Consider the following 144,179-nt stretch of genomic DNA (forward strand, 5'->3'; position numbering starts at 1 on the left):
ATATATAGATGGAGAGTCCCTCAATCAGAACTCAGACAAAACATAGGAAAGTTAGTTACCTTTCTTTCTCATACCTAGCTGAGGTATGAGGTATAACTATTCTTAAGGTCTTTCTTTTACTTCAGGTGTTGTGTTGGTGTTGGGTGAAAGAACTAGAAACTGAATGAGGTGGGTGTGGAAGAAGCTGGGAAGACAAATTTCACCAATCTCAGAAGTAGATTATGGGTTTGAGAACCCTGAGACTACTCGGATACCTCATGACTGTCCTGTTTGTTTTAATGCTGAGATCCCTTTATATGAGAAAAAGTGAATGAGAGGTGATTTTAAGAGCTTATTTTAAGGCATATAATTCCACTTGAAAAATGCAGAAAGAAAATTATTCTAAAGAAGCTGCATGTGCAAAAGAATCTTACCTATTGTGAAAAAGGAAAAGAAAATGGAGGCACTATGATCCAAGGAAAATAAAACAGTTTGCTTTATTTTAAAACAGTAACTTCCTTATATGGGGGCACTGTCCAAAATTCAATACTGATACAAAAATATGTTTCTTAGGAGGTCAAAATATGTTTCAGGTGAATTTTCTGAATTTTGCTAAAGAGAATTTTAAACCACATAAAACAAACAGGTGAATGAGAGGTGAACATGAACATGTGTAACATAAGCCACAGTACAAATTTAAACAATAACCAAGCCATATCATTACCCCAAATCATTTTTGTTAATATTTAGGAGAATGCATATATTTTCAAGAACTTTTAAAAGTGAATCTCTACTCCCATCTCCTAATATTCCCAGGAAGTATAACTTTCTTCTTTTACTAGATTTAAATATTCCAAATATTTACTCCTGGTAGGATACTCTGGCATTAACTATAGCTGAGTGTATCAGAAATAGAAAAATCATGAAGATTTATAAAGCATTTAAAAAATAATCATTTATAACAAGTCCTTAAAAGCCCCAGATGAAAAAGGCAGTTCTCTACTTCTAATAACACCTATGGTTTATGTTGTGTAATATAATTAAAACAGCATTCTGACCAATGATAATTTACAGGAAATTCATTTGCCAAGTCAATGTTTCATTAAAGTTAATATTTTGGCTTATATTAAAAAAATTTAACTCTATTAACTTAGCAAAGTCATCTTTATGATGCCATTTAATAAACTGAAAGGAAATAAGATGGTACATTCTGAGTTTTTACTTAATAAGAAATTTAATTCAATAATTTGATTCATCACTACTGGAAAACTACATCTTTCTTCCCTGTCAGTACTGGATGGCAATGACGTGAAAGCAGCTTTCCTGGTTCTCAACTTCCCTTCAATGGGAAGCATTATGGAATTTCAGCAGTGAACATCATCTGGTTCCTATTCAAACCCCAGCTCCAAGAAAATGTGAGAGAGAATCTAAGATACAAGTTCTGTTCAAGGCAAGAAGTTTCCAATCTCAAATATTTCATGCCAACAACTTATGTTATACCAGCTGTTCCATCACTGAATGCTAAATGATCACTGAAAACAAACGAAGATAACAATGCCCTCATTGCCATCATTCATTACTAATTTTACATAAACTGTTTATGTCTAAAAATATGCATATAAAACACTTACACAGATAAATTAGTGTTAAGAATTTAAAATGTGCAGTAACATCCACAAATGTCCGTTTTGTGTTGTGAAATCTATAGAATTGTTTTCAAAACTGGAAATCTGAACGCCCTGGCCACATATTAGAAACATGTCAGAACACACGTTGTGGAGAACACCAAAGCTGACCATCTCACAAAAGCAAAACCAAACTTAGTGCTTTCATTATTGCTTAATCCTCTAATTAGCCTGAAAAGGAGACCACTGAATACTAAAGTCAGGTATTTACTAAACAGTGTTGATTTCTACTAGCAAACTTGGCCCTCACAAATCAACAGGGGAACCAGGAGTCTTTCGCAGCTCATTGTCTATTAGGAGTCTGATACATTTTCAATTAAAGCCTTCATTTTTCCTGTTGGCTTCAACATGTGTGGCCCAAACTAGAAACAAACAAAAAGTATAAATAAAGATACTGGTTCAAGTAACAGTAATGATACGCCCCTACCTCCCAATCATGGATTAGAGGGCTGGGTATGTTCTGCATGAAAAACCAAGCAACTACTGGGAATATTAAAACCTTTACAAATTGACAGGTTGTTATGAACACAGAACATTATCAACAGAATGAAAGGTAAAGAAGTAGCCAAACTGCTTCCTATAAATGAAAACTACAACCGTCTTGGCAGTACCCTGCTTTTGTTAAATTTTACTTCTCTTAGTAAAGAGAGAAAGTACAAAGTTTCCTTTCCAATGTCTTAAGAAGTTTCAAAGGTGCTGGAATTTCTGAGATGCCTGCCTCTCTGGAATAGATAAGCACACACGCCCCAGGACAGTAATGTTAATAAAGGGAATGTATCAATTATTATGTGAGAGCTTCCATGAAATGTACTCAGTCTCCACCTTTGACATGGTACACATCCTCCAAGGCCCACATCAAATCTCACCCTCTTCAGAAGACTTTCACAGGGTGCCCTGAGAGAAAATGATCTCACTTTACTCTGAATTTCTATATCACAAAATATACATTGTTACTATACTGAATCTCACTTCACTATGCTTAAATAAAAATATAACCCTGCACAGAAAATGTAACACTGGAGATTACTTAGTAGTGAGTTCAGGGGTTAACTTTGGCTTTCTTCTTTCTGCTCTTCTACAAGTTTCAAATTTCCAAATGAACAACTATTATTTTCATAGTTAGAAAAGTAAAAGTGTAAATGCTAAGCAAAGATGTCATCCTTTTCCCAACCAGCCGTGATCTACTTGTAAGGCAGGGACCAAATCCTGTATCACCTCCCTTTGGAACTTACAGATGACACAGGTGAATCACTTGCAAAATGCAAGTGCTTGGCAATGGGATGGGTTTCTACGTAACAGGAAAGAAATCTGGGCAAATAACTCACCAACACTCTCTCTGAGGTGGCCTCTGATTCAGACTTTGGAACTCCTTTTTCAACTTCATCTTGGCTATCACTTCGATACCGATAAGCAAATTTCTTTTTCAGAGCCTCTGCTATGAGGGCAGCAGGGTCAGTAGCATCCACTGGCTTGGGCTTCACATCTTGCTCTGACCTTAGAGAAGTGAACACAAACCAAGGGGACAGGTCAATACACTGGCCATCCTCAGGGAAGTACTTTGTCAACCTTTTGCCTGACAGCACCTCTCCAGCATCATAGCTACCCATAGAGACCTAATAAATACTGCTAGCATTGAGATGGAAGCCTAGAGCTAATGCTCAACAAAAGCACACAGGAGTCCAATAAAGGGCCATGTAATGTGTCTGCAGAACATGGACTCTACTCTCCTTCAGGGCAAATAAGAGTTCCCTCTTCCATGCGTGTCTAGTGACTATGCTAGTGGTACACAGCCTGCCTTTATTGAATTAGTGAATGCCCACTGAGCAACCGCAGTGAAGACTTTACATGAAAAGGCCGATATTTCAATAAAATGGGAAAACTAAAAACATCACCTGGGAAATGTTAGCTTATTTTGCTAATCTCTTAGCTACTGTGTTTAGAAGCCACTGGGGCTCATCTTTTTTTTTAAACTAAAAACTTAAATATTCATGGCAGTCATGTTATAAACAAAATTCCTCAAGAAGCCTGGTACTTTGGTTTCACAAGACAAACAAATGGGGAAGAAAGAACGTGAATGTATCCTCACCTCTTCACTGACCGAAGTTTTACACTGTTCATATCTTTAAGGATCTCTAGCATATTTGGCATGTCAGGTTTCTTTAGACTGTTCTTAACCAAAGTCTTTCCAGCATTGGCTCTTTTCTCTCTTCGTTCTTTAATCAGATCAACAGCAGATATACTTTTGTGGAGCCCCAGTGGAGGGGCAGGTGGGGGTGGTAGGGGAGGCGGAGGGGGTGGTGGTATGGTACCAAATGTGGTAGAATCTAAGTCATCTACAAACAAAGGAAAACAAACTTAATCCTGCTGGTATTAAGCAAAGAAAATATCAGTTTTTAAAAGCAAAATGATGTTAAAGATTTCTGTACCCCTAAAAACAATATCCTTAAAGTCTCAGTTATGTAAGAAGAAAGACAGTTTCAGTTACTTCTTGAGAAATGCCTGAATCTCAGCCACTGTATCATTCAATCCAAAACTATCCAGATGGAAAATTTCCATTTAATTCAACAGAGGTGTTTTTGTGATATCAAACGTTCAAGTTTGACTGTAGCACAGTTTGGAATCACTTTTAACAGAAATATAAAACAAAGTACTGCAAAAACAAGTCTATCTTCATTACATACAGTTTGACAATTTAGTACTATTTTAATGATTTGAGAAAACTCTGACAAATTTGTGACTCATTTTAAGCACATTTTCATATCAGACTTACTAAGCATTAAAAGCCTGCACTGGGCTGGGCTCAATGGCTCACACCTGTAATCCCAGCACTTTAGGAGGCCAAGGCAGGCAGATCATTTGAGCTCAGGAGTTCAAGACCAGCCTGAGCAACACAGTGAAACCCTGTCTCTAAAACAAGAAGTAACTAAGAGTTACGGAAATGAAGTAAGGACCTAAAAATCCTCTTTCTGCATAACTGGAGGTTAGAAAGTTGTTTATTGGGTGAACTAGTTTGATTGAGGAGGTGTTGATGTAAAAGATTTTTACTCAAAAGTTTCAGCTTATAAATAGAACTTCAAAATTATCTATTTATGGTAGCACTTTCCCAGTCGGCCAGAAGAGGGAGGTAAAGCAAAAGGAAAAATCAATTTGACAAGAAAAAGGTAGGACTGGAGGATTTTAGCAAGTTACATGCATAAGCACAGTCCAGCATCAGCGCCCAGAGTGCCTCCACCCCCACCCACCTCTGCCGTGCCCAGGTCAAATGAGGTTTCCATGCTGGATTACGTTAAACTCCAGAAGCATAAGCCAAGTGGCTCAGAGGCAGGGTAATTAATTGTCCTTACCCAACAGAGCTGGTTAATACTGAGTCTTGCCAGGCCTTAGAAATAACAATAGGAAAATAACCACTACTTGCCAATAGGTTAGTGGGCTAGGATTTCAAGGCTACAGTTTCCTCCCCAATGTGAGAATGTCACACTAATAAACCCAATGGTGTTAGACCAGAAGACTTGAATTCAGGTTCTACTCTGTGCAAAAGGAAGAAGAATAACTATTAAATAGCTGCTGTGTGTTAAAGGCATTTTATATACTTTCCACACTTATTCTCACAATAACTCAGTAACATAGGTACTGTTATCCCCATTTTAGAGCAGTAAAGGTAGGTGAGATGTCAAGTGCTTGCATCAAGACATGCAGGTGGTAAACACCACTCAGTCCAACACGTACCACACAGAAACCCAGGCTCCTTTCACTAAGTAGATAGCAACCCACGGCATTACCTCATGTCTGATATGGTTGGTGCCATTATCCTAGACAACTAAGTTTCCCATTAGAAAGGAAAGCATCCACTATGTAGCAATTCAGCTGTATGAATTTCAGTGTTTTCCAAAGGATACTTCCTAGTCATCTTCTCTGACAGCACCAAGATTGTTCAAAATGAACACCATCTAAACCTGACCTGGTTGTTTTGGACTATGCAAAAAGGACTGACACCTGGTTTTTTTGTTTGTTGTTTTGTTTTGAGACGAAGTCTTGCTCTGTCGCCAGGCTGGAGTGCAGTGGCATGATCTTGGCTCACTTGGTTTTCCACCTCCCGGGTTCAAGAGATTCTCCTGCCTCAGGCTCCCAAGTAGCTGGGACTATAGGCACGTGCCACCATGCCCAGCTAATTTTTATATTTTTAGTAGAGACGGGGTTTCACCATGTTGGCCAGGATGGTCTCGATCTCCTGACCTCGTGATCTGCCTCCCTCAGCCTCCCAAAGTGCTGGGATTACAGGCATGAGCCACCGCACCCGGCTGACACCTGGTTTTCTAAGAACCCCAATAGCTGTTACTTACTAATTAATTTAAAAGTAAGTAGCATTCTCCTAACTTCTAGTTTGCAAGTTAAAACTAACAAATGTAGGACTTACAGACCTGCAATGAGATTTTGCTGCTCCTGCTGGGTCACAATCTTGGCAATCTGAGCTCTGAGAGCAGCAAGTTCATTTTCAAGAGCACAAATCTTCTGCAGTGCTTCGTCATTTGCCAGTGCTGGGGTCTTCAGCTGAGGCTCTTCTTGAGACAAGTCTGGTAAGGAAATCTGTCTGCTTGGGGCCTTCTCAAAGAAAAGAAGGTCATCCTGAAGAGGTGGCCTTGATCTGACCTCTGTCCTGCAAGGAAGACAGAAGATGGGCTGTCACAGGCTTTGTAAGAGAATGTGAAACACCATCCTCACCTGACAGTGTATCCGCATTAACACCCAAGAACCTCTTTTCAGACTGATCTTACATAAGTCCCTTCATGTAAAGACAAAAACAGCAAAGCATTTGTCAACCTTATGTAGCTACATACCACAGCTGGGGTTCTTGCTGCCATCATTTTTCTTAGTCAATCTCTACATACTATGCACAAACCAACTCCATCAAGAGGCATCACAGATTTTAGCAAAGTTTTTGCTAATTGACGTTTTCTTTTGATTTGAACTAAGAAGCTTTTTATGCCCTTCAAAGTGGTAAGCTAATTACTAGTTATGTCTGACAACAAAATCAAATCAGTAATCCATCAGCCTTTCCCCAGGGTCCTGGCATCTACATATTAATGTCAGTGTTTTCCATGTATGATAGAATACATCAAATTGCAAGACACATGATAACACTGTGGACAAAATACAGCATCAAAAGCTAAAAGGAGAAAAAGGAATCATTATCACTGAACCTATGCAGCAGCTATATTAGATGGTCTTATTTGGGTTAAAAAAAATTTTATGTGTAGCACCCGAGGTAGCTCCAAATGAAGTTGAGGTTGAGAAAAAATTTGTATTTCTTTTCAATTGTCAATTTATATACTTATCCATTTCCTCTTATTTTCTACAATGAAGTTTTCCCAGCCTGCATCCCCCTGTAAGCCCTTTTCTATCTTAAATTCTTTCCTTCCAGAAAAAAATCGTAGTCTCACTTTTCCCTTATACCTGCACCCTTCAAAAATCTGTGTCCTCAAAAAACTCCTGCATACTGTCTCGACGTTATAGTCATTTAGAACCCTATAATACCAAAAGAACTCTCCACACAAGGACAGGAAGTAATTACATTTATAGTTCCCAAATCTAGATGAAACTATCTTGAGAGCAGTAAATGCAAGGCCCTAGTGCTGCATCATTTGGGAAAAGGCTCTTTTGTTTGAAAGCTGCTGAAAGAGATGGGGAACTGACATTAAATGTAACCTCTGTTGTCAGACATGAGGCTGGAGTCTTTCCTTTCTGTCATCACATCTAATCTGAACGCCATGGGGCAGACGCTATTATTTTATTGCTGAGGATACAGACTCAGTATCACGTAGCTAGTGTGCGGAAGACTCAGTACTGAAACTGAGATTTACGAAGTTTTTTCATGCTATTAGTTACAAATTTTCTATGAAAAATATATTAGTGTGACTTAACACTAATTCAAAAACTTAATATTTTTTGAAATATCCATAACCTGGATATGGATACACTGTAAGGAAGAAATCTGCCCATTTCCAGTCAAAGACTTTAACCACATTAGTTTAACACTACTTGACAACACTGGGAATGGTTGAATGATTTCACCAGGATTGCCCTCTTCGGCATACTCAAGACTGCATGGGAAAAGAATGAAGATATGCCTTGACTTCGGGGTTTTAAAGATAAGAAAAGAGCCCACAACTGACTTCCTTCTCCTCACTTTCAATCAACATTAACACATCGTGCTCAAATGGTTTCACACAGATTCCTTTGAAAATCTCATTTTCCCAGGTAATTGATCAGACACACTTCTCATAAAATTCGGCTCATACAGTTTCAGAAGTCACGGCCCTAAGGTGAAGAATCTCTGACTGGCCCTGCTACAAGCCTATACTAAAAGGCAAGCGAACGCCAAAATCTAAGTAACCCTCACCCAGGGCATGGACCACGTGCTAATTAAGCCTTGCTCCGGTGCACAGCATGCACTGGGACACAGATTGCCAGCTGCTTCCTCCAACAAGCATGTTTCCTTTCTCTTTTGTAAAAATTACCACCAAAAAAAGGAGTAGAAAGAAAGAAATCCTTATTTTAGGGAAGCAATGTGCCAGCTTAAGGATGACATTTCCCAGTTTCCCTTGCAGTTTTGTGTGGCCATGGGACTTCGTGTGGCTAACAAGATTGTAGGCAGAATGTTGATGAGGCATCTAGGAGGCCACTTGAAGGGAGGTGACTCAATGGCAAAGTCACTTCCACTTTAGCCCCAGTTCCCCTTCCTCATGCTGAGAGTCTTGAGTGCAAGGTGATGTTTTAGAGTCACACAGGGCCAGAAGCTAACAAGGATATGGAAGCCAATGCTACAGATGGCAGAGCCTAGCTGGTCCCTGATGATGCTGTAGGGCCACTATCAGCTCTAGCCCACCTAACCTTAGATGTTGCTGATTTGAGAGAAATAAACTATCTTGAGAGAAAAATATAAACTCCCATTGTGTTTAAGGCACCATTCTTTTGGGCTTCTCTTTCAGCTTCAAACACAATCATAACTGTTAGGACATTTCAACATTAAATTCCACTTTAGTTTTCCTTTAAATGGATATTGGTGTTTTATTTTTGCTTGACAGCTGTGAAAATTCTTCTTCATTCTACCTTGTGTTTTGAAAAGGGGAATCCTGGCATGCTTAGGTTTTGGTATTATGCACTGAATTCGGGTATTTTTCTTCATACCTAATTTTTTATGCCATATTAATTAAATTACCATACATAAAGGAAGCTTGCAAACTGCTTTTTGCCTGACACACTTTTATTAAACAAAAAGATCTGGAGTATAAATATCCTTGCTCTAGGCTTGGCACGGTGGCTCACACCTGTAATCCTACCACTTTGGGAGGCTGAGGCAGGAGGATCACTTGAGCCCAGGAGTTTGAGACCAGCCTGGGTGACATGGCAAAACCCCTTCTCTACAAAGAAATACAAAAATTAGCTGGGCATGGAGCCTGTAGTCCCAGCTACTAGGGAGACTGGGATGGTAGGGATTGATTGAGCCCGGGAGGTTAAGGCTGCAATGAACCGTGATTGCACCACTGCACTCCAGCTTGGGCAAGACAGCAAGACCCTGCCTCAGAACAGTACAATACTAAATGTCCTCGCTCTTACCTAGCAACTATAATATCAACTTTTTAAATTTGGAATATTTGTGGGATAGGGAAATGTTTGGCTCACAAGGCTTCAATTACTGTTTCCTTTTGTAGCCCCAACAATGAGAAAAAACAATTTTTTTTTTTTTTTTTTTTTTTTAGTACAGGAAGATTAGGCTGGGCACAGTGGCTTACAACTCTAATTCCAGCACTTTGGGAGGCCGAGGTGGAAGGATTGCTTGAGTCCAGGAGTTCAAGATCAGCCTGGGTAACAAGGCAAGACCCCATCTCTGCAAAAAAATTTAAAAACTAGCCAGGTGTGGTGGTCTCAGCTACTCAGGAGGCTGCGGCAAGAGAACTGATTGAGGAGGTTGAGGCTGCAGTGAGCTGTATTTAGGTTACTGCACTCCAGCCTGGGCGACAGGGTGAGACCTCATATCGGGGGGAAAAAAAAAGCAGTACAGGAAGATTAAGCAAAGGAAAAAACTCCCATGAAGAACAGTACCAATGCTCTGATAAAATATATCAATCAATATACTGAAAGATATGTTATAGAAGTTATAGATTAGATGTATGTGCCTAATCAACCTACAATAAGGAAAATACTTTTAATAAGTCATTAAAACTTTGGCTCTTTGTTGATACAACTGGCTAAATTCTGATTTCTACCTCTCCTTCAAAGAGTAGCGCAAATAATTTTGCTAAATAGTTCTATACAACAAATACATTAAGTTACAAGTAAATAAAAATTAGTCAGTTTATTGAATGAACCATTAAGGGGGTAGGGAGCATTTATATTTACATTAAATTACATTTAACATCATAATATATTCTTAATATGCTTCTTCATATATATTCTTGGTAATGTTTTGGGTTTAATAAAACTGAACAATAATGTTTTTTTTAAAACTACTTCTTGAAAGAACTAAAGGAAATGCAGGTAGGTAGGATAGCAGGAGTGATAAAATTCTAGTCTTAAAACCAGATCTATGCAAAATGTAGCATTCTCAAATAAATGTAGAAATAAAGTAGCATACTTATTCAAAACTGTAGTGCAGAAAGAAGGAACAGGAGTAGTAACTGTGAGTTTAGAGGAAGAGACCAATCAGATGCAGTGTTCTTAGGACAGAGGACATGCTCCACAGCCATGCGTGTCAGGGATGAGGGGTACCTGGAAGTGACAACGAATGGAAGTGGAACTGAGAAGAGAGAAGAACAGAACCTGTGGAGAAGTATGTATCTCTAGACCCCTGCCGTCTTCGCATTTCCGCAAAGCAAAAGTTTGCTTTGTTTGTCAAACCTACCTGAAAGAATGAATATATTCATATCTATGAATGGAAATAAGGATGATTGTTTTCATATTATGTAGAGGATTCATGGAGCCTATATACAGAAAATAAATGTTGGATACCAGAACCTTTGTTGCTGATAAATGAAAAATGACATTATAGTACTGTTTATTTAAAAACTAGTGGTCACATCAGTAAAGATTATATCCTCCCTCCCCTAAAATTCTCCTAGACATTACAGGATCTAAAAGTATTAAATGCTTACAAGTTTGCTTTAAAATGTTATCATTCAAGTAAGCCAGTCTTCAAATTCTATGAACATTTACCCTTCAATAATCTTGTTCCAGAATTGGAACAAGATAATATGACACACTAGATTAAGATAGCAATTGCAAGGCATATTTGAACAGCTTACTTTCTTTAAAATATCTTCAAGGCAAAATAAACTGTAAGAGAAAATTAATAAGTATTAAGCAGAAACTACAGTGTTTTTTTAAAAAAAAGGATTAACTTTATATATCTCCCCATAGCTTGCATGATGAATTTTTATCTTTTTGCTTTTTTTACTGAAAATAAAGGACAAATTACTCTTTAATCTTGAACACTATTGTGCCAGGGTAAGAGCAAAAAAGTTTAGGACCTTTGACAAAACAATTTAATTAACAGTGAAGAACTGTACTTTATACTACTTTTCTATCTTTAATTATATAATTCAGCATTTCCTTATGTGAAATACTTTAATATTTATGGGCTCAAACATAGTAATTATAGGACCTATGAAGGTTTAAGAGCCCAGATAGGGTCTCCCTATGTTGCCCAGGCTGGTATAACTCCGCGGCTCAAAGGATCCTCCAGCTCTGGCCTCCCAAAGTACTTGAATTACGAGCATGAGCCACCGAGCCCTGAGTTATTTTTTAAGACAGTCAACAAACCGTTCATTCTTAAAACCAATGTGTTTTGCCACCCTTAAGAACAGAGGGCTATTAAGAACTAGATTACAAAGACAGAATAAATCCAAAATAAGAGATAGACTCTTGCAAGAATTTTTGTAATTCAGAGAAATTTTAAGAAATAAAAGCAAATACAAAAACAAAAATAACAAAGAGGCCAGGTGGGGTGACTCACGCCTGTAATCCCAGCACTTTGGGAGCCCGAGGTGGGTGGATCACCTGAGGTCAGGAGTTAAAGACCAGCCTGGGCCAACAGGGTGCAACCCTGTCTCTACTAAAAATACAAGAATTAGCCGAGTATGGTGGCAGGCACCTGTAATCCCAGCTACTTGTGAGGCCGAGGTACAAGAATCACTTGAACCTGGGAGGCGGCCGTTGCAGTGAGCCGAGATCACACCACTGCACTCCAGCTTGGATGACAATGCAAGACTCCATCTCAAAAAAAAAATAAACAAATAAATAACAGAGACATCAAGCATGGATGTACCAAAAACAGAAGATAAACAGCCAAAGGGTGATGTTTCTCTTTTTTTGACACAGGATCTTGCTCTGTTACCCACACTGCCAACTTCTGGGGTCAAGTGATCCTCCTGCCTCCGCTTCCTGAGTAGCTAGGACTACAGGTGCGTGCCACCCATGCCTGGCTAATTTTTTTCTTTTTTTTAAGAGACAGGGTCTCACAATGTTGCCAAGGCTGGTCATGAACTCCTGGCCTCAAGCCTCCCAAAGTGTTGGGATTATATTATGCAGGCCTGATATTTCTTCCTTTCCTTTCCTTTTTTTTTTTTTTTCATTACCTTAAACTTTTAACAGTTAACTGATGTTTCTTAAAACCATTTTCCGGATTCCAATTTCTGCTAGTGAGATTTCTACTGGTTTCGTTCATTTGTTTTGGTTATATTTTGTTTATATTGGGTCCAAAATTCCCTAAGGCACACAGGTTCTTACTCAGAATAACACTACACTGAATTATCTAGCTCTCTTTTTTCCTTGTTACTGTCAAGGGAAGCCACTTTTGTAGCACAATTTACATAAATGCAAAGGCCTTTTTAGCTCCATCACCCATATTGAAGAACCCTAAGTTAAATATAATACACCTCTGGGGTCCTGTCCCCTCATCTCATAGTGAAGGGAAACTCAAAATCTGACACAGTTTTAAATTAGATGTGCCCTATTCCCAAAATGATTTCTACTGACCCTCCCTCATCTTTTTAGTTTACAGAACAACCTAGAAATGTAAAAAAACACACTCTATTGTCCTAGAATCCAGGGAGAAAAAACTGGCAATTTAGTTTCCTTAAATATAAAGTTGGGTAGAAAATTAATAATCTGAGGCAGGTGGATCACTTGAGGTCAGGAGTTCAAGACCAGCCTGGCCAACATGGTGAAACCCCATCTCTACTAAAAGTACAAAGATTAGCTGGGTGTGTTGGCGGGCGCCTGTAATACCAGCTACTTGGGAGGCTGAGGCAAGAGAATCGCTTGAACCTGGGAGCGGAGGTTGCAGTGAGCCAAGATCATGCCACTGCATTCCAGCCTAGGCAACACAGCAAGACTGTCTCAAAAAAAAAAAAAAAAGAAAAAAGAAACAAAGAAAAGAAAACTAACCATCTTTTCAAAGTGGGCAAGTGGCTGGATAAAGACAACCAGAATGGGAAATCATTTTGACAGAGGAAGCAATCCATGAGAAATCTACAGTGGGAACGGGCAGGAGTGTTGTAGGCTACAGACCCAGAAAACTAGTGGGATTCCCTCATTAGCTGTTTTAGGCTCTGTTCAACACAACCCTTCTGCTGTTTTATATTTCAGAAGTTGGATCTTCCTAAAAGTGGTATTTAACAAAAATAATCTTTCTTCCTTGAATATACTATTTTAATAACATATGTTTATCAGTTCATGTCTAGTGTCAAGTAATGAAGAATAAAATAGAAACCAGTAACATCTGCAGATTGATGTGCTGTGAGTAGGAAACCTTGCTTGCTCTGATCCACCGAGTCTCCTGGCCTACTCTTGCACCTCTGGCACTGTGGAGCCAGCCTGCTTGCTTGTTAAGTATTTCCTATAGACTCTTGCCACTCTGTCACCCTCTAAGAGGATGGGGATCTTCCCTGAGACTCCTTAAAAAACAGCACATTCCATCTTATACTTAATGCTGACACTTGAAAAATTAAGCTGGATATCATCACCTCAGTCTCACTTTATTCACTATCCTTATATTACAGACTTTTAGAAATATGTTTATCTTCCTCATTAGATTGCAAGCATCCTAGGATAAGGAAAACAGCTATCCAAAACATTTTTAAGCCCTATGAACCTATAAATTTTTATTTAGTAAATGGGCTTGATATTGTATGTGACACTCTACAGAAGAACTGGATACAATTAGAAATTAATATATTAATATAGAATGAACAAATTAAACTTGAAATATTTCAAAACTCCTTAGCTGCTCTTCTACTTCGGAAGCAATCAAACGCTTGATGACAATGTCTACGATGTCAGCTAAAGGCCTCAGAGATTATAGTCTTTAATTTCATCATACAGTACAAATGTTATACTGTATGTTTATCCAAAGACTTATAAACCAAAAAGTATCTGAGACAGGTCTCAAACAATTTAGAAGTTTATTTTACCAAGGTTAAAGACGTGCACCTGGGAGACAGATCAGTGCCTTTCTCCAAAGATGATTTTGAGGGCTTCAATATTTAAAGGAGAAAGGGCAGATATTAGAGAAAGAGGAAGAAATTTTTAAAAGGTGGGGGTAGATAAGAGACAAAAGTTTACATTCTTTTAAGTCTCTGATCAGCTGTTCACATGTGAGGGGCAGTAGAGGAATAGTCACTTATGCATTCCTCTAGCTCAGTGAATCTGCATTTTTACATAAAATAAACATAGGGCAGACGAAGCAATCAGATATGCATTTGTCTCAGGTGAGCAGAGGGATAACTTTTGAGTTCTGTCCTTTTCCAATACCTGGGAAGAAAAGCTATCAATTCACATTGTCAGAGTCAAATTTAGCAGAACTGTTTTAGGGTAAGGATCTCGGGGCCCACAAGGAATTTCCTAGTAGGCAAATTGTAAGAGAGGTATGTAGCTTTTTTATAATGTAGCTATCTTACATAGCTACAGAGGCAGCTTTGCTCTGATGCAAAGCTTTGGGAGGCAGGTTTGCCTGATGCAGTTCCCAGCTTGACTTTTCCCTTTGGCTTAGTGATTTGGGAGTCCCAAGGTTTATTTTCCTTTCACAGACTGTACATTCTCCTTAGAATACTACTATGAAAGAGAACACATTATCTAAGATGAGATTATCAGTTACATTGATAACTGATCATCAGTTATCAGGATGTCAATGCTTCTGTTAATTAAAAAGGAAATGAAAATGTGTACAGAAAAGAGAAAAAACGAGGCCTTACTTTCTGCATGCCACTGTACTAATAGTTTTCTCGTTATTTAAAATTCTCTTCTCAAAGTAGAATACTTCTATTTCACAGAAATATGCTGCCCTTTTTTTTGTTTTCTTTTTTTTTTTTTGAAGACAGGTCTCGATCCATCGCTGAGGCTGGAGTGCAATGGTGCATTCATGGTTCACTGCAGCCTTGACCTCCCAGGCTCAAGCAATCCTACCACCTCAGACCCTCAGGTAGCAAGGACAACAGGTGTGCACCACCACACCCAGCTAATTTTGGTATTTTTTGTAGAGATGGGGTTTTGCCATGTTGCCCAGGCTCGTCTTGAACTCCTGGGGTCAAGCAACCCACCCACCTCGACCTCCCAAAGTGCTGGGATTATAAGCATGAGCCACTGCACTCGGCCTGTACTTCTAGTTTATAAATAAAAATCTCAAGTTCAGTGCATTTGAAAAAAATCATTTCTATAATAACCAATTATGAAAGACTCATATGTATCCTGTTTTCCTGGAGACATAATAATATGACATTATAAATAATTGTTACAGAAATGTCATCAACATAAATTTCAAGGAAGAAATAATATATTGAAGAGCTTCAGCTTTCATACAAATATAAATATGAGAGGCAGAAAAACAAACTGCAACATATGAACAGTCTTAAATAGAATTTGTTTCTATAGGGACTTAAACTGTAAGTTATAAACACAGAAGGGTAGGTCCCATTCGGGGAAGATGGCAGAGAGCAGGCAGGACTAACTTGCGGCTCCCACTTGGACAAACAGAGCAGTGTGTAGAGATCCACATGGTGAACTTTTGCTCCAAAAACTACTGCAGGAACATACCAGGAAAGCCAGAGAATCCACAGACACTTTGAAGGAGGTGGATTGCAGCTACAGGCTCCGTGGGAAAGCTGAGGAACTCCAAAGACAAAGGAATTAATTGCTTGGGAGCTTTATGGCCCTGCCCAATGCCTGAGATGCTGGTGTGGTTGCAGAGAAGGGGAATAGTTATACACTGCTGGTGGGAATGTAAATTAGCTCAGCCACTGTGGAAAGGAACATGAAGATTTCTCAGAGAACTTAAAAGAGAACTATTGTTTGACCCAGCAATCCCTCTATTGGGTATATACCCAAAGGAAAATAAATCATTCTACCAAAAGGACACAAGCACACGTGTTCATCGCAGCACTATTCACAACAGCACAGACATGGAGCCAACCTAAATGTCCATCAGTGGTAGACTGGATAAAGAAAATGTGGTAGATAGACCCCATGGAATACTACACAGTCACAAAAAACAAGGAGATCATTCTTTTGCAGCAACATGGATGGAGCTGGAAGCCATTGTCCTAAGCAAACTCACACAGGAACAGAAAATCAAATACCACATGTTCTCGCTTATAAGTGAGAGCTAAACACTGAGTGCACATGGACAAAAAGAAGAGAACAGCTGGGTGCGGTGGCTCACGCCTGTAATCCCAGCACTTTGGGAGGCCAAGGCGGGTGACCACCTGATGTCAGGAGTTCGAGACCAGCCTGACCAACATGGTGAAACCCCGTCTCTACTAAAAATTCAAAAATTAGGTGGGTGTGGTGTGCACACCTGTAATCCCAGCTGCTTGGGAGGCTGAGGCATGAAAATCGCTTGAACCCAGGAGGTGCAGGTTGCAGTGAGCCAAGATCATGCCATTGCACTCCAGCCTGGGCAACAAGAGTGAAACTCCGTCTCAAAAAGAAAAAGAAGGGAACAACACACTCCAGGGCCTACTTGAGAGTGAAGGGTAAGGATCAAAAAACTACCTGTTGAGTCCTATGCTTATTACCTGAGTGATGAAATAATCTGTACAACAAACACCCATAACATGCAATTTACCCATGTAACTAACCAGCACATGTATCCCTGAACCTAAAAGTTTTTTGTTAATTCCATTTTTAAAAAATTTGGAGTTTGGAACACTTCTGGATTTTGGATTTTCAAATTAGGGCTGCTCAACCTGTATGAAAAAATTAACTTGAAAAGAATCACGAATTTAAGGCTCGGCACAGTGGCTCACACCTGTAATCCCAGCACTTTGAGAGGCTAAGGTGGGCGGATCGCTTGAGCTCAGGAGTTTGAGAACAGCCTGGGCAACATAGCGAAAACCCATCTTTACGAAAAACAGCCAGGCATGGTGGCATACATCTGTAACCCCAGCTACTTAGGAGGTTAAGGTGAGAGGATCGCTTGAGCCCAGGAGGCAGAGGTTACAGTGAGCTATGATCGTGCCGCTGCACTCCAGCCTGGGTGACAGAGCCAGATCCTTCTGAAGAAAAAAAAAAAAAAAAAACATGGACTCAAATGTAAAATATAAAACTATAAACCTCTTAGGGAAAAAGAAGTCTCAGGATCTAGGGCTAGGCTCTTAGATTTGACGCCAAAAGCATGATCAATAAAAAATAAATAAATTAGACTTCATCAAAATGGAAAACTTTTGCTCTATGAAAGACCCCATTAAATGTATGAAAAGACAAGCCACAGAGTAGGAGAAAATATTTATAAACCATATATGTGACAAGGATTCATATCTAGAATATATAAAGAAATCTCAAAAATATCCAGTTAGAAAATAAGCAAAAGACACGATACATTTTACCTGAAAGAACATACAGATGGCATAAGAAGGTGTTTAACATCATTAGCTATTAAGGAAATAATGCATAGAAACTGAATTAGCCATATACTGCCAGAGGGATATAAAATAGGCTCTAGAAAACAGTTTGTCAGTTTCTTGAAAAACTAAGTAACTACTATTTGACCCAGCAACTGCACTCACGGACATTTATCCCAGAAAAACGAAAACTTATAGTCAGTCACTCAAAAACCTATACACAAATGTTTATATACTAACTTTCTTTAACAGCCAAAAACTGGAATCAACCTAGATGTCCATCAATTACCGCATGATTAAACAAACTGTAATACATCCATACCAATGACTACTACTGAGCAATTACAAAGGATCAAGCTCTTGATGCACACAACAATTTAGATGAATAGCCAGAGAATAATGCTGAGTTTAAAAAGCCAGTCCCGCCCCCTTCAATAGCTCAGCTGGTAGTGGAGGACTGTAGGTGCACGCCCACGGCCATCGTTAGGTGCTGGTTCGATTCTGACTTGGAGAGACACCTTTGTTTGGCCAGGCGCGGTGGCTCACGCCTGTAATCCCAGCACTTAGGGAGGCTGAGGCGGGCAGATAACCTGAGGTCAGGAGTTCGAGACTAGCCTGGCCAACATGGTGAAACCCCGTCTCTACTAAAAATACAAAAATTAGCCAGGCATGGAGGCAGGCGCCTGTAATCCCAGCTACGTGGGAGGCTGAGGCAGAAGAATCACTTAAACCTAGAAGGCGGAGGTTGCAGTGAGCCGACATCACACTACTGCACTCCAGCCTGGGTGACAGAGTGAGTGTCTCTGTCTCAAAAAAAAAAAAAAAAAAAAAAAGCCAGTCTCAAAGGTTACATATTGGCCAGGCACAGTGGCTAACACCTTTAATCCTAGCACTTTGGGAAGCCGAGGCAGATGAGTTACTTGAGGTCAGGAGTTCAAGACCAGCCTGGACAGCATGGTGAAATCCCGTATCCACTAAAAATACAAAAATTAGCCAGGTATGGTGGCACATACCTGCAACCCCAGCTACTTGGGAGGCTGAGGCAAGATAATTGCTTAAACCCAGGCGGCGGAGGTTGCAGTAAGCCAAGACTGCATCCCCGCACTCCAGCCTGGGTGACAGAGTGAGACTCTGTCTCAAAAAAAAAAAAAAGTTACATATTACATGATTTAATGTATGTAACATTCTTTAAATGATAAAATAGTTAAAATGAACAGATTAGTAGTTGCTAGTCATTAAGAAGGAGTTGAGGTTGGGGATGGAAGAGAAGTATGCGTGGCCATAACAGGGCAACTGGAGGATCTCTGTAGTATGGAAATGTCCTGCATCTTGACTTATCAACATCAATACCCCGCTGTGATATTGTACTACAGTTTTGCAGGATGTTACCATTGAAGGAGACTGAGTGAAAAGCATGGGGAATTTCTCTGTATTGTTTCTTATAAATATGCAAGTGAAGAATCTACAATTATCTCAAAATAAAAAGTTTAAATAAAATAAACATCTTAAAAAAGAAAGGCTCTTTACCTGCGAATCCTGCAATCCCTGTGTTTATCTACTGCTATGTCGTTATTTCTACTCATCATTCAAATCAAATTCCTTCTTTGCTCTTGGATTATTTTATTCTTGTTTTATCCAGCTAATACTACTCAAATGAAATTACTCTTGCTAAATAAAGTCAATGATAATCTTCCAACTGAAAAACAAAATTGAAACTTGCTAGTTTTTCTATTTCCCTAGCCTCTAACTATTTGACACTGATCACTACTCCTCTTCCATAAAAACTGGGAGGTGGGGGTCACAGGGAGCCCAGATCGCACCACTGCACTCCAGCCTCACTTGAGCAACCGAGTAAGGCTCCGTCTCAAAAAAAAAAAAAAAAAAAAAAATTGTTTTACCATCCTTATAATTATCCTAGATGGAAACCTGAGAATTTAGGATAACTAGACTCTGACTGCATAGGCTCCTCCTTCCTTAATCTCCATATCTAGTAAGTTTCTATGTCATTTTAATTCTTATGAATCTCACTTGGCTTTGAACCTCTTCTGCCAGTTTCTTAATTCAGTTAAATTCTGATCATCTCCTAGTTGGTCTATTTCTTGGTCTGGCTCTTTTCTATTCTTCATACTGTTTACACGTTGATTTTACTAGTGCTCAAATTTCTTCCATGGTTCCACACTGCTTTCAGGTTCTATATTGCTTTCCACAAACGTGAACTTTTCTATGTTTCTTAGTGTCACGTGTAAGACCTTTAAACCTCTACCTACTTCTCATCCTCATCTCCTACAGCTTATCCTTCTTTTCTGCTCTCTAGTCTCATTGAGCCATCTGGCAGTTCCCAAACATGCCACAATGTCTCCTGGTTTTATTTAAACAAGTTCTTTACTCTTCTAGGAATACCAGCCTTCCATTTACTTGGCTCCCACTCAGCCCTCATGATGGAGCTCTAGCGTTTCCTCCTGAGAAGTCTTGCTGAACATCTCTCACCCTGCAGTGACCATCTGTAATTACTTTGTAGACTTTACAGTATCGATTTCCTTCTTAATCTCCTTTTGACTCAAAATTTTCAGGAAACATTCTCCAATTACACAAATTCTCTACTATGATCCAGACTGATCCCTTTGCCCCAATGAGACTATTATACCTACTGTACTTATCTAAAAATTAATGATCATTGTTTCTGGTCTCTGAATGTAAACTGCTGAAGGACAAAGAATTCTGTCAACGAGGACTTAGGACATAATTATATGTCTCTAAAAACTTTATAAATACTAGCCAAGTCTTGAAAATGAACAGACTAGCCTAGGCAACATGGTGAAAACTCATCTCTACAAAAAAAATAAAAAATAGGCTAGGCAGGCGTGGTGGCTCATGTCTGTAATCCCAGCACTTCAGGAGGCCAAGGCAGGTGGATCATCTGAGGTCAGGAGATCAAGACCAGCCTGGCTAACATGGCAAAACCCCGTCTCTACTAAAAATACAAAAATTAGCTGGGCGTGGTGGTGCATGCCTGTAGCCCCAGCTACTCAGGAAGCTGAGGCAGGAGAATAGCTTGAACCTGTGAGGTGGAGGTTGCAATGAGCCGAGATCACGCCACTGCACTGGAGTGTGGGTGACAGAACAACTCTATCTAAAAAAAAAAAAAAAAAAAAAAAAGAATTAGCCAGGGTTGGTGGTGCATGCCTGTAATCCCAGCTACTAGGGAGGCTGAGGTGGGAGAATCACATGAGCCTGGGAGGTCAAGGCTGAAGTGAAGCAAGATCACACCACTGCACTCCAGCCTGAAAAACAGAACAAGACCCAATCTCAGAAAAAAAGGAAAATAAACAGAAAAGAAGACTGTTCAAGAAAAAGAAGAGGGTGCATTACTAGAGATAAAATTAGGCTATTAAAAATAAGTACTGCAAATAATATCATTTTTTAAAAAAATAGATACTGCATCTCAGTTCTGACAGCCTTCCAAACTAACCTTAGTCTTGCTGAACACTCTCCTTCTTCTTTGGCTACCCATCCAACATCAGCAAAAGACGCCACTGCATCCTCTCCTGGGTGGCTGGGACTCCATTCTGTTGCATGGCTGTTAATCTATAAGTTATAAATAGGGAAAGTTCTTCACCAAAGATGGCACCAAAATGTTAGAGTAAATTTTTTTTACTCACCTAAAGGAAAATCGTCAGCTCTGGTGTTAAAAACACGAGTGGTTTCTAACTCTTCCACTGAAGGTCTCCATCATTAATAGTCATAATCATGTTGTTGCCTAATAGTATATGACAATCTCAGAAGTATAATTTAACTTTATTCAGTTTTCACAAGTTGATTTTTTTTTTTTTTTTTTTTTTTTTTTTTTTTTTAGATGAAGTCTAGCTCTGTCGCCCAGGCTGGAGTCCAGTGGCTCTATCTTTGGCTTACTGCAACCTCCGCCTCCTGGGTTCAAGCGATTCTTCTGCCTCAGCCTCCTGAGTAGCTGGGACTACAGGCACGTGCCACCATGCCCAGCTAATTTTTGTATTTTTAGTAGAGACGAGGTTTCACCATGTTGACCAGGCAGGTCTCAAACTCCTGACCTCAGGTTATCTGCCCGCCTCAGCCTCCCAAAGTGCTGGGATTACAGATGTGAGCCACTGTGCCTGGCCTATAAGTTGATTTTTTAAAAAACTATTCTAGGAAATTAAGAAAAATTTTACAATCTAAGCATGAGAAACCACTTTTTTCTAAAGAGATTTTAAAAGGAATGTGTAAGCAGAGGGGGTATAAGAACAAGCAAACCAAGAGGTGGAGGTTGCGGTGAGCCGAGATCGTGCCGCTATACTCCAGCCTGGGTGACAGAGCAAGACTCCGTCTCGGGGGTAAAAAAAAAAAAACAAAAAAAAGAACAAGCAAAAGACCAATTTGAGCTAAATCCAGGAATATTTTTAAATGGCTACTATATAGCTGTTTTGTTCAATGTTTTTATATATGTATATATTATAATGTTGAAAATGTTTTTTAAAACTCCTTAAATCCCCTAAATTTTAAGTAAAACTATTAAAGAACAAAAGAACAAACAGCAGAACAGAATTCTCTACCTAAGCGTAACATAGATGCAAACAGAATGTTTTGAAATAAATACAAAAAAAAGCCAGGTGCGGTGGTTCCTGCCTGCAGTCCCAGTACTTTGGGAGGCCAAGGCAGGCAGATCACTTGAGGTCAGGAGTTCGAAACCAGCTTGGCCAACATGGTGAAACCCCATCTCTACTGAAAATACAAAAAAATTAGCCAGGCGTGGTGGCACAAACCTGTAATCCTAGCTACTCAGGAGGCTGAGGTGGGAGGATTACTTGAACCCGGGAGGTGGCAGTTGTAGTGAGCCGAGATTGCACCACTGACTCCAGCCTAGGTGACGGTGAGACGGTTTCAAAAAGAAAAAGAAAAAAAAAGAAAAGACAAGCAGGATATCTTGAAATTTATCTTGAAAAGCAAGAAAGATAACTGAGTTAAATTTAGATTTTGTTATACATATAATAATGCCTGAGTCAAAAAGTCAACGAATAATAATTTTTAAATAAAGTTATCAGATTAATACTTCCTAAAAGTGTGAGTGAGGTTTAAATAAAAAAAAAAAACAATCAATCCACACTTTTTAATTAAGGAAAAAATGAAAAGGCCAAAGAGATTTAGTCATTAATATGTTTATCAAAAAGGTTACCCTTGGGACTCATGCATTGTTCAAACCTCCTCAATGCCATCATTGCCAAGTCAAACTTTTGGAAGATATACTTAAATAATGCCTCTTCCTTAAACACAAAATGTATCATGCGACACATAATACTAACATTGTTGAAAGTTTAAAATATCTTTAAAGTAATATTATGAATAAAACTTTAAACATATCAGCTGTTGGTATGTGTACTCTTCTGGTATAATTATCTAATCAACTTAATAAAGTAGCTTTAAAAATAACATTTTAAGGGCCGGGCGTGGTGGCAGGCGCCTGTAACCTGAGCCACTAGGGAGGCTGAGGCACGAGAATCACTTCAACCTGGGAGGTGGAGGTTGCTGCAGTGAGCTGAGATCGTGCCACTGCAATCAAGCCTGGGCAATAGAGCAAGACTCGGTCACAAAAAAAAAAAAAACAAAATCCAAAAACATATTAACAATAAAGTACTAAGAACATCGAGTATCTAAAGAATCTTAAATTTAGCCAGGTGCGGTGGCTCATGCCTGTAATCCCGACACTTTGGGAGGACAAGATGGCAGATGGCTTGAGGCCCCAGGAGCTTGAGATCAGCCTGGGCAACATGGCGAAACACCTGTCTCTACTAAAAATACAAAATAATTAGCTAGGCATGGTGGCATGCGCCTGTAGTCACAGCTACTCGGGAGGCTGAGGTGGGAGAATCATTTGAACCCAGGAGGCAGAGGCTGCAGTGAACTGTGATCGTACCACCACACTCCAGCCTGGGCAACAGAGTGAGACTCTGCCTCAAAAAATAGAAATTTTAAAATCTTGCCTTCCAGAAAAACAAAAACAAATAAACCTAATAATGAAATTATGATAAAAAGGCTTTCAAAATACTAATTTGCATGTAGTGGAAGTAATTTGTAGTCAGATGAGGAAAAAAGCATAAACTTCAGTAAGTAAATTCTCAAGGTATAAGATCAAAGGGAAGATTTTTGTACTTCTCCCTGTGTAGTTCAGAAACTTATCCAAACAGATATTCAGCAAATGGGTATCTCATACAACTTAAATAACACAACTGGGTATCATATTTGATCTCAAGAGTTGAGAAATCAGGTAATGTTCTGTTCCTACCCATTATTGAAAACAGAATGGTATCCTGATATTCCCATAACACTGTAATAAGGAGATTCTAAGTGGGTTATATGGCTATCCTTCAGCAGGAAGGTTCCCCAAGCCCTGTGAGGCTCCTAGCAGAGATGGTATTTAATGGGCTGTTTTGTACAAGTGTTAGACAAATCCTAAGACTAAAATCTGAATGGTGCCTTCCTAAGGTGCTATTTCATGAGATGATCAATGTGATCATGACCCTTTGTTTAGAAATAAAAATTCTGTTCCAATATAATGACTAGTTGCTAGAAAGTTCGGTATATTTAAGACAAAGACTTCTTACTTTCCTACAGAAGTTACAAAAATAGCTGTTTTCTTCTAAAACATCTATAAAAGGAAACAAAGTGTGGGGAGGAGGGAAGAAAAAAAGAAAAACAACAAAAAAACAAAGTACTACTTTTCTTTTTTGTTGTTGTTGAGACCAGGTCTTACTCTTGTCACTCAGGTTGGAGTGCAGTGGTACCATCTCGGCTCACTGCAACCTCCTGCCTCCCAAGTTCAAGAGATTCACCGTCAGCCTCCAGAATTACTGGCACACACCACCACACCTGGCTCATTTTTTGTATTTTTGGTAGAGATGGGGGGTATCGCCATGTTGCCCAGGCTGTTCTCAAATTCCTGGGCTCGGGGGATCCACCCGCCTCAGCCTCCCAAAGTGCTGGGATTATAGGCATGCACCACCACGCCCAGCCAGTACTACTTTTCTAAGAATACATATTCAAAGAAATATAAGTTAACTCATTTTCAGGATATCATAAATAGTAATTAAGGATTAAACACATCTCTCAATTTTACATCTATAAAATTCAATAATGCCTCCATAAAATTAGTATGTTAAACATAAAATGCCAGCTTTTGCACAAACTTTAAAAGAACAAAACAACAAGATATAACAAACTATTCCACGTACTTAATTTGGATCTTACTTAAGCCTTAATTATGCAAATGATACCATGTCCATAATACGTGCTCAATAAGATGAAAATGTTAATGATGCTCTCAAGAACCAATTCCAAAACTGGTAAGATGTATGTCATTTCTACTTGACATCCTGTCCCACCAAACAAAATAGTTTTGGCATTTAAGTCAAACTCATTCAAAAGACAAAATAAAACCAGAAAAAAATCTTCTTTATAAAAGGCCGTTTCAGGTGTTGGTGAGGGAAGCATTCATTGAGTGACAAAGGCATGGGACGCAAAGGACAATTTCCAGGACAATGCACTTAGTAAAGACAAGTCAAGGTGAAGTCAGCCCTGGCAAGGACTGACAGTAAGAAATTCTTGGAAATACGATTTAGACATCACGACATGCATAGGTGACTGATGGGAAGTCTGAGAAAGAAAAGGACAACTTACTGAAGGTTCCCAGCAAGGTCCTGTCCTACTACAGCTATTGTTAGTGGAAAAAGAAAAAAAAAGTGAAGAGATAGAAATTTTTTTTCAAAATCACATTTCATTCAGAGCAAAAATTCAATAATAACACTAAATTACCCAAAATTCAGTTTTATTTTAGAAATCTTACTGAAGCAACTTTAATTTAAAATATTCTGATAATGTAATATACCAAAAAAACCAGTTCATTTAATAAAGTGCATATTAGTAAAATACAAATGTTGTACAACAGTAGAAAAGCTTAGAATAAAAACGTTAGAAGTACTAACTTTGTCCTCTTTTGACTTCATAAAATAAACACAACAGTACTGGGAACTAGGATTCTCTGCAAAGGGCATAATAGTAAATACACTCATTCTAGTTTACTACCATTTGTTTATAGTCAAATGCATAACATACACAGATTGTCTGTTTGTTTGTTTGTTTGTTTGTTTTTGAGACCAAGTCTTGTTCTGTTGCCCAGGCCGGAGTGCAGTGGTGCAATCTCAGTTCACTGTAACCTCCACCTCCCAGGTTCAAGCAATTCTCCTGCCTCAGCCTCCTGAGTAGCTGGGATTACAGGCACCCACCACCATGCCTGGCTAATTTTTGTGTTTTTAGTAGAGACGGGGTTTCACCATGTTGACCAGGGTGGTCTTGAACTCCTGACCTCAAGTGATCCACCCGCCTCAGCCTCCCAAAGTGCTGGGATTACAGGTGTGAGCCACCACACCCAGCCCACATATACATATTCTTAATAGCAACATAGTAAAATGATAATCTCTAGCTTTTTACCTATGTAGATTCAATTATTTCTCTTTTTTCTACCAGTTGCTTCCATGCTAAGAAAAACTAAAAGCAGGCCGGGTGCGGTGGCTCACGCCTGTAATCCCAGCACTTTGGGAGCCCGAGGCAGGCGGATCACGAGGTCAGGAGATCGAGACCATCCTGGCTAACACAGTGAAACCCTGTCTCTACTAAAAATACAAAAAATTAGCTGGGCGTGGTGGCAGGCGCCTGTAGTCCCAGCTACTCGGGAGGCTGAGGCAGGAGAACAGCATGAACCCGGGAGGCAGAGCTTGCAGTAAGCCAAGATCGCACCACTGCACTCCAGCCTGGGCGACAGAGCAAGACTCCGTCTCAAAAAAAAGAAAAGAAAAACTAAAACCAGAATTTCTGGGGGTTTTTTTGTTTGCTTGTTTCAGATGAAATCTCACTGTCACCCAGGCTGGAGTGCAGTGGTGTGATCTCGGCTCACTGCAACCTCACCCTCCTGGGTTCAAGCAATTCTCCTGCATCAGCCTCCCAAGTAGCTGGGATTATAGGTACCTGCCACCACACCCAGCTAATTTTTGTATTTTTAATAGAGTTGAGGTTTCACCATGTTGGGCAGCTGGTCTCAAACTCCTGACCTCAAGTAATCCACCTGCCTCAGCCTTCCAAAGTGCTGGATTATAGGTGTGAGCCACCATGCCCGGCCTTTTTTTTTTTTTTTTGAGACGGAGTCTTGCCCTGTCGCCCAGGCTGGAGTGCAATGGCACAATATCAGCTCACTGCAACCTCTGTCTCCCAGGTTCAAGCGATTCTCCTGACTCAGCCTCCCAAGTAGCTGGGATTACAGGCACATGCCATCACGCCCAGGTAATTTTTGTATTTTTAATAGAGACAGAGCTTCACCATGTTGGCCATGTTGGTCTTGAACTCCCAACCTCAGGTGATTCACCTGCCTTGGCCTCCCAAAGTGCTGGGATTATAGGTGTGGGCCACCTCGCCTAGCCGAACTTCTGTATTTTAATACAGTATAGTGACATACAGTGACACCATCAACTTGCCAGGTGATATACCTGTGTAAAGAACAATAGTCTGAAAGACAGAACACTAAATTCAATATTCTAGCCCAGACTCAGTCACTACTATTTCTGAATGTGATTACTTTTTAAAAATGTATTCTGGCTGGGCGTGGTGGCTCACGCCTGTAATCCCAGCACTTTGGGAGGCTGAGGCGGGCGGATCACAAGGTCAGGAGATCGAGACCATCCTGGCTAACATGGTGAAATCCCATCTCTACTAAAAGTACAAAAAATTAGCTGGGCATGGTGGCGGGTGCCTGTAGTCCCAGCTACTTGGGAGGCTGAGGCAGGAGAATGGCGTGAGCCTGGGAGGCAGAGCTTGCAGTGAGCCAAGATTGCGCCACTGCACTCCAGCCTGGGTGACAAGTGACACTCCATCTCAAAAAAAAAAAAAAAAGTATTCTTTAAAATTACAAAGTTGTATATATTTATTATGTTTGAAATATGTGCAGTGGTTCAACTGAATTGGATTACCTCCAATTCAATTTTTTCTGGTGAAAACACTTAAAATCTACTCTCTCAGTGATTTTCAATATACAATACATTGCTGTTAACTATAGTCACCATGTTGTAAATGTCTCTCTTGCATGGTCACTATTTTAAGTGAACATTTATTAAAAGTTTCCATCCATACCACACTTAGAACAGTAGAAGGCAAGAAAACAAAGCCACCAGGGGGAGGAAAATGTGTGTATTTCTGAAAATAATCTTTAAGGGTAAGCAGCAGTATCCTTGTGGAAACACAAGTTTTTAAGAGATCAACTGCCTGAGATGAATAAAATGGCCACAGACATTTGTTGGTTACTTTTCTTTTTTTTTTTTTTTTTTTTTTTTTGAGATGGAGTCTTGCTCTGTCACCCAGGCTGGAGTGCAGTGGTGTGATCTTGGCTCACTACAACCTCCAGTTCCCAGGTTCAAGCAATTCTCCCTGCCTCAGCCTCCTAAGTAGCTGGGATGACAGGAACTTGCCACCACGCTCGGCTAATTTTTGTACTTTTAGTAGAGACGAGGTTTCACCACGGTGGCCAAGCTGGTCTCAAATTCCTGACCTCAGGTGATCCACCCGCCTTGGCCTCCCAAAGTGCTGAGATTATAGGTATGAGCCACTGTGCCCAGCCATACTCAGTTAGTCTCAAAACTACCATTTCACAATGCCTTCTTTTTTTTTTTTTGAGACGGAGTCTCGCTCTTTCGCCCAGGCTAGAGTGCGGTAGCATGATCTCGGCTCACTGCAACCTCCGCCTCCCAGGTTCAAGTGATTCTCCTGCCTCAGCTTCCTGAGTAGCTGGGATTACAGGCACTTGCTATCATGCCCGGCTAATTTTTGTATTTTTAGTAGAGACGGGGTTTCACCACATTGGACAGGCTGGTCTTGAACTCCTGACCTCAGGTGATCTGCCCGCCTCGGCCTCCCAAAGTGCTGGGATTACAGGTGTGAGCCACCGTGCTGGGCTCCACAATGCCAAAATTTATAAAACGTACTATTTGTTGCTGGATTCAGTAATCTTTAAGGGCCAACTGACTATAAAATTATAGCTAAAAATAAAAAACGAACATCATATACAGTATGACATCACATGCTAGCATATTCCAAATTATCTAGTAGTTATTGAAACACAGGGTTAAATTTAACAGTTATTTTATATATTAATCCAGGTATGCATCTTCAGACAGCTCAGATGTTCAAAGATCAGTATACCATACGACTAAGTCTCCCACTTTAATAGTTCCTAACTGACTGGAACCTTCTCTTGGTTCCTCAAACAACTTCTATCTGGCCTTAGGATGTCTACACATGCTATTCTGTCTGCACACCATGACTCCCTCAACCTCTACTTGTGTCCTCAACCCTGCAGAGCAGGCTCTTTGTAATCCTTAATTATCATTCCTTTAGAGAGGCCTTCCCTGAGAACTCCTGATCTTCTCCCCCATGCTATACTACTTCATACTATAAGGCATTTATTACAAATGATAATTATACCTTTATTAGCATATTTTTTTAAATATCTCTCCCACTGAATCATATAACCAATAAGGGCAGACATACATGCTGTTTCTTCACCACTCAATACCAACACCTAGCATAAAGTATGAATTTCAAGTTTACTTGCTATATAAAGATGTGCCATAACAAATGGCCATTTTACTTCCAGATTTAATCACCATGTGTGAGCTTTAGTAGGAATCTCATTCATTACTTTTTTGGTTAATGAACAGTCCTTTTCCACCACCAATTCCAAAAAACCACTCTTTGCAATCCAAGAAAATAGCTTGGGTTAGGTTTACCAGAGAGAAAAATGTGAAATTACCCAAGAGAGCTGGTATTCAAACTACTATAACCACAGAGCCAAGTCCCCAACCCAGGTTATTCTGAAGTGCCTCACTTGGTAGTACTGAGGATCACATTTTTGGGGGTATTTTGCCTTAAGGTTTTTTTTTTTTTTAATGTAGTAATACCCCAATATACTACACTTACATTCTATGCTTCTCTTTAACTCATACAACTTAAAATACATTAAAATGTACCCCAAAAGTGCTTTAGTGAATACTTACAATTGCCAAAAGATAATATGTCACTGTTTAAATGTGTTGGTAAAGACAAACTTTCTGTAGCAAAATACTAGAACAAAACTATGTCTAAGGTCCTCAACTTTAGCTGCATAGGATCCTGAAAAGGTTTTAAAAAACAAATGCATGAAATTCAGATTTAGTAAGCTATTAAACAGGACCTGTATTTCTTTAAAAGCTCCCTAAGAATTTTAGTACAGAGGTAGGGAAGCATATAGAGCCACACTGGAGGATGAGGCCTGATCATGGTTTTTTTTTTTTTTTTTTTTTTTTTTTTTTTAAACGCTCCTGATGATTTATACGCATCCAGTGTTAAGAACCACTACAGGCAGGGCACGGTGGCTCATGCCTGTAATACCAGCCAGACCAGCCTGGAGAACATGTTGAAACCCCATCTCTACTAAACATACAAAATTAGCCAGGTGTGGTGGCGCATGCCTGTAATCCCAGCTACTTGGGAGGCTAAGGCAGGAGAATCGCTTGAACCCGGGAGGTGGAGGTTGCCGTGAGCTGAGACCACGCCATTGCACTCCAACCTGGGCAACAAGATCGAAACTCCAGCTCAAAAAAATAAATAAAAAATAAATAAATTAGCTAGGTGTGGTGGTGCGTGCCTGCAATCCCAGCTACTCAGGAGGCTGAGACAGAGAATCAATTGAACCCGGGAGACAGAGGTTGCAGTGAGCTAAGATTGAGCCACTGCACTCCAGCCTGGGTGTCAGAGCAAGACTCTGTCTCAAAAGAAAAAAACAACACTGCAGATTAAAACCTCTGCATCCCACTCCTCCTTATCCCCCAGAGTTTACTGCTTTTACAAGCCCCTCCATGAACTGAATTTTCTTTTGATGTCATGAATCTAGAAACTAGGGGACAACAAAGGGCCTGTTCTCCTAGTGTGTCTTAATCTAGTTTGTATCTCCACAAGGAAAACGATATCCAAATACACAAAATGCTTATGGCCACAAGTGTGCAGGTGTGCTGAAATGCACATATGTGAAAGGTAGAAAAGGGCCAGGGGAAGTTAGCTTTCTTCAACCAAAGTAAATGTGAAGGGTCTAGAGATCCTGTTTTGAGTATAAAGTAGCCAATTCATTCCTAGAGGCTAACTGAAGTACAGGAGAAGTAATAAAACCTATGAGGTTATAGGAAGGTCTTCAATAACACAGCAAAGAAACATGTATTGGGTGTCTTTTATAGGGCTTTCTACATGTATCACCTCATTTTATTGCCAGCACAATAGTCATTGTGCCCATTAATTGGATGAAGGTGTAACTAAATGTGTTGGTATGTGTTCTGATTTGCGACTCTATAAAATATACAGAAATCCAATCTGTAAAAAAAGGAGTTAAATTATTTATTACTATTATTTTACTTTTCCATAAGTTATTGGGGTACAGGTGGCATTTGGTTATGTAAGTTCTTTAGTGGTGATTTGTGAGATCCGGGTGCACCCATCACGCAAGCAGTATACCCTACACCATATATGTCGCCTTTTATCCCTCGCCCCCCTCCCAAAGGAATTAAATTAGAAAACCAAATAAGATAATTAGTTCTGTAACTATGAAGTGGCAATAATGATAATAGCAAAACCACTACTAGCAGCAGTACTTTTTGCTGTGCATTCACTATGTATGAGTAATTATGCTCAGGACTTCACATGGATAATCTCATCTAATGTTCAAAACACAAAGGAATATGCCTGTACGGCCTATCATTTATATAAGAGTCTTACTTGACCAAAGATACATGGGTTAGCTAGTACAGGGAGGAGATGCTGTGATCTAGAAGGAATATATTGAGGTCTAAGATTTCAAAGGTGAAACGGTTTCAAGGCTGACAGGGTTGAGCTGTTGCCAGTGATGCAAGTACTAGGAAAGGAATGAATGTGAAAGTCAACAAAAGTAGAGGAAGCAAAGAAAAATGACGCTGCATTTCACATGGGTTCTCCAAAAGACAGCGAAACCACCGAGGACAATGGGAAGACTGGTTTTGACTACCTAACTTTACTTTCTGAATTTACTGTATGACTGTTCTGTTCTCAGTTTAATCCACTTCAACTTGGATATGGTCTCAGTATAATGATGTCCACTTGCCCTGTGCCCCATATAGACTCCCAGTCTCAGACTTTCAATAATAATATTTACCCACACTAGACTCCCAGATAGCCTGGATATATTCCACATCAATTAGCCCCTAAATGAGCTATAAAAATAGGGGGAAAAAAATGCATTTTCAATTTTCTTACTCAAAACTGCATCCTCTATACATTTTGAAGACTACATCTTTTATATTTCTGATAAACAAAGAAGCAATGGAGATACAGAAGGATGATAGCATATGTAAACATTTAAGCAGCAGACAAAATACTTTTTATTTTTATTTTTTTGAGACAGAGTTTCACTCTTATTGCCCAGGTTGGAGTGCATTGGCGCGATCTTGGCTCACAGCAACCTCCAACTTCTAGGTTCAAGCCATCCTCCTGCCTCAGCCTCCTGAGTAGCTGGGATTACAGGCGCCTGCCACCATGCCCAGCTAATTTTGTATTTTTAGTAGATATGGGGTTTCTCCATGTTGGCCAGGCTGGTCTCGAACTCCCGACCTCAGGTGATCCACTCACCTCAGCCTCCCAAAGTGCTGGGATTGTAGGCGTGGGCCACCAGACGACATACTTTAACACCGATGTTGAATTTAAAAAGACTCAGTATGGGCCAGGTGCGGTGGCTCACGCCTGTAATCCCAGCACTTTGGGAGGCTGAGGCAGACGGATCACCTGTGGTCGGGGGTTCGAGACCAACCTGGCCAACGCAGAGAAACCCCATCTCTACTAAAAATACAAAATTAGCCAGGCTTGGTGGCACATGCCTGTAATCCCAGCTACTCAGGAGGCTGAGGCAGGAGAACTGCTTGAAGCCAGGAGGCAGAGGTTGCAGTGAGCCGAGATTGTGCCACTGCACTCCAGCCTAGGCAACAAGAGTGAAACTCTGTCTCAAACAAACAAACAAAAAAAAAGACTCAGTATACCTGGAAATAAAAATCTATAACTATAAACAAATGGCTTCTGTCTGTCACTACAGTCTCAAGTAGGTCATCAATGTTTCTCATACCTTACTTTTCTCCTTATGTTAATCCATTTCTTTTCAAATGCAGTTCAAATTAGTTAAATCTAATACTCTTTTTCTGCTCATACCCTTTTAAAAGACTGATAACATCAAGAATTCTCCCAAGTAAATGTACTTGACTGTAGTACTTCAGCCCATTGACTGTCAAGGCAGACTTGGGGGTTGCAATCAGAAAACATTAGATACCTCCACATCTCTAGCTATATGAATGCAAATGCTGAAGCACATTTTCCTGGAACTAGGAGGGAGGTAAGATAGTTAACTAGAAAGAAATTGATGGAATTGAACAATCAGAAAAAAGTTTATAAACCTTAGTTAACATAATAGCTATTTGAAGGAAACTGGCAAATAAGCAGCAGTTCATGTCTAAATGAACTGAATTCTTGGAAAGTACTTGAGAGACTTACTACTGCAGATTTCTTCATTTTGATTATCAAAAAGAAAAAAAGGCAGCCGGGTGCGGTGGCTCACGCCTGTAATCTCAGCACTTAGGGAGGCAGAGATGTGCAGATCACCTGAGGTCAGGAGTTTGAGACCAGCCTGGCCAACATGGTGAAACCCATCTCTCCTAAAAGTACAAAAATTAGCCAGGCGTGGTGGCAGGCGCCTGTAATCCCAGCTACTCAGGAGGCTGAGGCAGGAGAATGGCTTGAACCCAGAAGGCAGAGATTGCAGTGAGCCAAGATCACACCACTGCACTCCAGCCTGGATGACAAGAGCGAGACTCCATCTCAAAAAAAATAAATAAATAAATAAGGCTTTGCATGTTTGACTTCATGAGTTTAAAAAAAAAAAAAAAAAAAAGCCTATACTGTAATAAAAAATTACTTCTTGGAAAGCTCCAATCTGTCAATTTCTTTTTTTTTTTTTTTTTGAGACAGAGTCTCGCTCTGTCACCCAGGCTGGAGTGCAGTGGCGTGATCTCAGCTCACTGCAACCTCCGCCTCCCAGGTTCAAGTGATTCTCCTGCCTCAGCCTCCTGGGTAGCTGGGATTTCAAGTGTGTGTCACAACACCTGGCTAATTTTTGTATTTTTAGTAGAGACGGGGTTTTACCATGTTGATCAGTCTGGTCTTGAACTCCTGACTGCCTCAGCCTCCTAAAGTGCTGGGATTACAGGACTGAGCCACCACGCCCAGCTCCAGTCTGTCCATTTCTAGACTGACGCACAAAGGTTTAGCCAGTCAATCTGTGAGCAGGATTATAAACACAGCAATGAACAACCTTGTCAGTCAACCTGAATAAATGCTAATTTCTACCACACACGCCAACCTGAATAAATGCTAATTTCTACCACTTATTTAGAAACCAATTTTCCAGGAGACTGAGGCAGGAGAATCACTTGAACCTGGGAGGTGGAGGTTGCAGTGAACCGAGATTGCGCCACTGCACTCCAGCCTGGGCAACGGGGCAAGACTCTGTCTCCAAAACAAAAAAAGAAAAAGAAACAGATTTCACCTCCATTTACCAGGAGGAGTGATTTAAGAACATGACATGTTATCAAACGGGTACATGTGGGCACTTCTGAATTTCTGAATGATGAGTTAAATACATCTGCCACATCACCACGTTAATCTATTATTTAAAAGTGGCAGAGATATCTGTTGAATTTTATATTATTCAATGTTGAACTGAAATGTTGTTACATTACGGTTGTAAAGAATTACTAAAAAAAAGAACAAAGTTGTCTGATAAATGTCTAATACTATAATAACAATAAGAAACAAGGCCAGGCACAGTGGCTCACACCTGTAATCCCAGCACTTTGGAAGGCTGAGACGGGCAATCACAAGGTCAAGAGATCAAGACCATCCTGGCCAACATGGTGAAACCCCATCTCTACTAAAAACACAAAAATTAGCTGCGCATGGTGGTGTGCGCCTGTAGTCCCAGCTACTCAGAAGGCTGAGGCAGGAGAAGTGCTTGAACCTAGGAGGCAGAGATTGCAGTGAGCTGAGATCCTGCCACTGCACTCCAGCCTGGCAACAGGCGAGATTCCATCTCAAAAAAAAAAAAAAAAAAAACAAAAAGAAACAAACAAACAAAAGCACAAATCAAGGAAAATAGCAATATCTCCAAGCAAAGAGTAGAGTTGCTCCAGATTTGGTGCTAAAAGAGAATACTGTACTAAGACCTTCAAAAGTTCTAAGACTAAGACTTTCAAATGTTCTCCTGATTCACGGGTTGACTATCACCTCACTGAGAAAACCACAATTACCTTTTTGTCTTGACGCTGTCATTGCCAAGGCAATGGATCCTATAATTAATGCTGAGCGTGAAACCAATGACAGGGAAAGCAACTTACATGGCATCCACAGAGATCTAAAAATAAAGCAGGGGAACAGAGTGGCTATCCAAAGAGGGAGGTATAATTACAGAAGAAAAATAATGGTGGTACATGAAGCACCTGAAATAATATAAAGCCTATGTTTGAGGTCACCTAGGAATTAACAACTGCTTAGCTTATTATATGCTCCTAAATCTTCACATATGCATCCTTAAGAAGGATAAATATCTTAAAAATCTCAATCAATTCACAGAGAAACTAAAATTAGAAAGGCTTTACTGTGGTTTTTAATCCTCTTTTATTGTATTGACAGTGGCATCAATTGGTGAAAAGTCTCAAAAATAAAATACTTTTAAAACCATCTTGCCTATTTTTATTTCTAATGTACATATTAATAAAATACTTAAAATATATAAAATATAGTACCTGAAACTGAACTCTCGGACACTGAATCAGAGACAAATTAGTACCAATTTTCCTTACGATACTTCGAGATGAACCATATGGCTTCCTAGACCAAAGTACCTGAGGAAGTTGGAAAAACCGAAAGCTTAATTACAAGATGTACAGAACTGTTAAGACAAAGCATTAGACAATTATTTGTATGACATGCCAACACATTAATTATAGGATCAGAATGCTCTAAATGTTATGGCAAATAAGCTAATGTTTTTCAATCCAAAAATAATGTATAGATATATAGATAGATAAGATAGATATTATTAATTCAAAAAAGTTTAATGTAAGGTATTATATAAAAATATAAACTAGCCAGTAATTTTTAAATACTATACTTACAGTAAAAATTTTATTTTCATCAGGTTTTCATACTATTCTGCAACAGAAACACTATTTTATCTCTTCTGCTATATTTTTAGTTTTAGAATTTTGATATACATAATTTTTCTTAAATATATGTTACTTTTGTTGTAATACACTTTTCAAAACAATCCCAAATTAGTACAAAGTTCAGAATCTGAATGTGTACCATGCAGGGTGCTCCATGTTGTTTGCTGCACAAGAATGCTTGGCCAAGGATAAGCAAAGGCTGAAATCCAGGCATATTGCTCTTGGGAGGCCTACTCCCCAAAGGAAAGGTAAGAAATTTCATCTCAGCAGAATTTCTCAGATGAAATCGTAATAAAACAGGACATTATATGCTATGCTTAAAGACAAAAACGAACCCTCAAAGCAAAAAAAAAAAAAAAAAAAGCACACGTGTTGAATGTTAGGTAAATCATTACAAATTGTACCTTGAAACTTCTCCCCAAGTATATGATCTCTCTTTAAAGGAAAAACTATCCATCTGTTTTGAGTGCTACACTTGAAAGCCTGGACAGAATAAGTAAAGAAAGGTAGCAGGCTACTAAAAGCAATTTTAAAAGAAAAGAGTAAGAATTATATGACTATTATACTTAATTCATCAAACTTTAACATTTAATTATATAAGCCTGGGTGCAGTGGCTCCCACCGGTAATCCCAGCACTTTGGGACACCGAAATGGGCAGATCACCTGAGGCCAGGAGTTCAAGACCAGCCTGGCCAACATGGCGAAACCCCATCTCTACTAAAAATACAAAAATTAACCAGGCATGGTGGTACACACCTGTAATCCCAGCTACTTGGGAGGCTAAGGCATGAGAACTGCTTGAACCCAGGAGGCGGAGGTTGCAGTGAGCCAAGATCACACCACTGCACTCCAGCCTGGGTGACAAAGCGAGACCTCGTCTCAAAAATAAAACAAAACAAAAAACTCAAAAAACAATTATATCCTAAAGACTAAACAGAACCAAATCAGCTGAGTATGAATTCTGGAGAAATGGATACTACCCCTTTTTTAAGATCAATCTGTGATCATTCTACTTTAAAGAATGAAATTACCCCAATATAAACAGCATAACCAAACAACTGTTCACTGTAAACAGTGGAGGCTCCAAAACCTAACTCAAACTAGACCCTTAGATAAAAGCATATACCACTTATAAAACGAGCACAGAAACTATCTGATTTCTTAAATTTTAGCAATCAAGTCTAATTCAAGGATAACAGTATGAGTCAGTGTGGGGTTCAGGGCTGGGCACAGTAGCTCACATCTGTAATCTCAGTGCTTTGGGGAGGCTGAGGTAGGAGGATCATTTGAGGCCAGAAGTTTGAGACCAGCCTGGGGTCTTTTTGTGAGACCCCCGTCTCTACAAAAAATTGGAAAATTAGCCAAGCGTGGTGATGCATGCTGTCGTCCTAGCTACAGGAGAGTCTAAAGCAGGAAGGTCCCTTGAGCCCAGGAGTTCCAGGCTGCAGTGAGTTAGGATTGCACCACTGCACTCCAGCCTAAGCAACAGAGTGAGACCATGTCCCCCCCGCCCCCCACCCCCTGAGAAAAAAACCAACAAAGTGGAAATCATAGAAGGATATATAATACCCCTGGCATCTGCCATAGCTTTCATATAATTTTTATCACATATTTTCCAAGGTTTCACTGAATCTTACCTAGAAGAGTTCCAAAAAGTACTTATAACCTATACTGACTCCAATAACCAACAAAAATGATAGCTTTTGCTTCAGAAATGTAAATAAAAAGGATGGCAAAGATTAGAAAACTGGTAAGTAGAAAGGAAGATAACAATATTAAAATATGAATAGTATACAAAGAATTTTAAGAAGCAAAGTTACTCTGAAGCTTAGAAGAAAACATCATTCACATCAGTAATCATACAGGATTATGACACAAGTAGTCTTAATAACATGTGAGGACTAAGGGAAAGGAAAACATCTGACTAGAGAAAAATGGGAAGCCTCGCAGTTCTACAGTGTCAACATCAGACTACCCACCAAAAAAAGAACAAACACGGGCAAATAATTCTAAGACAGTATTTAAGCAAACTCTTTACCTTACTATTATTATTATTTATTTTTGAGATGGAGTTTCACTCTTTTGCCCAGGCTGGAGTGAAGTGGAGCAATCTTGGCTCCCTGCAACCTCCGCCCCCCCACCCCCCCCGCAGGTTCAAGCGATTCTCCTGCCTCAGCCTCTTGAGTAGCTGAGATTACAGTAGCTGGGATTACAAGTGAATGCCACCACGCCCGGCTAATTTTTTTGTATTTTTAGTAGAGATGGGGTTTCACCATGCTGGCCACGCTGGTCCCGAACTCTTGACCTCAGGTGATCCACCTGCCTCAGCCTCCCAAAGTGCTAGGATTACAGGCATGCACCACCGCACATGGCCCTATCTTACACATTTTAATAGATCCTGTTCTTCTACAAATAAATCCATAGGGCAAAAGTAATTATACCAGCCATTCTATTTAGTCACAAGTCAAAATTCTCCTATGACGTAGTATAAGTGGAATGCTATTTGTGCATCACAATGTGACAATTAGACAGTCTAAAGTGAATCTTTCTCCCCTCCATCAAGCAAAGGTCTTGCCTGGAGATGAAGAGGACAAAAAGCTCACAAAGAAAAATTTAGAAAGGATTTGCCAAGGTCAGGAACTAATGTTTCTGCCAGCTTTTAGCATTCTTCACTATGCATGTTGCAGGGCGAAATGTCAACTATTTTGTTTCCATCTGTTTAATATCAGAAAAATACTAGGTGCCTTCAGCAAGAGAAGTGGCCAATAATTCAGCTTTTTTTTTTTTTTTTTTAGACAGAGTCTCGCTCTGTCACCCAGGCTGGAGTGCAGTGGTGCGATCTCGGCTCACTGAAACTTCCACCTCCTGGGTTAGAGCAATTCTGTCTAGCTAGAATTATAGGCAGTTGCCACCATGCCCAGCTAATTTTTGTATTTTTAGTAGAGACGGGGTTTCACGATGTTGGCCAGGCTGGTTTCGAACTCCTGACCTCAGGTGATCTAATCATCTCAGCCTCCCAAAGTGCTGGGATTACAGGCATGAGCCACAACGCCCAGCCGATTCAGCTTTTAATTATAAGGAATAAGTCGATTATTTAGGTATCTTCTACAAAGTTAAAGGAAGGAAAAGAACAGATTGCTTTATGTGATTATTTTTTCAAGCATACACAGTAGACTAACATAATGTGTTCTTTTGCTATTTGTCAATTACATAGTACTTAGCACCAATAAATATCAAATAAGGGTCTGTGTAAACTAATGACTGAAATATTTAGAATGAAGAGCCATAACTTATTGGATGGTAGGAAAAAGTGAGGGGAAAGAATAGCTAATTTCCAGGAACTCTAAAACTAGGTCTGACTACTTTTCTATTTTTTTCTATTCAGCCCTCATAGAGGAGGAGAAATTGTAAATGGCTGTGCAGAAACAGTGAACAGATGGTACTAAAAAGTCACCATCTGTGCATTGGGAGGCTGTATGACCCAAGTGCATCTCCTACCGTAACTTGTGGCTGAACTATGTCTTGTCAATATGCTAGTTTAGAGAAGGAAAGACTTCCTCTAAAGACAAACTGTCATTAATATTTCTTTAGATGTAAGAGAGAAGGCAGGGAGAAGAAGATGGTCATAAAATAATCCAATTTCTTTTTTTTTTTTGAGACAGAGTCTCCCTCTGTTGCCAGGCTGGAGTGCAGTGGCATGATCTCAGCTCACTGCAACCTCTGCCTCCTGGGTTCAAGCAATTCTCCTGCCTCAGCCTCCCCAGTAGTTGGGACTACAGGCACGTGCCACCACACCCAGCTAATTTTTCTATTTTTAGTAGAGATAGGGTTTCACCATGTTGGCCAGGATGGTCTCGATCTCCTGACCTCATGATCCACCCACCTCAGCCTCCCAAAGCGCTGAGATTACAGGCGTGAGCCACCATGCCTGGCAAGATAATCCAATTTCATTTAGAAAATAAGACAATCCAATGCCATTAAGAAATAGCTGGCCGGGCGTGGTGGCTCACACCTGTAATCCCAGCATTTTGGGAGGCCGAGGCAGGCGGGTCACCAGCTCAGGAGTTCAAGACCAGCCTGGGTAACATGGTGAAACTCCGTCTCTACTAAAAATACAAAATTAGCCAGGTGTGGTGGCACGTGCCTGTAATCCCAGCTACTCAGGAGGCTAAGGCAGGAGAATAGCTTAAACCTGGGAGGCAGAGGTTGCGGTGAGCCGAGATGGTGCCACTGCACTCCAGCCTGGGACAGAGCAAGACTCTGTCTCAAAAAAAAAAAAAAAAAAAAAAGAAACAGCTAAACAGGGCCAGGCGCGGTGGCTCATGCCTGTAATCCCAGCACTTTGGGAGGCCAAGGCGGGTGGATCATCTGAGGTCAGGAGTTAGAGACCAGCCTGGCCAACGTGGCGAAACCCCGTCTCTACTAAAATATAAAAACTTAGCCAGGCGTGGTGGCACGCGCCTGTAGTCCCAGCTACTCAGGAGGCTTGAGGCAGAATTGCTTGAACTGGGAGGCAGAGGTTGCAGTGAGCAAGATCGCGCCACTGCACTCCAGCCTGGGTGGCAGAGCGAGACTCTGTCTCAAAAAAAAAAAAGAGAGAAATAGCTAAACAGAAAAACCATGCTTTATCTATGAAAACTGCTTTTAAATAATCTAACAGTGAATCTGTGTGTGTGTGTGTGTGTGTGCGCGCGCACATGCATGTCTGTGTCTAGTAATGACAGTCCATAACATTTAGCAACAGTGTTTGAAAGTGATGACAGCAAGGAGGAGGATGACAACAGGAAAGTAGTTTGTTCTTTTTTAACATTGTGAAATGCTATTGTAGAAAGTGTTGACATGTGAGGCTGGAATCTGAAGCTGTCATCTGTCTCATCCATGATGACTGCACTCAAGCTGTATGTGGTAATTCATTTATTATAGACTAGTTTAATGTACATTATTATTTGAGGGCAACTTGTAGCAGGAAAAACTATAAATTTAACTCTAAGAAAAATATGTTTTTCTGGCTGGGTGCGGTGGCTCACGCCTGTAATCCCAGCACTTTGGGAGGCCGAAGAAGGTGGATCACTTGAGGTCAGGACTTTGAGACTAGCCTGGCCAACATGGTGAAACCCTGTCTTTACTAAAAATACAAAAATTAGCCAGGGGTGATGGCAGGCACCTGTAATCTCAGCTACTCAGGAGTCTGAGGCAGGAGAATCACTTGAACCTGGGAAGCAGAGGCCACAGTGAGCCAAGAACGCGCCACTGCACTCCAGCCTGGGACACAACAAGATTTCGTCTCAAAGAACAAACAAAAAAAATAAAATATGTTTTTCAAGACAAACTATGTGATATTAATGCATTAATGCAGAGGTTCATGTATCCCTAAAATTACACACAAAATTGTGTATGTGTTACTTTTCTGGGAAGAGCATCCATACTGTTAATCAGATCTTTAAAAAGTTGGGACCCAACAAAATGTAAATTCTTAATTCTCAGGGAGCTAAGGGAAAATTGAAAGTGTGTGTTGGGAACCGGGAAGGAGTGAAAATGGGAAGATGAAATTCTGTAACAATTTTTAAATCCTTAACCAAAGATTAACACTTCCCTCAGTTCTCTTCTTCCTTACATTCCTCCTCCAAAGCACCAAAAGAAAACCAGAGTACAATAATACAAATTATTATAGATACTTGCTATAGTAACTTTTCTTCCAATATAAAATACTGAAATTAATCAGAATCACATTATCTTCACACTATTCTTACTTCCTGCAATTTAAAAACATTTTTGCTTAGGGACGTAAAAAGTTTGGAGATATGTGAGCATGTGGTTTTAAATTCAAACAAATGTTGAGGGAAAATAAAAGACAGTAAAGAGAAAACAGGCCATTGTAGCATATAGGCCTGGCTTTAAAATTAGCCTCTACCAATTTACTGCCTGTATAAAGCTAGCCAAATTATTCACCTCTCTATGCTTCTGTTTTCTCACCTATAAAATGGAGATATTATCTACTTCACAAGCCTATGAGCATTAAATGAGTTAAGGTATTTATAATGGTTTTTGTTTTGTTTTGCTTTTGAGACGGAGTCTTGCTCTGTCACCCAGGCTGGAGCGCAGTGGCGTGATCCCGTCTCACTGCAACCTCTGCCTCCCGAGTTCAAGCCGGATTCTCCTGCCTCAGCCTCCCGAGTAGCTGGGACTATGGGCATGTGCTACCATGCCCAATTAATTTTTATATTTTTAGTAGAGACAGGGTTTCACTATGTTGGTCAGGCTGGTCTTGAACTCCTAACCTTAGGTGATCCGCCCGCCTAAGCCTCCCAAAGTGCTGGAATTACAGGTGTGAGCCACTGCACCAGGCCATATATAATGTTTTTAATAAACATTAACAGTCATCTTTCCCTTCTAAGGGTAGCAAAGTACACTGAAAAGAGAAAGGATTTTGGAATCAGAATTGGGTTCACATTATAGTTCTACTACTTAGGTAACTTTGGTCAAGGCAGTTAAACACTCTGAACCTCAGGTTTCTCATCTGTAAAGTGCATTGTTCTATTGAACATAGGCAATTTATGTAAAAGCACTGGCCACAGTAAGCACTGGCATAGTAAGCCAAGCAGGGATGGTTATTACAGTAATATTAGCGTGCAGAGTCAAAGACAATGAGCCAATCACCACTGGCTGTTCTAATGGGAAAAATGAAACAAAACAAAATCTGACCTAAAAGCTTGCAATTTCTTCTTTTTATTTTTTATTTTTTGAAGCAAGGTCTCACTCTTATAGTATACGCTGGAGTGCAGTGGCATGATCTCAGTTGACTGCAATCTCCGCCTCCCAGGGTCAAGTGATTCTCCCACCGCAGCCTACCAAGTAGCTGGGACTACAGGCATACACCACCATGCCCGGCTAATTTTTGTAATTTTTGTAGAGATCCCGTCTCACTGTATTGCCCAGGCTGGCTTCAAACTCCTGAACTCCAGCGATCCTCCCACCTTAGCCTCCCAAAGTGCTGGGATTACAGGCATGAACCACCGTGCCAGCCTTTTTTTCTTTAAAAAAAAAAAAAAAAAAGATAAAATAAAGGATGAAGGTAGTTTTCACTCTTGGAATGCTTTCAAGTACAGTATCAAATTCATTTAAAAGGACGGATGCAGTGACTCACGCCTGTAATCTCAGAACTTTGGGAGGCCAACGTGGGTGGATCACCTGAGGTCAGGCGTTCGAGACCAGCCTGGCCAACATGGTGAAACCCCATCCCTACTAAAGATACAAAAGTAGCCAGGCATGCATTTCACTTTCCTGCAATTTGGAGATATTGTTCTTTTTACAAATTTAAGGTTTGTGGCAATCTTGTGTCAAGCCAAGTGTACTGGCACCATTTCTCCAACAGCATGTGCTCACTTCATGTCTGTGTCATGTTTTGATGATTCACACAATATTTCAAACTTACGCATTACTATTTTTTTTTTTTGAGATGGAGTCTTGCTCTGTTGCCCAGGCTGGAGTGCAGTGGCACAATCTCGGCTCACTGCAAACTCCGCCTCCTGGGTTCAATCGATTCTCCTGCCTCAGCCTCCCGAGTAGCTGGGACTACAGGCACCCGCCACCACGCCCGGCTAATTTTTGTATTTTTAGTAGAGATGGGGTTTCACCATATTGGCCAGTCTGGTCTTGAACTCCTGACCTTGTGATCCGCCTGCCTCGGCCTCCCAAAGTGCTGGGATTACAGGCGTGAGCCACGGCACCTGGCCTATTTTTTTTTTTTTTTTAATTATACTTTAAGTTCTGGGATACATGTGCAGAACGTACAGGTTAAATAGGTATACATGTGCCATGGTGGTTTGCTGCACCCATCAACCCGTCATCCAGGTTTTAAGCCCCACATGCATCAGGACAACACATGCATTGTCCTAATGCTCCCCCTCCCCTTGCCCCCCACCGCCCTACAGGCTAGGCCCTGCCTTATGCATTCTTATTATATCTATTATGGTGATCTATGATCAGTGATCTTTGATGTTATTTGTTACTACTTTAATTGTTTTGGGGTGCCATGAACTGAGCACATGTAAGATGGCAAACTTAATCGATATATGTTATGTGTGTGTGTGTGTGTGTTTTTTTTTTTTTTTTTTTTAATTTTTTGAGACGGAGTCTCGCTCTGTGGCCCAGGCTGGAGTGCAGTGGCGCAATCTCGGCTCACTGCAAGCTCCGCCTCCCGGGTTCACGCCATTGTCCTGCCTCAGCCTCTCCGAGTAGCTGGGACTACAGGCGCCCGCCACCACGCCCAGCTAATTTTTTGTATTTTTAATAGAGACGGGGTTTCACCGTGGTCTCGATCTCCTGACCTCGTGATCCGCCCGCCTCGGCCTCCCAAAGTGCTGGGATTACAAGCGTGAGCCACCGCGCCCGGCCGTTATGTGTGTTTTGACTGTTCTACCCACCAGCTATTCCGCAATCTCAGACCTCCCTATTCTGAGTCAAAACAACACTGGAATTAGGCCAGTTTAACCCTACAATGATCTCCAAGTGTTCAAGCGAAAAGAAGCATTGCATGTCTCTCACTTTAAATCAAAAGTTAGAAAGTATTAAGCTTAGTGAAGAAGGCATGTTCAAAGTCCAGACAGGCTGAAAACTAGGTCTCTGGCCCAAATAGTTAGCCGAGTTGTGAATGCAAAGGAAAAGTTCTTGAAGGAAATTTGAAGTGCTACTACAGTGAACACATGAATGATAAGAAAGCAAGAAGGCCTTATTTCTGATATAGAGAAAATAAATATCAAACCAGCCACAACATTCCCTTAAGTCAAAGCCTAATCCAGAGCAAGGTTATAATTCTCCTCAATTCTGTGAAGGCTGAGAGAAGCAAGGAACCTACAAAAGAAAAGTTGAAGCTAGCAGAAGTTGGTTAATGAGGCATAAGGAAAAAACCATCTCCATAACATAAAAGTGCAAGATGAAGAAGCATCAAGTGCCAACATGGTGAAACCCCGACTCTACTAAAAACATAAAAAAATTAGCCTGGTGTGATGGCGCACACCTGTAATCTAGCTACTTGGGAGGCTGAGGCAGGAGAATCACCTGAACCCAGAAGGCAGAGGTTACAATGAGCCAAGACTGCATCACTGTACTCCAGCCTGGGTGACAGAGTGAGACTGTCTCAAAGAAAAAAAAAAAATTGATTCACTGTATTTCAGTATGACTTTATTGTGGTGATCTGAAATGAAACTCATATCTCCAAGGTATGCCTGTATATATCAGATCAATGGGAAAATACATGTTAATCACTGAAAGGTAGAGCTAAGAAAGCTTCTTTTATTTTCTGGTGCCCAAATATAAAATCTTGAAAGATTCCTTTGTATTTTTATTCTTAGGCAACAAGCTAAAAAATACTGGAAATTAGTTAACCCCAAAAGATCACATTGCTGTATGTTAGAAGAAAATTTGTTTTTATATGAATTTTCAGCTGATTAAAGTTGATGATTATATGCTAGCTTCAATAAGTTAAAAACAGATCTTGCTAATCCGCCATTAGTAGGAAGGACTCTCAGTTGTAATTACAATATTTTGAGCAAGTTAATCCTCCTTTAGCTGGTCCATTCTTTGATGAAAGGCACCCATTTTCCAGCTTAAAGTGAACAAGCTAAATAAAGCGTGCTATCTGTGCCTGAAACAGAATTCTGCACTTTGGCCTCAATTAGCACTACTCATATTGACCTATCTTGGGGTGGGAGGCTAGTAACAGCAAAAATGTAAGAAACTATTACTGAATGTACCTACACTGTACAAGCCACTGTGCTAGATGCTTTACATACACTGTCATTTAATCCACAGGTAACAATTCTTATAGCAGTAGCAATTCTTATAGCTACTTTGCAGACGAAGGCAATAACTGACAGAGACAAATTTCAAATTCAAGTGTGTTTAAATCCAGAACCCACAATCTTACCATTAAACTATACTTCTTACTAAAATTACAATAAATAGAAATTATAAAGCTTTGGTTTTTGGAAATCATAAATAACAAAAACTTCCCTTCCTTGTGCAAGCAAGAGAAAAAGAAACTTTTGCTGTCATTACTAAAATGTCAATCCACACTATGATAAAACTGAGCTAAGTGAAGTTTTTTTGTTTGTTTTTTTTAAAGATAGGGTCTTGCTCTATTGCTCAGGCTGGAGTACAGTGGCACAATCTCAGCTTACTGCAACCTCTGCCTCTCAGGCTCAAGCAATCCTCCTACCTCAGCCTCCCGAATTGCTGGGACTAGAGGTATGTGCCACCATGCCTAGCTAAATTTTTTAAATTTTTTGTAGAGACAGGGTATCACTATATTGCCCAGGATGGTCTTGAATTCCTAGGCTCCAGCCATCCTCCTGCCTCCGTCTCCCAAAGTGCTGGGATTACAGGCCTGAGCACTGCGCCTGGCCACTAAGTGAAGTTTAAAACATAGGAACATATATCTGAAAGATATGAAAATACCAATTAATTTACAAGTCATTTTCCTATTGCTTATCCTCAAGCTAATAATCCCAAAATTATGCAGCTATAAACAAAGATAATTTTATTTGGTTCTCTACTTTTTAATCTCCGAAGAAAACAGACGTAACCTTGGAAGTTGGGGAGATTCAAAGTTCAGGCACAAAAACAAAAAAGTAAAAGTGCACTAAAAAGTATACCCATACTCTGCCAGGCACAGTGGTTCACATCTATAATCCCAGCACTCTGGGAGGCCAGGGTGGGCAGTCAGTTCAAGACCAGCCCAGCCAACATAGTGGAACCCCATCTCTACTAAAAAATACAAAAATTAGCTGGCTGTGGTGGTGTGAGCCTGTAATCCCAGCTACTTGGGGAGCTGAGGCAGGAGAATCATTTGAACCTGGGAGGCAGAGGTTGCAGTGAGCCGAGATTGCTCCACTCTACTCCAGCCTGGGCAATAGAGCAAGACTTCCTGTCCAAAAAAAAAAAAAAGTATACCCATATTCAAATTATGTAACCTGCCTGTATCTTCAATAAATAAAATTCAATTCTATGTCATAGCCATGAAAAAAATGAATTTGAAAATGTAAAACAAAATATTCTACAAAATGTGCTTGACACAATGCTCTAAGAATTTATAGGTCTAAACAAACTTTATATATCAGTAGAAAATACTTATAAAAAAATGTCAAGGTAAAAACTAACATCTCTAGCACAGAACAATCATTATAGTAACTTTTTTCTTTCAATAGTTGTTATTTTTAAGAGACATGACTTACCTTTTAAACAACTGTGTTGTTTAAACACATTATAACAGCATTCAATGTTAATGATTCTACAACATTAAGAGCGCTGTCAAGTGTTGGCCAAGCGTATTTTATGCAATGACTTTTCTGCTTATTTAAGCCTTTTCCTCACTAATAACAAATATATTGCTCTTAATGGTCACATGAATACTGGTAAGTTTTCAATGTAACCCAGAAAGTTACTTCCTTACTTCAGATGCTGAGAAAAGATTCACTTCTATGATTTAAATAGAAAGCAAATTAAACAGTACATAAACATATTGAATTCAAGATGTTGGTCATATATAGATTTATTTCATTTTCTCAGAAAAAATTCTTAAAATATCTAAATGTCGGGATTTAAAAAATGAATTTTGAGCACTCACCGATTGCATGCTTACTCCAACTTGTTGAAAAACCATCCTAATTAGGCGCTTAATCCAGCCAAGCATTTATATGGCAAAGTCTCCCCAAATTTGCATTTCAAGTACTTCTTCAGGCTTACATAGCAGCACATGGTCCATAAAACACACTGAAAATTTAAAATGCAAATACTAAAATGAAATCATTATTATTTAGAATTTGTACTGTCTACATGTCTCACAGAGCAAGCCTAAAACATTTTTAAAACTTCATGTGCAGCCTGACCAACATGGAGAAACCCCATCTCTACTAAAAATACAAAATTAGCCGGGCGTGGCGGTGCATGCCTGTAATCCCAGCTACTTGGGAAGCCGAGGCAGGAGAATCGCTTGAACCCGGGAGGCGGAGGTTGCAGTGAGCCAAGATTGCGCCATTGTACTCCAGCCTGGGTGACAGAGTGAGACTCCGTCTCAAAATAAAAAAAAAACTTCATGTGTAATTTAAGAGAAAACAAGATTTGCTTGTGATCAGCTTGCTTAAAGTAACTGTAACAGTATAAGGTGTTTTGTTTTCTTTTGTTAGTATTTTTTTCAGTCAGTGTTCTTAGCTGGAAGCAATAAAAACCTAGTTTGGCTAATTTAAGTAAAAAATACATTTATGAAAAGATATCTGGTGGATAATAATCTTCAGAGAAACCAATTTATAGGCTACACAACCAAGGACGTTCAAAACTGTAGCAGACTTGGCCCTGGGAAAACACCACTGCATTTGTTACTACCACCACAGACCGGGTCCACACGGTTCCTCCTTTTCCATGTCCCCAGCTCCAAAGATGCTGTCTGTACTGGTGCATTTGCTAGACCAAGTCCACAGCTCACGTGTCATAGCAAAAGGGAGGCTGACAAAGCAAGTACTTGGCTATTGTAACAAGCAGGTTAAGCTTCCCACCAAAAATCATAAAAGAATGAATTCCAGAAATACAGAACAGAAATTCAGATGCTGAAAGGCCAAAACCAATGAATAAAGTCTTTTAATATTCACTAGCACCATAACCCCTGCCCTTCATTCTCTGCCCCACTCCCCATCAATATACTGTATATCTGACAGAATTACAATGTTAACTTGCATGGTATAGACGAGTTTACTGGAAGTGTTGGTCTCTAACAAGATAAGAGAGTTTGCACCAGAATACGAATCAATACACTGCTCTCTCATCAATAAAATCTTGCTTAAGGCATGGTGGTTCACATCTGTAATCCCAGCACTTTGGGATGCCAAGGGAAGCAGATTGCTTGAGGTCAGGAGTTTGAGACCAGCCTGGCCAACATGATGAAACCCCAACTCTACTAAAAATACAAAAGTTAGCTGGGCGTGGTGGCAGGAACCTGTAATCCCAGCTACTTGGGAGGCTGGGGCAGGAGAATCGCTTGAACCCAGGAGGCGGAGGTTGCAAATAGCGCCACTGCACTCCAACTGGGCAACAGAGCGAGACTCCATCTTAAAAAAAAAAAAAAAAGAAAAGAATAAAGAAAGAAAAAAGAAAAACAAAAAAAAAAGAAAATCTTCCTTAAAGGCTGGGTGCGGTGGCTCATGCCTGTAATCCCAGCATTTTGGGGGGCTGAGGCAGGCAGATCACTTGAGGTCAGGAGTTTGAGACCAGCCTGGCCAACATAGTAAAATCCCATCTCTATTAAAAGTACAAAAAAAAAAAAAATTAGCTGGGTGTGGTGGAGCACTCGTGTAATCCCAGCTACTCAGGAGGCTGAGGCAGGAAAATCACTTGATCCCAGGAGGTGGGGGTTGCAGTGAGCTGAGATCACGCCACTACACTCTAGCCTGGGTGACAGAGCAAGACTCCCTCTCAAAAAAAAAAAAAAAAGAAAAAATCTTGCTCAAAAAGTCAGCTAAACGAAACAGTATGCTGTATGCTATAGTTGACTTACATAATGATGTAAGCCCTTTATCTCATCATGACCAGAAACAGTTTGTGGTCTACATTTTGAGAAGAACTTTATAGATAACGACAGAATAGGAAGAAAAAGTTAAGGTGCCACAAATATGCCAAGTGCTAGGTGAAAATAAACTGAAAAGAGCTGGGCGCTAATGAAAGGAGGAGGATGAGCATTATGGCTAAAAATGAACAGCAGTGGGGGAAGACAGGATGGAATATAATAGGGTGTGAGTTCATATGAGAATCTGAGCTAAAAGCTTATATTGAGTGAAAGGGAAAAAGAAACAGAAATCCTATTAGACAAACCTTGAACCTAGGTAGAAGAGTTTGACTCAATATGGTAGAATAGTTATTTTAGAAAGTTTGCTGAATTTGGCCGGTGTGGTGGCTCACACTTGTAATTCCAACACTTTGGAGGCCAAGGCAGGAAGATCGCCTGAAGTCAAGAGTTCAAGACCAGCCTGGCCAACATGGTGAAACTCCATCTCTACTAAAAATACAAAAATCAGCTGGGCGTGGTGGCATACACCTGTCATCCCAGCTACTTGGGAGGCTGAGGCAGGAAAATCGCTTGAACCCAGAATGCAGAGGTTATAGTGAGCTGAGATCATGCCACCGAACTCCAGCCTGGGCAACAAGAGCATAACTCCATCTCAAAAAAAAGAAAAAAGAAGAAAGTTTGCTGAATTCACCAAAGTTTACATTAAGTATTATTTTTTAATCCTTCGAAAAGCTGTAAAAAAATATATATATACACATTTTGCTCTATAGAAAATTTTAACATGATGGAAAGTTCTAACTTTCCTTTTATTTTTTGAGACGGAGTTTCGCTCGTCACCCAGGCTGGAGTACAATGGTGCAATCTTGGCTCACTGCAACCTTTGCCTCCTGGGTTCAAGCAATTCTCCTGCCTCAGCTTCCCAAGTGGCTGGGAGTACAGGCATGCATCACCATGCCCGGGTAATTTTGTATTTTAGTAGAGACAGGGTTTCACCATGTTGGTCAGGCTGGTTGTAATCTCCTGACCTCACCTCAGGCGATCCACCACCTCAGCCTCCCAAAGTGCTGGGATTAAGGTGTGAGCCACCGCGCCCGGCCGGAAAGTTCTAACTTTCTAATATGTTCTTCACTTACCTTTATAAGTATAATTCTATCAGACATACAGTATGTATATCTGGGTATGGGAAGTGGGGCACAGAGTGAATGGGAGGGATTATGGTGCCAGGGAGTGTAGAAGAACTTTTGATATATATTTGAATTAGTGAAATAATGCTTTTGGTCTCCTTTATTTATTGGTGTTCCAAACAAGAGCCCTTAGCTAAAATGTCCAAACACCACTAAATTATATTAATAACAAGCTAACTTCACGGAACACTTTTTATGTACCTGGGATTATCAGGAACATTTTTATGCTTATTAAGTCATTACATATAAAGTCTCAATTATCACAAACCACCTTATTAAGGTAGATATCAAATTATCTTCTATTTATAGAGGGGCAAACTAAAGCATAGTTAGTATAACTTGAGTACGGGTCACATGTTTATAAGTGGCAAAGTTAGGACTCAAACTAGATGTTTCTGTAAGTCTGTGCTTTTATCCACTACACCATGCAACTAAACAAAAAGGGAGTAGTTTGAAAAACCTATTCGAAATTTTGAATGTTTTGTTTTTGTTTTTGTTTTGAGACAGAGTCTCACTCCATCACCCAGGCTGGACTGCAGTGGCACGATCTCAGCTCAGTGCAACCTCTGCATCCCAGGTTCAAGTGATTCTCGTGCCTCAGCCTCCTGAGTAGCTGGGATTACAGGCATGCGCCACCACACCCAGCTAATTATTGTATTTTTAGTAGAGATGGGGTTTCACCATGTTGGCCAGGCTGGTCTCGAACTCCTGACCTCAGGTGATCCACCCACCTTGGCCTCCCAAAGTGCTGGGATTACAAGCCTGAGGCACTATGCCCAGCTGGGTGTTTTCTATTTTAATTTTTTCATATTGTGATTACACTCAACTTTCAACACGTTTATATTCTAAAGCTAATGACATAAAATATTGAAGTATGAAGGCTCTGGACTTGAGTTTGTACCCTCGTTGTGCCACCTACTAAATGGTAAGTATTAACAAGTTATCTCTAGATAGGAACAGTACTCACAGAGTTGTAGGAATTAATAGAGATAATGCATAAGCCATTTTAGTAAAAAATACTAAAAAAGTAGGTTAATACTAACAGGAATGGAAAAGAATAGATGAATTCAAGATGCCAATAAAAGAATTAACCAAACTTGGTAAAATAGCTGGCTAAAGCTGGGTGTGACGTTGCATGCCTGAAGTCCCAGCTACTCAGGAAGTTGAGGGAGGAGGGTCCCTTGAGCTCAGGAGTTAAGAGTCAACAAAGCAAGACCCCATCTCTTTTTAAAACAACAACAAATGTAAAGTGGCTGGCTAGCGCAATAAGGAAGAAGAGAAAAATCAAATTACTCTAAGGTTTTGATTGAAGATAAGAGAAATTATGGCTTTCATATAAGGAAATGCTGGAGAGTAAAGCTCTTTAATGAAGGTGAGTCTAAGATGACAGAAGTGTATCTAGATGAAACTATGTAGTAGAGTGCTAAGCACTGGCAGGAATATATATTTATTGATTACTAAAAAAGGTCTGTGACTATATCTTTGATCAGGCAGATATATTTTAATGTTACTAGGATCTATTATCAGTTTTATAAATGAATCCTCTGAGAGCCAATGGTGAATAAAAAGAGCAAAGGACCAAAAATGATGTCAAAGCTGGAAATGACTGGCAAAAAAACAGGCAAGGAGAAAGGATGGTTTTATGTGGAGTTTGAAAACCTATCATTAAAGCCCAGGCATGGTGGCTCATGCCTGTAATCCCAGCACTTTGGGAGGCTGAAGCGGGCAGATTACGAGGTCAAGAGATTGAGACCATCCTGGCTAACATGGTGAAAGCCCATCTCTACTAAAAATACAAAAATTAGCTGGGCGTGGTGGCACATATCTGTAGTCCCAGCTACTTGGGAGGCTGAGGCAGGAGAATGGCTTGAACCCGGGAGGCAGAGGTTGCAGCAAGCCGGGATCACGCCACTTTACTCTGGCCTGGTGACAGAGCAAGACTCCGTCTCAAAAAAAAAAAAAAAAAAAAAATTTTTTTTAAAACATGAAAAACTAAAATGTCAAATAGTTCTTTGGCCGGGCACGGTGGCTCACACCTGTAATCCCGGCACTTTTGGAGGCCGAGGGTGGGCAGATCACCTAAGGTTAGGAGTTCAAGACTAGCCTGGCCAACATGGCAAAATCCCGTCTCTACTAAAAATACAAAAAATAACTGGGCATGGTGCTGTGTGCCTGTAATCCTAGCTACTTGGGAGGCTGAGGCAGGAGAATAGCTTGAATGCGGGAGGCAAAAGTTGCAATGGGCTGAGGTTGTGCCACTGTACTCCAGCCTGGGAGACAGAGCGAACTCCATCTCTAAAAAAAAAAAAAAAAAAAATGAAAAAAGGAAAACTTATCATTTTTATTTAAATTGAGGCATAACCTACACAGAAAAATATACACATAAGTGACCAGCAAATTTTTATATATGTATATACCTTTGTAACCACCACCTAGATCTAGACAGAAAACAGTTTAAGAACTGAGTCAATATCCACGCCTTGCCTGTCTAACTACCACTATTCTAACAATTGCAAACATATATTAGTTGTGCCTTCTGACTTCTATAACTTAACACGGTGAGATTCATTCATGTTGTTTACGAATTACAGTTCTTTTTCATTGCTGTAAAGTATTTCATTATATTATTGTAACACAATTCATGTACTCATCTGTCTGTTTTTAGCTATTACAAATAAGAGTGCTGAGATAATTCTTACACAAAGATAGCAAGGTACACGTAAATGCTCATTTCTCTTGAGCATTCTCTTGAGTACCCAGGTGTAAAACTGTTAGATCATAGGATATATATAGTTTTAATAGAAACTGCCTAACATGGCCAGGTGCAATGGCTCACGTCTGTAATCCTTACACTTTGGAAAGCTGAGGTGGGAGGATTACTTGAGGTCAGGAGTTCAAGACCAGCCTGGCCAACATGACGAAACCCTGTCTCTACTAAAAATACAAAAATTAGCCAGGTGTGATGGTGCATGTCTGCAATCCCAGCTACTCCAGGAGAATCGTCTGAACCCAGGAGGCGGAGGTTGTTGCAGTGAGCGGAGGTCATGCCACTGCACTCCAGTCTGGGTGACAGAGTGAGGCTCCGTCTCAAAAAAAAAAAAAAAAAAGAAATAAAAAAAAAGAAGGAAGAAGGGACGGGAAGGGAGGGAAGGGGAAGGGGAAGGGGAAGGGGAAGGGGAAGGGGAGGGGAGGGGAGGGGAAAGGGAGGGGAGGGGAGGGGAAGGGGAGGGGAAGGGGAGGGGAGAGGAGAGGAGGGGAGGGGAGGGGAAGGGGAGGGGAGGGGAGGGGAAGGGGAGGGGGGAAGGGAGGGAAGGGAAGGGGAGGGGAGGGGAGGGGAGGGGGAAAGAAACTGCCTAACATTTCCCAAGGTTATTGGACCAATTACATTCCCACAAGTAATTAAGAGAGCTCCAGGTACTCTACATCTTTGTCAGTAATAATTGGTATTGTTAGTACTTTTTTAATTTTAGCAATTCTATGGTTTTCTTCACATTTTGGGGGTATTTTGATATCTTATTTTGTGAAGTATCTGTTTAAGTCTTTTGCTCTGTTTTTTTGTTTTGTTTTGTTTTTGAGACGGACTCTTGCTCTGTTGCCCAGGCTGGAGTACAGTGGTGTGATCTCAGCTCACTGCATTCTCCACCTCTTGAGTTCAAGCGATTCTCCCACCTCAGCCTCCCAAGTAGCTGGGACTGCAGGCACATGCCACCATGCCTGGCTAATTTTGGTATTTTTAGTAAAGATGGGGTTTTGCCATGTTGGCCAGGCTGGTCTTGAACTCCTGACCTCAAGTGATCCTCCCGCCTTGGCTTCCCAAAGTGCTGGGATTACAAGTGTGAGCCACCGCGCCTGGCCTTTTGCTCATTTTTTAAAACAGAGTTTATTTATGTATTTACGTATTTATTTTTGAGACAGGGTCTCGCTCTGTCACCCAGGCTGAAGTGCAGTGCCAGGATCTTAGCTCACTGCAACCCCCTTCCCAGGTTCAAGCGATTCTCGTGCCTCTTGAGTAGCTGGGATTACAGGCACGCACCACAGCACCCAGCTAATTTTTGTATTTTTAGTAGAGACAAGGCTTCACCATGTTGGCCAGGCTGGCCAGGAACTCCTGGCTTTAAGTGATACACCCCCTCAGCCTCCCAAAGTGCTGGGGTTACAGGCTAAAACAGAGTTTATTTTTTACAGCAGTTTAAATGTACAGCAAAATTGAGTAGAAAGTACAGATTTCTTAATTGGGCAGTCTTCCCACTATCAATATCCCACACAAGAGTGGTGCATTTATTCCAATGGATGAACCTACAGTGACACATCATCATCTAAAGTCCACAGTTTACCTAACAGTACACTTTCAGTACTGTACATTCTGCGGGTTAAGGAAATGAATAATGATATGTATCCACCATTATTATATCATACAGAATAGTTTCGCTGCCCTAAAAATCCTGTGTTCCACCTATTAATTTACCCTCCTTCCCAACCCCTGGCATCTCTGATAGTTTTATTGTCTCCATAGTTTTTGCCTTTTCCAGAATGTCATGAAGTTGGAATCACACAGTATATAGCCTTTTCAGAATGGCTTCTTTCACCTAGTAATATGCAAAGGTTCCTCCATGTATTCTCATGGTTGATAGCTTATGTCTTTTTAGTGTAGAATAACATTCCATTTTATGGAGATACCACAGTTTATTCCTTCCCCTGCTGGAGAACACCTTGGTTGCTTCCACATTTTGATAAACTATGAATAAAGCTGCTCTAAACATCTCTGCACAAGTTTTACTCCTTTTTTAAACAGTGTATTTAGTCAGGGTTCTCCAGAGAGAACCAACAAAATATAGATACATAGAAACAGATTTATTATGAGGGACTGGCTCATGCAATTATGGAGGCTAGAAAGTCCCACAATCTGCCGTGTGCAAGCTGGAGGCCAACAGAGCTAATAGTGTTAAATCTCAGTCTGATGAGAAGGCCTGAGGGAGGGCCTGAGGGATATCCCAGCTCAAGCTGAGTACAAATTTGCTCTTTGTCTTTTATTCTATTCAGGCCCTCAAGGGATTTGTGATGCCTTTATTCAGTCTATATATTCAAATGCTAATCTCTTCCAGAAACACCCTCACAAATACACAGCAGTAGTGACGTTTTACCAGCTATCTGGGCATCCCTCAGACCAGTCTAGTTGATATATAAAATTAACCACCACAGATGGGTTTTTTTGTGGGTGTGTCTTTTTTTTTTTTTTTTTTTTTTTTTTTTTTTGAGACAGAGTTTCACTCCTGTTGCCCAGGCTGGAGTACAATGGCACAATCTCAGCTCACCACAACCTCCACCTCCTGGGTTCAAGAGATTCTCCTGCCTCAGCCTCCCAAGTAGCTGGGATTACAGGCATGTGCCACCACGCCCAGCTAATTTTTTGTATTTTTAGTAGAGATGGGGTTTGGCCATGTTGGTCAGGCTGGTCTTGAACTCCCGACTTCAGGTGATCCACCAGCCTCAGCCTCCCAAAGTGCTGGATTACAGGCGTGAGACACCATGCCTGGCCCACAGATGGTTTTTTTAAATTATTATTTGAAAAATCAGCCTTATTTGCCAGGAAAAGATGTTTGTTAAGTCTAGGCTAGAGACAAAGAGTACAGAGCACTAGCTAGAAAAAAACAGATGAAATGAGTTAAATCATATAGAGTAAGAAGGGAAGACTGAAAGCTCAGGAAATATTAATACTTGTAGAACAAACAGAAAAAAATAAAAGACACCGTAAGAGACAATGAATCAGTTTATCTTCAAAGGTTTAGCCTGTTAACTTCCTTGTCCTTTGTTCTCAAACTCAACTTTCTTTTTCTACATGTCTCCTTGCCCCTAGTTACTGTAAACAGCCTACCCCCTTCCTGTCAGATCTAATCAATAACTCACATCTGTTCCCTTGGTTACCTGCACCATTGTTCCCCCGAAACTGCACATCTCATCACTGTACCTCATGTCCCCCTTCCCTTCCATATTTAGAAAAATATTTGCAAGTAGCCAATCGGGTCAGCTCAGATTGTGTGGTCCGACCCCAGCCTATGGGGGAGTGACACAGAGGTAAGGGCTACGTGTCAGGGATAAAAAAAATAAAATAAAATAAAATAAAAACCTCCTCTCTGTTCGGTGATCTTGATTGTCATCTTTTGTGATCTTGTTTGACACAAGTGGCACCCTTCTGCAGCAGTAAATTGCCTTGCTGAGAAAACTTTTGCCTGAGTGCTGGTTTCACTTTGCAACACCGAGAATTTATTCCTAGAGCATTTTTATATCCAACAGACACTAACCAAAAAAAGATCAAAATAATAGTAGAAAAATAAAAGTGGTATTATCACCAAAAAGGAAAATTTTGAGAAAGATAATGGTCCTCAGAAGGGAGGTGACACAGACGGCGGACTCCTGCTGCTACCCCTTCCTCCAAACTTCTTCACAGTGCTCTCTGGAACTTGTTTGTCTATAAAAATCCCCCAACTCTGTATCTTATCTTCAACAGATTCACTCACTACTGAACTCCCCTGGCTTACTTCCTTCCCTTGATGAAACTTGGCTTCCCTTTAGAATACTGCTTCTCCTATAGCTACAGCCTTCTGAAAGGGTTTCTGCTTGCTTATTCTCTTACACTTTACATCAGTGCTGTTTCCTGTCAGCTATTTTTCTAAGCTCTTTTAAAAGCTCTTGCTCCAAAGCAAAACTACCCCAGAGTGCAGACAACATTCTATTTCTTAACCTGGGTGGTCATTGCATGGATATTTGCTTTGCGGCAATTTATTGAGCTGTATTTATGTCTGTACTTTCTTTTGTGTTACGGTTCAAAATAAATAAGGTTTTTTAAAAAATTGCTAAGAATCAGGCTGCATTTTGTTTTCCAGGTTCCTTATGAATCAATAAAAATGTGTGTGTGTGTGCACACATCTGTGTGTATTCAATTCCTACAAGTGTTATGAAGATGGTATAGGCTTATATTCTAGACTATCTACTCTACTCTAGCATAGAGTATAAGAAATAGCAAATTAATTTTGGTTGGCAGCTGGTAGAAGAGAAACCGAGATAAATATTGGAAATAGACTTTCTTTTTCTTCTACCATTACTGTGAAAATATATAACAGTACGTAGCTTGACTAAAATTTATAGTAGTCAAATTGAAGATAATACAAAATAATGTTGTCTTCAACTAATGTAATATCTGTTTTTGAGATAGTTATAATAAAAAGTTATCAGCAGTAAATAGTTTCATAATAACTCTGTTAGCAATAATGACAATGTTGTCACTACATTTAAGATGCCAAAAATTTACAAAGTTACAACAGCATAGTGGGGCTTATTTTTAGAAGGTCTTTGAGAACTATTCAAGGAAATGGCCATTTAACTATATTTTCATTATGAGAGATGACTATGACTCATTTTAGAGTTGGGGAAAATAAGAAGATTAATAGAATATTCTTAGTTATGTGGTTGGCATTTTGTTTTCTAGGTTCCTTATGAATCACTGGAATAATGTTTACTATTCTCAGAATACTAAGAGATAAGGCAACACAGATGACAGTCCACATTTTAAGGCCAAATGATGGAAAATAAAAATAAGGCCTATGATACTGAATGTTGCCAACACAAAGAAATGATAGATGTTTGAGATGATGGACATGCTAACTACCATGACCTGAGTACTACACATTATATGTATTGCAACATCATGATGTATTCATAAATATGTACAATTATTATGTGCTGAATTAAAAAAGGAACGTGAAGTTATTGTTCTCTCTACCACTCAGAGGAAGACAATCATTACCCAATTAGTGCTTTTTTTTTTTTTTTTTAGAGACAAGAGTCTCACTCTTCTGTCACCCAGGCTGGAGTGCAGTGGCATGATCATCGCTCACCACAGCCTCAAACTCCTGGGCTCAAGTGATTCTCCTGCCTTAGCCACCTGAGTAGCTGGGACTACAGGCATGCACTACCATGCCTGGCTATTTTTTTTTATTTTTTTTAGAGACAAGGTCTCACTATGTTGCCCAGGCTAGCCTCAAACTCCTGAGCTCAGGTAATCCTCCTGCCTCAGCCTCCCAAAGCATTGGCATTAGCCACTGTGCCCAGACCATATAAGTGATTTACTTTGAACCCTGCTATGGTGTGAATATGGTTTGCCCCCACCAAAACAACAACAAAAACAAAAACTGCTCTAAAAATAAAATCTGGTTTAAAACAAATAAATAGGCTGGGCGCGGTTGCTTACGCCTGTAATCCCAGCACTTTGGGAGGCCAAGGTGGGTGGATCACATGAGGTTAGGAATTCGAGACCAGCCTGGCCAACATGGTGAAACTCCATCTCTACTAAAAATACAAAATTAGCCAGGTGTGGTGGTGCATGCCTGTAATCCTAGCTACTTGGGAGGCTGAGGCAGGAGAATCACTTGAACTCAGGAGGCAGAGGTTACAGTGAACAGAGATCTCTCCATTGCACTCCAGCCTGGGCAATAAGAGTGAAACTCCGTCTAAAAAAAAATAATAGTAAGTAAATAAATAAATGAGGATTATGAACTAAAAAAAAGAACAAAAAAGTATTCAGTTGAAAGTTACTGTCCTGCAGGTGTGGTGGCTCACATCTATAATCTCAGCACTGTGGGAAGCTGAGGCAGGAGAATCACTTGAGGCCTGCAGTTCAAGACCAGCCTGGGCAACATACTGAAACCCCTTCTCCACAGAAATTTTTTAAAAATTAGCCAGGTAGCCGGGCGTGTTGGATCATACTTGTAATCCCAGAACTTTGGGAGGCTGAGGCAGGCGGATCACCTGAGGTCAGGAGTTTGAGACCAGCCTGGCCAACATGGTGAAACCTCGTCTCTACAAAAATACAAAAAATTAGCTAGGCATGACGGCAGATGCCTGTAATTCCAGCTACTCGGGAGGCTGAGGCGGGAGAATCGCTTGAATCTGGTAGGCGGAGGTTGCAGTGAGCTGAGATCGTGCCATTGCACTCCAGCCTGGGTGACAGAGAAAGATTCCATCTCAAAAAAAAAAAAAAAAAAATTAGCCAGGCATGGTGGTACATGCCTGTAGTCCTACTTACTCAGGAGGCTGAGGCACGAAGATCTCTTGAATTCAGGAGTTTGAGATTACAGTGAGCTATGAGTGTACCATTATACTCCAGCCTGGACAACACAGCAAGACCCTGGCTCTAACAAAAAAATAAAATAAAAATTAAAGAATAAAGTTATTGTCCTTTATTTTGAGACTATGTCCTTCCTATGCTTATGGTATAAACGCTACTTTCCTTTTATGATATAGGGACAGTAGATGAATGTTGTTTGTTTTTGTTTTGTTTTGTTTTGTTTTTGAGATGGAGTTTCACTCTTGTTGCCCTGGCTGGAGAAAAATGGTGCGATCTTGGCTCACTGCAACCTCTGCCTCCTGGGTTCAAGCGATTCTCCCGCCTCGGCCTCCTGAGTAGCTGGGATTGCAGGCATGCGCCACCATGCTGGCTATAATTTTTTTTTAAATGTCCTTACTTGTCACAATGTTTAGTTGTCAACCCTATATCAACCCACTATTCTACATTTTTTTTTTTTAGACAGAGTCTCACTCTGTCACCCAGTGCAATGGCGTGATCTCAGCTCGCTGCAACTTCTGCCTCCTGGGTTCAAGTGATTCTCATGCCTCAGCTTCCCAGGTAGCCAGGATTACAGGCGCGCACCACCATGCCCAGCTAATTTTGTATTTTTAGTAAAGACAGGGTTTCACAATGTTGGCCAGGCTGGTCTCAAACTCCTGACCTCAGGTTATCTACCTGCCTCGGCCTCCCAAAGTGCTGGGATTACAGCCGTTAGCCACTGCACCTGGCCCCTATACTACCTTTTGAAAATTAAACTTTGAAATTCAAGTCCAGGGACCACTGCTATCCTTCACATCAGTCTAGTTGATACTTAAATCAAAACACTTTACCATACTACAAAACAAAATATACTATTCAACCTGTAGGTACAATTTACTGGTAGTAATTTTGAATTAATATTCTATATGGCTCATGCAAAATTAAGTACACTGCTACTCCCAGTACCAGCACAGGATCAGACATATGTCATTTTTTCAGTCCACAAGGGAATAAATCTCATGACTTATACCACATCTCTCAACAAAAACAAAAACTAGTGAGATAAGAGGTCCATGAACACAGGCTAATCAAACTTGGTGAAAATTCTTTCAAGCTAATGCAATTTAGATATAAAATTAAACTTCTGAAGGACATTTTTAGATGTTATCTTTATGATTTAAAAGAAGTTAGAGACAGAGATCATATTCATATTTGAACTAAAGGCTGACATTTTCATGTGAGAATCTCTGAAATATAACCCCACAGTGATTGACACAGAATATTTTAAGCAGCCACATGCAGATGAATTAAGTACTGAGGCATAAATTTTAAAACAATCTTTTGAAAACACTATTCAAATATCTTAAGTGATACTGGGCTGGACATCAGTAGAAGCAAATAAAGTACTTGGCAGTCAACAATGACTAAAAATGTTGCCCTTAGGCCCAAGGAAGTGATGAAAAATCACTATAAAGTTGATGTTGATAAGTTATGTAATAGTTACTGTCCCCTGCATATTATGTGTATAAAAAATTGCCAGGCCAGGCATGGTGGCTCACACCTGGAATCTCAGCATTTTGGGAGGCTGAGGCAGGAGAAATGTTTGAGCCAGTAGTTCAAGACCACCCTGGGCAACATAACAAGACCCCATCTCTACAAAAAATTAAAAAATTAGCTAGGCACAGTGGTATGCACCTGTAGTCCTAGCTACTCAGGAGGCTGAGGCAGAAGGATCGCTTGAGCCCAGGAATTTGAGGTTACAATGAGCTATTAGTGCACCACTGTACTCCACTCTGGGTGACAGAGTGAAACTGTCTCAAAACACGACACAACACACACAAAAATTGCTTTAATGGAAGAACTCAGTAAATTATACCCTTCTTCAAAGAGAAAGATGTTTAGTTTTTGAAAGCCAGTAAGGATATTCACTGAAACATTACTGTGAAAGAGAAAATCCAAAGGCAATCTAAATGACCATCAATAGGGAAATGGTTAAAACAAATTCAATAAATTAAATATGCGCATTCTAAGTTTACAGCCATTAAGACAAAAAAGATAGAGCCATACATGAAACAATGTTCATAAAAAAATGCTGAATGAAAAAAGTTACAAACACATATTAATTCCATTAAAAATAACTAAAAAACAATAAAGTGACAGAAACAGTGGTGAAATAGAGGAAAGATTTGAAAACATACCAAAACTTAACACTTACTGTATCTGAGGGCTTGGTGGTGAGACCCTCCACTTTTATTATACACTTATGCACTCCTGTATTGTTTGTATGTTTTATTTTTCCCCAATAGGATACATGTACTACTTTTGTGATTTTCTTTTTTCTTTTTTTTTTTTTTTTGAGAGGCAAGGTCTCACTTTGTCACCCAGGCTGGAGTGCAATGGCACCATCAGAGCTCACTGCAGTCCTAAGCTCCCGGGCTCAAGTGATCCTCCTGCTTCAGCCTCCCAAGTAGCTAAGACTATAGGCATATCATCACATCCGGTTAACTTTATAATTTTTTGTAGAGATGGGGTCTCACTATATTGCCCAGGCTGGTCTCATACTCCTGGCTTCAAGTGATTCTCCAACCTTAGCCTCCCAAATTGCTGGGATTACAGGCGTGAGCCACCATACCCAGCCTACTTTTGTAATTTTTAAAGACTAGTAACATTTTCTAAATTAAATAACTGAAATTAAAAAGTAAAAACATAAAAATTATTCTAATTTGGACCATCTAAGTAAATAATAAACATTAGCAACATATAAACTTTGGGAACCCTTACAGGCTATACTAGTATTTCTCAACTTCAGACCTTCATACTTGCTTTATGAATTTTGTCATATCTGGATGCTCTTAATGTTTTAATTTAAATTAACTTTTTTTTTCTTTCTTTCTTTTTTTTTTTTTTTAGACAGAGCCTTGCTCTGTTGCCCAGGCTGGAGTGCAGTGGCACGATAACAGCTAACTGCAACCTCCACCTCCCAGGGTCAAGCGATTCTTGGGCCTCAGCCTCCCGAGTAGCTGGGATTACAGGTGCAGACCACCATGTCCAGCTAATTTTTGTATTCTTTGTAGAGATGGGGTTTCACCACGCTGGTCAGGCTGGTCTCGAACTGCCTGGTGATTGAGGTGACCCACCCACCTCGGCCTCCCAAAGTGCTGGGATTACAGGTGTGTGCCACTGTGCTCGGTCTTAAATAAACTCATTTTTTAAAAATTAAATAAACTTAGCCTCATGCCAAGCAATAATATTGATGCAATCAAAGTTTGTTCCAGGATACACTTTAAAGTACTTAACTATACATGGTACTCCCTATCTCAGCCAAAACAGACAGAAAAGGATATCTTGACTAAAATAAATACAAAGTTGATTCTTGTTCCACCTAAAATCATCTCTTTAGGAAAGCAGTTTACCCTCCTGCCCATACACATTATACACTTGTCCTTCAGTATCCACAGGGGATTGGTTCCAGGAACCCCATGGATACCAAAATCTGCAGATGCTCAAGTGCCTCATACACAATGGCATGGTAAAAAGTCCTAGCTAGAGCAATCAGGCAAGAGAAAGAAATAAAGGACATCCAAACAGGAAAGGAAGAAGTCAAATTATCCTTGTTTAGAGATGATGTAATCTTGTATTTGGAAAAACCTAAAGACTCTACCAAAAAACTATTAGAACTGATAAATTCAGTAAAGTTGCATGATGCAAAGTCAACATCCAAAACTCAGTAGTGTTTCTATATGCCAACAGTGAACAATCTGAAAAACAAATCAAAAAATTAATCCCATTTACAATAGCCACAAATAAAATTAAATACCTAGGAATTAACCGAAGTGAAACCAAAGTGAAAGATATCTACAATGAAAACTCAAAAGAAATTTAAGAGGATCAGGGTGGTGGCTCATGCCTGTAATCCTAGCACCTTGGGAGGCCAAAGCAGGAGGATCACTTGAGCTCAGGAGTTCGAGACCAGCCTGGATAACATAGTGAGATCCACCTCTACAAAAAAATAAAAAATTAAGGGCTAGAGATGATGGCTTACACCTGTAATCCCAGCACTTTGGGAGGCGGAGGCAGAGGCAGGAGGATCACTTGAGGCCAGGAGTTCGAGACCAGCCTATATTTTTGTACTAAAAATACAAAATTTGCCGGGTGTGGTAGTGCACACCTGTAATCCCAGCTACTTGGGAGGTTGAGGTACGAGAGTTGCTTGAACCTGGGAGGCAGAGGTTGGAGTGAGCTGAGATAGCACCACTGCACCCCAGACTCCAGCCCGGGTGACAGAGTGGGACTTCGTCTCAAAAAAAAATTAGCCAGGCATGGTGGCGCGTGCCTGTAGTCCCAACTACGTGGGAGGCTGAGGCAGGAGGGCCTCCTGAGCCCATGAGCTGTGATCACGCCGCTGCACTCCAGCCTGGATGATACAGCAAAACCCTGTCTGAAAAAGAAAAGAACTAAAGGGGGCACACACACGGAAAAAATATTCCATGTTCATGAACTGGAAAAGTCAATATTGTTAAAAGGTCCATAGCACCCAAAGCAATGTACAGATTCAATGAAATGTCTATCAAAATGTCTATCAAAATGTCAATGACATTCTTCACAGAAATAGAAAACACAATCCTAAAATTTATATGGAACCACAAAAGACCCCGGATAGCCAAAGCTATCCTCAGCAAAAAGAAAAAAACTGGACTTCAAATTATACTACAGGGCTATAGTAACCAAGACAGCATGGTCGTAGCATAAAAACAGACACATAGACCAATGGAACAGAGTAGAGAACCCAGAAATCAATCCATATGTCTACAGTAAACTCATTTTTAACAAAGGTGCCAAGAACATACATTGGGAAAAGACAGTCTCTTCAATAAATGGTGCTGGGAAAACTGGATATCCACATACAGAAGAATGAAACTACAACCCATCTCTTGCCATATACAAAAATCAAATCAAAATGGATTAAAGACTTAAATCTAAGACCTCAAACTATGAAACTACTGCAAGAAAACACTGGGGGAAACTCTCCAGGACATTGGTCTGGGCAACGATTTCTTGAATAGCACCCCACATGGGGTATTAGGCAATTGAAGCAAAAAAGGACAAATGAGATCACATCAAGTCAAAAAGCTTCTGTAGAGCAAACAAAACAATCAACAAAGTGAAGAGACAACCCACAGAATGGAAAAAAAATTTGCAAACTATTCATCTGACAAGGGATTAATAACCAGAATATACAAGTAGCTCAAACAATTCAACAGGAAAGAAATCGAATAATCTAATTCAAAAATGGGCAAAAGATGTGAATAGACATTTCTCAAAAGAAGACTTACAAATGGCAAATAGGTATATAAAAAAAGTGCTCCAATCATCAGAGAAATGCAAATCAAAACTACAATGAGATACCATCTCACCCCAGTTAAAATGGCTTATATTCAAAACACAGCCAAGAATGAATGCTGGCAAGGATGTGGAGAAAAGGGATCCTCACACCCTGTTGGTGGGACTGTAAATTTGCACAACCACTATAGAGAATGGTTTGGAGGTTCCTTAAAAAACTAAAAATAGAGCTACCATATGACTTGTCAATCTTTTGTAGGTACAGACCCAAAAGAAAGGAAATCAGTATATTGAAGCAATATCGCACTGCCATGTTTGTTGCAGAGCTATTCACAACAGCCAGGATTTGGAAGCAACTAAATAAATGTCTATCAACAGACAAATGGATAAAGAAAATGTGATACATATACATAATGGAGTACTATTCAGCCATTAAAAAGAATGGGATCCTGTCATTTGAAAATAACATGAATGCAACTGGAGGATATTATGTTAAGTGAAATAAGCCAGGCAGAAAAAGACAAACTTCACATATTCTCACTTATTATGGGACCTAAAAATTAAAACAACTTAACTCATGCAGGTAAGAGTATAAGGATGGTTGGCTGGGCACGGTGGCTCACACCTGTAATCCCAGCACTTTGGGAGGCCAAGGAAGGTGGATCACAAGGTCAGGAGTTCAACATCAGCCTGGGCCAAAATGGTGAAACCCCATCTCTACTAAAAATACAAAAAATTAGCTGGGCATGATGGTGGGCACCTGTAATCCCAGCTACTCGGGAGGCTGAGGCAGAGAATTGCTTGAACCTGGGAGGTGGAGGTTGCAGAGTGAAACTCTGTCTCAAAAAAAAAAAAAAAAAAAAGAGTATAAGGATGGTTACCAGCAGTCTGGCCAAAATGGCATAGCCTTGTCTCTACTAAAAATACAAAAATTAGGCTGGGCATGGTGGCTCACAGCTGTAATCCCAGCAGTTTGAGAGGCTGAGGCAGGCAGATCACCTGAGGTAGGGAGTTCGAGACCAGTCTGGCCAACGTAGTGAAACCCCATCTCTACTAAAAATACAAAAATTAGCCAGGGGTGGTGGTGGGTGCCTGTAACCCCAGGTACTTGTGAGGCTGAGGCAGGAGAATCGCTTGAACCCAGGAGGCAGAGGTGGCAGTGAGCCGAGATTACGCCACTGCACTCCAGCCTGGGTGACAGAGCGAGACTCCATCTCAAAAACAAAACAAAAAACCCAAAAGGATGGTTATCAGGTGCTGCAAAGGACAGTGTGGGGGGTGGGGGGAGATGGAGTAGGGATGGTTAATGTGTACAAAAATACAGTTAGAATGAATAAGACCTGGAATTTGATAGCATCACAGGATGACTATAGTCAACAATAACTTATTGTACATAAAAAAAAACTAAAAGTATAATTGGATTGTTTGTAACACAAAGAAAGGATAAATACTTGAGGTGGATACCCCATTTACCCTGATGTGATTATTACACATTATATGCCTGTATTAAAATATCTCACGTACCCCATAAATACATATACCTATTATGTACCCACAAAAATAAAAATAAAGATAAAACGGGCCGGGCGCGGTGGCTCACGCCTGTAATCCCAGCACTTTGGGAGGCTGAGGCAGTGGATCACCTGAGGTCAGGAGTTCAAGACAGCCTGACCAACAGGGTGAAACCCTGTCTCTCCTAAAAATACAAAAAATTAGCAGGTCATGGTGGCGGGGTCCTGCAATCCCGGCTACTCGGGAGGCTGAAGCAGGAGAATCACTTGAACCTGGGAGGTGGAGATTGCAGTAAGCCGAGATTGTGCCATTGCACTCCAGCCTGGGAAACAAGAGCAAAACTCCATCTCAAAAAAAAAAAAGAAAGATAAAATGATAATAGTATTTCCATATAACCTATACACATCCTCCCATATACTTGAAGTCATCTGTAGATTACTTATAATACCTAATATAATGGAAACAGTTGTCTATTGTATTGTTTTATTTGTATTGTTTGTTGTTGTCATATTGTTATTTTATTATTGTTTTTTCAAATATTTTCTATCTGCGGATACAGAACCTATGAATCCAGAAGGCCGACTGTATATCAAATCAGTATTTACTTGTATATAAGAAATCCATTTCAAAAAGTAACCAAGGGAGGGAGGTGAAAAAAATTAATAAAATATCTTAGAACTATGATAGCATCACTGCACTCCAACCTGGCAACAAAGAAAGACTGTCCCTGAAAAAAAATCTTAAAGGTTTAAAAAGATCTTAGTTATACTGCTTTATATATATTTATATGTACATTACAATGTATGTTTTTTCAATCATGGAAACTTAATTTAACTTTCCTGTTTAACTTGTCTGACTGTTTACATTTTAACCGCAACCAACTCACACTAGTTAACTCCAGTTGTATAAATTATATGTTAAATGATATCACCTGGTGGAGTCGGAGCAGAAAAATATTTGTTTAATGATATCAAATATTTACGCAAAACAATTTATTTGGTAAAAATGACTTGCAGATTGACTGGTTGACAATAACTTCAGTATCATAAATGAAGGAATTGTCTCAGAGGTGGAATGTTCTGTTCCCTAAAACAGCAGCCCTGAGTGCTCTCCCAGCTGACATATTTTTCATTTTACTAGCCACTCTGAAGATTTTGAGAAAAGCCATGTAATTGAGAAACCTATTTGCAACTTAATATAACAAATGATTTATATCCCTAATGAATATAAAGTGCTTGCAAATAAAGAAACAAATGGGCCGGGCATAGTGGCTCACCCCTGTAATCCCAGCACTTTGGGAGGCTGAGGCGGGTGGATCATGAGGTCAGGAGATAGAGACCATCCTGGCTAACACGGTGAAACCCTGTCTCTACTAAAAAAACAGAACAAAGTAGCCGGGCGTGGTGGTGGGCACCTGTAGTCCCAGCTACTCGGGAGGCTGAGGCAGGAGAATGGAATGGCATAAACCCGGGAGGCAGAGCTTGCAGTGAGCCAAGATTGCACCACTGCACTCTAGTCTGGGTGACAGAGCCAGACTCCATCTCAAAACAAACAAACAAACAAATAAAGAAACAAATGATCAAAAGCCCAATGGAAAAATAAGCATAGTATGTGAGTAGGCATTTTATAAGTAGAAATACAAATAGAAAATAAAATGTGAAAAATGTCCAACAGTAATCAAATAAATGTTAACTAAAACTGTTATCACCTTTTCCCCATCAATGGTGGTTATCTTTAAAGGGTAGGATTATAGTGTCTTTTTTTTTGTTGCTTATCTCAATTGTGTAATTTCTATCAACAGTATCTAATAAATATATAAAAGAATAGTTCAGTAGCTGGGCAGTAATTACCACTTCAAAGAACAGTGATACAGTAAAAACTCATCACCAACTCATCACCAGGATGGCCCAAGAAAACAAAGCTGTGGAAAATGAAGTGTATCATCACTTCAAAACCTACTACAGGCTGGGCATGGTGGCTCACACCTATAATCCCAGCACTTTGGGAGGCTGAGGCAGTTGGATCAACTAAAGTCAGGAGTTCAAGACCAGCCTGGCCAACATGGTGAAACTCTGTCTCTACTAAAAATACAAATTAGCTGGGCGTGGTGGCCTACGCCTATAATCCCAGCTACTCGGGAGGCTGAGGCAGGAGAATCGCTTGAACCTGGGAGGAAGAGGTTACAGTGAGCCGAGATCGCACCACTGCGCTGCAGCCTGGGCAACAAGAGTGAAACTCCGTCTCAAAAAAACCAGAAACAAAAACAAAAAAATCCTACTATATACCATACTCTTTTCTCTGTTTCAGGCTGTATTCTCTGTCTGGTCCTTTCCTTATATCCATAAATTTGCCAGTTCTCCACGTCTATTTCCTTTATATTTATCAGGTCAATCCACTGCTAATCCTTTCACATGACTGGTAAAGCCACCTTTGACAGTACCAGCTATCTTCCTGTATCTATATTCCTGTAAGATGACTTTGATCATGTCACTTCTTTGCTCATTAAGTTTAAACTCTTTAAGTGGCACTCAAGTTCCTTCACAAAGGATTCTGACCTGACTTCTGGACTTCTGAATTACTCCTATCCAGCAGGATTCTTAAACTCCAAGCTAATAGGCCTTCTCTACTGTCCTTTGAATAAGTAGAGGAGGCCCAGCTGTTTCTATCTCATTCCTTATTCATCTAACACTATTTGGATGAAGATGCTGTCTTAGTAGTTTAAGATTGGGAGGATGAAGGATATAGATGAAATATTTAGTATTAATATCCAATATATGCTCTGTGCTAACGGAGTGGTAGAGATTATTCATTGATGTATATTTTCCTTTTCCCTTTAACTGGTCACATGTTAAATAATAAAATGTTTATTTTACTTTTATTTTTTAAATACAGTGTCACACTATATTGTCCAGTCTGATCAATATTGTTTGTATTTGTGTAAATTTTCAGGCTTTTTTTTTCCATTACTGATTCGTGGCTTAACACAAATAATTTTCCACAGCAGTTCCATTTATTCCACAACTCTTAGGACATTCAGTTAGTTAAAAGAGCAAGAACTTTGCAATGACAAAGGCCAAGATTAGCATTCTGAATTCTACCCCCCACCTCCATCCTTTCAGCAGTGTGACTTTAGGTAAATTGTGACCTCTCCAAATTTCTTTCCCCTACCGCTAACATGGGGATAATAATATCTACTTCATAGGGTTATTGTAAAAATTAAATGAGTAGGTGGAAACAACTTCACAGTCCTTCATACATACTAAGAACTCGACAAATAGAAATTATCAATACAATTATTACTATTCAAAAGCAAGAGCACTACTGTCTAGATTATCTGGTAACTCTGATTTTGAAAACCTGAGCACAAGATAATGAAACTGCACTGTAGCAGTTACCTAAATTCTGGTAGAACAAACTAAATGAGCATTGTCTACACTTTAATATGTCCCTTATTTTACTTGACCTCTCTAGAAAGCAAATTACTATACGTATGATTATTCATCATGACAGAGGCATAGAAATATGTAAAATAATTGAAATGATATAATGTCTGAGATTTGCTCCAAAATAACCCAGGATAGCCGGGTGCGGTGACTCCCGCCCGTAATCCTAACACTTTGGGAGGTCAAGGAGGGAGGATTGCTCAAGCCCAGGAGTTCAAAGATAGCCTGAGCAACATAAGGAGACCCCATCTCTACAAAGGAGGAAAAAAAAAAAAAAAAGTTAGCCAGGCGTGATTACGCCTGCCTGTAGTCCCAGCTAGTGGGGAGGCTGGGGCCCAGGAGGTGGAGACTGCAGTGGGTCGAGATCCCGCCACTGAACTCCAGCCTGGGTGACAGAGACCCTGTCTCAAAAACGCAAAATAACCCGGATTAGGGGAGCAAGACTGCCCACGTATTGATAATTACTGAAACCGGGTAATGAGTACAGTGAATTCCTTATATCCTTCGTTCAATTTCTCCACAGTTTGAAGATTTCCATAATAAAATGCTGCTGTTGTTAATGCCCAAAGGCCGGCTTTGGGGCGTCCTGCAAACCCTGGTCATGGTCAGAAGATACACTGGGAAGTTCTAGGAGGCGAAAAGCGAAACAGCAACCACGCGAAGCTGGTTAAACTTCCCGGCGGACCAGCGAGCGCACTGCTCCTCCCGGACGCCGGCTGCAGGTGCACCCGCGCAGTCCGGCTTCCGAGCCCGGAAGGGCGCAGCACCCAAGGGAGCCGCCGCGAAGGGCGGTCTCCCCAGGACCGCCGCCTGGCGGCCGGCGCGGGAACCGGGGGTCCGAAAGATGGACCCGAAGGTCGGGGGAGGGGGCAGGAGGTGTAGGGGTAGATTGGCGGGTGGGCGAGTCTCAGCCTTCAGGGCAAGTCAGCCGACTTCCCTCTGCTCCTCCGGAGCCCTGGACCCACGCGCCCTCAGCCGAGGCAGTCTCTGCCTCCCGGCCGCGGGGCAAACACTCAACCGGCCCAGGATCCCGCCGGCCTCCCTGCGTTCCCGAACCGAGCTCCTTCAGCTCCTGTCCTGACTGTTTCCAGGGCACCCCATCGCCGTCAGGCCTGCAGCCGACTTTATCACCCCCTAGCCAACCGCTTTTCCGAGTTCCCACCCTACTCACCTCGGCCGCGCGGCAGCCAGCACCCTCTCCGGCTCCTCAGGCTTCCAGCTTGGCTGTCCCGTGGCGTTGCTGCCAATCAGCCGATCCCCGCCCCAAGCCTGAGCCAGGCTGATCAATCAGCTGTTTCCTCAGGCTCGGAGGCGGGCAGAAGAAGCTCGGCGGAGGGCGCGGCAACCGCTCATCCAGCCGGCTGCGGGGCGTCACAGTCGGTGTGCGCACGCGCGGGGCTCTGCGAGGGGCGTGTGCTTTTGTGCGGACCTTGCTTTGTGCCTTCACTGTCCTGCCCTGGGAAGTGCTTTTGTCAGCTTCATGCTTTAGGAGTTTAGGGACACCCACATTCTGAATGTAGCCGCAGATGTGTATTACCTTGAAAGAGGCTGCGAGTCGTAAGCTTTTGTTAACCTAACATGTGGAGCCCATTTCACCCCACGCTGTAGGGACCTGTGTCCACCCAGCAGATCTAATGCCTATGCGGACCTCACATCCGAGATGTTTCTCTTTAGGCAGAGCAGGAGTGCGGGGATTACAAAGTGCCTCATGGATAAGTATTTTACTTTACCGTGTTCAGTTCCAGCGTCTGTTCAATCCGATTCATTTGGGACACGTGCTTTCTAAAGATTTGAATACTCTAGGACACTCTGGATTTCAAATACTTGTCGTGAAAATATGGTTATTACATTTATAGCTAACTTATGCAGTATAGTAATGTGCGTAGGCGTGATGAAAGATTCCTATGTAGGGTAGGAAACCTGTCCGTATTTTTGTATGGCTTTTGAAGAGGCTGTTGCTGATTGGCTGTCTCTCTTACCCTCCCATTGCAATTGATCCCGGAGGTCGCTGGGCTGTCACTGGATCTCTGATGTTCTTGCCCCGGGTGGCACAAGTCTCTTCCTAGTGAGGGCTTTCCTCCTTCACCCAGAACGTTAACTCATTTACTCAACAAGGGCTTGTTGGCGGACCACTATGACAGCAGAAAGGTTGTTAAAAGCCTTGAGCCACGCCCTAAGTGAGCCTACAGGATAACGAGGAGATAACACAAACTAAATAAAAACACAAACTTAACATATGTGATCAAATATTATAATGGAATCGAGGTAGGAGCCTGGGAGCCTCCATAATGTCTCAGGGAATACTTCCTGAGAAGTGAGTGTTAGTCTGAGGCTGAATGAAAGAGCAGGATTTGGAGCTGAAAGGGTGGGAGCAACGGACGGTGGCGGTTCTGTCAAAGGGCACTAATTTCTTCCTCTGAGATCTTTCTGGAGGGTATTTACTGCTAAGCTAATGAAGCTTGTGTTTCAGGCACGCTGACTTTCGCCAGCCCTTTCCAAAGTCCATAGAGGAACTTTAGCATTAGAGTTTACGTGATCATATGTTGTTTCCTACTATTTATTAAAAGGAAAATGTCTTAAATCACCCCTCAAAGAGGCATGGGTTAAGACCTGTCTTTTTTTTTTTTTTTTTCCTTTCCAACTTCTCTTCCTTCATACTTCCTTTCATGCTAGATACGCTGGAGTGGCCTTGGACATTTTGGGGATCTGGGTGGGGGAAAGAGAGTTGAATTGAACCTGGGCTACTTCGTGATAAATTACTGCTGTCTCTGCTGGTGCTAGATTGGCTTCGAGCAAGACATGCTCTGCCATCTCACTCAGTGCTATGATACAGGGATGTGTCCCTTGGCACCTGGCCGGCCCTAGAAGTATGTGGCTAGTGGAGGAGAACGAAAGTTTGAGGCCAGGCGCAGTGGTGCATGCCTGTAATCCCAGCAATTTGGGAGGCTGAGGCAGGTGGATCACTTGAGGTCAGAAGTTTGAGACCAGCCTAGCTAACATGGTGAAGACCTGTCTCCACCAAAAATACAAAAAAGCTGAGTGTGGTGGCACGTGTTTGGAACCTCAGCTACTCAGGAGGCTGAGGCAGGAGGATTGCATGAACCTGGGAGGCAGAGGCTGCAGTCAGCGGTGATCTCGCCACTGCACTCCAGCCTGGGCGACCAAGTGAGACTCTGTCTCAAAAAAAAAAAAAAAAGAAAGAAAGAGCTGGACGCGGTGGCTCACGCCTATAATTCCAGCACTTTGAGAGGCCGAAACGAGCGGATTATTTGAGGTCAGAAGTTCGAGACCAGCCTGACCAATATGGTGAAACCCTGTCTCTGCTAAAAATACAAAAAAAAAAAAAAAAAAAAAAATTACCCAGGCGTCGTGGCAGATGCCTGTTCCCAGCTACTCGGGAGGCTGAAGCAGGAGAATCGCTTGAACCCAGGAGGCGGAGGCTTCAGTGAGCCGAGATCATGCCACTGCACTCTACACTCCAGCCTGGGTGACACAGCGAGACTCTGCCTCAAAAAAAAAAAAAAAAAAAAAAAAAAGAGAGAGAGACAGTTTGAAATGCACTAAGCCAGAAGCTAATCTAGGGGAAATCTTCTGATCATCACGCTTCTAAAATTGTAAGCAAGATGCTTTGCTTTTTGTTTTTAATTAACTATTTTAGAATTATTTTAGATTTACAGAAAAGTTAGAGTACATAAAGTTCCTGTCTACTCCTCACCCAGTTTCCCTAATGTTAACATCTTACATTACCATGATATACTCACAAAACTAAAGAGCCAGCCAGGCGTGGTGGCTCACGCCTGTAATCCTAACACTTTGGGAGGCCAAACTGGGAGGATCATTTGAGCTCAAGAGTTCAAGACCAGCCTGAGCAACAAAGCGAGACCCCCATCTCTATTTTTTAAATAAATAAATAAAAAGAAAAAACAAAAAAACTAAAGAGCCAATATTGGTACATTACTATTTACTAAACTCCAGACCTCATTTGGGTTTTAGTAAGGTTATTTTTCTGTTTCGGGATCTAATCTAAGATGCCACATTGCATTTAGTCATCAAGCCTCCTTAGTCTCCTCTGATCTGTGACCGTTTTTCAGTCTTTTCTTGTTTTCCATGACCTTGATATGACCATGACAGTTTTGAAGTCTGGTCAGGTATTTTGTAGAATGTCCCTCGATTTGTGTTTGTCTGATGTTTTTCTCATGATTAGACTGTGGTTATAGGGTTTGGGGAAAACATCTATGATGAGATGAACTTCTCATCACATTATGTCAGAGGATACATGATATCACCCCACCTTATTACTGGTGAGGCTCACACATGGCAGTATTTGCTAGTTGTATTTTCCCACTTTCCATATTCCTTTCTTCGAAAACAAGTCACTAAATACTGCTCACACTCAAGTGGAATAGGGGATTAAGCTTCAACTTCTGGAGTTGGACAATCTATAAACCTTATTTGGAATTCTGTAAGGAAGATTTGTCTTTCCTCATTTATTGATTTATATTCAATCATTTATTTATATAGACATATAGACTCTTGTATATTTATTTTATACTTTGTTTCGTAAGTATACTATGATTTTTACTGTTACTCAAATTGTTTCAGCTTTGGCCATTGGGAGTTATTTTAACTAGGTTCATGTGTTCCTTTTTTGATTATCTCCTTTTTTCTGGAACTATAAGATGCTCTGTGCTTATCTTGTATTTTTCCTTACCCAGCCCTAAAATCAGCCATTTCTCCAAGGAGTCCTGGAATGGTATTTAGAAACCAAGATTTAGGTACTGGATGATCTCATTGCTACTGGGATACCACTTAATTTATTATTTTATTTTATTTTTTATGGAGATGGTCTTGCTGTGTTGCTTAGGCTGTCCTCAAACTCCTGGGCTTAACTGATCCTTCTGCCTTGGCCTCCCAAAATGCTGGGATTACAGGCATGAGCCACCATGCCAGGCCCAGCGTATTGTTGAATTTAGCTTCTCTTACAAGATAGAGCTAGGAAATATATTACCACCTTGTTTTTTAATTCTTTGTTTTTATCTCTATGATAGTCAGCCTCTAAGGTGACCCCCAATGATCCTTGCCTCCTGGTATTCATGCCCCTTGTATAATCCCCTCTCCTTGAGCATCGACTTGCTTCTAATGAATAGAATACAGCGAGAATGAAAGGATGTCATTTCTAGGTTAGGTTACAAAAAGATTTTGGCTTTCATCCTGTTTGCTCCTTCTAGCTCTCCTTCACATGCTCTGTGGAAAGACAATGTCATATGTGAGCTGCCCTAAGGAGAAGCCCATGTGGCGAGAAACAGAGGGAAGCCTCTGACCAACACTCAGCAAGGAACTGAGGCTCTCCTTCCATCAGCTATGAGAAACTGAGTCCTACTAACGGCCATGTGAGGTGAGCTTGGAAAAATAGCCTCTCTCACTCAACACTTGAGATGACTGAAGCCCCAGCTGACCTCTTGATAGCAGCCTTTTGAGAGATCTGAGCCAGAGGCACCCAGCTAAGCTGCACATGGATGCCTGATGCACAGAAACTATAAGCTAGTAAATTATTATTGTGTTAAGTTGACAACTTTTGTAGAAATGTATTAGGAAACGACATACAGGACAGTCACGGTGGCTTGCACCTGTAATCCCAGAACTTTGGGAGGCCAAGGCGGGAGAATCGCTTGAGCCCAGGAGTACAAGACCATCCTGGGCAACTTGGTGAAACCTCATCTCTAGAAAAAAATATACGTAAGGGCTGGGTGTGGTGGCTCACACCTGTAATCCCAGCATTTGGGGAGGCCGAGGCAGGTAGATCACTTGAGGTCAAGAATTTGAGACCAGCCTGGTCAACATAGTGAAACCCTGTCTCTACTAAAAATACAAAAAATTAGCCAGGCATGGTGGCAGGCACCTGTAATCCCAGCTACTCGGGAGGCTGAGGCAGGAGAATCACTTAAACCCAGGAGGCGGAGGTTGCAGTGAGCCGAGATTGCGCCATTGCACTCCAGCCCGGGCGACAGTGAAAGACACTGTCTCAAAAAAAAAAAAAAAAAAGAAAAGAAAAAAGAAAAAATATACATAAGGTAGCCAGGTGTGGTGGTGTGCATCTGTAGTCACAGCTACTCAGGAGGCTGAGGTGAGAGGATCACCTGAGCCTGGGGAGGTTGAGGCTGCCGTGAGCCCAGATCTCAACATTGCACTCCATCCTGGGTGACAGAATGAGACTCTGTCTCAAAAATTAAATTAAGTTAAATTAAATAAATAAAATTAAATACAAAGGACACATTAGATAATTAATACAATTTATGTTTCCTCCACAAGATCAGTGGCTCTCAAATTTCACATTGGAGCTGTTTAAAAGTATGTATGCCCAGGCCTCTACATCTGCAGGTCTATTCAGCAGAACTATGATTGTTCTGCATAGCTAGCTTTGGAAACACATGTGGAAGATTATAGGGCAATCCTTCTGGGGATGTGAGAAGAAAATAGAATACTTTTCTTTTTAGTGTATTTGATCCTAGAGTTCTTGACCCAAATTAAGGGCTCAGTTTTCTTGGCAGAATCTGGAATAACTGAAACTTTGTCTGCCATTTGCAGTTTTTATTGAATAGAAGAGAAAGAAACAGAGCTCTCTCACTCACTGTATGGCCTTGAAAAAGTCCCTTATCTTTTTTGGGCCTCCGAATTCTGAGTAGGAAATTAAAGGATTATAAATGCCATTATTTAGGCAAATAGATTTATTCATTGTTAGATGTATTAGGCAAAAGAAAGGTGACCAAGGCTGATTGTGAGCTTCCTTCATCATAGAGATTTAACAAAATATCAGATTCCCATTAATATTGGTAGACAATGAAGCTGTATACTGTAGTAGAAAGAATATGGGCTTTAGAGGCAGACAGACCCTTGATGGAAATATGCCTCTGCCAGTGACCAGCAGTGTGGTCTTGAGCAAGACAGTCAGCCTTCCAGGGTCTCAATTTCTTGGCTTTCACAGTGGCAGTAGTGGACGGCTCAAAGAGTAGCCTTGAGGACCTATTACGTAACATTTGTCAAATGCTCAAGGGAGTGCCTGGTTTAGCTCAAGGGCCCAATAAATAATAACCATGTAGGATATATAGTCAGCTTGGGTGGTTGTGATCCAATGGTTAGTAAAGTAGGAACAGACCAGTGTCTATGTCAGCCTGTTTCTCGTATAAGGCTTAATGACAGCCCCATTTGTTGAGACAGGTTGAATAATCTGCAAAGCTTACAAAGGATCTTTCCTGGAAGTTGAGACCCTTTTCCTCTAGTTCTGTTTTTTTTTTTCCCCAGCTCTAATTGCCCCCTGGAGAAAATGTAACACACTGAAATAAGCTTCAGGAGGTTCTGCATTAGAATATAGGAATGGATGGTAAAAGATCATTGGGTAGGATGGTGAAGTGCCCTTGTGAAGGGTGCTTTGAGAGACAGTGAGGCTAGATGTGTCTGGGAGAGGTTGGGCTACAGGAGAGCTGGTTAAGACCAGTTAGTGGGCCAACTTCATCTCACCTGAGGCAAGAGTCAGTGACGTATGCAGTGCCCATTGGCTTCAAAGCTCCTTTAATTACTAATAAAAGCACATATTGGGCTGGGTGAGGTGGTTCACACCTGTAAAATCCCAGCACTTTGGGAGGCCGAGGCAGGCAGATCACCTGAGGTCAGTAGTTTGAGACCAGCTCGGCCAATGTGGTGAAACCCCATCCCTATTAAAAATACAAAAAGTAGCCAGGTGTGGTGGTACATGCCATAATCCCAGCTACTTGGGAGGCTGGGGCAGGAGAATCACTTGAATCCAGAATGCAGAGGTTGCAGTAAGCCGGGATCACGCCACTGCACTCCAGCGCACTCCAGCCTGGGCGACAGAGCGAGATTCCATCTCAAAGAAGAAGAAAAAAAGCACATATTGTTGGGAAAAGATAACATTTTAATCTGCATTTATTATCTAAATCTCAATTTGAATGAGTGTTTTTACCATGGTGCCCAGTGACAAATTGTTGAGCTATTTTGATTCAGTCATAGACTTTGGGGTATATTTGGTTGTTCTGAGTTTTGAAACAGTTTAATTCTTCTTAGATCAGTGCATAGTGACCAGAAAAAAAAAAATCTATATCCCAATAGGTTAAAAGATCACCACTTTCCAGAGATTGTGACATTCTTTTCTATAAACCAGCTCTTGGGATTGACCCTGACCTATAGAGCTGTTTTTCTGTTTTTTTCTTTTGAGACAGAGTCTCACTCTGTCACCCAGGCTGGAGTGCGATGGTGTGATCTCTGCTCACTGCAACCTCTGCCTCCTGGGTTCAAGTGATTCTCCTGCCTCAGGCTCCTGAGTAGCTGGGACTGCAGGCATGCGCCACCACGCCCGGCTAATTTTTGTATTTTTGGCAGAGACGGGGCTTGGCCATTGTTGGCCAGGCCTGTCTGGAACTCTTGACCTCAAGTGATCCATCCACCTCGGCCTCCCAAAGTGCTGGGATTACAGGTGTGAGCCACCGCGCCTGGCCAGCTGCTTTTTAAAACAAGTCAAATGTATCCATTTTTTTTTCTTGTTTAACTTTTGGGTTTCCAGTTTTGTTCAAGGTTTCCCTCTGTTTCTAGGTCATATATGTAGTCTTCAAGGTTTGAGTTTTTAACACATCTGGAATTTATTTTTTTGGTAAATGATGTAATATATGGATCCAATTTTATTTTCATCTGGATGGTGAGAGCTTCAATTTATAAATATTTCTCTTTAAAAATTTCTACTTTGACATTTTCAAAACTACATATTAATTTGATAGTACAGGTATAGAATTTAGGAATAAATACATATAAATATGTCAGAGCTATGTACTCGAATACATATATATAAAGCTGAAAGTGTTGCCTGATAAAAAGGTTTTGAAATCCACTGTTTATTGAGCTCTTTAGACCATGAGCTCCTTGAGGGCAGGGATTGTGATTTTCCTTACCTTTGAATCCATAGTTAAGATTGTCTATGGCACATTGTATGCGTTCAAAAACCGGTTGTTAAATAATTAAATGAATGAAACTGCCAGTATCTGAATCATGTCTTCAGCAACACAGCTACTGAGAAACGACATTCCAGTGTCCTGTGGGAAGACACCTGAGGCTAAGAACAAGCAATGACTCACAATGGGAGGTAGTATAACTTCACTGGTGTCAAGTTTAGACAATTTTTTTTTTTTTTTTTTGAGACGGATCTCGCTCTGTCGCCCAGGCTGGAGTGCAGTGGTGCGATCTCGGTTCACTGCAAGCTCCGCCTCCCATTCTCCTGCCTCAGCCTGCAGCTGAGACTACAGGCGCCTGCTACCACGACCGGCTAATTTTTTTTTTTTTTTTTTTTTTTTTTGTATTTTTAGTAGAGACGGGGTTTCACCGTGTTAGCCAGGATGGTCTCGATCTCCTGACCTTGTGATCCGCCCGCCTCCGCCTCCCAAAGTGCTGGGATTACAGGCGTGAGCCACCACGCCCGGCCAAGTTTAGACATTTTAATATGGGAATACAAATTATTAAAATCTTTAAATACCTCCCTGTGGCTTATAATCCATAGGTGCTTAGGAAACTGGTAATTATTTTTTTGTGAATACACCCCCTGCTTCTTAATAGCAGTCATCTATTCTGTAATGGCAGTGTGCAGGAAGAGTTACTTTTCTCAATAGTTTAATGGCAGAAGCATGATTATATTTAATATTTATTTATTTATTTATTTTCAGACGGAGTCTCTCTCTGTCTCCCAGACTGGAGTGCAGTGGCACGACCTCAGCTTATAACCTCCGCCTCATGGGTTCAAGCAATTCCCCTGCCTCAGCCTCCGGAGTAGCTGGGATTACAGGCGCCCACCACCATGCCCGGCTAATTTTTTGTATTTTTAGTAGAGACGGCTGACCGGGCGCGGGGGCTCACGTCTTTAATCCCAGCACTTTGGGAGGCCAAGGCGGGCGGATCACCTGAGGTTGGGAGTTCGAGGCCAGCCTGACCAACATGGAGAAACTCCGTCTCTACTAAAAATACAAAAATCAGCCGGGCGTGGTGGTGTATGCCTGTAATCCGGAAGGCGGAGGTTGCGGTGAGCCGAGATTGCGCCATTGTACTCCAGCCTGGGTAAGAAGATGGAAACTCTGTCTCAAAAAAAAAAAAAAAAAAAAAAGTAGACATGGGGTTTCACCATGTTGGCCAGGCTAGTCTCGAACTCCTGAACGCAGGTGATCCACCCACCTCGGCCTCCCAAAGTGCTGGGATTACAGACGTGAGCCCCCGCACCCGCCTTCCTAATACATTAACGTTAACAAAAATAGCAAGTTTAATTTCCTGGGTTTTTTTAGTTGTTTTTAATAACTATACTGAAGAAATTAACTCAACCAAACGGGTTATGTTTAACCTGGCTGTGCCCTTTGGACTTTTTTTTTTTTTTTTTTGGGACAGTCTCGCTCTGTTGCCCAGGCTGGAGGGCAGTGGCGCGATCTCGGCTAACTGCAACCTCAGCCTCCCAGGTTCAGTCGATTCTCCTGCCTGAGCCTCCCGAGTAGCTGGGATTACAGGCGCCCGCAACGACGCCTGGTTAGTTTTTTTTGTTTTTTGTTTTTTAGTAGAGACAGAGTTTCACCATGTTGGCCAAGCTAGTGTCGAAATCCTGACCTTAAGTGATCCGCCCGCCTCGGCCTCCCAAAGTGCTGGGATTACACGCGTGAGCCACCGCACTCGGCCTATTTGTTTTCTTCTTAGCTTATTTTACTCCTGAGTTCACTGGAAGCAAGAGGATAACCGAGAACAAGGGAACGGAAAGAAATTCAAGAAGTAGCTGCTTGGTTTTTAATTTCAAGAAGTATAGGAGATATTGGCATTGAATACAATCCGGGATATTTATTGTTATCCACACTCTTTTCCTATTAGAGGCCTCTCATATTCCCTCTGACTTTAATACATGAGCTACGTGGCCGAATCAAACTGTTATAGAGCGAATCCAGAATCTGTTCATTGGGGTTATTGACTGCAATGGATACATTATTCTCAAAGATCTGCCTGCGGGTTAAGAGTAGGTTTATATTTAGAGAAATTAAAACAATTAAATAAAATCTATGCCTAAACAAAAACTTCAAGTGACTGCCATCCATAAAACAAGTATAGAAATCCTTACTTTGATAAACTACATAGAAGGTATTTTAAAATATGAATTTGAGAAGATTCTGATAATAAATTCTTTACAAGAAAAAAAAAAACTTCTTCCCCAAAATAAATTGCTACTTAAACGAAAACTGTACTTTAAGTCTTTCAAGCTGCTAGGGAGACAGCGGACACCAAGAAGAAACGAAAATCCAACGAACGCCTAATGTAGTGCTACGGTCCACAGTAAAACACAAAACAAAAAAAATTTATGAATTAAGACTCACAGAAGCGAATAAAATATTTGGTATTGCCTTTATTAGAATTGCAAGAGTTGCTAAAGAAGAAATACTCAATTTGAATTACCGAATGCAAGACCAGTGAAGTCCTGCCCGCCCCGCAAAGCTGGGAATTGAGGTTGTGAAAGTGCGACAGTTTCCTAGCCGGAATCAAATTTCTTAGGTTACGGCTTGGTGGACGGCGAGTAGTTAGGGCCAATATAGTGTTCCTGGGTCCTCATTGGATCCGTCCCTTGACTCTTAGTGCATTTTCCTAAACCACCTATGAGCGCTTCACCCTAAAAAGACCTTCACTGATTGGATACTTTATCCTCAAGTTGGACTCATTATCAGCCAATAGGAGGGCAGAAGCGACAGAGGTGTCAGGTCACCTGGGAAGAGTCTGCAGGGCCTTTCCCCGCCAGCGCCTTTGCTCTTTGGCTCCCTGAGTTAGTCCGGTTGTTTGCGATCGCCGCGGCCGGGGCTGCGAACCGAAGGGCTCGCTCCGCGCCGCCTGGGTCTCTACCTCATCCGTAGGTGTGGCCCTGATGGTGCGGCAGGCTCTGGACTCCTAAAGCTCGGGAGCGGTATGTGGGGTCCACGGGCGGCAGACAAAGCAGTGGAGCCGGGAAGGCCGCGGGAAGCGGCCCCTGCGCCGAGGCAGCGAATCTGCCTGGGAGGGGATGCCCCGCCTGCTTCTTGTCAGATCCAGTAGTGCGTCCCAGTGAGGCGCTTTAGCACGCTCTACCCCCACGTGTCCCGTGAATCTGTTAGCTTTGCTCATTTCTTCTTTGTCCCCCCTCACATCTGACTTTTACTAACCCCAGCATTATTAATGAGTGTCATCTCATCTTTTCATCTCTCCAGGTTATTCTTTGGTAACTTTCTGTTAGGTTTGTGCACCTGCGTGTCTCCTAAGAGCGGAAAGACATAGTTGTGTTAGGCTTAATTCAGGAGAGACCCGTGTTCCCATTTTTATATTTAAGACTGTGTTTTGGGAGGGCGGGGTAGGTGTTCGTGCAGTTAGCAGCTCCTTTCGTGATACTTAGTGCACTGAAGCGTCAGGGCGGTGCAGAAGGTACCTCCAACACCTGGCGGGACAGATGTCCCCATATGAGCAAGTCATATTCTGGTTTGGTAATTGCTGGTGTTTGATTTTACCATTTCGCGTTCTTACTTCAATCTGATAACCGCTGAGGATTGTTATGTGAGATAACTGAGGCTCTGAGAACTTAACTTCTCAAAGTTACAGTTAACTCTTCGAGTAAGGGGAAAGTCAGATTCAATCTCAACGCTTACGTTATTTTTATTAAAGCCCACTTAACTGAATAAGGATTTAGGTTAAAGGTATTCCCTCTGCAGCTCTTAGCATGTGAGAATTAAATCTTTGAATTGAATGGTGAATCTTGACTGTACGAGAAGGAAAAATCTTGCAAGCATCTGCCTAATTACAGGTGTCTCACATGTATCATCTAACTGCTTGCTTCTCAGAGTGTGACAAGTAGCATAGGCCTCACCTGGAAGCTTGTTGGAAATGCGGAATCTCAGACTCTCCTACTTACTGAATCAGTATTTGCTTTTTTTTTTTTTTTTTTGAGACGGAGTCTTGCTCTGTCCCCCAGGCTGGAGTGCAGTGGCGCAATCTCGGCTCACTGCAAGCTCCGCCTCCCGGGTTCACGCCATTCTCCTGCCTCAGCCTCCCGAGTAGCTGGGACTACAGGCGTCCACCACCATGCCCGGCTAATTTTTTTTTTTTTTTTGTATTTTTAGTAGAGACGTGGTTTCACCGTGTTAGCCAGGATGGTCTCGATCTTCTGACCTTGTGATCCGCCCGCCTCGGCCTCCCAAAGTGCTGGGATTACAAGCTTGAGCCACCGCGCCCGGCCAGTATTTGCTTTTTAACAGGAACCTTTAAGTGACCAGAGCGCTCATTAAAGGATGAGAAATATTCTTTGTCATAGAATGATTTGTTTGTCCAAGTTGAACTAAACAAGAGAAAGTAAAGGTATAAAAAGTTTTTTCACATTTTCATCATTTGTTAGTGAGGCTATGGTCTTTATTTTTTATTTTGTTTTTGAGACAGAGTATCGCTCTGTCGCTCAGGCTGGAGTTCAGTGGCACGATCTTGGCTCACTGCAACCTCCGCCTCCCGGGTTCAAGCGATTCTCCTGCCTCAACCTCTGGAGTAGCAGAGGCCTTGGCCTCCCGAAGTGCTGGGATTACAGGCGTGAGCCACTGTGCCCGGTGTCTTGTAGAGTTTTATTTTATTATTATTATTATTTTGAGACGGTATTTCGCTCTGTTGCCCAGGCTGGAGTGCAGTGGCACAATCTCGGCTCACTGCCAAGTTCCGCCTCCTGCTTTCACGCCATTCTCCTGACCCAGCCTCCCGAGTAGCTGGGACTACAGGTGCCCGCCACCACGCCCGGCTAATTTTTTGTATTTTTAGTAGAGACGGGGTTTTACTGTGTGAGCCAGGATGGTCTCAATCACCTGACCTCATGATCCGCCCGCCTCGGCCTCCCAAATTTTATTATTATTATTTTGAGATGAGCTGTCACTCTGTCGAGCTTCCAGGCTCAGGTGATCCTCCCACCTCAGCTTTTGTATTTTTAGTAGAGATAGGGTTTTGCCATGTTGCCCAGGCTGGTCTTGAACTTCTAGGCTCAAGAGATCCACCCCCCTGGGCCTCCCCAAGTGCTTGGATTACCGGCCTGAGCCATGGCACCTAGCCATCTTACAGAGCTTTAGAGCTTAGCGTTTTATTCGTATGTTCATAGACATGTTTAAAAGAGATGCATTTGTACACCAGCATAAAGTTTTAGTGGCTCTTTTGTTTTGGCAGCAGAAATCACCTGGTATGTTTATTAAAATAAGTACTGGGCTCTCTCTCCAAATACTCCTATTTAGGATGGGGATAGAGCCTAGGTCTTTGCATTTTAACAATAATCCCAGTTTATTCTGTTCAGGTCCCCACTTCTTGGTGTTAGCATTTTAGATAAAACACAACTAGAGAAAAACTTATTTTCTTTTGAACTTAATGCAGTACTCATTGTAGAAGAAGGTAGGAAGTTTTTTTTTTTTTTTTTTAACACATTATGGTTTATTGGTTACTGTAAAATTGCTCAGATCAATGTATTTCAGATTATTTAACAATTCTTCTCACGCCTGTAGTCCCAGCACTTTGGGAGGCTGAGGTGGGCGGATCACCTGTCAGGAGTTGGAGACCAGCCTGACCAACGTGGCAAAACCCCGTCTCTACTAAAAAATACAAAAATTAGCCGGACGTAGTGGTGCATGCCTGTAGTCCCAGATACTTGGGAGGGTGAGGGATGAGAATAGCTTGAACCTGGGTGGTGGAGGTTGCAGTGAGCTAAGATCGCACCATTGTACTCCAGCCTGGGTGACAGAGTAAGAGTATGTCTCGATAAACAAACCAAAAAACCAATTTTTTTGGCCAGTGCAGTGGCTTATGCCTGTAATCCCAGCACTTTGGGAACCTGAGGCGCACAGATTGCTTGAGCCCAGGAGTTTGAGACCAGCCCAGGCAACACAATGAAACCCTGTCTCTACAAAAAATACAAAAATTAACTGGTTATGGTGGTATATGCCTATAGTCTCAGCTACTCGGGAGGCTGAGGTGGGAGGATAGCTTGAGCCTGGGAGGTGGAGACTGCAGCTCACTCTGTCGAGCTCCCAGGCTCAGGTGATCCTCCCACCTCAGTTTTGTATTTTTAGTAGAGATGGGGTTTTGCCATGTTGCCCAGGCTGGTCTTGAACTTCTGGCTCAAGAGATCCACCCCCCCTGGGCCTCCCAAAGTGCTTGGATTACCGGCCTGAGCCATGGCACCTGACCAACTTACAGAGTTTTAGAGCTTAGCGTTTTATTCATATGTTCATAGCCAGGTTTGAAAGACATGCATTTATACACCAGCATAAAGTTTTAGTGGCTCTGCCACTGTCATCCAGCCTGGGCAACAGAGCGAGACCCTATCTCAAAAATAAAATAAAAATTATTTTGCACTTTGTCAAATTGGGCATATAGTGGGTAGGATAGACTGAATCCTGAAATATTCATTTAAAATCATTTTTTCCAACCTGTGAAGATAGACTATTTGTTTTAAGAGACAGGGTCTTGCTATGTTGTCCATGCTGTAGTAAGGTGGCTGTGCACAGGCGAGATCATAGCACACTGTAGACTTGACCTCTGGCCTCAAGCAGTCTCCTGCCTCAGACTCCCGAGTTACTGCACCCAGCAAAGGCAGACATTTTTATCAAACAGCCTGAGTGTTTGTGTGAAGTTGATAAAATTAACACAGAAACATAATATGTGTCTAATACATGATTGGGGTTAGAGTTGTAACTTTTGTTTATCTGTTTTCAATTTCCTGTTATATTGTTATCTCATAAAGTCTGCTTTGTGAACTCTGCAATCCACAGAAATATTGATCATTTAACAGAATTCAAGCAATGGCCAGGCGCGGTGGCTCACGCCTGTAATCCCAGCACTTTGGGAGGCCGAGGAGGGCTCGCCTGAGGTCAGGAGTTCAAGACCAGCCTGGCCAACATGGTGAAACCCCCATCTCTACTAAAAATCAAACATTAGCTGGGCATGGTGGCAGGCACCTGTAGTCCCAGCTACTTGGGAGGCTGAGGCAGGAGAATTGCTTGAACCTGAGAGGCGGAGGTTGCGATAAGCCAAAATCGCGCCACGCCACTCCAGCCTGGGTGACAGAGCGAGACCCTGTCCCAAAAAAAAAATTCAAGCAATGTGGTAGTTAGAAATGGATGTCAGAGTAACGTGATATCATCAAGAATATCAAAGTAAGAAAAATGAGTCTTAACTGTGAGGAGTTCTCTCCTGAAGTTTTACATAAAACCCTTCTAATTTGAGGGACAAATCACAGCTTCTGCCAGCTTTTCTTGCCCTCCTTTAAATGCCATGGGAAATGCAGTGACCACAGTTTCTGCCTCTGTTGTACAGTAAACCCATGGCAATTGTCTGATTCAACCAAGCATGAATCAAAAATATTGTACAATATTCTCAGGATTTGAAACCTGTGGATACAGAGCACCAACTGCATTAGCTAAGGTCTTTAATGGATCCTGTGCAGATGCTGATTTGAGTCCACTCCTTATCAGTGCTCTTTGAAGACTGGAAGATTTTTTGTTTGTGTTTTTTTTTTTTTAGACAGAGTCTGGCAATGTTGCCCAGGCTGGAGTGCAATGGCGCTATCTCGGCTCACTGCAACCTCAGCCTCCCAGGTTCAAGCGATTCTCCTGCCTCAGCTTCCTAAGTAGCTGAGATTACAGGCGCTTGCCACCATGCCCAGCTAATTTTTGTATTTTTAGTAGAGACGGAGTTTCACCATGCTGGCCAGGCTGGTCACAAACTCCTGACCTCAGGCGATCCGCCCGCCTTGGCCTCCCAAAGTATTGGGATTACAGGTGTGAGTCACTGCGCCTGGCTGAAGATTACAAGTTTTAGTTGTTTTGCTTTTTGTTCATCCCAAAGGAACAGGAAAGCTATGTAACTTTTTTTCAGTATAGTTCCTACTAAATCGTTATCTAATGGCTCCTTGAATGAGAATGGAACTCTCCAGTTTCAAGGCCAGTGTTGTATGCAAAAGGCCAACACCCAGAGTGTTTGGTTCTTTTTTCCCTGATTTATTTTAAAACATTTTATTGTAAATTGGTAATTTATAGTTGTATATATTTATGGGGTACAAAATGATGTTATGATTCATGAATATAAAGTGGAGCAATTAAATCAAGCTAGTTAACATATCTATCACCTCATACTTATTTTTTGTGGTGAGACCACTTGAAATTTACTCACAGCAATTTTTTTTTCTGTTTTGCTTTTGAGACAGAGTCTAGCTCTATTGCCCGGGCTGGAGTGCGGTGGCATGATCTTGGCTCACTGCAACCTCCACCTCCCAAGTTCAAGCAATTCTCTGGCCTCAGCCTCCCGAGTAGCTGAGATTCCAGGTTTGCGCCACCATTCTTGGCTAATTTTTGTATTTTTAGTAGAGGTGACGTTTCACCATATTGGTCAGGCTGGTCTCAAACTCCTGACTTCAGGTGATCCACCCGCCTTGACCTCCCAAAGTGCTGGGATTACAGGCATAAGTCACCACAGCTGGCAACTCATAGCCATTTTAAGACCCAGAATACACTGTTTTGTTTTGATTTTTTTTTTTTTTTTTGAGACGGAGTCTTGCTGTGTTTCCTAGGCTGGAGTGCAGTGGTGCAATCTCGGCTCACTGTAACCTCCACCTCCCAAGTTCAAGCGATTCTCCTGCCTCGGCCTCCCGAGTAGCTGGGATTACAGGTGCCTGCCACCACGCCCAGCTAATTTTTGTACTTTTAGTAGAGACGGGGTTTCACCATGATGGTCAGGCTGGTTTCAAACTCCTGACCTCATGATCCGCCTGCCTCGGCCTCCCAAAGTGCTGGGGTTATAGGTGTGAGCCACCACGCCCATCCGGAATACACTATTATTAACTATAGTCACCACGTTGTGCAATAGATGTCAAAAAAAAAAACCCTCACTTATTCCTACTACAACTTGGTATCCTTTGATCCTCATCTCATTTTGCCTATCCCCCAGCCTTTTACCACCATTCTATTCTCTGCTGCTGAGTTCTATTGTTTTAGATTCAACAGTTAAGCAACAACATGCAGCATTTCACTTTCTGTGCCTAGTTTACTTCATTTAGCATAATGTTCTCCAGTTCTGTCCATGTTGTCACAAGTGACAGAATTTCCTTCTTTTTTAAGGTGAATAGTACTCTATTGTGTCATTGTGTATGTATATCACATTTTCTTTTTTTTTTTGAGATAGAGTCTCACCCTGTCACCCAGGCTGTAGTGCAATGGTGCGATCTCGGCTCACTGCAACCTCCGCTTCCCAGGTTCAATCAGTTCTCCCTGCCTCAGCCTCCTGAGTAGCTGAGATTACAGGCACCCACCACCATGCCCAGCTAGTTTTTATATTTTTTCTAGAGACGGGGTTTCACCATGTTGACCAGGCTGGTCTCGAACTCCTGACCTCAGGTGATCCATCCGCCTCGGCCTCCCAAAGTGCTGGGATTATAGGCATGAGCCACTGTGCCCAGCCGATATGCTGATTTTTTTTGTTTGCTTGTTTTGAGACAGAGTTTTGCTCGTGCAATGGTGCAATCTCAGCTCACTGCAATCTCCGCCTCCTGGGTTCAATCACTTCTCCTGCCTCAGCCTCCTGAGTAGCTAGGATTACAGGTGGGTGCCACCACCCCGGCTAATTTTGTATTTTTAGTAGAGACGGGGTTTCACCATGTTGGCCAGGCTGATCTCGAACTCCTGACCTCAGGAGATCTGCCTGCCTTGGCCTCCCAAAGTGCTGGGATTACAGGCATGAGCCACCATGCCTGGCCGAAATACTGATTTTAGAACGAAAGTATGAGGCCGGACACGGTGGCTCATGCCTGTAATCCTAGCATTTTGGGAGGCTGAGGTGGGCAGATCATTTGAGGTCAGGAGTTTGAGACCAGCCTGACCAACATGGTGAAACCTAGTCTCTACTAAAAATACAAAAAAAAAAAAAAAAAAAAAAAAAAAAAAGCCGGGCGTGGCTAGGAGGCTGAGGCAGGAGAATTGCTTGAACAGGGAGACGGAGGTTGTAGTGAGCTGAGGTTGCGCCACTGCACTCCAGCCTGGGTGACAGAATGAGACTCTGTCTCGGAAAAAACAAACAAAACAAGGAAAACGAAGTATGCAAAGTGGAAAGACTGCTGATGAGTTTAGGAAATGGCAAATAATATTTTAGGGTAGTTCTATGCTAACTAGATTTTGTGATGTGGGGCAAATTATTGAACTTCTCTATGACTGTCTTCTCATCTGGCAAATGAATTATGTCAAATTCTATTTCATTCTTCCTATTTTTGCTTTTCTGTTAGGCAGTAGAATATGGCATAATCAGATGGACAGATGTATTTAGATTCAGTCTAGATTCACTATGATCTTTCACACTCTACTGGCCTGAGCCACAGGCTAAATACCTTTCCTGTCTTCTTGATTTACAGACTTCTGCCTCCTTTTTCCAAGGGCATTTTATTCTTTGTAGATAGAGTATGCTAGGTTTTTGTTCATTGATGAATAAGAAAGCTGTAAAGTAGCCACTTTTCCCTCAGGCACTTGTTTTAGGGCTAGCAATAGTCTAGAGGATAAAAAGCACTGGCAATATTAACAGTTTTAGAAGTATAGCAAAGCTTACTACCTTGAACTGTAAAGATCTTTATTGTGATTTTATTGTTAAAATATGTATGCTAAAATATAATTTATTGGAATATTGAGGATAACATATGTTCTTTAAACACTGCACACAAAGTTTTTCAGTCGTCTTCATTTTACTTTTCTCAAACTGTAGAGTTGCCGATTTCTAAGTTTTTGTGTGATTTAGTTTTAGTTACCTGATTCTTTCCAAACGTGTTGTAATCCTGGTTATTTCACAAGTGCTGTAATATACCTCAGCAGCCTAGAACTAATTCTGCAAACCTTTTCTACAGAATTTAAGGTTTTATTCATGTGCATGGCATAGAAGATGAATTCTTCCACCTCCACCATGAGTGAAGAGCCTGATGCTCTATCGGTAGTTAACCAGTTACGGGATCTAGCAGCAGATCCATTAAACAGAAGAGCCATTGTCCAGGATCAGGGATGTCTGCCTGGCCTTATTTTATTTATGGACCACCCCAACCCTCCAGTCGTCCACTCCGCTTTGCTTGTAAGTTGCCTTTAGTAATTTCAATCTCTGTTTTATTTTTGCAATTAAGGAGAGAATTTGGAAAAAGTGCTAGATGACATGGTAAAAAAACTGAAAGAGAGCAAATTAATAGTTTGTATGTATGTATGTACAAACATATGTATGTGTGGTCTGTGGTCTGTTTACACCAGTGGTAACATGCTACATTGTTTTTATTGTTTTTTTTTTTTTGAGTCATCTAGGCCTGGAGTACACTGTGGCAGGATCTTAGTTCACTGCAATCTCCACCTCCTGGGCTTAAACCATCCTCCCCCACCTCAGCCTCCCGAGTAGCTGGAATGATAGGCACACACCACCCTGCCAGGCAAATTTTTGATATTTTGTAGAGATAGGGTTTCGCCATGTTGGCCAGGCTGGTCTCAAACTCCTGAGCTCAAGTGATCCTTCCACTTCGGCCTCCCAAAGTGTTGGAATTACAGCTGTGAGTCACCATGGCCGGCCGTATTTTTATTCTTTAATACAAATTGTAGCATACTCCATGCATGGAATGTTCTACCACTTCCTTTTCATTTAACAATCTTGAGGACTGGATCATATCATACACATAGACACTCAAAGAGGCACTTATTTTGTTTTTATTTTATAACAGGTTTTTAAGATGTAAGCACATAGCATCATACAATACACTCATTTAAAGTATACAATTAAGTGGTTTTAGTATATTCACAGAGTTGTGTCACCATCACCGCAACTTTTTATTTTTATTATAACTAAATTTTTTTTTTTTTTTTAAGTACAGATAGGATGTAGCTGTGTTAACTAGGCTGGTCTCAAACTCCTGGCCTCAAGTGATTCTTCTACCTCGACCTCTCAAAGTGCTTAGATTACAGATGTGAGTCACTGTGCCTGGCCCACCACAACTTTTTATCTATTGCTTCCCAGACCCCAACACACCCTATCCCTAAGCAATACTAATCTACTTTTTGTATGTCTATATTTGCCTATTCTGGCAAAAATGCCTATATATTTTGCATATAAATAGGGCCAGATGTGGTGGCTCACTCCTATAATCCCAGCACTTTGGGAGGCCAAGGTGGGTGGATCACCTGAGGTCAGGAGTTCAACACCAGCTTGGCCAACGTGGTGAAACCCTGTCTCTACTAAAAATACAAAAAAATTAGCCGGGCGTGGTGGTGAGTGTCTGAAATCCCAGCTACTCAGGAGGCTGAGGCAGGAGAATCCCTTGAACGCAGGAGGCAGAGGTTGCAGTGAGCCAAGATTGTGCCATTGCACTTGAGCCTGGGCAACAAGAGCGAAACTCTGTCTCAAAAAAAAAAAGTTGTTAAAAATTTAATGTTTTGGAAATTTTATCTGTTGTCCTTTACTTAAGGACTCATGATAAATTCCCCATTTAGTCTAATTCCACAAGTTTGTACAGAAGGCATATAGGCTTTTCCTTTCGGAAAAAATTTTCTATTTCGCCTTTACAGAATGAAGTTTAGCAGTCAAAAAAGACATTGGTATAAGAGAACAGTAGTAACAAATGGGAAAAATGGCACAGCCCCCAGTCTGGGTTCTATTTCAATAAGAAATGCAGTAAGGATGAGAAGAAAGAGGGGGTTGGTCTGTAGATAGGGACTTGGGGCTAAAGGAAGTAAGTCTTTTTTTTTTTTAATAGACTAGAACATGTCTAAGTTCAGAGGGCAAGGGCTACTAGAATGGGAGAGGTTTGAGGGGAAGGCTCTCATAATTGCAGAAAATAGGAAAGATTTGCTAACTGAGGAGAATGATAAAGTTGTTCAGCAGTGTTGAGGGGCTGATTAGTTTGGTAATACTGAATCGATATGATTCAGGCCTGCTGTAGGCTCGGAGAGCCAATAGTTGGATTTGTCCAGAGTTGTAACTTGGCCAGGTTAAGTTGGGCAGAATGATTGGGCAAGGGAGTTTAGGATCTTGGCAGGATTGGTTGAAATGATATATAGTAGGTACTAGGCTGACTAGGAAGGGAAGTATAAAGTCATGGAGGGACAGAGCTAAGGAGAGGGATCAGTGAGTGAAAGTTCCCAAGAGGCTGAAGAAAATATTTTTTTTTTGTTGTTTTTTCCGTTTTTGAGACAGTTTTGCTCTTGCCGCCCAGGCTGGAGAGCAATGGCGCGATCTTGGCTCACTGCAACCTCCGCCTCCTGGGTTCAGCGATTTTCCTGCCTCAGCCTTCTGAGTAGCTAGAATTACAGGCCCGCACCATCACACGTGGCTAATATTTGTATTTTTAGTAGAGACGGTTTTTCACCATGTTGGCCAGGCTAGTCTCGAACTCATGACCTCAGGTGATCTGCCTGTCTCGGCCTCTCAAAGTGCTGAAATTACAGGCGTGAGCCACCATGCCTGGCCATCAGGTGTGTTGTTTTTATGATTTCCTTTTTTTTTTGTCACTGTTAGCTTATTAGTATACACTTTTGTTTTTATTTTAGTTTATTTAGTGGTTGCTGTAGGTTTTACAGTATGCGTCTTTAACTTCTTACAGCCTACCTTTAAATGAATCATACCCTTAACATGTAGTGTAAGAATCACACAAGAGTATATTTCCATTTCTTTCTCCCATCTTTTGTGCTATTTTTGTCATACATTTTACTTCTACATATGTTTAAAAACCTACAGTGTATATATTTTTGCTTTAAACAATTATCTTTTAAAGAGATTAAAAATTTAAAAAATTTTTTTTTTTTTTTTTGAGATGGAGTCTTGCTCTGTCACCTAGGCTGGAGTGCAGTGGCGTGATCTCAGCTCACTGCAACTTCTGCCTCCTGGGTTCAAGTGATTCTTCTGCCTCAGCCTCCCTAGCAGCTGAGATTACAGGTGCATGTCAGCATGCCTGGCTAATTTTTGTATTTTTAGTAGAGACGGGGTTTCGCCATGTTGGCCAGGCTGATCTTGAACTCCTGAGCTCAGGTGATCTGCCCCCCTCAGTTTCCCAAAGTACTGGGATTACAGGCGTGAGCCACCATGCCTAGCAAAAAAAGGTCTTTTATATTTACCTTCATTTTTACATTTCTGGTGTTCTTTATTCCCCAATGTAGATTCATTTTTGTTTTTTTGGGTTTTGTTTTTGTTTTGAAACAGGGTCTTGGCTGGGCGTGGTGGGTCATGCCTGTAATCCCAGCATTTTGGGAGGCCGAGGCAGGTAGATCACCTGAGGTCAGGAGTTCAAGACCAGCCTGGCCAACATGGCAAAAAGCCGTCATTACTAAAAATACAAAAATTAGCCAGGCGTGGTGGCTGGCGCCTGTAATCCCAGCTACTCAGGAGGCTGAGGCAAGAGAATCGCTTGAACCTGGGGGTCAGAGTTTGCAGTAGGCCGAGTTTGTGCCACTTCACTCCAGCCTGGGCGAAAGAACAAAAACTCCATCACAAAAAAAAAAAGAAAAAAAAAAAAAAACATTTTGCTCTGTTGTCTTCTGGCACGTATGGTTTCTAATAAGAAAACTGCCGTAATTCTTGTTCTTCCCTTATATAATGCCTTTTTCTGGCTTCTTCTGGAACTTTATTAGTGATTTTCAGCAAATAATTATGATGTCTTTGATATGGATGGTGGTTTTTTTTTTGGTTATTTTGTTTTTGAGATGCAGTCTTGCTCTGTCGCCCAGGCTGGAGTGCAGTGGTGTGATCTCGGCTCACTGCAACCTCCGCCTCCTGGGTTCAAGCGATTCTCGTGCCTCAGCCTCCCAAGTAGCTGGGATTACAGGTGCGGGCCATCATGCTCGGCTAATTTTTGTATTTTTAGTAGAAACGGGGTTTTGCCGTGTTGGCCAGGCTGGTCTCGAACTCCTGACCTTAAGTGATCTGCCTGCCTTGGCCTCCCAAAGTGCTAGGATTACAGTCGTGAGCCACTCAGCACCCAGCATTTTTTTTTTATTTTTGAGATGGGGTCTTGCTCTGTCGCCCAGGCTGGAGTGCAGCGGCGCGATCTTGGCTCACTGCAACCTCCGTCTCCCTGGTTCAAGCAATTCTCCTGCCTCAGCCTCCTGAGTAGCTAGGATTACAGGCGCCTGCCACCATGCCCAGCTAATTTTTGTATTTTTAGTAGAGATGGGATTTCACCATGTTGGTCAGGCTGGTCTCTAACCCCTGACCTCGTGACCCACCCGCCTCGGCCTCCCAAGGTGCTGGGATTACAGGTGTGAGCTGCCTTGGCTTTTTTTTTTTTTTTTAATTTTTCTTGAGACGGAGTTTTGCTGTTGCCATGCTGGAGTGCGGTGGCTTGATCTCAGCTCACTGCAACCTCCGCCTCCCGGGTTCAATCAATTGTCCTCCCTCAGCCTTCCAAGTAGCTGGGACTACAGGCACATGCTACCACATCCAGCTAATTTTTGTGTTTTTAGTAGAGGTGAGGTTTCACCATGTTGGCCAGGATGGTCTTGATCTGCCCGCCTCAGCCTCCCAAAGTGCTGGGATTACAGGTGTGAGCCACTGCGCCCACGCCGCCCCCCCCCCCCCTTTTTTTTCTTTTGAGGCACAATCACTCTGTCATTCAGGTTGGAGTGCAATGGCGCAATCACAGCTCACTTCCCCACTAAATGGAATATAGTTCCATTCCTGTCAAGTGGTGAAAGTAAAACCAGAACAACCTAGTTTTGACCTTGTGACTAAGTTAGGAACCTTCATTTCAAAGAGTAGATCAGCTACTACAGCTCAAAGGATCATTTCTTCCCTCGGGAATAATTCTGAATCATCTCATTTAAAGGATTTTATTCTAAAAACAAAAACCTATTTTCTCCTTTTTTGTTTCCTTACAGTAAGTTAGTAGTAGTTTCAGTTTTGAATAGTCTGGACAGACGAATTAACTTATTACTTTTTCTGCTGTAGGCTCTTCGATACTTGGCAGAATGCCGTGCAAACAGAGAAAAGATGAAAGGAGAACTGGGTATGATGTTGAGCTTACAAAATGTTATACAGAAGTAAGTACAGTGGACAGTGTCTCATTTATTTATATACTTACTTATGTTACTTACTTAACAGGGCCTCACTATGTTGCCCATGCTGGGTTCAAGTGATCCTTCCACCTTGGCTTTCCAAAGTGCTGGAATTATAGGCATGATTACTACTATTATTGGATTACTATGTTTTAATGTCCTGTAGTTAACTTTTTAATCATTTAGCTGGCTGAGGGAGGAGAACTGCTGGAACCCGGGAGGTGGCGGTTGCAGTGAACTGAGATCACGCCATTGCCCTCTAGCCTGGGCGACAGAGCAAGATTCCATCTCAAAAAAAAAAGAAAAAAAAATTTTCAATTTTAGGTAGAGAAAAATTACAAATTATTCAAGAAGTAATTTATTACTGTAGAAAAATGGTAAAACTGTGGAACTATAAAACAAGGAAGTTAAGATGGTGCTGGTAGAAGCATTTAATATTTCATACATGCTGGGCATGGTGGCTCATGCCTGAAATCTCAGCAATTTGGGAGGCCAAGGCAGGCGGATCACTTGTGGCCAGGAGCTCAAGACCAGCCTGGCCAACGTGGTGAAATCTCGTTTCTACTAAAAATACAAAAATTAGCTTGGTGTGGCACATGCCTGTAATCCCAGCTACTCGGGAGGCTGAGGCAGGAGAATCGCTTGAACCTGGGAGGTGGAGATTGCAGTGAGCTGAGATCCCACCACTGCACTCTAGCCTGGGCAACAGAGCGAGACTGTGTCTCAAAAAATAAAATTTATATAACCATTGTTGCTAATCTCTCATCTGTAACTGCTTTGTTTATCTAAGTAGAAAGAAGCTTGTGTGACTCTCTAGATATAGTTTTGTAGTAAATTCTTAAGTTTATAACTAAAATAGTGCGAGTAGCCTCAGTAGCTATACTGGCAATCGTAAGCATGCATACCCCCACTTTGCACATTGTTAATATGAATATGTATACTTGGCTATTTCTCCCCTCATCCTGTTGCTGCTAATGTGGAAGCCACTAGAACTGGTTTATAAGAGAATTAAGCCCTAAAGCCCTAAGGAATCCATTGGATATAATGGATTATCTTCTGTGCAATGTGTCTGGAATGGTTTCAGCTCTATACTATCCTTGGAGTAATTGAGAAAATAATAACTGGGTTTTTTTGTTTGTTTGGTTAGTTTTTTGAGACAGAGTCTCGCTCTGTTGCTGAGGCTAGAGTGCAGTGGTATGATCATGGCTCACTGCAGCCTCAACCTCCCAAGCTCCAGCTATTCTCCCACCTCATCCTCCCAGGTAGCTGGGACTACAGACATGTGCCATTATACCTGGCTAATTTTTTAATTGTTTTGTAGAGACATGGTCTCACTATGTTGCCTAGGCTGCTGTCCTGGGATCAAGCAATCCTTCTGCCTCAGCCTCCCAAAGTGCTGGAATTACAGACATGAGCCATCACACCCTGCCCAGATAGTTGTGTGTGTTTTTTTTAAATGGAACTAAATTCTTTTACAGGACCTCAGTTCAGAAAGGATGCTAGAGAAGTGATTAGTCAGAGGGATAGAAGCAGTGATTAACCAGGAAGAGGAGGGCTGGTTTAAGGATGACAACAGAAGCATCTTCCTTTTTTTCTGAAACGGGTCTAGTATGGTAATCAATAGCAACATGTGGCAATTTAAATTAATTAAAATTAATAGCAGGGAGTGGTGGCTCACACCTGTAATCCCAGCACTTTGGGAGGCAGGTGGATCACCTGAGGTAGGGAGTTCGAGGCCAGCCTGGCCAACATGGTGAAACCCCATCTCTACCAAAAATATAAAAATTAGCCAGGTGTGGTGGCAGGCACCTGTAATCCCAGCTACTCAGGAGGCCGAAGCAGGAGAATCACTTGAACTCGGGAGGCAGAGGTTGCAGTGAGCCAAGATTGCACCACTGTACTCTATCCTGGGCGACAGAATGAGACTCCCTCTCAAAAAAAACAAAAAGTAATAATAATAATAGTAATAATTAATTAAAATTAAAAACTCAGCTCCTCATTCACATTTGCCATATTCCAAGTGTTTAGTCATGTGGCTAGTGACACTATTTCCATCATCTCAGAAAGTTCTGATGTAGAGTGCTGCTCTAAAATTTTTCTTTTCTTGTCTTTTTTTTTTTTTTTTTGAGACCAGGTCTCACTATGTCACCTTGGCTGATACGATGTTAGCTCAGTGCAACCTCTGCCTCATGGGCTCAAGTAATCCTCCTGCCTTAGCCTCCTGAGCAGCAGGGACTTAGGCCATCATGTCCTGCTAATTTTTTTTTTTTTTTTTTTTTTGAGTCTCATCCTGTTGCCCAGGCTGGAGTGCAATGGCGCGATCTTGGTTCATTGCAACCTCTGCCTCCTGGGCTCAAGCAGTTCTCCTGCCTCAGCCTCCCAAGTACCTGGGATTACAGGTGCCCACCAGCATGCCTGGCTAATTTTTGTGCTTTTAGTGGAGACAGGATTTCAACATGTTGGCCAGGCTGATTTTGAACTCCTGACCTCAGGTGATCCGCCTGTCTCAGCCTCCCAAAGTACTGGGATTACAGGTGTGAGTCACTGTGCCTTGCCTAATTTTTGTATTTTTTTGTAGAGATGGGGTCTCGACGTGTTGCCTAGACTGGTTTCGAACTCCTGGACTCAAGTGATCCTTCTATCTCGGCCTCCCAACATGCTGGGATTACAGGTGTGAGCTACCGTGCCCAGCTGCTCTAAAATTTCTTTTTTTTCTTTTTGAGACAAAGTCTCACTCTCACCCAGGCTTGAGTGCAATGTCTGTGATCTCAGCTTACTGCAATCTCTTCCTCCTGGTTTCAAGTGATTCTCCTGTCTCAGCCTCCCGAGTACCTGGGACTACAGGTGCGCCACGCCGCACCCATCTAATTTTTGCATTTTTAGTAGAGACGGAGTCTCACCATGTTGGCCAGGCTGGTCTCGAACTTGTGGCCTCAGGTGATCCACCTGCACTCGGCCTCCCTATAAGTGCTGGGATTACAGGTGTGAATCACCACCCCTGGCATGCTCTAAAATTTCTTTGCTTAACTGCGTCTAGGGTTTTTTTTGTTTTGGATTATTTTTGTTTCATGGACTATTTTCCTAACAGATTTTACTGGCGAGTTACTAAGTCAAAGATGTAAATATCTTTGTCTTTGTATCCCTGTTAATTGTTTTCAAATGATACCTATGATGCTTTTACCAGCAGTTGCCTTTTTTTTTGGTTTGTTTTTCGTGAGGTGGAGTCTCGCTCTGTAGCCCAGGCTGGAGTGCAGTGGCGCCATCTCGGCTTACTGCAACCTCCGCCTCCCGGGTTCAAGCGATTCTCCTGCCTCAGTCTCCCAAGAAACTGGGACTACAGGTACGTGCCACCATGCCTGGCTAATTTTTTGTATTTTTAGTAGAAACAGGGTTTCACCGCATTAGCCAGGATGGTCTCGGTCTCCTGACCTCATGATCTGCCCACCTCGGCCTCCCAAAGTGCTGGGATTACAGGTGTGAACCACTGCGCCCGGCCCGATAGTTGCCTTTTTATTAGATTTTTCCAAACATTGGGATAGTTTCTTGACATCATAGTTCTCCTTCCCTGTTTAATTTGAAATCAACTTTAAAAACAATTTAAATGGCTGTGTTGAGACTGATAGAAAATGGATGGTTTGGGGACATAATTCCACGGAAACTGATTTGGAAAACTTTTTACTTGGATTTTTCTGGTGAGACGCTTTACATTAGGTTCTTTTTTTTTTTTTTTTTTTTTTTGGGACAGAGTCTTACCCTGTCACCCAGGCTGGAATGCAGTGGTCCAGTCTTGGCTCACTGCAAGCTCCGCCTCCCGGGTTCACGCCATTCTCCTGCCTTGGCCTCCCGAGTAGCTGGGACTACAGGCACCCGCCACCACACCCGGCTAATTTTTTGTATTTTTAGCAGAGACGGGGTTTCACCGTGTTAGCCAGGATGGTCTCAAACTCCTGACTTTGTGATCCGTCCGCCTCGGCCTCTCAAAGTGCTGGGATTACAGGCATGAGCCACGGCACCCAGCCTTACGTTAGGTTCTTATAGGGATTAATGGCTGGGCGCCGTGGCTCATGCCGGTAATCTCAGCACTTTGGGAGGCTGAGGTGGGCGTATCACGAGGTCAGGAGTTTGAGACCAGCCTGACCAACATGGTGAAACCCCGTCTCTGCTAAAAATATAAAAATTAGCCAGGCATGGTGGTACGTACCTGTAATCCCAGCTACTCATGGGGCTGAGACAGGAAAATCGCTTGAACCCGGGAGGCGGAGGTTGCAGTGAGCTGAGATTGTGCCACTGCACTCCAGCCTGGGTGACAGAGTGAGACTCTGTCCACCCCCTGCTCCCTGCCGAAAAAAGGATTAATTAGTATACTGCCTTAATTGGCTAAGAACTACTATTACAGTTTTTATGCAAAACAGAAAGATAATTTATGTTTTAGTATTTTAATATTTTTTGTCACTATTGCTTCATTAAGAAGCATATTAAACAGTTTTGAAATAATCCAGGTTTTCAAAAAATGTATGACAGTTATTAGTTGCATGTTTTATTGTGTGTTATGATTCATTTTTTAGTTGATGCAAAACTATTGACAATGGAAAGGAGTAACAAAAATACAATTTTTCTTTCTTTCTTCTTCTTCTTTTTTTTTTTTTCTTGAGATGGAGTCTTGCTCTTGTTGCCCATGCTGGAGTGCAGTGGCATGATCTTGGCCCACTGCAACCTCCGCCTCCCGGGTTCAAGCGATTCTCCTGCCTCCACCGCCTGAGTAGCTGGGATTACAGGCACCCACCACCACACCTGGCTACTTTATTTTATTTTATTTTATTTATTTATTTTTTCTTTTTGAGAGGGAGCCTCATTCTGTCACCCAGGCTGGCATGCAGTCACTGCAACCTCCATCTCCCAGGTCCAAGTGATTCTCCTGCTTGAGCCTCCTGAGTAGCTGGGATTACAGACGCCTGCCACCACGCCTGGCTAATTTTTGTACTTTTTTAGTAGAGACGAGGTTTCGCCATGTTGGCCAGGCTGGTCTTGAACTCCTAACCTCAGGTGATCCACCCACCTCAGCCTCACAAAGTGTTGGGATTACAGGCATGAGCCACTGTACCCGGCTCTGTTTTTTTGTTTTTTTTTTTTTTAACTTAAATTCATAAGTTTCTCTAATCATTATCTCTTCATGCTCTTTATAACTTGTTCTTGGCTAATATTTAAAATACTGAGAACTGCAGTGACTTTTCAATAAACTCTAAAACAGCTATCGATAAAAATGCTGAGGCCACTAATACAAATTAGTCTTTTTGATAGGTTCCTGTAACACACGGCTAAAGTCACCCAGAGTAACTTATCTCTGTGGTCAACAGTGGCCCAGAAAAGCACTTGATATAGTAATTGAGTGTCTGGAATACTGTCACATTATCACCCCTGGAATTAAAGCTCTAAGTAGCTGGAACATATACAACCTGAGTATCTGAAATTGAAGTATTCCTACTCATTCAATAAATAACTTGCAAACATTTTTGTTAAGTTCTATGGAAGGTACAAAAGGGATACCTTCCTCTTCTTAAAGAGTTCATATACTTATAAAAGAAATAGAAAATTAAGATCAGTAGTATAAGTACAAGCATAGTACTCTGAATGCAAAGGGAGAATTGGGTTATTAGGTAGAGGCATTATATAGAAGGTGTTGGTCAAGGTGAGCCTTCAAGCATTGAAATAAGAGTTGGAAAGCCCTGCAGTCTGGGTGAAGCTCTTCCAGCTGAGGAAAGACCTGAACAAAACTTAAGGGTAGAAAGCATTCTAGAACAAAGAACATATAAAAATGCATGGTCTTTGTAGGAGATGGCCAAGTGTCATAGTCAACCCAAAGAATAATAGAAGGACAAAGTGAGCTGATGGAGTTAGCCAAGTGGGGCCAGATTTTAAGGCCTGGAGTGTACATTAAAGGGTTTGGACTTAGTTGAGCCCATTGATAGGTGAAATGAGGATTCTTTTCTTACAGTTACATGTACTTACTCTGTTCAGTTCCACTAATAAGAGCCATTAGACTGTGCTGTCCAGTGTGGTTAGCCACTCACTCTGGCAATTTAAATTAATTAAAGGTAAATTAAATTTTTTTATTTGCACTAGCCACATTTCAAGTGCACAGTAGCCTCATGTGAGTGGAGAGTGCAGTTATAGAACATTTCTGTCATTGCAGAAATATTATTGGACAGCACAGACCCCTAGATGTTGATGTGAGGATCTGTAGTAGGATTTAAAAGCTTAAGAATGAAAACTTTTGTTAGAGCTGTGGTTTTATGGTAAGTACATAATTTGTAATATGTAAGAAATGTAAATTAAAAAACAATTGGTTTCAACATACAAAGAAATCTTGAAATTAGTTGATAGTATGAATGATCCTTTTCCAATTTGGTTTCTCCTTTTGGATTTTTATATGTTGTATTTTCTTAAAAGTCAAAGTACTTTCAAATTGAGAGTTGAATGTTAGTGATAATACAGGAACATGTTACAACCTGATCTTGTTAGTTGATTTTGTATTTAATTATTTTTATTAAACGTGTGTAGTTTTTCTTTTTTTGAGATGGAATCTCCCTCTGTCACCCAGGCTGGAGCCCAGTGGTGTGATCTGAGCTTGCTGCAACTTCTGCCTCCCGGGTTCAAGCGATTCTCCTCTCTCAGACTTCTGAGTAGCTGGGATTACAGGCATGCACCACTACACCCAGCTAATTTTTGTATTTTAGTAGAGATGGGGTTTCACTATGTTGGTCAGGCTTGAACTCCTGACCTCAAGTGATCCACCTGCCTTGGCCTCCCAAAGTGCTGGGATTACAGGCATGAGCTACTGTGCCTGGCCAAATGTGTTTTTATACCTCTATAGTGTGGATTTTGAATCTCAATGAGCCACGAGTTTAAAATGAAATTAAAAGATTATTATAGACAAGATGCTTTTTCTACATTATTGATTATTCTAGGATTCACTGCTATTGCTTTTAAATTGAACAAGGCATTAGAGTAAAAGAAACAAGGCTCCTTTTAGTGGAGAAATAAAATTACAGAATCAGTAGAAGTGACAAGACTAATTATATATGTGTTTCTTTTCAAGAACTACAACTCCAGGAGAAACAAAACTTCTGGCCTCTGAAATCTATGACATTCTTCAGTCCTCCAATATGGCAGATGGTGATAGTTTTAATGAGATGAATTCACGTCGAAGGAAAGCTCAGTTTTTTCTGGGAACTACAAACAAACGTGCCAAAACAGTGGTTTTGCATATAGATGGCCTTGATGATACGGTAAGGTCTGTTAGATGGGAAAGAGAAATCATGTTTACTAAATAGTTTCTTCAGTGCCACTTGCTAACAGTCTTTGAGAATAAATCTCGATATCAGTATTTTACTGATAAAAAGGGTCATTTTGTGCTAAAGAGGTCAGTTAATCATAGGATATAAGAATTTAAAATATGTATGTCCCTAATAATAGAACATCGAAATATATGAAGTAAAACTTAGAGAAATGGGGAGAAATAGAAAAATCCACAGTTAGAGATTTTAACACAACTCTCCCAATACAGGAAGCATACAGAAAATCAGTAAGGATATAGAAGACTCAAGTAATACTATCAACCAATTTAACCTAATTTTTATTTTATTTTATTTATTTATTTTTTATATATTTTTTGAGATGGAGTCTCACTCTGTCACCCAGGCTGGAGCACAGTGGTGCAATCTTGGCTCATTGCAACCTCCACCTCCCGGGTTCAGGTGTCTCTTCTGCCTCAGCCTCCCGAGTAGCTGGAATTACAAGTGTGCACCACCATGTCCGGCTAATTTTTGTATTTTTAGTAGAGATGGGGTTTCACCATGTTGGCCAGGCTGGTCTCAACTCCTGACCTCAGGTGGTCCGCCTGCCTCAGCCTCCCAAAGTGCTCGATTACAGAGATGAGCCACCGTGCCCGGCCCAAAGCATGTTCTTTGAGCACAGTGAATGCAAATTAGAAATCAGTAACAGAAAGATATCTCAAAAATATTCCCCACATTTGTAAAACTAAGTGACACATTTCTTTTCCTTTTCTTTTCTTTTTTCAGGGACAGGGTCTTGTTCTGTGGCCCAGGCTGGAGTGCAGTGGCACAATCATAGTCTATTGCAGCCTCGAACTCCTGGGCTCAAGTAATCTTTCTGCCTCAGCCTCCTGGGTAGCTGGGACTACAGACATGTGCCACCATGCCTCGCTAATTTTTAAGTTTTTGCAGAGATGGAGTCTTGCTGTGTCGCCAGGTCTTAGACTCCTGGCCTCAACCAATCCTCCTGCCTCAACCCAGCAAACAGCTCAGATTATAGGCATGAACCACTGCACCTAGCTAAATAGCACATTTCTAAAGTAATCTATGAGTCAGTAAATAAAAGAGAAATTAGCATTTTGAACTGAATAAAAATGAAAGTGAACTGAATAAAAATGAAAGTGTAGGCCAGGTGCGGTTGCTCACACCTGTAATCCCAGCACTTTGGGAGGCCAAGGGGGATGGATCATGAGATCAGGAGTTTGAGACCAGCCTGGTCAACATAGTGAAACCCCATCTCTACTAAAAATACAAAAATTAGCCGGGCATGGTGGTGCGACTGTAGTCCCAGCTATTTGGGAGGCTGAGGCAGGAGAATCACTTGAACCCAGGAGGTGGAGGTTGTGGTGAGCCGAGATCGTACCACTGCACTCTAGCCTGAGTGACAGAGTGAGACTCCTCAAAAAAAAAAAAAAAAAAAAAAGTGAAAGTGTAATAAAAGTGAAAGTGATATATACATGAAAGTGTAGCTGAAATTTGTTGGAAGTAGTTAAACAAAGTTTAAAGTGGAAATTCATTAGCTCCAGATGCCTAACTGTTTATATACAAAAAAGAAAGGGTATCAAGTCAGTGACTTAAGCTTCTACCTTAAGAAAATAGAAGCAGCTGAAGGGGATCACTGGATCCCAAGAGTTCAAGGTTATAGTGATCTGTGATCATGTCACTACACACTCCTGCATAGGCAACAAAAACCCTGTCTCAGAAAAAAAAAAAAACTAGAAAAAGAAGAACAAATTAAAGCTACAACAAGCAGAAGAGAAGAAACAAGAAAGATCAGGGAAATGAAAAACAATAGAGGAAAACCAAAGAAATCAAAAGCTGGTGTTTGACATGATTGTTAAAATTGGTAAGCCTCTAGTCAAACAGATCAAGAATAAAAAAGTCATAAATTATCAATATCAGAAATGAGAGAGGATACCACTATAGAGCCTACAGACATTAAAAGGATAAGTGAGGGCCAGGCACGGTGGCTCACGCCTGTAATGCCAGCACTTTGGGAGGCTGAGGCAGGTGGATCACTTGAGGTCAGGAGTTTGAGACCAGCCTGGCCAGCATGGTAAAATCCCATCTCTACTAAAAATACAAAAATTAGCCAGGTGTGTTGGTGCAGGCCTGTAATCCCAGCTACATGGGAGGCTGAGGCAGGAGAATCGCTTGAACCCAGGAGGCAGGGGTTGCAGTGAGTGGAGATCACGCCACTGCACTCCAGCCTGGGTGACAGAGCAAGACTCCATCTTAAAAAAAAAAAAAAACAAAGGATAAGTGAATATTTTAAATACCTTTATGCCAATAAATTTCATAATGTAGATGAAACAGGTTTCATGAAAGACACAGATGACCGAAGCTCACTCAAGAAGAAACAGATGACCCAATTAGTTGTATATCTACTAAAGAAATTGAATTTGTAGCTAAAAATCATGCCATAAATAAAACTTCAAGCCCAGATAGAAGCATGTTTTCTAGTGTCTGGAAATCATTGGTTTTTAAATTTTTTTTTTTTTTTTTTTTTTTTGAGACTGGGTTTTGCTCTTGTTGCCCAGGCTGGAGTGCAATGGCACAATCTTGGCTCGCTGCAATCTCCACCTCCCGGGTTCAAGCCTTTCTCCTGCCTCAGCCTCCCAAGCAGCTGGGATTACAGGTGCCCGCCACCACACCCAGCTAATTTTTTTGTATTTAGTAGAGACGGGGTTTCGCCATGTTGGCCAGGCTGGTCTTGAACTCCTTACCTCAGGTAATCCACCTGCCTTGGTGTCCCAAAGTGCTGGGATTACAGGCATGAGCCACTGCAGCCAGCCTTAAATTTTATTTTGTCAGCTGGGCGCAGTGGGTCACGCCTATAATCCCAGCACTTTGGGAGGCCGAGACAGGTGGATCACAAGGTCAGGAGTTCAAGACCAGCCTGGCCAATATGGTGAAACCCCGTCTCTACTAAAGATACAAAAAATTAGTGGGGCATGGTGGTGCATGCCTATAATCCCACCTACTCAGGAGGTTGAGGCAGGAGAATCGCTTGAACCTGGAAGGCGGAGGTTGCAGTGAGCCGAGATTGCACCATTGCACTCCAGCCTGGGCGACAGGGTGAGATCCTGTCACACACACACAAAAATTTTTATTTTGTCTATATTTTTAGTTGTTTAATTCTAGAGGCTAAATCTGGTCCCTGTTAATCCATCTGGACTGCAGCTGGAAGTTCCCCTGAAGTTACCTTGCACAGAGATAAGTTATATAACTTTACATATTTAGGGGTAGCAGTTGGTAGATTACCACTTACCTCTTTAGCAATGCCAGGTAGGTTACATTAGATTATTCACAGCTTTTTTCTTTTTTTTTTTTTTTTTGAGACAGTCTTGCTCTGTCCCCCAGGCTGGAGTGCAGTGTCATGATCTCGGCTCACTGCAACCTTTGCCTCCCAGGTTCAAATGATTCTCCTGCGTCATCCTCCCAAGTAGCTGGGACTACAGGCGCCTGCCACCATGCCTATCTAATTTTTGTGTTTTTAGTAGAGATGGGGTTTCCCCATATTGGCCAGGCTGGTCTCGAACTCTGACCTTGTGATCCACCCACCTTGGCCTCCCAAAGTGTTGGGATTACAGGCATTGAGCCATGGTGCCTGGCCCACATCTTTTTCTAGTTGTGTTTAGGTGCTTAGCCTCAGGATATGGGGTTTAGTAAATAAGCTTGAGAAGAAGCCTTCCATATGCATATTGTCAGACCCAGATCAGTCCACAGCTATCTTACTGGGAGTGGGGTCACAAGACAATTTCTAGAAAGCAAGTTCTGATAAAGGTAGATTGATTCACTGGAAGATCTTAAGATATATAAAATATCTCCAATACCATGTGTTTAATTTTAATGAATAAGAATAATAGAGTTTCTTTTTAAAGCTAGCACAAATCAAATAATAAAACCCAGCAAAGCACACACAAAAATATAGGCTAGCCAGCTGTGGTGACACATGCCTGTAATCTCAGTTATATGGGAGGCTAAGGCAGGAAGATTGCTAGAGCCCAAGGGTTCAAGACCAGCCTAGTCAACGTAGCGAGATTCCGTCTCAAAAAAAAAAAAAAAACACCAAACAAACAAATATATAGGCCAATATATAGTAAAAACATGATTACCAAAGTCCAAAATGAAATATTAGCAAGTTAACTCTAGAACTGTACTATCATGTTAACTTTTTTTGGTGACATAGCCTGGCACTAGTGATAAGTTTATTCCATCAATTCTCTCATTTGTTTCTGACAGCACAGAGAGATGTATATCTTCTTTCTTTCTTTAGTTTTTTTGAGACAGAGTCTCACTCTGTCGCCCAGGCTGGAGTTCAGTGTGACACAATCTTGGCTCACTGCAACGTCCGCCTCCCAGGTTCAAGCAATTCTCCTGCCTCAGCCTCCCAAGTAGCTGGGATTAAAGATGCCCACCACCATGCCCGGCCAATTTTTTTGTATTTTTATAGAGACGGGGTTTCACTATGTTGGCTGGTCTGGTTTTGAACTCCTGACCTCAAGTGATCTGCCTGCCTTGCCCTCCCAAAGTGCTAGGTTATAATAGAAGGGGAAGTTGAGTTTAGAATGGTCAAATAACTTAACTGTTTGCTCTATCTATGTAACTTTAGCTTAGTCAACATTTTTTGGACTAGGTAGTGTGACTTCAGAATTGAACTGTTTTTTTTTTGTTTTTTTTTTTTGTTTTTTTTTTTGAGATAGTGTTGCTCTTTTGCCCAGGCTGGAGTGAAGTGGCGTGATCTCAGCTCAGTGCAACCTCCACCCCCTGGGTTCAAGTAATTCTTGTGTCTCAGCCTCCCAAGTAGCTGGGATTACAGGCACCCGCCACCATGCCTGGTTAATTTTTTTGTATTTTTAGTAGAGACAGGGTTTTGCCATGTTGGCCAGGCTGGTCTTGAACTCCTGACCTCAGGTGATCCACCTGCCTTGGCCTCACAAAGTGCTAGGATTAAGTGTGAGCCACTGCTCCTGGCCCAGAATCGAACTTTTAATCACAATATTATAATTTCCTAGAAACAATCTAGTTTTATCCTGGAGTTGTAAATATGATTTAACATAGTGAAATATTTTAGTATGATATCAGTAAGTCAATAATTTGATAATTTGCTATTGATATAGCTGTAAATATAGAAAATCCAGGAGAATGATCTGAAATTTCTTAAAAATATTTAAAAAATCCAGTGACATTATTAAATATATGGAAATCAGTTACTTCTTAAAAGGAGAAAAGTAGTTTTACTCTCCCAAACAAAACAAATAGCTAGGAAGAGTGCAGGGTTATTTTGTCTTTTTTTCTTTTTTTTTTTTAAACTTAATGACCAGTATGATAGGAGCAAGGGTATTCTTAATAAGAAAATACTAGACTTAATAAAAAAATTAAAGGTCTTCAGTGTTATAAGAAGACTGGAATAAATGGAATGAAGTGCCTGTTTCTGAAAGTTTGTAAGGATGTTAGTTCTTCCTAAATTTGTAGACTTAAAATAATGTCAATCAGTCTGATGATTTTGGAACTTTATTTCCCGATCTAAAAGTTCACATGGTAGAATGTACTAATTTTTACAATAAAAAGGAGAACCTGATGTTAGGCATTATTTTAGATACCAGGGATACAGCAATGACCAAAAAGTAAAACTTTTTACTCTCTTGGAGCTAGCATAGTTGGAGGAGGCAGACAATAAGCCTGCTAAAAAAGTGTGTTAATTTATGTTAAAATAAAGATAAATTAGACTTATGTATCTTGTTTCTCACTGTCACATGTGGTTGGCATTTAGTACCAGACTCTACCTGTGGTAAATTAGGCAAGTTGTTTTTCAACTTTTCACTTTCCTCACATTTAAAATAAGGGATCAGATTAATAGTATCCTAACTTATATATATTGTGCGAGCTTTACTTCACTTTTAAGTTTACCTGGTGTTGAATACGTGGAAGAGATAAACATGGTGCTATTTGGCACCAGTCCTCTAAGGGGGCTTCACCAAATGCAGACCCCTGCAGAGCAGGGTCCAGACACAGTGCACTAGATGAGCTCACTGTGGGCCTGTGCTGTGCCACAGACTGACGTGTCCCAGGTCTCCCTGAGTAGTGTTGAAATGCAGAAGTAGGGAGATGAGCAATGGTGTGAGCAGTTGTTTTGAAGGATGTGGAAATAAGTTTGAAAACTGGATATAGTCTACAGATTTGGCACTTGGGTCAATTGCAGATTGACCCCTCAGAAATATAAATCAAAACTTGGTCTCAATACAGAAATCAGAAAATGTAGAGAGTGTGATTTGGTGTGTGGGCCAGAGGTGGAGGGAGCTATGAAGAGAAAATGCAATTACTTTTTCCATTTTCACTTTGGATCTTGTATTGAGATGACCACTTGATGGTCAAGTGGATATGTCTGACAGACAAATGAAAATAAGAAAATCATATTGGAGTTAGTAATGTTAGTGATGGCTAAAGTGACGAAAATAGTCTCCTGAGGTTTGAAGCAGAAAGAAAATCAGTTTAGGAACTGGACTTTGGACTTAAGATGAGACAAAGCTGGAATAATCAGTGGGGAAGTGGAAGACCAGGATAATGTAGTATCCTGCATTGAAGTATTGAAGGGTACATGTTATATTGTGTTTTGAAGAGTATTAGGAAAATGAGAACCACACAGAGGGTATGTCTAACCCTAGAGAATGCAATAGTAACCATAAGAATGCCATAAATGGATGATGCAGTGATATTTATAATACCAGGTGATTTAAGGAATAGTGACTTAAACACCGAATGCTCACTAATTCTAACTTCAGTCTATTAGAATTTATCCCTGGAGATTTTTAGGCTAGAGTGTGGATCATAAACCTTTTCTTTTTTCTTTTTGAGATGGCATCTTGCTCTGTCGCCCAGGCTGGAGTGTAGCGGCACAATCTCAGATCACTGCAACCTCCGCCTCCCAGGTTCAAGTGATTCTCCTGCCTCAGCCTCTCGAGCAGCTGGGACTACAGGCACACGCCACCATGCCCAGCTAATTTTTGTATTTTTAGTAGAGACGGGGTTTTACCATATTGGCCAGGCTGGTCTTGAACTCCTGACCTCGTGATCTACCCGCCTCAGCCTCCCAAAGTGCTGGGATTACAGGCACAAGCCACCACGCCTGGCCAAACGTTTTCTTTATAGGACCAGAAAGTAAATATTTTTGGCTTTGTAGACCACGATGGTCTCTGTCACAACTACTAACTCTGCCTTAGCGTGAAACTAGCCTCAGATAATATGTAAACAAGTGGGTGTGCTTGTGTTTCAATAAAACTTTATTTACAAAAACAGCTGGTGGACTATAGTTTTCCCCGCCCGTGAACTAGAAGAACCTCTGCTTTTCTGCTTTTTGGCATTTTTTTTCCCCCTGTGTTGTGTTCTGCTTTATTTAAGATGTAAATTAACATTGGCTAACTTCTTTCTGATAAAAAATTATTAAAACTACATATTAGTATTGAAGCTTTAAAAATTTAGCAGGAATTACTATTCTGTTGATCCTGTAAAATTTAAAAAATTTGACTAAGCACTCCCCAACTCTGTGCCCTGAAATAAGATGGTAAAACTGAAATAGGTCATTTGCTGTCTTCCCCCCTCCAAAATATAGCTTGGTTGTAGCTGATTTATTACCTTTTATTTACCTATTTTCATAACAATTTGCTTTTACTTTTTCAGTCTCGGAGAAATCTATGTGAAGAGGCTTTGTTAAAAATTAAAGGTGTTATTAGCTTTACTTTTCAAATGGCTGTTCAAAGGTGTGTGGTGCGAATCCGTTCAGATTTGAAAGCTGAGGTAAGTATTTTAAAAGGCTGAATATGTTTGAGATTACAGGTAAACAAATCAATTTCAAAATTGTTTCTTTTTATCTTGGCTTAGGCTTTGGCATCAGCAATAGCGTCAACCAAGGTTATGAAAGCTCAGCAAGTTGTGAAAAGTGAAAGTGGAGAAGAGGTAAAAGTTGTATTTAATTTTCTTTTTTTTTTTTTTTGAGACGGAGTCTCGCTCTGTCGCCCAGGCTGGAGTGCAGTGGCGCAATCTCGGCTCACTGCAAGCTCCGCCTCCCGGGTTCACGCCATTCTCCTGCCTCAGCCTCTCCGAGTAGCTGGGACTACAGGCGCCCGCCACCACGCCCGGCTAATTTTTTTGTATTTTTAGTAGAAATGGGGTTTCACCGTGGTCTCGATCTCCTGACCTTGTGATCCGCCCGCCTCGGCCTCCCAAAGTGCTGGGATTACAAGCGTGAGCCACCGCGCCCGGCCGTATTTAATTTTCTTTATATCTAACTCACTCTCAATTATTTTTTATGGCTAGCAGATTGCCAGTATTTCTAAATTAATAGTGCCAAGTATGTAAGGATGTGCTGTTTCTTGGTTAACAGTTAACTGTTTTAGAAATATAGAGAGATCTTTTGTGGATATCAGAGTCTGCTCTTGCTGATTTTACATGGAAATAAAGGATATGTGTCTTCCTTGCATTTATTTTTAAATACTTTCTTCCTAACCTTAACTAATCTTGACAATCCAAAAAATAAAGGTGTAACCACTGGGCAAGTAAATAGGGTGAAAATCCTTGTCTGTTGCTACTCTTTTCACTAGCTTTGTGAAACAAATATGCCTTGAGCTCATTTGGGTTCCCATCTCATAGATGGGAGGTTCCATGGCTATCCAGTGGCCTACAGTGGCTAGACACTTGCTTTAGTCATTATTACACAGAGAGAGGTTGCTCATTTACTCCTAGAATTTCAGCAGATCAACTTCTGAGTTCTTATTTGTACTCTGCTTACTCCTTTCTGTATTGACACAGTGCTCAGCAATTGGGCCTACTGTCATGTAAGAGGAAAATTTACCCTGAGAATAACCACGGTAATTAGAATAAGGAGTAAAGTTGATTTTGTAATAACTCAGTATTTTCTGTATCAGATGTTGGTCCCATTCCAAGATACTCCTGTGGAAGTAGAACAGAACACAGAACTACCTGACTACCTGCCTGAGGATGAGAGTCCCACAAAGGAACAGGACAAAGCGGTGTCCCGGGTCGGCTCACACCCAGAAGGTGGAGCTAGCTGGCTTAGCACAGCTGCAAACTTTTTATCCAGATCATTTTATTGGTGACTTCACTTTTGGGCTCAAGGACTGTGTGAACCAACAAGGGGCCAGTTTTCCATTGTTGTGGTGAACTGTCAAGTGCAATTTGCAATAAGTTATCATGAAAAGTTTTTAGATTACATGATCGCATATGCTGCATTTCACATTTTATTGGACATTTTACCCCACTGAGTGGTAAAAAGGACAGAGGCTACAGATGGAGTTGCTTTGTTTATGAAAGTATTTTGGTTTTGTTTTCTTTCATTTAATTGCCTCATATTTAAAAACCATGGGTCCACTGTTAAAACCACATGTGTATGTGCAGCTTTACATTTTATTTTACATGAAGCATGTGATTAGGAAAACTCACTTTCTTCTCAAGCCTCAGGACCTACCTGAAGAGAAGTTTTCTTGTAGCTCAAGTTGTGCATGAATTACTGAATATTTTACTGTGCTTTTCTTCATGAAGGGTACATGTTTTGTACTCTTCACTGAAAGCTGAAAACATTTCTTGTTACCCTCTTTTGTGCCTTTTTATTTTGCCAACCGTGTTTATAGAAAGGACATTACTAATGACATTTTGCAAATTAAAAACATTCATTTGAACATAGTAGTCACCTAGAAAAACAACTCTACAAAAATTTTGCAGCCTTATTCATTATAATTTTAATAAAATTAACACAAAATCAGTCAAGAAGGAAACATGTATATTAGTGAAGTGTTTTTGGAGACTATTTGAATGTGACCAAATGTGGTTCTAGTTGACTTCTTTTCACTTTGGCTTATATCAGTTCTTGAGAGTTAATGTGATCATGATATTGCAAACAACTGTAAATGGTCTCTAGGCCTTACTTTGTGATCATACGTTATCTCCCGCTAGAAAAAAATAATGGTAGTAAAGAACTGACACACTGAAAATAAGAAAACAAAAATCAAATGCCTATAATACCATAATGCCACCTTGGTATAGAGTCTAACTTTAAAACATGAATTGCTCGACAGAATTCTATTCAGTAGGTGTTTCTTTGTATTGCCTTTTGTGAATTTATTATGAAAATGCTGCAGTTGTGTTAAATGAAAAAGACCCAAATTACTGCTTATGAAGAAATAAAGCCAGCATTGATTACTTAATCTTGTTTCTCATGTCCAGCCAGAAAAATAGAACTTCAGTGAAGGTAAGATAAATAAACACATACACATAATGTTTTTTTGGTAGATAAGTGCTAATTACATATATGTAATGCTTTATTAAATTTCTGAAATATTTGGTGACTAAAATTTTCTTTTTGGAAATTAATAAGTCCAGATACATATTAATGTTGATATGACTAAAAACAAATAGGAAGAAATTGAAATTTCTTTTCATCAACATGTAGAGCTGCTATTTTACTATTTGGGGAATATGATGTAAAAATTGGACCCCGAAGGGTTTCCTTGTGTTTTCATTGTAAAATACCATCATCAGTGAGAGTCTTGAGTTCACTAACATTGTCACCTTCTGGAGAGAGAGTTATTGGGGGCATTGAGGATGATATTTTTTTTTCATGTGTTTGGTTTCTGATTCAAGTGACACGCACAAACTGAAAACAACAACAACAACAACAACAACTGTCAGGGCACCCGTTGCTCTAAATGCATAATATAACTTGCTGCCAGAACCAGATGTGTTGAAAAAAGAAAATAAAACCACCTTCTTTCTATAGCCATTAAAGCAAAGTTTACTGTTCTAACAAATTTGTATTTTATTTTGCATTGCCACACATCTGCTTATTTAAAAACTACATCCCTTTGGTAGTGATGTTTCAGGACAAGTAGGTATTACAGCTTGATGTTTGTGTGTTCTAATTCTAAGAGTTCTTTATTCCAGATCATATAGAGTAGTTAAGGCAACTGTAACAGCATTTTTTGAAATACATTGTAAAATAAATAAAAGGTAACATAATTAAAATTGAGTGGATATTATATACTTGTGGTATAAGTATTGATTATTTATTTTTAAATTTTATTGTTAAGTTCTGGGATACATGTGCAGAGTGTATCATAGGTATACATGCGCCATGGTGGTTTGCTGTACCTATCAACCCATCATCTAGGTTTTAAGCCCTGCATACATTAGGTATTTTTCCTAATGCTCTCCCTCCCCTTCCCCCCGCCCCCTGACAGGCCTTGGTGTGTGATGTTTCCCTATGTTGATTACTCTTAAGTCTGTTTGTACACACATTGCCTAGCACACTTTCCCAGTTCCCTGCAGTTGTGCTACCTGACTAATTCCCATGCATCTTCCATTCATTTCCTTCCTGACACCACACCTGCCTCTCCCCAGATTGGATCGCTGCTCCTGTGCATATACTCATTGTAGCATCTATCACATTATATCAAAATTGCATATTTACCAGTGTCTCTCTCCTATTAAGCTCTCTGAGAAGAGAATCTTTTTTAAGTTTTGTTTTGCATTGACACATAATATTTGTGCATATTTATGGGGTACAATAATGATGCGAGTCTTCACATTAACCTTGTAGCTATGCCTGACTTACAGTAAATGCTCAGATATTTTTTTAGGGGGAGTGAGCAAAGTTTTTTTAAAAATCAGTAAAACATACTTGTTGGGAAAAAGGAAAAATGTTATATGTATTTTTTCTGGGCATGCTTATTTCTGACTTATCAATATTTAACAAATTTCAGCCAGGTACAGTGGCTCATGCCTGTAATCTCAGCGTTTTGGGAGGCCAAGGTGGGAGGATTGCTTGAGCCCAGGAGTTTGAGACCAGCCTGGGGAACATGTGAAACCCTGACTGTACAAAAAAAGAAAAAAAATTAGCTAGCTGTGGTGGCAAGTGCCTGTAGTCCCAGCTACTTGGGAGTCTGAGGTGGGAGGATTGATTGGGCCTGGAAGATTGAGGCTGCAGTGAGCCGAGATAATGCCACTGCACTCCAGCCTGGATGACACAGCGAGATCCTATCTCAAAAAAAAAAAAAAAGCAAGTGTCTCAAATGGCTTCATTTATTTTGTCATTTGGTTTTTATTTTTAAAAAATGGGAGGGGGTATAATATTTGCTCCATTGAATGGAGCTAGAATTATCCTGATTCTTACAGAATTTTTACAGGAGAATATGATATATATAAAATAATGGTTTTGATTTTCTGTTTTATAACTCATGAGCTGTGTGATTCTAGGCAATATTTTAATCTCTAAACTGGAGGTTTATTTAATCTCTAAATTGGAGGTTTATTAAAATGGAGATGATTCCTCTGCCTCATGGGGCCATTATTAGGATCCAGTGAGAGATGAGTGCTTTGAAAACTAAAAATTTACTAGTGTGCAATGGATTTATTGTTACTGGAAGTTTCTCAAGTGGTAACCTTTTTTTTTTTTTTCAAGACAGTCTTGTTCTGTCGCCCAGGCTGGAGTGCAGTGGTGCGATTTTGGCTCACTGCAACCTCCGCCTCCAGGGTTCAAGCAATTCTCATGGCTTAGCCTCCCCAGTAGCTGGGATTACAGGCACCTGCCACCAAGCCTGGCTATTTTTGTATTTTTAGTAGAGACAGGGTTTCACCCTGTTGGCCAGGCTAGTCTTCAACTTCTCACCTCAAGTGATTTGCCCTCCTCGCCCTTCCAAAGCGCTGGGATTACAGATGTGCGCTACCGCGCCTGGCCTTCAAGTGATACACTATCCTAATCATGCTTTATCTGACTCCTCATCTTCCCGTCTTCCCACATCCAATCAGAGAGTTTTTGTTTTTTTGGGGTTGTTTGTTTTTAGGCTTAGTCATCTGCTCTTTGATTTTTATCTAAATTTTCTCCCTTGGATAATTCATTTATTGTCAGGATTTTAATTACCTTTTTGTAGATAATTTCTAAACCTCCACTGTACTGTCAACTTTGATTGCTCTTTTTTTCCTTTGCAATACCTATCAAATGTAAAGTCTGAATTTTAATTTTTATTAGAACTGAGCTCCTGGTGGGCATGCAATAAGTTTTAACAAAAATGAATTCTCTGCCAGGCACTATACTAATGCTTTACAAATATTTATTCACTGAACCCTAAACCACTATGAGGTAGGTACTCTTAAATCACAGTTTTACAGATGGGGAAAAACGAGACAGAGATTAAGTAACTCAGGGCCAGGTTATGGACCTAGTAAGTGGGGAAGCCAGGACTAAAACCTGGGCATTCTGGCTCCTGAGTCTCTACACCCCCAGGAGGCAGCCTGCATCTTGTGTTCCTCTACTGTGCCTTTCCAGATCTACCACCACCCTTCTAGTCCAGACCCTTTGGTTTGTATCTGGTCTGGTGACTTAATTCAGATACCCGTTAGCAGTCAGAAACTCAGTGTCTGGAGACCAGAAAAGTTAGGTACATGAAAGCAATAAGCCTAGTCAGGCAACAGCACAGGAAAACACACAGAAAGCACTTGTTTAAAGGAAACCACATTATCCTCATATGGGCGGTTGGCTTTGAGAATGCACAGCTTTTGGACTTTATGGCTCTTCCAGACCCATCAGACACTACCAGAGCCACATAAGATATGTCTGTCGGCCAGAAATAAGCTACTCTTCCTCCTAGAATGGCCCATTCTGTTATATCAGTTTAATCTTAATAGTACTTTCATCATTTTCAGCTCTAATGTCAACAAAGGCCTATGGACTGAAGTTTAGACTGCTTTGTGCAGCATCAAAATAGTCGCCAGCCCAGCCTTTCACAGTTTTGCCAGGATTGGTTCAGACTATGAAAGGCACAGTTGTAGATCTCATTGTTAGAATAACAATCTGCTTTATTTAGCCTTGCCTATTATAGCATAAATATTCTGTATTCATCCTACCCTCTAGATCTTTTTTGTAATCTTTTCGGGAATTTCCTCCTTTATACTCTCATCTTTAAAATATTATGAAAATAAACTCAATATATTACAGAAATGCATAAGAAAGCACAAACCACCTGTCATGTCACAACATAGACAGTCTAGGTAACTGTGAACATCTTTTCATTTATCTTTCTACAATTTTTTTTACATTGGCAACTTTTTCAAAATAGGCATCCAGAACTGGGTGTGGTGGCATGTACCTGTAGTCCGAGCTACTCAGATGGGTGATGCGTGGTTGCTTGAGTACAGGAGTTCAAGTTTAGCCTGAGCAACATGGTAAGACTCCATCTCATGAAAATAGGCATCCAGGGCTGGGCGTGGTGGCTCACACTTGTCATTCCAGTACTTTGGGAGACCGAAGTGGGCAGATCACCTGAGTGCAGGAGTTCGAGACCAGCCTGACTAACATAGTAAAACTCCATCTCTACTACAGATACAAAATTAGCCAGGCATGGTGGCACATGCCTGTAATACCAGCTATTGGGAGGCTGAGGCAGGAGAATTGCTTGAACCCAGCAGGGCGGAGGTTGCAGTAAGCCGAGATTGTGCCATTGCATTCCAGCCTGGGCAACAAGAGTGAAACTCCGTCTCAAAAAAAAAAAAAAAAAAAGGCATCCAGTGGAAAGTCCTGCTTCTCTTCTTCTTTTGAACCTTAGTTATTGGTTCCTCTAACCAGGGACAGCCATTTTTACTAATTTTATATGCCCATCAGAAATATTCTACAAATTTACCAACTTTTTCATATTTTTTTTCCACGCAAATGGTAGTGTGATATCCTGCACCTACTTTTTTCACTTAAAGTGAATCTTAGAAGTTACTGTATATTCATGTATAAAGCAGCTTCTTTTACAGCTTCAAAGTATTATACTGTATTAATGTTCCATGATTTATTTAGTGCTTTGTAATCTTTTGCTCTTAAAAAAATAGTGCTATATAAGTATAGCTGTAGGAAGGATTCCTAGACGTGGAAATGGGCCAAAGGCTAGGTTTTTAATTTTGATAGTTCTTGCCTCCTTAGAGAGTATTCCAGCAAGGTGTGAGAGTGGTTCCCCTCAACTTCTCACTGTGTTATCCTATGTTGGCCAGGCTGGTCTCAAAATTCCTGACCTTAGGTGATCTACCCACCTCGGACTCCCAAAGTGCTGGGATTGTAGGTGGGAGTCATTGCGCCCAGCCTTAATAACTTTTAACATTACTTGAGCACTTATTATATCCCACGCTATCTATTGGACCTTTACTTGTGTTCTCCTTTAATTATCACAGTGGTCCAGTGAGCTGGGCTTTTTCTTACCCATTTTACACAGGAAACTAAAGCTTAGAAACAAAGTAACTGGTCTACGGTCATATCACCCTAAACGTGCCCGATCTCGTCTGAAAGAAAATAACTGGTCTTAAATACACTTGAAAACTAATCAGTGGTAGGGCTGGTGTTTAAATCTCAGAGGTCCTTCTTAGTGACCTTTTAGTCTGTTGCCCAAATAATTGCTATGAATGAGAGTGAGCCCAGGTTGAGAAGCATGACTTAGTTCTTGCACATTGAAGATTTTTGTTGTTACTTTTTTCTTTTTGTATTCTTTTCAACATTTTCAGGTTTTTCAACACCAGCTATTTGATTTTTTCTACTCTTCTGCTCATAAGCATTTAATAGCTTACTGTGTCAAATCTAAATTCTTATGTTTTCAGGAATCCCCATAACCTGCTCTCCTTTCCTGTGAATTGACCTGACACTCGTAGTTTTACTTAAATTGACATCTTTAAACTTCAGTAAATGAATTGTGTGCTTGGGAGTCCACTCATTCTCTTCTCAACTTAAAAAATTCTATCTGTTCTTCAAGAACTGGCTATTCCATGAAGCTGTCCATGTTTATTTTGGTTCTTGCTGATCTATTTCCCAGTTGTTCAAACTTTTGCAACACTTAAACAGTCTGCTGTATATTTAGCCACTGATTTTGTGTCATTTGTGTCTTCATTACTTAATGGGTTCATTATGTAGATTATGACAGCAGAGATCTCTTTCAAACCCTGTGCTTCCCCTTTTGCACTGCCCCCTTCCTTATCAAGCCAAATTGAAGCCTAACCCCAGGCCTCCTCTTTATTGTTGGCTTCAGGACCAGCCTGTATCCTGAGGTTCTTTCCGGCTCTTACTGACTCTGAAGTCCTTTTCTAACCAATTCCCCTCTGGTAAGGAGTTTAAGCTGGTAAGTTGTGTAAGTACTATTTTTCTCATGTTTAATTATTTCTGGTGGAAGATAGTACATTAGGACACATTAACACTAATACTCTGTGTGTGATCTGTAGCAAATAGAAATATTCCAATTATGCAGAAGGAGCAAAATTGGGCAATGGAAAAGGCACTTTAAGGGGTAAAAGTATTTATGTGATTGATTGAAAAGGAGAAATTTTACTTTAGAAATGAATTAGAAAACTGATAGGTAAGAAAGTGGCATAGAATGAATTGAAGATGATAGTAGGGAATAAAAGAAGATGGAAAAAGAAATGAAATACATGGAAAATCAACTTTATCTACCTTAAAACAGAGTTAAAGCAAATGTGGATGAAACCGTAAGGCAGACTGAGAAAGAGCTGAGCCAGAAGCCAGACTCAGTTTTAGGAAATTAACTTCAAGGGAAAAATGAGTCATCACCTCTCAGTGCAGAAGCTCAGAGAAAAAGTACACTGCTTTAAGATAACTTGTATGTAAAAATAAAGATGTATACAATAAACTTTTGCTTATATGGGTATTTACGCTTTTAGTTTTGATTTTACTTCTTTTTTTTTTGAGATGGAGTCTCGCCCTGTCATCGATCCTGGAGTGCAATGGTATGATCTCGGCTCACTGCAACCTCCACCTCCCAGGTTCAAGTAATTCGCCTGTCTCAGCCTCCCGAGTATTTGAGATTACAGGTACGTACCACCATGCTCAGATAATTATTTGTATCTTTAGTAGAGATGGGGTTTCACCATGTTGGCCAGGTTGGTCTCGAACTCCTGACCTCGTGATCCGCTTGCCTCAGCCTCCCAAAGTGCTGGGGTTACAGGTGTGAGCCACTGCACCCGGCCTGATCTTTTACTTAACTTTCTTTTTTTTTTTTTTTTTAGATAGAGTTTCGCTCTTGTTGCTCAGGCTGGAGTGCAATGGCACGATCTTGGCACACTGCAACCTCCACCTCCCGGTTTCAAGTGATTCTCCTGCCTCAGCCCTCCCAAGTAGCTGAGATTACAGGTGCCTGCTACCACGCCCAGCTAATTTTTATATTTTTGGTAGAGACGGGGTTTTGCCATGTTGGCCAGGCTAGTCTCGAACTCCTGACCTCAGGTGATCCACCCGCCTCAGCCTCCCAAAGTGCTGGGATTACAGGAATGAGCCACTGCTCCCAGCCCTTTTATTTAACTTTTAATAGAAGTAGTATATATAGTAAAACCCTTGGAGATGGAAATCTACAGGAATCTTTTCTCCTGTGATTCAATAGTAAATAACAAGTATAGGCAACTGTAAGGTAATGAGTTAAAGAAAAATTGAGATCCTGGTCAATTAGTTACAATCTAAGATGGGAAAGCAAATCAATATTTTTTCTTCACTATAAAGTTTCCTAATGTTATAATAAAATAGGCCAAGGGCTGGGCGCAGTGGCTGTTAAAGCACCTTTAAGTATAGAACTTAAAGGGTATCTTTTTTTCAGTTATGTCATTAAAGTCGGTTACCAAATATTTGAAAACCTATATTGTTCCATTCATGGTGCTACTTGGTGCAATTATAGACAGGATCTTCACAGGATTCGTAGTCTCGTGGGAAGGAGGGTCATAGGACAGGTAACCACAAATGTGTTGTATCAGGAAGTTGCACAGTAGGTTTGGAAGACCTAGTGTTTGTGGGGTTGGGCAGTGGGAAAGTCAGGGTAGGCTTTCTGGATAAATTATGGTTTAAGCCAGAACTTGAAAGATGAGCAGGAGTTAGTTGGCCAAGTGGGGGCAGGGAGAGCATTCCAGGCAAAGGGACCCCTATTGTGACAGCTTCGAGTGAGGCTGCTGGGTCAAATCTAAAATGATACTGAAATGTTGGTGGAGGCCAGATTGAACAAGATTTTGCAAGCTCTTCGAGTCCCTGAATATTATAGTATTTCTTCTACTAATGTCAGTAGTTCAACTGGTATTAAATATTTGGATGTTAAACTAATAATAGCTACCATTTATTATGCTTTGCAGTTTCTAAGTGGTTTTGTCTAGTATTTGATCTTCTCAACAATCCTATGAGCTCTGTTTGAAAAAAAAGTGGACTTCACATATGGGAAACATGGAGCATGGTTCAGTACTTGCCTAAGATGAGACTAGTCAGGCTACAGTGTGGAGAGTGGATTGGAGAGGAGAAAAGTGGATACGAGGCTACAAAGTTACAAGGCTTTTACTAACACATACAGTACAGGGGCAATGCTGGATGGTAAGTAGCAGTGAACGTGGAGAGAGGTGACATGTTTGGGAGATTATATTTTAAGGCCGTATCACAGAAGAATGTGATGATTTGTTATGAGAATCCTAGGATTCTCAGTAGCTGTGCTGATGGTCTTGTTGTGCACTGAACAAGGAGACACTGTTAGGATAGGATTGTGGGCAAGGTTACCAATAGGGGGTCCAGGGATGCATGTTTTAAGATAGGGGAGAGGCAAGTATTCAAATGCTGGTGGGATGGATTCAGGAGATAGATCAGATATAGAAGAGAATGTTTGGCCAGGCACGGTGGCTCAGGCCTGTAATCCCAGCACTTCTGGAGGCCGAGGTGGGTGGATCACATGAGGTCAGGAGTGCGAGACCAGCCTGACCAACATGGTGAAACCCCATCTCTATTAAAAATACAAAATTAGCTGGGTGTGGTGGCACATGCCTGTAATCCCAGCTACTCGGGAGGCTGAGGCAGGAGAATCGCTTGAACCCGGGAGGCAGAGGTTGCAGTGAGCCTAGATCACGCCATTGCACTCCAGCCTGGGCAACAAGAGCAAAACTCCATCTCAAAAAAAAAAAAAAAAAAAAATTAAGCACAGTGAGAATATGTTCAATCTTAATAATTTAGTCACTAATATTTTTTACATTAGCATGAATGAGGTAATTTCCGTGACAAATCTTCAAATTTCTAGATTGTCATCTGCTTTCTCTTATCTTTTTTTGAGACAGAGTCTCGTTCTATCACCCAGGCTGGAGTGCAATGATGCGATCTCAGCTCACTGCAATCTCCACCTTCCAGGTTCAAGTGATTCTCTTGCCTCAGCCTTGCGAGTAGCTGGGATTACAGGCATATGCCACCATGCCCAGCTCATTTTTTTTATTTTTTATTTTTTAAATTTTTGAGACAGGATCTCGCTCTGCCACCCAGGCTGGAGTGCAGGTGGTGTGATCTCGGCTCACTGTAATTCCACTTCCTGGGTTTAAGCAATTCTCTCGCCTTAGCCTCCTCAGTAGCTAGGATTACAGGTACGTGCCACCACACCTAGCTGATTTTTGTATTTTTAGTAGAGATGGGGTTTCACCATGTTGGCCAGGCTGGCTTCAAACTCCTGACCTCAAGTGATCCACCCACCTCGGCCTCCCAAAGTGCTGGGATTATAGGCGTAAGCCACAGCGCCCGACCTTTCTCTTTTCATTTAATCCTTTCATCTAGTTCAGTGGGTCTCAGCCCTGTTGATACATTAGAATTTCCTAAATGCTTTGTGTGTGTGTGTGTGTGTGTGTGTGTGTGTGGCTTTTTTTTTTTTTTTTTTTTGAGATAGGGTCTGTCTCTGTCGCCTAGGCTGGAGTGCAGTGGCACAACCATGGCTTACTGCAGCCCCAACCTCCCAGGCTCAAGCAATCCTCTTGCCTTAGCCTCCTGAGTGGCTGGAACTGCAGGTGCAAATGGCCATGCCTGGCTAATTTTTGTATTTTTTATGTAGATAGGCTCTCACTACATTGCTCAGGCTGGTCTTGAACTCCTGGGCTCAAGTAATCCTCTTGCCTTGGCTTCCAGAAGTGTTGGGATTACAAGCATGAGCCAACACACCTGATCAGCATATTTTTAATAAATAGCAGTCTGTGTTCCCACTGCAGACATCTGAACCAGTTTCTAAGGATGGGGCAAGGGCTTGGGTATTTTGTAACCATGTTGTGGTTATGCTTATATGCAGCCCAGGTTGAAAAGCATGACGTAGTTCTTGCACATCAAAGATTTTTATTTTGATTTTTTTCTTTTTGTATTCTTTTCAACATTGTGTTAACATATAGTGCACATCTAAGATTTAAAGATCTTCTGAGACCTGTTACCTTAAACTTTTGCTTCATTTAGTAAAGCTCCTTCTTCCAGCCAGCTGGTTTCAGAAACTACACAAATCATGAATTAGAACAAAAACATGTATACAAAACCTTTGATTGTTAGTTGGATATCTTTGCTATTTCATTATTTACTAGGCTTTGTATGGCTTCTAATGTGCTCATTTTACCCTTGTTCTTATGTCTGATCAGCTATTTGATGGCAGATATTCTTCCTAGATTTGAAATTTCTTTCAATCTTTCTTTTTTTTAAGTCTAGATAAGTGAAGCAGTGGGAGTGCAGAAGGAACAAAGAAATCTGTAACTGGTTGTGAGGTGTAAACATCACTGCACTCAGACCATAGATTTGAAGTTTCTTAACCTTGAAAATGTATTTTAGCTCCAACTAGTATTATTTTAAAATAGGTGGTTTAGCAACACATATATCCAAAAATGGTTAGATTCTCCAGATATCCAGAATCTAAACCATCATCAGAGTAAAAAGGTAAGAATATACTTTAAAGTTTTCTCAAGACAATCCTGGCCAGAATGCTTAAGTTTGAGTAGTCAAATACTTAACAAAATGAATATAAAAAACTTAGCACTAGCAACTAATCAACAAGCATGAATATAAATGCTTTAGTATGAAGAAGCCATTGATAGTTGTAATAACTTTGCATTGTTAATTGTATCTTACAAATTACAACTTATTATGCAAACAAAATTATGTTGGTCTATAAATATTGGTTAAATGTACATGTTTCCTGTACATTTATAAATTCTCCAAATGAAAAATACTAATCTGAAATGCTAAAAGCAAAAATGTTATCAGTAGAAAAGCAGCTATTTTATGACTTTCTAAAGCAAGTTATGTCTGTTATTTTTCACCTGTTTCAAAGGAATGCGTAAGATGCTTTTATAAGTGTTTTTGTTCATGTATAACATACTTAGCACTTACTACAGATGAATGCTGTAGACTACTTAATTTCAAATGCCTACATTTTCAAAACAATGAAGACATATTACTGACCATAAAATGGAAATAGCAACCATTCAAAATAGTTGAACATTTATTGTGTCATTTACTCTACGGAGGCAATCTCATTATTAAAGAAATTATAGCCAGTTTATGTGCATATGTAGGTGCAAGTATCTATAATGTACATTATAATTTGTAACTATCAAATACGTAAGTGTAATGAATATCGGTTTATTTTGAATACAAGCTCATATAAAACAAAGATTCGGTGCCTGTGTGCTCTATAAGGAATAGTTTCTATTTCACCTAAAGATTTGAAAGTTGTTTATAAAATTTTACCTCTTTTTGTTTTGAGATTCTGTCTGGCTCTGTTGCCCAGGCTGGAATGCAGTAGTGCCATTTTGGTTCATTGCAACCTGTGCCTCCTGGGCTCAAGCGAACCTCCTACATCAGCCTCTCAAGTAGCTGGCTAATTTTTGTATTTTTTATAGTTACGGGGTTTCACCATGTTGTTCAAGCTGATCTCGAACTCCTGGGTTCAAGTGATCTGCCCACCTTGGCCTCCCAAAGTGCTGGGATTACAGGCATGAGCCACTGCCCCTGGTCCTGACATATCTTGAAAATAAATATTTTTGCTTATAAATTTGCCTGGGCTTATCTTTTATTTGTAATCTGAGCATGTCAGTGACAGAATTTGGTACCAAGAATGAGATATAATAAACTATTTTAAGATCTTTGTTTTGTTACTAGTTTCTTTATGATCATAGTCCTGTCTGAGGCATATTCAAGGTTTTGGAATCCAACTATTTGTGCTGGGGCAGAGAGAAGAGAGAGAAAGGTTGAGACTTTAAGTTGTGCAGTCACTTCTGCCTGCCTATCTCTGAAGAGTATTTCCCAGCGTAAATGTTAAAAGGGAGACATTAATCTGCTGTTCCCTCAATTGGTCATAGATTCTTTGTGGCTTGCAGCGTGAGCTTCTCACTGTGCAGAGTGTGATTCTAGTGTTTAAAGATAAGGATTTTTTGTACAAGATGGCCTCAAAAGCAAGCCAACTACTTCATCTGGTGCTCACCCAAAGAATGAGCCATCTGTTTGAACACTGAAAGAAAAACTGGCTATGTTGGACATATTGAGAATCTGCCTCCAACATAGTCTGTAAATGTTGTATACTGTATTTTAAAGGTGACTTAGATTTTCAAGCATAATTTGGACTCCACGAGATTTTTTTTCTTGTGTGTACAACTCTATGAGATGCACCCACTATAATAAATGCTGCATCCTTCCAATTTTCCTTTGTTACCAGTTAACATAGACAATCAAAAAAGCTCTTATCTTCCAAGGTGAGTGGATACCTCTTAAAAAAATCTTTTCATAGGCTGGGTGCGGTGACTCATGCCTATAATCCCAGCACTTTGGGAGGCCAAGGCAGGTGGATCATGAGGTCAGGAGTTCGAGACCAGCCTGGACATATGATGGAACCCCATCTCTACTAAAAATACAAAAATTAGCTGGGTGTGGTGGTGTGCACTTGTAGTCCTAGCTGCTCGGGAGGCTGAGGCAGGAGAATCACTTGAACCTGGCAGGCGGAGATTGCAGTGAGCCGAGATCGTGCCACTGCACTCCAGCCTGGGTGACAGAGTGAGACTCCATCTCAAAAAAAAAAAAAAAATTCATTAAGAGAATTAAGTAATCTGAATATAAAGCAGGGCTTTGTGCAAACATTTAAAAAACTACATGTAACTATAAATGACTCATACAAAGTCATTTATAAAATTAACAAAATAAGCCCTGGTCATGGCAGCAGCCTTATAGAGTTATCATCTGTAATTGTGCATTCCAGGAGGCAATGTTGACAGGGCTGGCTGTGGACTAGAAGATGATGCTCTGGAGTAGAGATCAGCACACTTCTTCTGTAAAGGATCAAAAAGGCTTTGGAGGCCGTAAAGTTTATTGCAACTACTCAGTTCTGTGGTTGTACTGAGAAAGCAGTCACAGACAGTATGTAAACAAGTAAGTGTGGCTGTGTATGAGAGAGTAGAAACATCACTCACCACTTTGCCTTTGCTCCCCAAAATGTGCGGGGATTTCTTCCCACCAACAACCAGTTCTCCAGTGGACACCAACTTGGTGTCCTATAATTCAGTTCAATTCTGACACTATAGCTAGAGATAGTGTTGGATGCCACAGGTTAAGGCTCAAGTCCACAAGACTGCTCCAACGTTAGATACTATTTGTAAGTCCCAGGTTTTAGCCTGTATTTCTGATCAACTGGCCATAAGTTGGGATTCCCATGACCCCCTCTTAGCAAATCTGATTAATTTACTAGGATAACTCACAGAACTCAGGGAAACACATTTATCAGCTTATCATATTAATATTGGATATAACAAAGGATATAGATGAGCAGCCTGATAAAGGGATGCATAGGGTGAGCTTTGGAAGGGTCCCAAGAGCAGGAGCTTCTGTTCTCATGTAGTTGTTCACCCTTCAGCATGTGGATGTGTTCATCAATGCAAAGCTCTCCTGATTCCATTTTTTGGAGGGTTTTAATGGAGGCTTCATTACATAGCCAGATTGAGCACAGGCCATTGGTGATCAACTCAACCTTCAGCGCCTTTCCCCTCCCCAGAGGGTCAGGGAGTGGGGTTGAAAGTTCAAACCCTCTAATCACATAGTTAATTCACCTGGCAACCAGCCCCTCATTTTGAGGCTATCCAGAAGCCCACCAAGAGTCATCGCATTAGAACAAAAGATTGTCCTATCATCCAGGAAATTCCAAGAGATTTAGGACCTCTATGTCAGGAACTGGGAGAAGAGACCAATATATATATTATTATTTCATTGTTACAATATAACTTGATTTATACGAACATGTGACAGATTGGATTTGGCCGGCTGGCTTTTCAGAGCTAGACAGTGATGCCCTAAACAGTTCTCAGGTGTAATTCCTGGACCAGCAGCATGGCATCACTGGAAACTTGTTAGCAATGCACATTATCAGACCCCACTTGACAGTTGCTACTGAGTCAGAAACTCTGGGGACAGGACCCAGCATTTGGTGTTTTAACAAGTGCCCCAGGGGATTCTAATGTATGTAGTGCTGAAGTTTGAGAACCGCTGCTCTAAAAATCTAGACCCCTTTAAGGCCAACCCTAAAACTATACAAATAGCTACTTTTGGCAGTGTTCCCATTGGTGCACATGATAGTAATTTGAGCACTGAAATAGCTATAAGCACTTTATTGAGTCAGAAAATAGTTTTAATACTTCTAGTAAGGAAATGTTTGCTTTTCCAATTTCTGAAGTTGACTTTTCTGTTCAATATGTTTGAATGCATCCTAAATTTCTCTTGAAAATTTCTCCTTAAATTTGAGACCAGCTTTCATTTGTGCTGTTAACATATATACTGAAAACCATGAAAATAGCGTGGCTGGGCACGGTGGCTCACGCCTGTAATCCGCGCACTTTGGGAGGCTGAGGCAGGCGGATCACTTGAGGTCAGGAGTTCGAGACCAGCCTAACCAACATGGCTAAACCCTGTCTCTACTAAAATTAGAAAAATTGGCCAGGCGTTGTGGCGCGTGCCTGTAATCCCAGCTACTTTGGAGGCTAAGGCAGGAGAATCACTTGAACCCAGGAGGCAGAGGTTGCAGTAAGCCAAGATTGCGCCACTGCACTCCAGCCTGGGTGACAGAGCAAGACTCTATCTTGAAAGGAAAAAAAAAAGAAAAAAGAAAAAGAAAATAGCGTGAGGTTCCCTGATGTTAGAGTGAGACCTAACAATGCAGTATTGTTGCCTATGAGCATTTCAAGTGTGGTTTCAAAAAACCTATGTCTGGCTGGACGTGGTGGCTCACGCTTCTAATCCCAGCACTTTGGAAGTCCAAGGTGGGTGGATCACTTGAGGTCAGGAGTTCAAGACCAGCCTGGCCAACATGGCAAAACTCCATCTCTACTAAAAATACAAAAATTATCCAGGCGTGGTGGCACATGCCTGTAATCTCAGCTACTTGGTGGCTGAGGTGGGAGAATTGCTTGAACCCGGTAGGTGGAGGTTGCAGTGATCCAAGTTTGTGCCATTGCACTCCAGCCTGGGTGACAGAGCAAGACTCCATCTCAAAAAAAAAAAAAAAAAAAAAAATGACACATGTCTTACAAATACCTGTGTCAGGATATTCAATGGGGCCTGCTATGGTTAGAATATGTCTCCCAAATTTCATGTGTTGAAAACTTAATCCTCAAATTTATATACTGATGGTATTAGGAGGTGGAGTCTTTGTGAGGTAACTAGAATTAGGTAAGATCATCAAGGTTGGGTCCCCATGGTGGTACCTGTGGCTTTACGAGAAAGGAAGAGAGACCTTGAGCTGGCATGCTTTTTCTTCTTCTCTCAGCATGTGATATCTTGTGCCCTGTTATGGCACAGTAAGAGGGCCCTCACCAGATACAGCTTCTTGACCTTGGACTTCCCAGCCTCCAGAACTGTAGGAAATAAATTTCTTTTCTTTATAAATTATCCAATCTGTGGTACTCTGTTATAGCTACAGAAAATGAACTAAGATGGGCCTTTCTTACTATTCTGGAATTGCTGGCAAGACCCAAAGCTGAGAGCAGAGGGTTCTAGATTCTCTCGTTCTCTCGTTTGGAATTTGGCCCAGCACAGCCAAATTCCAAATTTACATTATAAACCACTTCCTTCACCCCCAGGTGTATATAAGGAAAGTCTTGGGAAGGAGGAGTGACATGTTGGCCTTGTGGGAAAACAGTTTCTGTAGCAGAAGGCCACTTCCTCTCCTTATGGGGAGAAGAGTGAGGGTTTTCCCCAAGCCCAGGGAGTAGGGAGAGTGGCTTCAAGAGAATCAATCTTGAGACCAAGAGTGCTTACAGGCCATTCTTGTATTGTCACTTCAGTGGAGATAGACAGAGCCTAGAGAGAGCTTACAATATATCCCATATGAATTTGGGGCAGTAATGTGTACATAGAAACCAATACCCATGTGTCTATCCAGAGGCTTCTGAAGATGCGAGATCAATACAAGTAGCCTGTGTCAGCAGAGCTTGAAAGGACCTTGATGTGGTATGCCTGGATAGAAGGTGGCAACTGCCACCCCATTCTAAGTGTCCGTAGTCCTCAGAGTCTCTAGAAGAGGTGTCCAGGGTTCTTAGGGCTCCTTGTGAAGGAGCTGGGAGGTTTAAGGAAGGGCAGGAACTGTAGAGTCACCTGGGTCAAGTGAGAAGGCAACCCACCTCAAGAGGGGGTTAGGACATACCACTCTCAGGGTCAAAGGGGACTGGGCTTTTCCTCCCTGAGGGGCTTCTCAGCAACTAAAGGAGCCATGGTGAAGCTTACAGTAACCCAAGAACAAACAGATAGCTGTTTGGAGACCACCAGCATCAGGGAGAACTAAGTCCAATCATGAAGGCCCCTTCCTACCACTGTGAGGCAGGCAGGCAAGTACATCACATTTTGGTCTCCCTAATCCTTCCTCCCTTCCCCCAACTCCAGCCTTAAGATGAGAGAAGGTGTTACAAAGACAGACAACCTTGCTACGAGCCCCTGGAGTTGGCATCCAGCTCATGATTGAGATGGTCATAGGAGTAGGGATGGGTGGAGATTTTGCATCAGATATGACCTGAGAAGTATGAAGGGTATGATTTTACCCAACTTACTAGCCTGCTATGATTTCATATCTGCTAGCAGATGTCAGACTCCTGGGTCAGAAACAAGTGGCTTTTCATACTCACAGCATGATGAAAGCATGAGCCTCAGGGTATTTGTTGGTTTTGCTTGTTCCCAAGTCCCATGAGGGTGATTTCATGGGCTGAGGTAACACAGACACTGGCAGTGGGTTTTGTTCCAGGAGAAGCCAGGGCCAAGAGCCCCGTGCTTTTTGATCAAGCAGCACACATCGTAGCAAACCGCAGGCAAGTTGGTTCCCCTGGCCTCAAGAATGAGCAGTTAGGTGGTTTCATCCTCTCTGGGATGAGGAAGAGGCAAGGGATGGTGCCCAAGGCAGACAACATAAGGTGGTACTCACTCTCAGGTTTGTGCAAATGCAGAATTGGCACCTGAGAGGGAGAGCTTCCATAAATCTTATGCCCTGGGGGACTTGCTTGTCCTACCCTATTCCTAGCTCTGCTTGTCCTACTGGACTTCCAACTGACTTACTGACTTATTCAGCTGCCTGTGGGACTAGCTACAGAATTTTCTCAGTGTCAAAGGACGTGTAGTCCTGGCAGTCCAGTCCACTTAGCAGGAACATGTCGGGGCTCTCAGGGCCCAAAGCACCTATCCTAACAATGAGATTGAAGCCCAAAGCTGAGCTGTTTTAATAACCCATGGGCCAGATGCAGCCCAGCTCATGGTTCTGACATTTTTAGAGGATTGTAAAATAAACAAGAATATGCAATATAGATCATATGTGGCCCACAAAGCTTAAAATGTTTACTATGTAGCTCTTTACAGAAAAACTTTGCTGACCCCTATAACAACTGAAAGGTATTTAATCTGTGCATATTTTTAAAAGATGAGAGGGAGGCTCAATGTAGTACAGCTTGAGGCAGTCATTTGAAAAAAAAAAAAAAAAAGATTATTTTACATTTTTTCCCCAAAGAGGTGAGTCTTTTCAATAAAATTGTTATGCAGATGAAAGGCATTAGTGCTCTTTCACCTAACTTTAGTTAAAGACAAAAAGAATGCATCAGTTCCTATAGATAAACTGCAGAAAGGGCAGACATAGAACCTGCCCCAGGGTCCTCTGGATCTAGAGATGTGAAGGCCATTGGAACTTGTGCACATGTTGGCTTCATTTTTGCCTCTATAGACTACTGTGGAAGGGCTTTTCCAAAGTGGTGGGGACCAATGCTCAGGCCATCTACGGCTGCAATCTGGGAGGCAGCAGAAGGTCTGCTTGTTAGCTACAGATTGGTCATTGTCCAACCCTGCCCAGCAATGTGGCTGGGATGAAGAGGTGCTCTGGGATTAACCTGACCATGTGCCTATCTCTGGAGCCAGGAAGAGGCAAGATCTTTTTACCACAGAGCAGTGAGGAGCAGTGCACAGATGCGACCCTGTGTGTACACACTGGGGACAAACTGGGGCAGCTGCCAGCAATCACCCAGGGTCACATCTGTGCCACTGCTCCTCATTGCTCTCTGGTAAAAGGACAAGCATCCTTTAGTTAGGAATAATGTGAGATTCTTAGGCCCTGTCTATATCTGCAGTCAAGGATCTTCACCTGTATAATTTTCCTGGGTTTAGAATTAGTTGCTATGTGACTGATGCATTAGATTGGCCTCTCTCCCTTGTTTCTATAGTAGTATCACTGTTTGGAGGTGTGCTTTGCTGTGACTATGCCTTGCAGTACTTCCTCTTTTAGGTGGGCTGACCCCAGAATCGTTTTGTAGGGGCATCTTTGTTATTTCTTAGTTTTATTTTTTGAGACAATGTCTCATTCTGTCGCCCAGGCTGCAATGGTACGATCTCAGCTCACTGCAACCTCTGACTCCCGAGTTCAAGCGTTTCTTCTGCTTAAGCCTCCCGAGTACCTAGGATTACAGGCACCCAGCACCACGCCAGGCTAATTTTTGTATTTTTAGTAGAGATGGGGTTTCACCATGTTGGCCAGGCTACTCTTGAACTCCTAACCTCAAGTGATCTGCCTGCCTCGGCTTCCCAAAGTGTTGGGACTACAGGCGTGAGCCATCACGCCCAGCCTTAGGGGCATCTTTGATTAATTGTCCTCTTATGGTCAGAATCTCATCCTGTCCACATGCGTGGCCCAGCCAGATAATTCAATGGCAAACAGTACGTTCCTGATTCTAGACTCTCTGTGTCCTATCATTCACAGTGAGGCTTTTGTTTTGCGAATTAACTTCTAGTGTGGGTTTTAGATGATGTTCATGAAAAAAGTGAAATGTGACAGCCTTATAATCCATAAAGAAGCCTGAAAAAACAAACCCTCTAGAGGGTTGACTATATTTGGGAGTTAATGCCAAGTTGATCCTAGAGCCCTAAAAAACTTGCACTGCCCCTTCCTCAGGGAGGAAGCTTGCACTGGGTCCTTCACATTTCTGAGGTCTAAGCAGCTACAGCAAGGTGTCATTTTATTCTTTTGTTTTGGGGATTCCCTCCTTTTTAAATATATTTTTTATTGCTCAATTGATTACTTTTTTCCCAGTCTTTCAACTTCTTTTTTTTTTGTTTGTTTGTTTTTTTGAGAGAGGGTCTCACTCTGTCACCCAGGCTGGAGTGCAGTGACTTGATCTTGGCTCACTGCAACCTCCACCTCACAGGCTCAAGCCATCCTCCTGCCTCAGCCTCCGAAGTAGCTGGGACTACAGGTGCGCACCACCACACCCGGCTAATTTTTATATTTTTTGTAGAGACAGGGTTTCATCTTGTTGCTCAGGCTGGTCTCGAACCCCTGAGCTCAAGCAATCCACCTACCTTGGCCTCCAAAAGTGCTGGGATTACAGGTGTGAGCCACTGTGCCCAGCCTCAATTTTTTAAAATGAAGGGTTAAATGTTAAATCGTGTCTAAATTTACAGAGTACAAGTGCAATTTTGTTAAATGGATATACTGCACAGTGGCGAAGTCTGGGCTTTTAGCATAACTGTCACTTGAACAGTGTACATTGTACCCACTAACTAACTTTTCATCTCTCACCCCTCCCACTCTTCCACCCTTCCAAGACTCCAATGTGTATTATTCCATACTTTATGTCCATGTATACATATTATTTAGCTCCCACTTGCAAGTGAGAACATGCAGTATTTGGCTTTCTGTTTCTGAGATTTTTCACTTAAGATAATGGCCTCCAGTTCCATCCATGTTGCTGCAAAATACATGATTTATTTTTTTTAAATGACTGAATAGTATTTCATTGTGTGTGTATATAATAAATACACGTGTATTTCTTTTTAGTAATTTTTAAATTTTTTTTTTTTAAGGTGGGGATCTCATTCTGTTGCCCAGGCTGGAGTGCGGTGGTGTGGTCACAGCTCACTACAGCCTCGACCTCCTGGGCTAAAGTAGTTCTCCCACCTCAAGCCTCCCAAGTAGCTGGGACTACAGGTATATGCCACCACACCTGGCTAATTTTTTAATTTTTAATTTTTTATAGAGATGGGGATCCCACTGTGTTGTCCAGGCTGATCTCGAACTCTTGGACTCAAATGACCCTCCTGCCTTGGCCTCCCAAAGTGCAGGGATTACAAGTGTGCCCGGCATAGTTCTTCCTCTTTCTCTTCTTCTCTCTTCTGTCTTCCTTCTCCCCCTCCACCTCCCCCTCTCCCTCCTTTTCCATCTCCTCCTTCTCCTCCTCCTTCTGCTTCTTCTTCCCCTTCCCCTTCCCCTGCCTCCTCCTCCTCCTCCCCTCCTCCTCCTCCTCCTTCTTCTTCTCCTTCTCCTTCTCCTCCTTCTCCTTCTCCTTCTTCTTCCTTTTCTTCTTGTCTCATTCTGTCACCCAAGCTGAAGTACGACCTTTTCATAGTTCTTCTTCCTCTTCCTCCTCTTCTTTCTTCTCTCTTCCCCCTTCCCCTGCACCTTCCTCCTCCTCCCCCTCCCCTTCCCTCCCCTCCTCCTCCTCCTTCTTCTCTTCTCCCTCTTCCCCTTCTTCCCTTTCTCCTCCTCCTCCTCCTCCTCCTCCTTCTCCTCCTTCTCCTTCCTTTTCTTCCTCTTCTTCTCTTCTTCCTCCTCTTCCTCCTCTTCTTCCTCTTCCTCTTCCTCTCCTCCTCCTCCCGCTCCTCCTCCTCCTCCTCCTCCTCCTCAGAGTCTCATTCTGTCACCCAGGCTGGAGTGCAACCTTTGTCTCTTAGGCTCAAGTGATCCTTCTGCCTAAGCCAACTGAGTAGCTAGGATTACAGGGTTTCACCATGTTGGCCCAGCTGGTCTTGAACTCCTGATCTCAAGTGATCCACCTGCCTCAGCCTCCCAAAGTGCTGTGATTAAAGGCATGAGCCACTGTACCCAGCTGCCTGGCATATTTCTTTATCCAATAATTTGTTGATGAACTGTTAGGTGGATTGCATTTCTTTGCTGTTGCGAATACTACTGATACACATACAAATACAGGTAGCTTTTTGATATAATGATTTTCCATTGGCTAGTGTGATTGCTGGATCAAATAGTAGTTCTCTTTTTTTTTTTTTTTTTTTTCAGAAATCTCCATACTGCTTTTGATAGAGAGTGTACTAATTTACATTCCCACCAACAGTCTGTAAGTGTTCCCTTTACTCCACATCCTCACTGATATGGTTTGGCTCTGTCCCCACCCAAATCTCAATTTGAATCATATCTCAGAATTCCCACATGTTGTGGGGGGGACTGAGGGGGAGGTAATTAAGTCATGATGGCTCGTCTTTCCCATGCTATTCTCGTGATAGTGAATAAGTCTCATGACATCTGATGGGTTTATCAGGGGTTTCTGCTTTTGTTTCTTCCTGATTTTTCTCTTGGTGGGAGATGTGCCTTTCGCCTCCCACCATGATTCTGAGGCCTTCCCAGCCATGTGGAACTGCAAGTCCAATTCAACTTATTTTTCTTCCCAGTCTTGGGTATGTCATTATCAGCAGCATGAAAACGGACTAATACACTTGCCAACATTTGTTATTTCTTGACATTTTAATAATGGTCATTCTCACTGATGTATTATGATATCTCTGTGGTTTAAATTTGCATTCCTCCGATGGTTAGTGATGTTGAGTATTTTCTCATATGCATGTTGGCTATTTGTGTGTCTTCTTTTGAAAAATGTTTATTCATGTCCTTTGCCCACTTTTAATGGGGTTACTTGTTTTTTGTTGTTATTGAGTATATTTTGAATATTAGTCCTCTATTGAATGCAAAGTTCTTCCATTCTGCATGTCGTCTGTTCACTCTGTTGATGGTTTCTTTTGCTGTGTAGAAGCTCTTTAGTTTAATCAAATCCCATTTGTCCCTTGTTTTTATTGTTTATTCTTTTGAGGTCTTAGGCACTCTAAGACCTCCAAAGGCAATTCTTTTGAGCTCTTAGGCACTCTAAGACCTCCAAAGGCAATTCTTTGCCTAGACCAATGTCCAGAAAAGTTTTCCCCTAATATTTTTAAATAATTTCAGGTCTTACATTTAAGTCTTTAATCCATCTTGAGTAGATTTTTGTATATGGTGACAGATAGGGATTTAGTTTAATTCTTCTGCATATGGATATCCAATTTTCTCAGTACCATTTATTGAAGAGGGTGTCCTTTCCCTGGTGTGTGTTCTTGGCACCTTTGTCTAAAATTAGTTGGCTGTAAATATGTGGCTTTATTTCTGGGTTCTCTATTCTATTCCATTGATCTATGTGTCCATTTTTATGCCAGTACTATGCTGTTTGGGTTGCTATATCCTTGGAGTATAATTTGAGGTTGGGTAATGTGATGCCTCTAGCTTTGTTCTTTTTGTTCAAGATTACTTTGGCTATTTGGACTCTCTTCTGATTCCATGTGAATTTTAGGATTGTTATTTCTATGAAAAATGACACTGGGCTGGGCACCGTGGCTCATGCCTGTAATCCCAGCACTTTGGGAGGCCAATGCGGGTGGATCACCTAAGGTCAGGAGTTTGAGACCAGCCTGGCCAATGTGGTGAAACCCCGTCTTTACTAAAAACACAAAAAAACTAGCCAGGTGTGATGGTGGGCCTCTGTAATCCCAGCTACTTGGGAGGCTGAGGCAGGAGAATCACCTGAACCCTGGAGGTGGAGGTTGCAGTGAGCTGAGATTGCACCACTGCACTCCATCCTGGGTGACAAGAGCAAAACTACGTCTCAAAAAAAGTAAATAAATAAAAAGTTAAAAAAAGAAAAATCACATTGGTATTTTGATGGGGATTGCATTGAATGTATAGATTGCTTTGGGCAGTATGGTCATTGAAATGATACTAATTATTCTAATTATGAGCATGGGATTTTTTTTCCAATTAACACTTGAGATTTTTAAAATTATACTTAAGTTCTTGGATACATGTGCAGAACGTGCAGGTTTGTTACATAGGTATACATGTGCCATGGTGGTTTGCTGCACCCATCAACCCGTCATCTACATGAGATATTTCTCCTAATGCTACCCCTCCCCTTTCCCCCTACCCCCTGACAGGCCCCAGTGTGTGATGTTCCTCTCCCTGTGCCCATGTTCTCACTGTTCAACTCCCACTTATGAGTGAGAACAGAGCATGGGATGTTTTTTGTGAGGTACTATTTTAGAACTCTATCCTCAGTAGATTGCCTGGAGCCCAGTGGTGCTGGGCTAAAGTGTGAGAGAAACACAGGCTGTAGCTTTGGGGCTTAGGTGCAAGCAACTGTAGCTACTGCTCACTGTTCTGGAGCCCACTGGTGCTGGGACTGAGGTGTACAAGAAGAGCTGGCTGTTAACCCTGGTGCTTAGGTACAAGCAACTGTGAGCTGCTGCACCAGGGCCTGAGGCATGAATGGCATGTATGCTCCCCAGCTGCTGGCCCAGGCTGTTATCACCAAAGGTAGCACTCCCTTACACCCTGTGGCAGAGCAACAGCAGAGCTGCTGCTGTCTGCCACCTGAGCATTCTGCTGGTGGCTTGGAGATTGCTTTGTCCATATCTACCACATCCAGCTCCTGTACACGTGATTGGGGGTTTTGAGAACAAGTCATCCCATCTCATACCAGAGCACCCAATCAGAGCCAGATTATTACCCAGCCAGCCCACCATCATTGGTACCTGCACACTCCCCTGAGGGTCTGAGATTGGGCCTACCCACCTGGCCACTAAAACCACAGCTGGCACTTAACTGCATGTGCCACCTGTGGGCCTGGAGACTGGCTTGCCCAGCCCATTGCAGCCACCACCAACATCAGTGCACACTGCATGGCATTAGACCTGGAGGGTCATCCTGTCACTGCCACAATCCCCACCACACTGCCTGCCCAGGGGTCTGAGAACCTGCCTACCTGCCTGGTCCATGGATGCCACCACCAGCATCTGAGTAAGCCATGTGGAGGCCCCAAAATAGATCCACATGTACCTGCTAACACTGATGCCAGTATATGCCACCAAAGGACAGGCATGCTCAGCTCATGGCTCCCACCACTAGAGCCCAAAGACTGGGCTACCTGACATCCCAGTCCCTAGTAAAACTGCACACAGCCTCCACAAATACCACACTATAAGCCACCAAAGAAATCTTGGTTACCCCTGATACTGTTTACAGCAAAAGAAATCATACAGATACTACGTTATTGCACAGACCCAGAATAAAAGTCAAAGTGTTTTACCCAACTGACATCATGGATTCATCCTCAGGAGAAAGTCCTCCCCTATGAAAGCAAATTCAAAAAACTGGAAGAAGCAGCTAATGTGCCAGATGTGCAGATATTAACATTAGGATACAGGAAGCATGAAGAGCAAGAAAATATGATACCTCCAAAGGAACACAATAATTCTCCAGGAATATATCCAAATCAAAAAGAAATTCATGAAAGCCTGTAAAAAGAATTAAAATTATCGATACTAAAGAAGCTTAGTGAAATACAAGAGACTCTCAGGTGCAAGCAACCATAAGCCATTGCACCAGGGGCTGAGGCACAAGTCTAGACCAGCAGGTGGCTTGCACCTAACTGAAAAAACAATACAAATAAATCAGAAAAACAATTCAGGATATGAATGAGAAATTTACCAAGGAGATAGATATCATAAGAGAGAACCAAACAGAAAATCTGGAACTGAAGAATTCATTTAATTAATCACAAAATACATTTGAAAGCTTCAACAATAGAGTAGATAAAACAGAAGAAAGAATCACTGGGCACGGTGGCTCACACCTGTATTCCCAACCTTGGGGAGGCCGAGGTGGGAGGATCACTTGAGCCCAGGAGTTTAAGGCTACAGTGCACTCTAGCCTGGGTGACAGGTGAGTCCTGTCACCAAAAAAAAAAAAAAAAAAAAAGAATCTCAGAACTTAAAGACAGATCTTTTGAAATACCCCAGTCAGAGAAAAATAAAGAAAAACAATAAAAAGGAATGAACAAAGCCTCCTTGATACATGGGAGACCATAAAGTGACCAAATAAAGAAATTATTGGTATCCTAGAAGGTGAAGAGAGAATGAAAACATTCAAATATCAATGTGATGAAATAATAGATGTAAACTTCCTAAGCATAGCAAGAGAGTTAGACATCCAGATACAGGAGGCCCCATAATCCCCAAACAGATAACAATGCAAAAGATCTCTACAGCACATTATAGCCAAAATGTTGAAAGTCAATGACAAATTCTAAAAACAGCAAGAGAAAAGTGTCTAGTTACTTTTAAAGGAACCCCCATCAGGCAAACAGACTATAGCAGGTTTCTCAGCAGAAATGTTATAGGCCAGGAGAGAATGGGATAATGTATTTGAAGTGCTGAAAGAAAACAACTGCCAGCCAAGATAACATATACAGCAAAATTATCCTTTATAAGTGAAGGAGAAAAAGTCTTTCTTAGACAAATAAAAGTAGGAGGATTCATCACTAGCCCTACAAAAATGCTCAAGGGATTCCTAAACCTGGAAGCAAAAGGATGACATTTACCATCATGAAAACACACAAAAGTATACAACTCACTAGCAAAGCAAACACATGAATGAGAAAGAGAAAGACTCAAATGGTACCACTATAGATAACCACCAAACCAAAATGACAATACGAGAAAAAGGAACAAAGACTGTACAAAACAACCAGTGAATGATAATATAACAGAAAAATCCTCACATATCAATAATAATCTTGAATATAAATGGATTATATTCTTCACGTAAAAGATATACACTGGCTGAGTGGATTAAAACAATGATCCAACTATATGCTGTTTAGAAGAAATTGATTTTACTTGTAGAGATATGTATAGACTGAAAGTAAACAGATGGAAAAAGGTATTCTAAGCAAGCAGAAACCAAAAGCAAGCAGCAGTAAATATACTTATATCAGGTAAACAAGACATTAAGCTGAAATAGTAAAACAGACAGAGAAGGTCATTATGTAATAATAAAGGGATCAATTCACCAGAAGGAAATAACAAGCTAAATATATATACACCCAACAATGGAGCACCCAGATTCATAAAGCAAATATTACCAGATCTAAAGAGGGAGACTCCCATACAATAATAGTAGGAGACTTCAACACCCCACTTTCGTCATTAGACAGATGAAAGAAAATCAACAAAAAAAAATGGATTTAAACTGGACTTTGGACCAAATGGTTCTAAACAGACATTTACAGAACATTTTATTTAACAACTGCTAAATACACATTCTTTTCATCAGCACACGGAACACTCTCTAGGATAGACCATATGTCAGGCCACAAAACAAGTCTCAACAAATTTAGGAAAACTGAAATCATATCAAGTATCTTCTTAGACACAGTGGGATAAAACTGGAACTCAATACCAAGAGAAACTTTGGAAACTATACAAATACATGGAAATTGAACACATGCTCCTGAATGAACATTGAGTCAATAAAGGAATTAAAATGAAAATAAAAAAATTTCTTGAAAATGAAAATCAATATACTATAATCTGTGCAATACAGCAAAGGTAGTACTAAGAGGATAGTTTATAGCAATAAACACCTATATCAAAAAGTAAAAAGATTTCAGATAAACAATCTAATAATGTATCTTAGAAACTAGAAAAGCAAACAGACCAAATCCAAAATTAGAAGAAAAGCAATAATAAAGATCAGAACTAAATAAAATGGAGACTTAAAAAAAATTCAAAGGATCAATGAAAAAAAGCTGATTCTTTGAAAAGATAAATAAAATTGATAAACTGCTAGCTACACAAACTAAGGAAAGAAGAGAGAAGACCCAATAAAATCAGAAATGGAAAAGGAGACATTACAATTGGCAGTATGGAAATACAAAAGATCACCAGATACTATTATGAACATCTGTACACTAAGAAACTGGAAAACCTAGAGAAAATGGTTAAATTTCTTGAAACATACAACCTACCTAGATTGAATGAGGAAAACATAGAAAACCCGAGCAAACTGATAATGAGTAGTGAGATTGAATCAGTAATAGAAAGTCTCCCAGCAAAGAAAAACCTAGGGCAGGATGAATTTACTGCCAAATTCTACCAAACATAGAGAACTAATAATATCAATCCTCCTAAAATTATTCCAAAAAATTGAAGAATAGAAAATTCTTCCTAAGTTATTCTGTGAGGCCAGCATTACCCTGATACCAAACCAGAGAAGGATACAACAAAAAAAGAAAACTACAGGCCAATACCACTGATGAACATAGATACAAAAATCCTAAAAAAATACTGTCAGATCGGCCAGGCACAGTGGCTCACACCTGTAATCCCAGCACTTTGGGAAGCCAAGGCGGGCAGATCACTTGAGGCCAGGAGTTTGAGACCAGCCTGGCCAACATGGTGAAACCCCATCTCTACTAAAAATACAAAAATTAGCCAGGTGTGGTGGTGCATGCCTGTAATCCCAGCTACTTGGGAGGCTGAGGCAGGAGAATCACTTGAACCCAGGAGGCAGAGGTTGCAGTGAGTCGAGATTATGCCACTTCACTCCAGCCTGGGTGACAGCGAGACTCTGTCTCAAAAAAAGAAAACAAAAACACGAGAAACCAAAAACAAGCTGCCAAACCAAATTCAACTGCATATAAAAAGATAATGCATCAAGACAATTTGGGATTTATGCCAGGGATGCAAAGATGGCTTAACATATGCAGATCACTTTTTTTTATTTTTAGATTTTTAATTAAAAACTTTTTTTAGAGACAGGATCTCTCTCTTTCGCCCAGGCTGGAGTGGAATGGCATGATCATGGCTCACTTTAGCCTCAACCTCTTGAGCTCAAGTGATCCTTCTGCCTCCGCCTCCTGAGTAGCTGAGACTACAGATGCACACCACCATGCCAAGCTAATTAAAAAAAAATGTAGAGACAGGGTCTTGCTCTGTTGCCCAGGCTGGTCTTGAACTCCAGGACTCAAGAATTCCTCCTATCTTAGCTGCCTAAGGTGCTGGGTGTGAGCTACCTGCCCAGGTGCAAATAAATAAATGTGATACATCACATCAACAGAATCAAAGAAAAACTGTATAATCATTTCAATAGATGCAGAAAAGCATTTAGTAAAATTCAACATCATTTCATGATAAAATGCTCAACAATGTAGATATAGGAGGAACATATCTCAAATAATAAAGGCCATGTATGACAAACCCACAGCTAATGTCTTAGTGAATGGGGAAAAGTTGAAAGCCTTTCCTCTAAGAACTGGAACAAGACAAATATGCTTACTTTCACCACCCCTGTTCAACATAGTTCTGGAAGTCTTAGCCAGAGCAATCAGCAAGAGAAAGAAATAAAAGGCATCTATGTTAGTCCATTCTTTCATTGCTATAAAGAAATACCTGAGGCTGGGTAATTGATAAAGAAAAGAGGTTTAATTGTCTCATGGTTTGCAATCTGTACAGGAAGCATGGTGCCAACATCTGCTCCTGGTGAGGGTCTCAGGAAGCTTTCAATAATGGTGGAAGGCGAAGCAGGAGCAGACGTATCACATGGTGAGACAGGAAGCAAGAAGAGGAGGGAGATCCCAGATTTCTAAGCAACTAGATCTCATGTGAACTAACTGAGCAAGAACTCACTCATCACCAAGGGGATGGTGCTAAGCCATTCATGAGGGATCTGCCTCCATGATCCAAACACCTTCCACCAGGCCCCACCTCCAAAATTAGGGATTATATTTCAACATTAGATTTCGACAAACATCCAAACCATATCAGCATCCAAATTGGGAAAAGAGGAAGTCAGCCAGGTGCAGTGGCTCACGCCTGTAATCCCAGCACTTTGGGAGGCTGAGGTGGGGAGATCATGAGGTCAGGAGATCAAGACCATCCTGGCTAACATGATGAAACCCCATCTCTACTAAAAATACAAAAAATTTGCCAGGCGTGGAGGTGTGTGCCTATAGTCCCAGTTAATGGGGAGGCTGAGGCAGGAGAATCACTTGAACCCAGGAGGCAGAGGTTGCAGTGAGCCGTGATCATGCCACTGCACTCTAGCCTAGGCAACAGAGTGAGACTCTGTCTCAAAAAAAGAAATCAAATTGCCCCTCTTTGTAGATGACATGATCTGACATTCAGAAAAACCAAAAGATTCCACCAAAAACCTCTTAGAACTGATGAACAAATACAGAAAAGTTTCAGTACACAAAATCAACATATAGTGTATCTGTAATTTCAGTTACTTGGGAGGCTGAAGTGAGAGAATCGCTTGAGGCTAGGAGTTGCAGATGAAGTCAACGTTATAAAAATCAATAGCATTTCTTTATTTTTAAAATTCTAAAAAATCCAATGGTTGTTTTAGAGACATCAGTAGTACTTCTATACACCAATAATGAAATAGCCAAAAAAGGAATCAAGAAGGCAATCTCATTTACAATAGCTACAAAAAAAGCCTAAAAGTAAATTTAACCAAGAAGGTGAAAGCCCTCTACAAGGAGAACAACAAAACACTGATGAAAGAAATTAAAGAGGACACAAGCAAATGGAAAGACATCTCATGTTCATGGATTGGAAATTACCACATTGACCAATTAATAAAGTGACTATATTGCCTAAAACAATCTATAGATTCAATGCAACCCCTATGAAAATACCAAAGTCACTTTTCACAGAATTAGAAAAAAATAATTAGAAAATTCATATGGAACAACAACAGAAAGAGCCCAAATAACTAAAGCAATCCTGAGCAAAAAGAACAAAGCTGGAACATCATACTGCCTGACTTCAAAAATATATTACAAGGCTACAGTAACCAAAACAGCATGTTATTGGTATAAAAATAGACACACAGATCAATGGAGCAGAATAGAGAACCCAGAAATAAAGCCACGTATTTACAGCCAACTGATCTTTGACAGAAGCACCAGGAACATACACTGGGGAAATGACACTGTCTTCAATAAATGGTACTGGAAAAACTGGATATCCATATGCAGATGAATAAGACTAGACCCCTCTCACCATATACAAAAAATTCTACCAAGATGGATTTAAGACTTAAGCATAAGACTTGAGTCTATAAAACAAATAGAAGAAAACATAGGGAAAGCACTTCAGGATACTGGCCTATGCAAAGATTTTGTGATTAAGACAAAAAAGGACAAAGCACAGACAGCTAAAACAAAAATAGACAAATGGGACTTAATTAAACTAAAAACCTTCTGCCAGCAAAGGAAACAGTCACAGAATGAACAACCTGTAGAATGGAAGAAAATATTTGCAAACTATTCATCTGATAGGGGACTAATATCCAGAATATACAAAGAATTCAAGGAACTCAATAATAATAATAATATCCCATTAAAAAGTGGGCAAATACATGAATAGATAATTCTCAAAAGAAGACATACAAATGGACAACAGGTATATGAAAAAATGTTCAACATCACTAGTTATCAGGGAAATTCAAATCAAAGCCACCATGAGATATCCTGTTACAGTGGCTATTACTAAAAAGTAAAAAAATAACAGATGGTGGTGAGGATGTGGAGAAAAGGGCATTCTCATACACTGTTGGTGGGGATGTAAATTAGTACAACCTCTATGATAAACAGTATGGAAATTTCTCAGAAAACTAAAAATAGAACTACCCTACCATAGGATCCATCAATCCCACTCCTGGGTACCTACCCAAAGGAAAAGAAATTAGTATATCAAAGGGACCTGCACTTGCCTGTTTATTGCAATACTATTCACAATAGCAAAGATATGTAATCAACCTAACTGTCCATCAATGGATAACTGGATAAAGAAAATGTGGTATATATACACAATGAAACACTATTAAACCATTAAAAAATCATGAAATAAGGCTGGGCTTGGTGGCTTACACCTGTAATCCCAACACTTTGGGAGGCCGGAGTGGGAGGCTCACTTGAGCCTGGGAGTTCGAGACCAGCCTGGCCAACATGGTGAAACCCCATCTCTACTAAAAATACAAAACTTAGCCAGATGTGGTGGTGGGTGCCTGTAGTCCCAGCTACTGCAGAGACCAAGAAGCACAATAATTGCTTGAGCCTAGGAGGTGGAGTTTGCAGTGAGCCAAGATTGTGCCACTGCACTTCAGCCTGGGCAACAGAGCAAGATGCTGTCTCAAAAAAAAAAAAAAAAAACAAAAAAACATGTCATTTGCAGCAACATGGTGGAACTGGAGGTCATTATGTTGAATGAAATAAGCCAGGCCCAGAAAGACAAATATTGCATGTTCTCACTCATTTGTGGGAGCTAAAATAGTTGATCTCATAAAGATAGACAGTAGAATGGTAGGTATCAAAGGTGGGTGGTTGCGGTTGGGGTATGAAAAGAGGTAAGTTAAGGGGTACACACATACAGTTAGATGAAAGGTAGAAGTTCTATTGTTCCACAGCAGAGAAGAGTGATTATCGTTAACATCAATGTATTGTATACTTCAAAGT

At 41.1% G+C, this 144,179-nt stretch overlaps 2 protein-coding genes across 8 annotated transcripts; one reads left to right on the forward strand and one right to left on the reverse strand.

Annotated features, from left to right (window-relative positions):
• Nucleotides 1-451: 451 nt before the first annotated feature.
• Nucleotides 452-71,360, reverse strand: MTFR1 (mitochondrial fission regulator 1). 2 transcript variants are annotated; one of them, XM_003268356.4, is made up of 8 exons: nucleotides 71,229-71,360; nucleotides 47,550-47,695; nucleotides 35,503-35,601; nucleotides 21,024-21,139; nucleotides 6,083-6,318; nucleotides 3,751-3,997; nucleotides 2,990-3,158; nucleotides 452-2,026 (listed from the first exon to the last, which is right to left on the reverse strand). In XM_003268356.4, the coding sequence occupies exons 2-8, from the start codon at nucleotides 47,613-47,615 to the stop codon at nucleotides 1,958-1,960; spliced, it is 1,002 nt and encodes a 333-aa protein (XP_003268404.1). In that variant the 5' UTR covers nucleotides 47,616-47,695; nucleotides 71,229-71,360; the 3' UTR covers nucleotides 452-1,957. The 2 variants fall into 2 exon arrangements, with proteins under 2 accessions (XP_003268404.1, XP_012351554.1); XM_012496100.2 differs by lacking the exon at nucleotides 452-2,026 and having other exon boundaries at nucleotides 2,876-3,158.
• Nucleotides 71,361-81,813: 10,453 nt separating this feature from the next.
• ARMC1 (armadillo repeat containing 1) lies at nucleotides 81,814-113,542 on the forward strand. Of its 6 annotated transcripts, XM_012496125.2 has the most exons (8): nucleotides 81,827-82,031; nucleotides 83,350-83,449; nucleotides 89,994-90,211; nucleotides 95,054-95,145; nucleotides 102,257-102,446; nucleotides 110,172-110,288; nucleotides 110,373-110,447; nucleotides 111,416-113,542. In XM_012496125.2, exons 3-8 carry the CDS (start codon nucleotides 90,029-90,031, stop codon nucleotides 111,605-111,607), a joined length of 849 nt encoding a protein of 282 aa, XP_012351579.1. In that variant the 5' UTR covers nucleotides 81,827-82,031; nucleotides 83,350-83,449; nucleotides 89,994-90,028; the 3' UTR covers nucleotides 111,608-113,542. The 6 variants fall into 6 exon arrangements, with proteins under 6 accessions (XP_003268402.1, XP_012351579.1, XP_030651001.1 ...); XM_003268354.2 differs by lacking the exon at nucleotides 83,350-83,449 and having other exon boundaries at nucleotides 81,814-82,031; XM_030795141.1 differs by lacking the exon at nucleotides 83,350-83,449 and having other exon boundaries at nucleotides 81,827-82,561.
• Nucleotides 113,543-144,179: the final 30,637 nt, after the last annotated feature.

The sequence above is a fragment of the Nomascus leucogenys genome, chromosome 16, assembly GCF_006542625.1.
Source record: "Nomascus leucogenys isolate Asia chromosome 16, Asia_NLE_v1, whole genome shotgun sequence".
Classification (NCBI taxonomy): domain Eukaryota; kingdom Metazoa; phylum Chordata; class Mammalia; order Primates; family Hylobatidae; genus Nomascus; species Nomascus leucogenys.

Bases quoted from the DNA above. Each gene is read 5' to 3' on its own strand.
- MTFR1 (XM_012496100.2), bottom strand. From the start codon at position 47,615: ATGCTTGGCTGGATTAAGCGCCTAATTAGGATGGTTTTTCAACAAGTT. The intron at 21,140-35,502 runs GTACTATATTTT...TATAACTTATAG, and splicing joins GTCCGAGAGTTCAGTTTCAG to ATTAACAGCCATGCAACAGA. The intron at 6,319-21,023 runs GTTAGTTTGGAA...TCTTCCTTGCAG, and splicing joins GAGTGTTCAGCAAGACTAAG to GACAGAGGTCAGATCAAGGC.
- ARMC1 (XM_003268354.2), top strand. From the start codon at position 90,029: ATGAATTCTTCCACCTCCACCATGAGTGAAGAGCCTGATGCTCTATCG. The intron at 102,447-110,171 runs GTAAGGTCTGTT...TTACTTTTTCAG, and splicing joins TAGATGGCCTTGATGATACG to TCTCGGAGAAATCTATGTGA. The intron at 110,289-110,372 runs GTAAGTATTTTA...ATCTTGGCTTAG, and splicing joins GTTCAGATTTGAAAGCTGAG to GCTTTGGCATCAGCAATAGC.